We start from the raw sequence: 136,200 nt of genomic DNA on the forward strand, positions 1-136,200 counted from the left end.
TGCACATTCTGCACATGTACCCCAGAACTTGAAGTATAATAATAAAAAGTCATGTGCCCATAAAATGTTAATTCACAACAAATTAATCTCTCAAAGTTTAAGTTTATGTAAGAGAATTAATGAGATTTTGATAGAAGATATAAATTAAGACCATACTGAGATCATCTTAACTGACTGAATGGATTTGAACTTCAATCTTCCTCAGATAGATCTCAAAATATCACTTTGTTATGCAATAAACAAACATTATGTATTTTTTTCATCTTGTATGGAATAGTCTGTGGAACTACAGTATTTAAAATGGATTGAAGTTGGAATGACTTAAAATAACAAAGTCAGTTTTAAGGCATTTAACACTGGTTTTGGCAAAAGAAAATGAAGTGTGAAGTAAGGAGTTTGAGAGGGGAAATGGGAGAAGAAAGAAAAGAAAGCATGTGGGGAAAATCTGTGACATATCAGGTTCATTCACATTTAAACTTCCTTAAAACTGTTATGGAGTTAATATTTTCACTAATGCAAAAGTTGGCTTAGAGAGGTGAGCCAACACCTAGATTTTCACACACAGTAAGAGCTAGACGGGATTTAAACCTAATTTCATTTAATCTTTTTATTTTGAGAAAGTAAGCCATTGTGTTCTAATAATTTGGCATCAGTGTACACCCATGTTTGGGAGTTCAGAAGAGTAGTAGAATGTTTAGAAAGTATGACACGGAAGAAACAGTGGAAATAGGAAGAAAATAAAAGAGCAAAATGTTATTAAAACCAACGGGAGAATGAAAGCAAATAACTTTAACTAGTGGTGCCAAGAGGATCAAAACAGTTTTCTTTGAATAGAGAGCAAATATGTGCTTATGTATAGACAAAGGAAAATCAAGCAGCGGTCAGGACTGATGATGATAGAGAGAACAGGGATAATCAAGGCAAACCTCTTATGCTACAGTTGGTTTTTTCACTCTTTATCCTGTAAACTCAAAGAGAACTTCATATATTTATCCACAGTTCAAGAGAAGGAGCACAGACGGGATATAGAAAACGCATGTGTATAAGATTGGAACTAGAAGTAGCCAGGTGAGTTAGACAAGTGTCCTCACTGTGGGATTTATTATTTAGGGCTTACCACAGATGTTTCAGTTCTCCTTTGGGGCGCAAGACAGAACTTTACTTTTATGCGTCCTCTGACGTTAGCCATGGCCATGCGACCTGCTTTAGCCAATGAAATATCAGCGAATGCGTCAGAAAATCATTAGGAGCCTGTGCAAGACTCATATTTCCCTCCCCTTCTCACCAAAATCCTAGAAACCATGCATTAAGATAAACCAAATATCGTATGTTCTCACTTATAAGTGGGAGCTAAGTTACGAGGATGCAAAGGTTTACACAATGGACTTTAATACAATGATACAATGGACTTTGGTGACTCAGGGGAAAGCGTGGGAGGAAGTGAGGGAGAAAGGACTACAAAGTGGGGTCAGTGTATCCTGCTTAGGTGAGGGGGATACCAAAATCTCACAAATCACCACTAACAAACTTACTCATGTGACCAAATACCTCCTGTTCCCCCAAAAAGCTATAAAAATTTTAAAAATTAAATATAAAACTTAACTTTGTTTCTTGAAGAGCAGTTTAAAAAAAAGATCCTCCCTGCTAATTTAGATTGAGCAACAAGCATGAGCAGAAAACAAATCTTCACTATGTTAAGCTACTGAGGTCTAGATTTACTTATTATTACAACATAACCAAACCTATTGCAATTAATGTAACAAACATTCTGATGCTCAGTTTATTTCATCTATAAGATGTGATGGTTGAGTAAGCTTCGGGGTTGTTTTTTTACATGTTTAAAGCTAAAGTGATTCTTGAAATGTTACTCAATCTGTATAGCGTATAATAGTAGAGATACACTGATTAAAGCAGAGAAAGGTACACAAATATCAGAATCTCAAGGTTTCCAACTGGCATAATTTCAAAGCCCTTTGAGTTAAAAAGTCTCTAAACTGCCTTTGAAATATGACTAGGTAATTTTTAATAAAAAAAATGTTAAAACACCATTGGAGAGTTAAAGATAGATAAAATACAGTATCAACCACCAAAAAACTTTAAAATCTAATAAGTAGCATAAAACAAAGTGCACAAATATTTATGATGCAAGGCAGAATAAATTTTATTAAGCAAAATTTTCCAAACATATTTGACCACAAAACAATTTTAAGAATATATTGACTTGATAGGAACACAGAGAAACTAATTCATGCTTCAATTTTAGTGACAGCCAAAATAGTCTCAAAAATTTACTTCAAAAAAAAAAAATCACAATGTAATTTGTTTTTATCGATTTACTCCACAACAAATATTACATAAATTTTAATTTTAAAATTATATTAATAGCAGTATACAAATTATCAAATGGGATGCATAACTCTAACCAATAATTATCAAATAGAAAACATTTATCACAGCACTGGTTGATTGTGAGGTATTGCCTGTGTATGTCTGTGATGAACAGATAGAATGTCAGGTTTTCACACAGCAAGTAATTATCCTAGAAACTTTCAGTAATTACTGCGTGTGGTACAACCAATTGTTAAGGAAAATTTACAAGCCATATCTCATATTATTTTTACTGAAAATGTGAAGAGCCAGTAATATTAGATTATTGAAGAATTTTTATTCTTATTAAAGTATTATTTTCAAGTCATTTACACTAAAAACATCTAATATCATCACATTAAGCTCTATTTTTAAACATGTAAGTAATATTCATTTTTAACAATGACCTAAGTAAGATGTCTATAACCCAATTTTCCTGACAAGTCCTGCGGAAAGCTAAAAAATAAGCTCATAATTCTAATAAACATTCAAATTTTAATAGATCAAACTCATATATTTGATATCTAGAATATGGTTCCCCTCATCATTTTGGAAATTTCTCAAGGTGCTATCATAAAGGTATTTGTAAATAGGCACTTATAGTGCTGCCATGTAACCTCCTCTCTTTGGCTATTGAGAAATCACCATTCCACTGGTCTCAGCAATGCACATGAATGCAAACAGTTGCTACTCTACTCTGGCTTGGAAGAAGAAAGGGAAACTGATCTCCCTTTTAGTACTCCACATGAAGACTGGCTTGGGTCTGTGTCTCAATTCCTCTGTAGTAAGGATAAGCTAATTAAAACTGTGGTAATAACCCTAAGTTTCAATGGCTTACAACAGGGGGCAACAGAGTATGGTCTACAGACCAAATCTGGACAACTGCTGGTTTTTGCAAATAAAGATTCATTGGAACACAGCCACATGCATTCATTTTGGTATTTTTTTCTATGTCTGCTTTTGCACAAAAATGGCAGAGTTGAGTACTTGTGACAGAAATTGCAAAGCCTAAAATGGTTACTATCCAGCACTTTAGAGAAGAAAATTTGCTGACTCCTGGCTTAAAACAACAAAGGTTATTATCTCACTATGCCAAAGTCAATCACATGTCATCAGCTCTACTCCACATCATCCCAAGCTAATGGAGACTCAACATATGGACCACAACTTGTAATATAGCAGCAGAAAATCACCAATAAACTTGTAAATGCTTCCATTAGGAAGAAACATAAGATACTTTTGCTCATATTTCATTAATTAAAGCAAGGCAAATGGCCGTACCTCACTTCAAAGAGGTGTAAAAATATAATTCTCTGTTGTATCTAGAAGAAAGAGAAACAAAAATAAAAGTAAGTAACTCTAATTATTTTACCATCTCTTGCAGCATAGAAAATTTAAATTCTGTAGTTTTTGTTTTTATTTTTTTACTGCTTTATTGAAGTATATGACATATGATAGATAAACTGCACCTATATACAGTTTATAACTCACATACGTATGTCTGGATACCATCAGAAACAAGAAACACATCCATCTCCCTGAAGTTTCCTTATATTCCTTTGTATTCTTTATTTCTCTCAGGAAAGTTTTGTAGTTTCCAGTGCAAAAGTCTTTCACATCTTTGTAAAATATATTCTACTTATTTGAAATTTTTGATATAGTAAGTCACACTTTTTATTTTAAATTACAATAGTTCATTAGTAACATATATAAAAAACATTTTCCTGTATCAATTATTTATAGCATCTCTAAACTCACTTAATTCTAGCAGATGTTTTGCAGATTTCACTGGATCCTCTACATAGACAATCATGTCATCTATTAATAAAGACAATTATTCTTCCTTTCCAATCTAGATGACTCATATTTTTCATCTTGAGTAAACTTCGGTAGTGTGTATATTCCAAGGAATTTGTCAATTTCATCAAAGACATCAAGTTTATTGGCATATAGTTCATAATATTTCCTTATTGTTGTTTGAATATCTGTACAGCTTTGGTAAAATTACCTTTTAGATTTCCGGTATTGTTAACTTGTGCCTTTTCTATATTTTTTCTGATCAATCTGACAAGGTACTTCTCAATTCTATTGAGCTCAAAAGAACAGCTCTTAATTTTAATGATTTTTCCCTATAATGCTATTCTATTTTATCTTATTAATTTCCACTCTGGCCTTTATAATTTTCTGTCTTCTGCTGTCTTTGGATTTTATTTTCCCCTTTTTTTCTGGTTTCATAAGGTGGAAGCTGAGGTCATTAATTTAGGATGATCATTGTTGCCCCTGCTTGCCCAACACCTCCGGTAAGATCAAAAGAGCACTGTTATCAAATAAAATTCTGGCAACTATATTGGAATGTTTTTAAAGAAATGCTAGATCACCAAAAGTCTTGGTTACACACATGACAAATATGTCAATGGACACCGACAACTTTCCATTTTAAAATGATCTATAATAGATTCTTAGTGTGAAACTTTTTAAGCTATCTTAATTCATTTTATTTAAAGACTTTCTTTGTGCACCTATGTGTGATAAATTACAAAATTTATGTCTAGATAGACCTAAAAACCATTTGCAATACATATAAAACAAACATTTAGGTAATTTTAAAAAGCATTGTGTTATACATAATTGACATTGTATTATACAGAATGGTCATTGTATTATACATAATTTTTTTCTTGGTGGTACATGAAACCTAGGAAATTTTTATTATTAAATGCATTTTAGTTACAATGAAATATGGTATTTCACTGCACAAGACATGTCTTTTGAGTTGTTTTTCCAGAATGTTAGTAGAATCAATAGTATTTGTGAACATTATAGCCCCTGAGCACCTTGTGAAAGAGAACAAGTTTTCTCAAGTTAAAAAAAAAAAAGTCAAGATTAGGATTGGATTGTGCTCTGAGGCTATAAAGCATATTAAAGTAAATGACTTAATTAGGATGCCTAAACTTGGTCTCATTTGTATTTTATTAATCAGTGATGAAATTATTGCTTCCCACATAATATGGTACTTTATCAAATTTATTGTTTTCATTTTATTCTTTCTTGATGACCTTTAAAGCAGGCAGAAGAGTGTAGACCAGAGTACTTAAATAATTGATAAATTGACTCTTTTGCCTTACCAGCAAGTCCCTTAAGCATAAAACTTCCCAAAACAAAAAGAAAAAAATGAGTGAGCAAAGGGGGAAAAAACAGCTAAATGTAATTTCCTAAACAAAATTCCTGACACAGAATGAGATTAAGATAGGTCTTCCTTTTTCATCAAAGTAGTCATCTTCTTGTTACTGAATTGACATCTCAACAATATACCTCAGTGTCTCTTAAGACATCAACTCTGGCATATGATCAGTGGCATGTCAAGAGTGGAGAGGAGTGATGTGCCCTGGGTGCTAGCAATAAGAGACTAGACTGTCCATATAAAATCTTAAAACAAAGATAAAATCAACTAAAAATTGGGCTGCTTTTTTTTTTTTTTTATCACCACGTATCAGCAATTCTGAATAATGTCTAATAAAATACTTCTCACCACTAGGATGGGCTACTTCCACACATCACTTCCCCTTGGCTGCTAACTGGCAAAAAAGTGAGGTTAGTGTAAGGAAGTATGAGAGAATAAAGGAGGCTTGAAGGAGAAGCTTGTCAATTATTCCAGGTGCCCTACAGGGGCATTAACTGATTCCCAGTGTATAGAACTTCAAATATTCACAGAGTTAAGACTTCATAAAGGAGTTTTCCTTCAAAGACTCTCCTACTTAAACACAATACAAGAATAAGAAAATTATTATACCAAGCATTTGTATAGTTAATGAGTCAAATTAAAATTGGCAATAACACACTTCCTTCTTGTCCTTCTCTGTCATAAACCACACCCTAAGGCGGAAGTGGTTCTCACAGATCAGCTTTCTCAGCAGCCTAGAGGATTGCTTGACACCTGGATAATGAGGCAAAAACATAAAATGCAAGGTTTTTGAAACTATACAAATTGAAGAATAGCACAATCATTGGTCAGGAACTAAGAAAAGTAGAAAATGGGTGATATTTATACATTTCATTTGTGTTCTTCTGGTCACTGAGGTTATGTATACAGCAGACAATTAGTGTTGACAAACTATATTTTATAGACTTTATGGGCTAGTTGCATAGGGATTTGTATGGGCTTTATTGTTTTTTTTTAATATATTTTTTAATCCACCCCTCTGGAACCATGTGGGCAGACAGGTGTTAGGGTTAAAAATTCATATGGTATGTGATAGGATTTTGGTGAGGAAATGGAGCAGAAGGGATGGACATTTTAACAGCTTGTGAGGTTTTAGAAGTGAAAAGGGAAGGGGGAGAAGTATTTTGCCTATTGAAAAAAATCATTGAAATATATATCTTATGCATACTGAGGTATCAAAAAGGTCTAGCTCTAAAGTTACAAAAAAATAATAAATCAAAAATATTTTGTAGGACTAAGAGACTATGCAAAATGAGAATTGTTCTCCAGAGAATTTTCTAACTAATTAGTGCAAGGATAGATTAATTCTGTTATTAATCAGTAAATCAATGTGGAACAGACAGAGAAAGAGGAAAACAGCCTTCTCCTGTAATTTCATTTCTTAAAAGCCTATTTGCATTTATTTATTTATTCAACAAGCATATAGTATGCTCTTAGTATGTGCAAAAAAGTCCTAGTAACAACTGTGGATAACACGAAAAAATTTTTAATCAGGTCTACCCTCCTTTAATTTATTCGTGAAAATTATATAAAAATAAAAATAGTTACAGTTTTTGCAATTCTACTACATATTGGGCATTTTGGTAAGCGTTTTATCTGCTTATTTGTAATGCTAACAATGACATGACAAGGCAGATTTTTTTTTTTTAATGGAGTTTCGCTCTTGTCAACCTGGCTGGAGTGCAATGGTAGATCTCAGCTCACTGCAGGAGGATCCCAGGACCTCTGCTTCCCAGGTTCAAGCAATTATCCTGCCTCAGTTTCCCTAGTAGCTGGGATTACAGGCATCTGTCACTGTGCTTGGATAATTTTTATATTTTAGTAGATACGTGGTTTCATCATATTGGCCAGGCTGATCTCATACTCCTGACCTCAGGTGATCCACCCTCCTTGGCCACCCAAAGTGCTACGGGCGTGAGTCACCATGCCTGACCAAGGTGAATATTTTTAATTCCCATGGTATAAAAAATTAAAGCTCAGAAAGTCTCAAAGATCATAGAGCTATTACATAATAGAGTGAAGATTTTCATTCAAAAAGATTTAAAAATTTTTTTTTGCGCTTTCCTGTATTAATAACTACAAAAGCCCATGTGGGAAGCAGAAACATAATGATACAAAATAATTAAAAATTTAAAGAGAAAAAGAAGTATATTTTCAACCCTTCTCTTCTCTCTGAACCCTTGCATTTTTTTCAACATCATTGACATCCATTTTTGTTTTGTCATTTGTTCAATAATTAAGTTAAAAAAAGATTACCTTCTATACTATTATATTTATCACACTATTATACATTACATGATATATTAAATACATAATTTACTTATAATACTATGTACTATACTGTATTATATACTATGCTAGTATATTGACTCTATTGGTGCTATCTTAGGATTGAGAGGCAGAGATAAGTAAAGCAAAACCCCTGTCATCATAGAGCTTGCGTTCTAATGTGGGAGTTGGCAACAAACAAATAAACAATGTGATGTCAGGTAATGAAATGTGCTATAAAGAAAGATAAAACAAAGCAGGGTTAGAAAACTAGTGCTATTTAAGGCCATTTAGAACAATACCATTCAGGAGTAATGACATTGCAAATGCTGTACTATACTGAGTGAGCCGTGCCAACACCTGAAGATGGACACTCTGAGTAAAGGGAAACACTAACGTAAAGGCCCTAAGGCTGAGCACACTTGGAGTAAAATTTAAGAAACAGCAAGGGGCCATTGTGCCTATGGCTGCAGCAGCAGAAGGGATAGAAAGAGTGGCAGAGCATGAGATCAGAGATGATGTCAGGTCATATATGAACCAGATGGTTTGTATGGGTCATGGGATTCTTTAGTTTTATTAAGTGCTATGAGAAGCTATTAGAGAGCTTTGTTATTGTTTTTTCTTAGCATCAGAAGAATCACACTGGATAATGGATAGCTTTGAGGAAGAAAATAATATCACACAATTTATATACTTTTAATTGCTCTGGTTGCTACAGGAAGAAGAGACTTAGCAGAGGAAAAATTGAAGTCCAGGAAATCATTTAGAAGACTTTTAATTCAAAAGGGAAAGAATGATCTTTTCAATACAATGTTCTGGGTCATGTGTATCTATATGGGGGGAAAAGAAGTGAATATTTACCAGGCCAGGAGTTTGAGATCAGCCTGGGCAGCATAGCAACTTACTGTCTCTTTTTTTAAAAAATGTTTTTAATTAGCCAGGTGAACATGGTGATATGCACCTGTAGTCCTAGCTACTTGGGAGACTGGGGAGGAAGGATCATTTGCATTCAAGAGTTCAAGCCTGTAGTGGGCTATGATAGCACCCCTGCACTCCAGTTTGGATGGCAGAGAGAGAAACACTCTATCACTTTTTTAAAAATTAAAAAAAAAATGAGTTTGAGAAATCTTATAAGCTATGAAAGCTAAAAATATAAACCTCTAGAAGAAAACATAAGAGAATATATTCAGAATCTTTAGATAGTCAAAGATTTATTTAAAAGGACACAAAAACACTAATCATACAAGGTTCATAAATTGGACTCAGTTCTAATTAAGAGTAGTTGATTATCAAAAGGAAAAAATTAATATAGTAAAAAGGTAAGTGCTAGACTGGGAGAAGAGATGTGAGATAGATAAATTAGAGATCGATAGATAGATAGATACTGTATAACCATATAACTAATTCCAGAAGATATAAAAAAACCTCTTCATGTTATCAAGGCAAAAAAATGCTTAATGCAATTATGAAAATGACATCCTGTCATCTTTTCCTTATTGTATTGGTTAAAAACAAGTCACAGTTGCCACCAACATTCCAAGAGCGTTAGTGGCATGAATACCAGGAGGCAAGAATCACTGGGAACCATCTTAGAGTTCGCCACATTCCCCTTGCTTACGCAAAAGGAAGCAGACTACACATGCCATTCTCACCTTGCCTTATTTTTTTTTAACTGAACTAGTATTCACTTCATAATATTATAGGGAAAACTTCCCATTCCTTTTTAGAACTTCATAGTATTCTTTCATATGAATCCACTATATATTTTTTTCAATCAGACATTTGGGTCGTTTCCCAGTCTTTTGCTATAGTAAACTGTGCTGCAATGAATTACCTCTTGCATATGTAATTTCTTTCTTTCTTTGTTTCACTAGTATATCTGTGAAATAAATTTTTAGAAGTAAATTCTTCATCACATGGTTAATGTACATATAATTTTGTATTCCCCACAGGAATGTGCAAAAGTACTTACTTTATTATTGAATATAATATTTCATTTGTAATTTTAATTTACATTTCTCTTACAGGCAACATTAAGTTTCTTTTCATAAATTTAAGGGGCATTTGCATTTTTCTGAGTTTTCTTTTTGTGTCTTTAGTCCGTTTTCTCTGTTCTTTGATTGGCCTTCTCAATTTTATTTTCTTTATTGAGACAGAGTCTCACTCTGTCTTCCAGGCTGGAGTGTAGTGGTGCCATCTCCAGTCACTGATATCTCTGCCTTTCAGGTTCAAGCTGTTCTGCTCCTTCAGCCTCCCGAGTAGCTGGGATTACAGGCGTTCACCACAATGACAAGCTAATCTTTTATATATGTATATGTTTATTTATTTTTGAGACAGTCTCACTCTGTTGCCCATGCTGGAGTGCAGTGGCGTGATCTCTACTCACTGCAACCTCCGCCTCCGGGTTCAAGTGATTCACCTGACTCAGCCTCCTGAGTAGCTGGAACTACAGGCTTGTGCAATCACACTCGGCTAATTTTTGTATTTTCAGTAGAGCTGGGGTTGCACTGGTCTTGAACTCCTGACCTCAAGTGATCCGGCCACCTCGGCCTCCCAAGTGCTAGAATTACAGGCATGAGCTACCATGCCTGGCCTAATTTTTTTATTTTTAATAGAGAATTATTTCACCATTGTTTCACCATGTTACCCAGGCTAGTCTCAAACTCCTGACCTTGGGTGATCCACCTGCCCTAGCATCCCGAAGTGCTGGGAATATAGGTGTGAGCCACTGCGCCAGCCTGGCTTTCTCAATTTTTGTAAGCTTTTTAAATATTGGAATAATTAACTGTCCTTTGCTCATGTATAAGATAAAAATATGTATACCTTTTTGTGCTTAGGTATTTGCTCAATGTGCATCCTGACCTTAACAAAAAGCAAACAACTCTAGTGTTTACACATTAAGAAAGACACATTAGCTCTCTTGGGCTAAGGCTTGTAAGTGTATATATGATAATAAATTTAGATATATAATCAGGTTAAGGTAGTAACTATCAATTTCTAATTGTATATTATTAATATGAATAATTATTGAGTTATTTCAAATGCTTTGTTGTCAAGTGATTTTTCTTCTATTGAGCTCTGTTTATATTTAAGTGTATCAAGGGCCTTCCAATTATTGAACTACACTTGCATTATCGAAATAAATATCACTTGATCATGATGCATTTTTAAGTACTCTTGTAATCTTTTTGCTAAGATTCAATTTACAAAGTTGGCATCAATACTATGTAGTTTTATCTTTAGTGTAATTTATGTCAGATTTTTATAACAATTTTATATTTGTTTTATTGAAAGAATTAGGAAATTTCATTTTCTATGCCAAGAAAAAATATAATTAGCTTTAGGATAATACTACTTACATATTTTACAGAATTTTATATCTTGCAAATCATACTCATACCTCGACTGGAAATTTGAGAGATGTGGAGAAAAACATCATAAAGTTAGATCGTGCTGGATACTTCAGTAGGGTGTTACAAAAGGAAAATTCTTTCGACTGATATCTATCTTGAAAAGCAAGAATCTTTTTTATAAGAGATCTTTTTTGCTTGGAGAAAGAAATTCCAGGCTGCTAAGGATCAGATTTATCATGCGTTCTGCAGAAATTGCAAAAGCCGAATAGGCAATTTCAAGCCAAATAAAGCCTAAACAAAAACTGGGTGTGGGGGGAAAGGACTTGGGAAAAATTAAGTTGTGATTTGGGAAGAGCCAGACAAATGGGTGAGCATGGTCTGGCAGGCCTCTCCAAAACTCCTTCTGCAAGTGCTCCAGCCTGACAAAAGTAATCATTGTCTACATGATAAACACCTTTCACTGAGAAGAAGCTAGAGGCAGGAGAGAGAGTCCTGTTCTTTCCTGTTGCTCTAAAGAACAGGCAAAGACTGAAGCCAATGGTAAGAAGTTAGAAAATGGACAGAGTTCTACAGCCGGTTACTAACAAACAAACTGCAAAGGGAGGCAAGGGTGAGGCTTCTGATGGTAGCCTATAGTTAAGTACCGTGACCAGATAAGAGCAGCAAAAATCGTGGAGAGCTGGAAGAGTAGAAACGAAAATCAAGTACTAGTTGATTAGAATGGTAACGGCTTTGTATGGTCGTGAAAGAAAACAGAAAGTCTATGTCTGGCAAACCGAGGCTTATCATTGCTGTTCTCTAGGCCCAGGCAATTCATCATCTACCTTTTGCTTCATCCCCAAGAAACTCATACCTACAGAGAGTGGGAGACTGAAGCGTTGCAGCTTCTAGAAGAGAAATCATTCTCCTTCTACTTCAGTTGTAGCCATAAAAGGCAATAAACTAGACAGGGACTTTTCTTGGACTCACTAAGAAGCCATTTCTCCTGACAAGGCAAAGATTTTTTGTTCTTCTTGCTCAAGAGACTCTTAGAGACACATACATTTCTGATTTATATATTGTCCAATCATGTGGAGGCACATCTGGATTCAACCCCATGAGAGACATCTGGAATCGGGGACATATGTGTCTCCCATTGGGGAGGAGTGATTGCATTTTATACAGCAACTAGGATGGTTCTTAAAGTCATTAATCAGAAAAAGCACATAAGTGCATCCATATGTGTGTTCCCACACAAAGATGCTTAGGAAACCACTTGTCTGTCTAGGTAAGAGCTAGCTCTTATCTCCTTCTGAAAAATTCCTCTTTTCCAGTGGAGAATCCATCACGTATTGCTCAGGTAGGGCCAATCTTACCTCATCCTAGTCGCTTTTCTGGATCCTGGGAATACAACAGTGAACAAAATTAACCAAATCCGTGCCCTCTAACAGCTCTCATTCTTGTCATTAAGGAAATTCTATAAACAACAACAACAACAAAAACCCTAATACATATAAAATATGTCCAGGCAGGGCACAATAGCTCGCACCTGTAATCCCAGCGTTTTGGGAGGCTGAGGTGGGAGGATTACCTGAAGCCAGGAGTTGGAGACTAGACTGGACCACATAGTGAGGCCCCATTTCTACAAAAATATTTAAAAAATTAGACAGGTGTGGTGATGCATGCCTGTAATTCTACCTACTCGAGAGGTCTTGAGCCTAGGAGTTTGAGGCTTCAGTGAGCTATGATTGCACCACTGTACTCCAGCTTGAAATACAGAGACCCTGTTGCTTAAAAATTTTTTAGAAAAAGGTAACAAATGATCGATTTTAAAAAATAAAGAAGTACAAAGGGGAAGTGCATTATTTAATGAATCAATGAGTGTTTTCAAAGTAACAGTTGCTGGATTTTAATGCACAATATGCTCAAAAATTTTGAAATGCACAGAAAGTAGCAATCAGTCCTGATTATTTTTTAATTTGTTTTTTCTCTTTTTTAAAAAAAATTAATTTTCTCCTATTTCTAAAACTGTATTTAGAAAATGCTGAAAATTTTTTGAACCTGATTTAATGTAAGCATTAAAATATGCTATTTATTTCATTTATGAGGTGTTGAAGAGATCTGCAAATATTTCAAAACTCACTTTTCTCTGTGTAGAGCTGTCAAAGCAGAATCAGTGATTTTAAATATCTTAAATTTATCTCTGCAGAGTATTGGGACTTTTTCAGAAATATATCATTCATGCGTAATTCTTTGGCTTCAAATACTGTGCAGAGGAAACAATAGAAGGAAAGGTTTGCAGTGTAATCATTTCCAAAGAACATATTTTAAACCATATTCACAGTAATTCGTGAAACTTTAAGAAGAAAAAGAAGAATGTATGTCATCAGCTTAGCCATAGCAAATAAGAAAACTCATGCATTAAACATTGCAAAAGGAAGTAATACAGCTTTAGTTCAATCTGTAATTTGTGAGCTATCACAGAGATTCTGGCTTGGCACCACTCAGAAATGTTCTCTGAATGTCATTGAAAAGGTTTGAGAGGACTCTCCAAGGACCAATTAAAGGAATGGAGAGCTAGGAAAGATTGTTCACCACTAAGAAAAAGCAAGAAGAATTGCACACAATGAATGTAGCTTTGCAATTTTATTATTTTGTCTGTAAATAGGGAAACACAAGCTAAAAATAAATAATATTAAACGTCTCATTCAGTTGTTTGTTTCTCATGATTAAGAAGGAGTTTTCATGCACTTTTGATGGGCCCTGTCCTCCTATGGTCTGGTAGTCCTCCACTCCCAAATACCAAACTGAGTCATTGACTACATGTCATTGCCCCTTTATCCTGCTTCAGTATATGTGTATGTATATATATATATATATATATATATATATATATATATATACACAAACACAGATGTATTTCCAACTTGTATAATTTCATTTAAGTAACAAGTAGTATGTGACTCAAAAAATAGAAATCAAAGATTCCTATTCAACTGCACAAGCAGAAAATTTTAAGAACCATTCTTTATCAACAAACTCATTACCAACCATCCATTTTCATGTTTCATGTATGATATATTATACATGCATCATTAACATACATACTGTTCCTTCTAAAACTGTTAAGGGTGTATAATAGACACTCAAATATCAATTTGCTATTTAGTTAATTAATTGACTAGTGGTACTGGTTGGACTATGTGTTTTTAATAAATCCTTTAGAAAAAAAATCTTTTTCCTCAGGTATTGTTTACCCACAGTTAACTGATATCTTCAGAGATTTAAGAGAAAAGCTACTGGCTACATTTATTACACATAAGGTTTCCATTTACATCATTAGTTTTTGTAAGTCTGGGCTGTGGATGGAGAAGTCACAAAAGGAAGATGAACAGAATGGGAGTAAGTGTGTTTTCTCACTTAGTCTATGGATTTTAATTTTCTCAAAGGTAAGGACCTTCTTTCTGTATTCTTCTCTATGCTACACAACATCCAATTATAAATAATAAATCTTCACTGATTACTTGTTATACTATTAAAAGGCAGAAATCTAGAGAAAATTTAAATTCCCAAAAGTGATTCCATCCTGAAGAACTTGCTACTTCCTTTTCTATCCCTTTTTCACTTTTGCGTTGTTTTAGTCCTTTTCAGGCTTAATTTCTCAAATAAACCACAATAATTTCTGTTCTCAAACAAAGGAAGGGTGATCAACCGTGCAGAAGAGAGAAGTCCAGTACCGGGCCCAGTTAGAATAACTGGGTTGAATGAGGCAGAGGAGTGGTGAAGCCAGAGTCCTGGATTGAGAGTAACCATGAGTGCCCTATAAAACAATTTGCCTTTCCTCTCTGAGGTGGAGATTCTTCATTTGTAAAATTAAGGGACTGACTTTTGTGTTCTGTTCTAGTTCTAATTTTCCAAAAGTTTTATAATTTCCCTAAGTCATATACTTCACAATCGTTTATAAATAACATAGATACATTTAATACTGACATGCCTAAGTCAAAGTGAATAACCATTTTCTAGTGATTTTTTTTACTTTGTTATGACCAATTGATACCTAAAAATTAAGTTTATTCAGTTGACTATATTCCATAAACAAGCCTTGTAGGACTCCTATAGAAGGTATCACTATATATATATATATATATATATATATATATATATATATATATATTTTTATTATGAGCTAACAGGTTCTTTAAACCCGGTAGACTTATGAGCTCCTCCAGGGCAAGTACTTTGTCTTAGTCATTTTTTGTTTATCCTCGGTGCATGATTTTTAGCATGAAAACATTAAACATTTTTAATAATTAGCCTAAGCAGCTTATCTAAGCCAGAGAAAAGCATGCAGAAGATAAGCATGCTGACCAATCTCACTTCTTATGCATGACCACAAATCTCAAGAGAGCCCTCAATGCTCCTGACAAATTCTATTTCCCTGGTTCACTCAGTGCACACTTACAGACATCTACTTCATATTTCACTTTCTATTCTAAATCCTCAACACCTCCTGCTTTCTTCTAAAGGGAGTATCCACCAGCTCCCATATACATTCCTATCAGGATTTTCTATGTCTTCCTCTTTCTATGAAGGATGAGCAGCCTATGCTCCTGGGCAAGTCAACCTATTCATTTGTACAATAAATCCCACCCTCCTACCCCAACACAAGAACAATTATTCATTCAGCAATTCTCCTTCTTCCTCCCTACTGAACTACTATGTTCTCGCTGTATATCTTTTACATCAGTTTATGATCATATGATTATCTCCATCACCTTTAAAAAAAAAAAACACAACTCTCTTTTGACCCCACTTCAGCCTCTAATTACTGCTCTATTTCACTTCTTGAATCCATTCCAATCATACCTCCCATTTTCCACCAAATCTGCCCTTGTCAAAGTCACCAACAACCTCCACTTGCTAAGTAAGTTACGATTGTCAGTTCTCAGTACTCATCCTTTCTGATCTGTCAGCAGTATGTGATTTGGTTATTTCTTCTTCCTTAAAATGCTTTCTTCACTTGTCTTCAAAGGCACCACACTTTGCTGGTTCTCCTCCTACTTCACTTCACTGCTTCTCTCCCTCCTCTGTGGAGTCCTCCTCATCTGCCCAACTTCTCAACAGTGATGGCCTCTAGAACTCAGGCTTTGGATTTTTCTTCTTCTGTCTCTCTATGTTGTCTCACCCAGGTCCATGGAGTTTTAAAACATCCACATGCTACTCTTTTCAAAATTTATACTAAATTTGTATCTTGAGGCCCAACTTACCAACAGGTATCCAAATTTGTATATTCAATTACCTTTTAACATCACTGCATGGAAGTCTAATAAGCTTCTTAAACTAAGCACATCCCCAAATCAAAGTCATAAACTTCTTTCTCAATCTTTTTTTCAGGACAGGTCTCACTCTGTCACCCAGGCTGAAGTACAGTGGCACAATCATAGCTCACTGCAGCCTTGACCTCCTGGGTTCAAGCAATTCTCTCACCTCAATCTCTTGAGCAGTTGGGACCACAGGTACGCACTACCACACCCACCTAATTTTTTAAAACTATTTTTGTAGAGACAAGATCTTGCTTTGTTACTCAGGCTAGTCTAAACTCCTGGGCTCAAGCAATCCTCTCACTTTAGCCTCCCAAAATGCTGGTGAGCCACAGCGCCTGGCTGTTTTTCTGTAATAAATAGGTATAACTCCATAATTTCAGTTGCTCAAGCCAATAAGTTGAGTCATTCGTGATTTCTCTTTTTCTCACATTCCAATATATAATCAAGTCCTATCGGATAGATCTTTAAAAATATATCATGATTGAACTAATTTACACTCCCACCAACAGTGTAAAAGCATTCCTATTCCTCCACATCCTCTCCAGCATCTGTTGTCTCTTGATGTTTTAATGATCACCATTCTAACTGGTGTGAGATGGTATCCAGCAATCCCATTACTGGGTATATATCCAAAGGATTATAAATCATTCCATTATAAAGACACATGCACAGATATGTTTATTGTGACATTGTTTACAAAAGCAAAGACTTGGAACCAACCCAAATGCCCATCAATGATAGACTGAATAAAGAAAATGTGGCACATATACACCATGGAATACTATGCAGCCATAAAAATGGTTGAATTCATGTCCCTTCCAGAGACATGAATGAAGTTGGAAACCATCATTTTCAGAAAACTGACAGGAGAACAGAAAACCAAACACCACATGTTCTCACTCATAAGTGGGTGTTGAGCAATGAGAACACATGGACCCAGGAAGGGGAAAATCACACACTGGGGTGTGTTGGGAGGTGAGGGGACTAGAGGAGGGATAACAGAGGGTGGGGAGATTGGGGAAGAATAACAGGAGAAATACCAAATGTAGATGACAAAGGGATGGATGCAGCAAATCACCATGGCATGTATATACCTATGTAAGAAACCTGCACATTCTGTGCATGTACCTTAGAACTTAAAGTATAATTTTAAAAAAAAGAAGAAAAACATATATATATATAATTAATACAACAACTTTTGGCCACTTTTACCCTCACCATTCCGACCCAAGATGTCATCATTTCTCACATGAATTATTACAATAGCGTCCTAACTTAATTTGCCCTTACTTGCCTCCAGAAAATTCTCAGCATAGCATCCAAAATGACCCTGTAATGTCAAATTTGGTCAAAATCTTGCAATTTTGGCCAAGCGTGGTGACTCATGCCTTGTAATACCAGCACTTTGGGAGCCCAAAGTGGGCACATCACCTGAGATCTGGAGTTCAAGACCAACCTGACCAACATGGAGAAACTCCATCTCTACTAAAAATACGAAATTAGCCAGGCATGCATGTGCATGCATGTAATCCCAGCTACTTGGGAGGCTGAGACAGGAGAATGTCTTGAACTCAGGAGGCAGAAGTTGCAGTGAGCTGAGATTGCACCATTGCACTCTAGCCTGGGTAACAAAAGAAAAACTCCATCTCAAATGTAAATATATATATATATACATATATATACATATATATATATATATGTATATATATATATATATATATATATATATATATATATATATATCTTTTCTCAACTCAAACTGAAGGGACACACAGCAAAAAAAGCCTCATCAAAATGATCAGGCCTCTCGTGTCTCTGATCTACTGCATTTGTCCTAGGTATCTTCTCCCCAGTCACAGTGTCCCCATTGGTGTCACTTAAACACTCCAGGTACATTCTTACTCAGGTCTTTGCACTTGCTCTTTTCTCTGCCTACAGTATTTCTCTCCCAGGTGGCTTGCTCTCTCACTTCCTTTAGGTCTTTACTCAAATGTCAACTCAATGAGATCTTCTCTGTCCTCGTTATATAAAATTTCAACTCCTCCCTGTCAATCCCCTGAAGTCTCTATCTCTTTTCTGCTATATTCTGCAACATAGTAAGATCTTGATAAGCATTTTTTAAATAAATAAAAACTAAAGTAAAGGGAATAATAGCAACACAATGTCTATACTAGACATAATATTTTAGAAATAAAATATATTTTAAATGTCTCCAAACGATTCATGAAGCACTCTCTAATAATATTTCTTCAAAATCTTTAATTAATAAACAGGAGTTATTTATTGTTGGCATATAAAACTTTTGGAAACAATCAGATGCTATTAAAATATTTCAAATAGTTTGAAAGAATTCTTCTTGAGAATGAGAAATATTGAGATGGATTTTACAGAATCATTGATTATTTACTTTTGCTACAGACTTAAACTGAAATTTGTTCTTTTCTCTGAGAAGACCCAGATGAAGCAGTTTACATTTAATTTGAATTTGGTCTCAACCAATTAAAGAAAATAAAATTAGGTAACACACTAAAACTTACATAATTCACCTAGTACATGCATAGGAGGGACATAGTGAAAGGAAGTTTCTTTCTTCTGGTTTACTCTTGTTATTATTATTTTATAAAACATCTTCATAACTTACTGTCTAAACTATTTGTCTCACAATCACAGTGTTTTTCTAAGCAATTCAAAACGTTTTTTCCAATTATATAACTTTTGCAAGAAAGGGAGCTAGTTACTAAGTAAAGTCTTTTCTTACTGCTTCTTAGGGAAGATTTGCTACTTCAACGTTACCTTAATGAATTATCTTATGTAATTGCTATTATATACTTTTAATATTCTAAATATAAGGAGTCCAAAAAGTAAAATCATGAACCAAATAATAATTGAATTTAAATTTTAAATTTTAAACTGATTGCTAGATATTAAGAAGGGAGACATTAGTAACTTGGTTAGTGGCTTTACATCATATAATGTAAGTAACATTAAATGAAAAAAAATACAACCATTATTTTTCTGAGGGGAGATGTTTGGCCACCTTCTGATGATTTCTTAGCCTGGAGGGAAGCTTCTGAATATGAGCTGCTGGAATGACAGTGAAGAACTGAAGTTCAGAAAAGTCTGGAGAGATTTAGGAACAAAGAAAGAGTTGTGTTTTTTTTTTTTTTTTAAGAACTATGAAATTAGTTCCTAATCCAGAGGGTCAAACTCTCCTGGTTTCAAATGAGTTCTCAAACTGCATTTAAGCTCCTCGAAATGAGGGTTGCTGATTGAAATTTGGGAGAAGCAGAAAGTGACTTGCTACTTCTGTTTGTTTTAGTGATTTACCCTTCCTCCTGACATTATATTACTTTCTTTCAAAGATGCTGTTGAATCCATTGTTTGGTAGACAGTTTTTCATTTACCCATCAAAGCACCCCGCCTCCTTCTTTTCAGAGTATTATCCAGAGTGCATACAGATAGATAAAAAGAAGGATAGAAAGTCAATGGTCATGGGCAGAAATTAGCTACAGTTAGAAAAATAAGTAGTAGATATCCAGTGGTTTTGACTTTTTACTCTTTGAAAGTCTCCCTGGAGAAAAGAGAAAGGAAGAAAAATGTCCCTCTAGTTCCTGCAGAGTTTTCCTCTCTAGTTAGTCATAAACCTGAGTGACAGAGAAAAGATGAAGGCCTTTGCTGCTCCTAGGAAAATAAATCAGTATAAGAATATTTTACATAACCTTTCACAAAAACCATCATTATATGTGCATAACCTTTAGCTCCACCCAAAACCAATCCTCAATTAAAGTGACAACAATAATAAAAATCATGCTAAGAATCATTTATCCAGTCTCTGCAGAAACCCCCTTCTTCATAGGAAAAATATAATTTCTTCTTTTTCTTTTAGTTATATACCTGTGCATTTGTGTTGGTGGATGTGGTAAAATCATTGAATGCGTGCGTCAGCCTCCATCTCATGACAAAGTGCCATACAATGGCTACCACATCCCCTGTATTTTTATTTAAGGCTGTAAGTCTTTCTTCAAAATATGAACTATGAATTGTAAAGGTTGTATTTGCCGTTTGGATAGCTGTGAATTGATTTTTCTTTCTTAATAAGTGGGTTCAATTTGCAGTTATGATAAACCAGCAAAGGGGGTGAAAAGAAAATCTATTGATATTGATGATATTATCACATAACCGATTTTAAGCCTTGAATCCCCATATTACAGACTGCTGAAAACTTGACCCAAATTAATCTGTAGTAATAATCCAGTTGGCACATAACAAAGGCCAAGTATGAATATGGTTGTGTGTGTGTGTGTCTCTGTGTGTGTGTGTGTCTGTGTGTATGCGTCTATCTTGCTACTTTCTATTTGTAGACATTGGAAGGCCTACTTCTTCACTACACAAACTATCCAAGAAATTTCCACTGAAGAAACGGGAAGTTAATTGATTCTATATTGAACCAAATCCCAGCCCCAACCCCAATCTATTTGTTAGACTCTTCTTTAGATTGCATATAATTCCTTGTAATTGATCTAAATAAATATGAATCTCATCTCATTCTGGTCACAAAATTTATCTGTTCTCTTTTGTTTATGTCATGTCTGAAAGATCATAGCAAAAAAGAAATAAGACACACTTTTTATTTTTATGCTGAAAATCACCACCACCACCAACACCATTGCCACTACAACCTTCACCATGACCAACAAAACCACAACCACATCACCACCACTATTACCATCATTACCACCACTACCATATCACCACCACCATTACCTCCAGCACAGCTACCACCACCATTATCACCATCACCATTATCACCATTATCCCTTTAACACCACACCACCACCATCACCACCGACACTAGCATTCCCACCTCCACTACCATCACCCGACCTCCAGCACCACACTACCACCACCAAACATATACCCTGGCAAAGATATGGTTGCAATCCTCATGTTATGTAGTACTTACCAGTGGTGTTTTCAAAGTAGTTATAATATGCGCAGCTGCTCCCTCAGTATTTGTGTTGTGAAGTCAGCAAAACCTTATTGCAATCTCAGTATCCTTATCAGAGAGAGAACCTCAAATGTAACTTAGTATCATTTAAAAGTTATGAAATAACAGATGCTGGAAAGGATATGGAGAAATAGAAATGCTTTTACACTTTGGTGGGAGTGTATATTTGGTGAGAGTTCAACCATTGTGGAAGACAGTGTGGTGATTCCTCAGGAAATACAATTTGACCCAGCAATCCCATTTCTGAGTATATACCTAAAGGATTATACATCATTGTACTATAAACACACATGAACAAGTATGTTTATTGTGACACTGATCATAATAAAAAAGACTTGAAACCAACACAAATGCCTATCAATGATAGACTGGATAAAGAAAATGTGGCACATATATAGCACAGAATACTATGCAATAATAAAAAGGATGAGTTCACCTCCTTTGCAGGATGAAGTTGGAAACTATCACTCTCAGCTAACTAATACAAGAGCAGAAAACCAGACACTACATGTTCTCATTCATAAGTGGGAACTGAACAATGAGAGCACATGGACACAGGGAGGGGGACATCACATACCAGGGCCTGTCGGGAGGTGGGAGGCTGGGGTGAGGGATAGCATTAAGAGAAATACCTATTGTCGATGATGGGTTGATGGGTGCAGCAAACCACCATGGCACATGTATACCTATGTAACAAAGCTGCATGCTCTACACATGTACCCCAGAACTTAAAGTATAATAAATAAATAAATAAGCTATGAGTAAGATTAGATTTTTTTTCACCAAATCCCAAAATTTACATGCAGGACCAAAACCATGAAATTCAAAGAAGATATTTTTAGGATAAATAAATCACCTTTGGGGGTAGTACATTTATGATACAGAGTACACCGAGTAGTAACATAAACTAGAGATACGTGTATGTAGATGTAAAATAGATCGAAATGATAAACCTAGAGAATGGGAATCTGGTTATGATGATTTTTAAGTACAATAAAATAAGACAATGATGTTTTCATATAAAATACTATTTGCCTTACTTTCAGTGTTTTAACACTGGGATCAATGGACAATTTTTCTCACCCAGAGAAAAATGGCAATTTATTCATTGCCGTTATTTCAAGAGCCTGGCCTCTTGGGCCAACTTGCCTCTGTTTGAATCCTGGATCCTTGACTAACCAGCTAAGTGATTGTTCAGGCCATTTAACTTCTGTCAGAGTTTTCTTACCTCTAGAATAGTAAGTAATAACTCAGCCTACCTCTCCGGGTTTTTGTTAAGATTAAATAAGATACTCCATAAAAAGCATTTAGCCCAGTGCAGGATATATAGTAATAGCTCAATTGATTTTAAGTTTCATCTATGATAAAATAAAATAAGCAATTTACAATTTACCATCAAGTTAAATAAAGAGATAGACCCAGCATCCTCTTAAAGATTCAACTAGACCCTGAAAATTCTTTCTTCTTGTCTTCATATATCTATCATAAAATGTTAGGTCAATAACTTTACTATTGTGTATAATCAGCTATTGCCACAAAAATAATGCATTACAAATAACCTCATAGTCTTGGTGGCTTATACTGATAAATACTTATTTTCCTCACTTTTTGGAGGGAGGGGGTTAAAGTTTTGGTAATCTCAGCCAGACTCAGGTGGGCTTGGCCCAGGTCAAGATCTGGGTTAGACCTGCCCCATGAGTTTTAACCCCCACCAGGGACATAAAACAAGGCAAATATGAAAGCATATTTTAGGGATCTATAACATTCCATGGGCCAAACCAAGTCACATTGCCAAGGCCAACATTAAATGGGGCAGAAAAATACACTCCACCTTCAGTGCAGGGAGAGGGGAGCGAATATATGTTGAACAGCAATCCTAACTATCACTCCAATTAATACCAAAGGTGAGCATAATGTTAAAAGAAAGAAGGATGTGGAGAAAGACTCTCACTGTAAACAAGAGAGCTAAAAATTATATTCATGATCCATTTTTTATTTCAAAATGAAGGGTCAAATTTGACAAATACAGGGGGAAAAAATATAATGGAAGCATCAGACTATGTCGAAAAAGAACTTCCAAAAGGATAATGGCATGATTTCAAAAGTGCACATTGGATTGACAACACAAAAATAGTCACATTGCTACTCACTTGAGAAATATGCTCCATTCAACAGTGTGCTTATGTCTTTAAATTAATATTTATTAAAGCAAGGATATATGCTGTTCAGGTAAATTTAATACAACCTGTAGAAGCATTGCATGACCTAATTTATGCTGACTGTAAAATACCATTCTAGAATTTGTATGTCAACAGCAACACATTTTTTAGTCCCATCTCACTGAAAAATATTGAATAAAAGCAAAGGCCCGAGATTCTGCCAAAATAGGAACAGCTCTGGAGCACAGCTCCCAACGAGAGAGATGCAGAAGGCAAGTGATCTCCACATTTCCAACCAAGGTTCCAGGTTCATTTCAATGGGGCTGGTTGGACAGTGGGTGTAGGTCAAGGAGGGCAAACCATGGCAGGGTGGGGTGCTGACTCACCCAGGAAGTGCAATTGACTGGAGGATCAGGGACTTCCCCCACCAGCCCCCTGCACTCTGGTTCAGACACTGCACGTCTTCCATCCCGTCTGTAACCCACAGACCAGGAGATCCCCACCAGGCTAAAAAGTGCCATGAGTTACCAACACAGATCTGAGTGGCAGCTCCGGCAGATGCCACAGGTTGTCAGCACAGATCTGGGTGAACATTTTGACTAGTACCAAGAGTGCCTGAGGAACAGAGCTACCCGCTCCTCAAAAAGAAGGGGAGCTGAAAGTAGGGAGACAGGTGGTATGGCTAAGGGTGTCCCAGCCCCAAAAAGAGCAGCAAACTGAAGCCCAGTCATTTGAGAGTTTTGCAGACAACACATCACTTAGAGTTCAACACCAGATGCTTAAGCTCAGTGAGAAGAAGAGTGTCTGCCATTGCTGAGGTGGGTCTAAACCTACGTGTGCAAACAAAATCCAGAGGAAACTTACATAGCAGCTGTACTGACTCTGTGACAGACCAGCTGTGCCTCTGCAGGCAGTCAAGGGACAGACTGCCTCCTCAAGTGGCTTCCTGACCCCTGCACAACCAAAAAGACACCTCATACAGGAAAGCTCTGGCTGTCACCTGGCAGGTACCCTTCTGGGAGGAAACTACCAGAGGAAAGATCAGGAGGCAATACTTGTTGATCTACAACTCCCATGGGTGATTCCCAGGCAAGCAAGGTCTAGAGTGGACATCCAGCAGTCCTACAGCAGAGGAACCTGTTAGAAGGAAAACTAAAATACAAAAGAAATAGCTTTTGGGGTTCACTCAGAGACCCCATCTGAAATCACTAACTTCAAAGATTAAAGGTAGATAAATCCACAAAGATGGGAAGAAACCAGTGCAAAAAGGATGAAGTTATCCAAGACCACAATGCCTCTCCTCCTCCAAGAGATCATAACTCCTCACCAGCAAGGGAACAAAACAAGATGGAGAATGAGTTTGACAAATTCACAGAAGCAGGCTTCAGAAGGTGGGTAATAACAAACTTCTCTGAACTAAAGGAATATGTTCTAACCCAATGCAAAGAAACGAAAAACCTTGAAAAAAAAAAAAAAAAAAAGGTTAGATGAAATGTTAACTAGAATAACCAGCTTAGAGAAGAACATAAACGACTAGATGGAGCTGAAAAACACAGCACAAGAACTTCGAGAAACATAAGCAAGTTTCAATAGCCAAATTGATCAAACAGAAAAAAGGATGTCAGAGATTGAAGATCAATTCAATGAAATAAAATGAGAACACAAGATTAGAGAAAAAAAGTGAAAAGAAATGAACAAAGCCTCCAAGAAATAGCAGATTATGTGAAAAGGGACCTAATCTACTTGATTGGTATATCTGAATGTGACAAGGAGAATGAATTCAAGCTGAAAAACACTCTTCAGGTTATTATCCAGGAGACCTTCCCCAACCTAGCAAGGCAGGCCAACATTCAAATCCAGGAAATACAGAGAACACCACAAAGGTATTCCTCAAGAAGAGCAACTCCAAGGCACATAATCGTCAGATTCACCAGAGTTGAAATGAAGAAAAAAATGCTAAGGGAAGCCAGAGAGAAAGGTCGGGTTACCCACAAAGGGAATCTCATCAGACTCACAGTGGATCTCTTGGCAGAAACCCTACAAGCCAGAAGACTGGGGGCCAGTATTCAACAACCTAAAAGAAAAGAACTTTCAACCCAGAATTTCATATCCAGCCAAACTAAGCTTCATAAGTGAAGGAGAAATAAAATTTTGAATGGAAAAGCAATTGCTGAGAGATTTCATCACCACCAGGCCTGCCCTACAAGAGCTACAGAAGGAAACACTAAACATGGAAAAGAACAACCAGTACCAGCCACTGCAAAAATGTACCAAATGGTAAAGATCAATGACACAATGAAGAAACTGTGTCAACTAACTGGCAAAACAACCAGCCAGTTACAAAATGGCAGGATCAAATTCACATATAACACTATTAATGTTAAATGTAAATGGCCTAAATGCCCCAATCAAAAAACACAGACTGACAAACTGGATAAAAAGTCAAGACCCATTGGTGTGCTGTATTCCGGAAACCTATCTCACATGAAAAGACACACATAGACTCAAAGTAAAGGGATGGAGGAAGATTTGCAAAGCAAATGGAAACCAACAAAAGCAGGGGTTGCAATCCTAGTCTCTGATAAAACGAACTTTAAACCAATAAAGATCAAAAGAGACAAAGAAGAGCATTACATAATGGTAAAAGGATAAATGCAACAAGAAGAGCTAACTATCCTAAACATATATATACCTGATACAGGAGCACCCAGATACATAAAGCAAGTTCTTAATGACCTACCGTGAGACTTAGACTACCACACAATAATAGTGAGAGATATTAACACTCCACTGTCAATATTTGATTAGATCAACAAGACAGAAAATCAACAAGAATATCCAGCATTCGAATGCAGGTCTGGACCAAGTGGACCTAATAGCCATCTACAGAATTATCCACCCCAAATCCACAGAATATACTTTCTTCTCAGCACCACATCACACTTACTCTAAAACTGACCACATAATTGGAAGTAAATCACTCCTCAACAAATGCAAAAAACTGAAATCACAACAAACAGTCTCTTAGATCACAGTGCAATCAAATTGGAAGTCAGGACTAAGAAACTCACCGAAAACTACTCAACTACATGGAAACAACTACTTGTTCCTGAATGATGACTGGATAAACAATGAAATGCAGGCAGAAATAAAGATGTTATTTGAAACCAAGGAGTACAAAGACACAATGTACCAGAATCTCTGGGACACATTTAAAGTAGTGTCTAGAAGGAAATTTATATCAATAAATGCCCAAATGAGAAGTGAAAAAAGATCTAAAATCAACCACCTATTGTCAAAATTGAAAGAGCTAGAGGGGCAACATCAAACAAATTCAAAACCTAGGAAAAGACAAGAAATAACTAAGATCAGAGCAGAATTGAATGAGATAGAAACACAAAAATCCTTGAAAAAAATCAACAAATCCAGGAGTTGTTTTTTTGAAAAGATCAACCAAATAGAGCTAGACTAATAAAAAAGAAAAGACAGAAGAATCAAATAGATGCAATAAAAAGTGATAAAGAAGATATCACCACTGATTCCACAGAAATAAAAACTACCATCAGAGATTACTACAAACAACTCTATGTACATAAACCAGTAAACTGGGAAGAAATGAATAAATTCCTGGACAATGACACACACTCCCAATACTAAACCAGGAAGAAGTTGAATCCCTGAATAGACCCATAACGAGCGCTGAAGTTGAGGTAGCAATTAATAGCCTACCAACCAAAAAGGGTACTGGTCCAGATGGGTTTACAGCCAAATTCTAACAGACGTACAAAGAGGAGCTGGTATCATTCCTTCTCAAACTATTCCAAACAATACAAAAAGAAGGAATCCTCCCTAACCCATTTTATAAGATCAACATCATCCTGATACCAAAACCTGGAAGAGATACAACTGAAAAAGAAAGTACAGGCCAATATCCATGATGGACATTGATGCAAAAATCTTCAACAAAATACTGGCAAACTGAAATCAATAGCACATCAAAAAGCTTATCCATCATGATCAAGTAGGCTTCATCCTGGGGATGCAAGGCTGGTTCAACATACACGAATCTATAAACGTAATCCATCACATAAATAGAACCAAAGACAAAAACTATGTGATCATGTCAAAAGATGCAGAGACGGCCTTTGACAAAATTCAACAGCGCTTTATGCTAAAAACTCTCAATAAACTAGGTATCGATGGAATGTATCTCCAAATAATAAAAGCTATTTATGACAAACCCACAGACAATATCATACTCAATGGGTAAAAACTGGAAGCATTCCCTTTGAAAACTGTCACTAGACAAGGATGCTCTCTCTTACCACTCCTATTCAATATAGTATTGGAAGTTCTAGCCAGAGCAATCAGGCAAAAAAAAAAAGAAAAAAAAAAAAAAAGAAAAAAAAGAAATATAGGGTATTCAATTAGGAAAGGAGGAAGTCAAATTGTCTCTATTTGCAGACGACACAATTGTATATTTAGAAGACCCTATCATCTCAGCCCAAAATCTCCTTAAACTGACAAACAACTTCAGCAAAGTCTTCGGATACAATATCAATGTGCTGAAATCACTAGCATTCCTATACACCAATAACAGACAGAGCCAAATCATGAGGAAACTCCCATTCACAATTGCTACAAAGGTAATAAAATACCTCGGAATACAACTAACAAAGGACGTGAATGACCTCTTCAAGGAGAACTGCAAACCACTGTTCAAGGAAATAAGGGAGGACACAAACAGATGGAAAAGCATTCCATGCTCATGGTTAGGAAGAATCAATATCATAAAAATGACCATACTGCCTAAAAATTTACACTGCCTATTAAATTTATAGATTCAGTGCTATCTCCATGAAGGTACCATTGGCCTTCTTCATAGAACTGGAAAAAAACACCTTAAATTTCATATGGAACCAAAAAAATAGCGCACATAGCCAAGACAATCCTAAGCAAAAAGAACAAAGCTGGAGGCTTCATGCTACCCTGACTTCAAATTATACTACAAGGCTACAGTAATCAAAACAGCATGGTACTGGTACCAAAACAGAGATATAGACCAATGGAAAAAACCAAAGGCCTTGGAAGTAACACCACACATCTACAACCATCTGATCTTTGACAAACCTGATGAAAACAAGCAATGGGGAAAGGATTGCCTGTTTAATACATGGTGTTGGGAAAACTGACTAGCCATGTGTAGAAAACTGAAACTGGACCCCTTCCTTACACCTTACACTAAAATTAACTCCAGATAGATGAAAAACTTAAATACAAGGCCTAACACCATAAAAACCCTAGAAGAAAACCTAGGCAAAACCATTCAGGACATAGGCATAGGCAAGGACTTCATGACTAAAACATCAAAAGCAAGGGCAACAAAAGCCAAAATAGACAAATGGGATGTAATCAAACTTAAGAGTTTCTGCACAGCAAAAGAAACAATCATCAGAGTGAACCAGAAACCAACAGAATGGGAAATAAATTTTTGGAATCTACCCATCTGACAAAGGGCTAATGTCCAGAATCTACAAAGAACTAAAGTAGATTTACAAGAAAAAAACAAACAAACTCATTCAAAAGTGGTCAAAAGGTATGAACAGACATGTTCCAAAAGAGGAAATTTATGAGACCAACAAACATATGAAAAAATGCTCATCATCACTGGTAATTGGAAAAATGCAAATCAAAACCACATTGAAATACCATCTCACACCAGTTAGAATGGCGATCATTAAAAAATCTGATGACAACAGATGCTGGAGAGGATGTGGAAAAATAGGAACACTTTTACACTGTTGATGGGAATGTAAATTAGTTCAACCACTGTGGAAGACAGTGTGGATCTAGAAATAGAAACTCCATTTGACCCAGCAATCCCATTACTGGGTATATACCAAAAGAATTATAAATTGTTCTATTATAAAGATACATGCACACTTATGTTCATTGCAGCACTGTTTACAATAGCAAAGACCTTGAACCAACCCAAATACTCATCAATGATAGGCTAAATAAAGAAAATGTGGCACATATACACTATGGAATACTATGCAGCCATAAAAAAGGATGAGTTTGTGTCTTTTGTAGGGACATGGATGAATCTGGAAACCATCATTTTCAGCAAACTGACACAAGAACAGAAAACCAAACACCACATGTTCTCACTCACAGGCAGGTGTTGAACAACGAAAACACATGGACACAGGGAGGGGAACGTCACACACTGGGGTCTGTTGGGGGCTGGGGGACTAGGTGAGGGACAGCAGTGGGTGGACAAATTGGGGAGGGATAACATTGGGAGAAGTGCCTGATGTATGTGATGGGAGAATGGAGATAGCAAACCACCATGGCATGTGTGTACCTATGCAACAGTCCTGCAAGATGTGCACATGTACCACATAACTTAAAGTACAATTTTAATTAAAAAAAAAAAAAGCAAAGGCTTAAAGGAGGTAGAAAGATACATGCATCTTATGTCCAGAATCAAATGTATTGTGGGGTTCTTGGCCAATAATATTTGTTACTTTGTAAATGATTTGGAAGTCCTAATTCTGCGTTAGCTTAGAAATGGGATTATCCTACAGCTTGTAAGAAATCAACTTTAATCCTCTTTTAAATGTCATTCAACAGGTTCTCTGCCATATAGGGGATGCAAATGAATTTTTCTTATCAAATCTTTTCTAATTCACTTTCCTTGCACAGGACATTCTCAGAAATAATTTAAGACTGGACTCAGGAACTTGTTCCAACCTTGAATAACGTATATTTGAAGCATATTGTCTCTCCAACTAGCAAATTATTTCTGAATTACTATTCAAAGCAGAGATCCTTGCTACTCCACACAAAAATTAAACATGAAATTTTCTGGCATATTATGTCCGCATGTAAGCTGTGCTCTATATATTTTAGTGTCAGCTCAAAATAAAAATTTTAAACTACAGCATTGTCTACCCTATGCAAAAGAAACCCAAATTTCTTATTATATAATCATAGCCAAGTTTTCAACAGGTTGGGAGATACAACTGAAGACATACCTTCTCCGGATAGAGAAAAATAGTACTAGTACATATTTTTCAAGCATACAAAGAGAAAAATAAATATTGAAATGGAGTCCAAGTCCTGGTTTAATCCCAAATTTATAGGACAATATGAAAAAACTGTATCTTCACACGATTTTGAGTTGGAAAATAAATAAAATTTTGCTTATGTGTTGATAATTAGACCTTTTTAACAGCGTTGCTATTAAGATGTCCTTGTGAGTAGCATGTAATATATAATCTGTATGAGCTAAAACTGAACATCTACATTTGGTTGAACCCTTGATACAGAAATTTAAAATGAAATATATAAAGCTTCATTCACCATGCGTGACCCTTCTATGAAAGTCTTGGGATGCATGAGTTCTATTTCTTTCTCTGCTTCAGCATGGACACTTACATAAGTGGGTTTTGTTTGTTTGGTTGGTTGGTTGGTTGGTTTAGTTTGGTTTGATTTGGTTTGGTTTGGTTTGGTTTGATACAGACTCACTCTGTCACCCAGGATGGAGTGCAGTGGCACAATCTTGGACCTCCGTCTCCCAAGTTCAAAAGATTCTCGTGCCTCAGCTTCCCGAGTAGCTGGGATTAGAGGCCTCTGCCACCATGCCTGGATAATTTTTGTATTTTCAGGAGAGACAGGTTTTCACCATGTTGGCCAGGCTGGTCTTGAACTCCTGACTTCAAGTGATCTGCCCACCTCAGCCTCCCAAAGTGTTAGGATTATGGGCATGAGCCACCATGCCCAGCTTATCTAAGTGTTAAATGATTCCATTTACTCTACACTAGCATTACATCTTTGAGTTTTTTTTTTTTTTAATTATTATACCAGTGACAGATCAGCATAGCATTTAGAGCTAAAAGAACATCAGTCAGTAACAGTTACTGTTTTTTTCTCCTAAGATCCAGGGGATTTTCTTGTATCATCTGGACATATTATATACACATATTCTTAGGCTGTAGTTGCAAAATGGTGGTTCCAATCTAAGAGTAACATGTGTGACTCCCAGTATTTTAATCCCACCCCTATTTTTAGGAATTTCTTACCTTGTAGGGCCTGATAAGAGGAAGAACCTGTCCCAGACTGGACAACATGGTGAAACCCTGTCTCTACTAAAAATACAAAAATTACCCTTGTGTGGTGATGCATTCCTGTAATTCCAGCTACTAGGGAGGCTGAGGCACAGTAGCTGAATTGTTTGAACCCAGGAGTCAGAAGTTGCAGTGAGCTGAGATCAGGCCACTGCACTCCAGCCTGGGCAACAGAGAGGGACTTCATCTTGAAAAAAAAAAAAAAAAAAAAAAAAAGAGGAAAAAGAAGGTGGAAGAACCTATCTTCCATGGGGGAGGGGGGGAAGCTAAAAACCTAGATACTAATTTTTTTTTTTTTTTTTTTTTTTTTTTTTACAACTAAACATAACACAGAAACTAGGCTTGGTGGATCAGACATAGTTTCCCCAGGTTTGATTCCAGGAGCTAGTAGAATGGAAAGCAAGGGCGTTGGAGGATCTGTGCTGGAGGCATGGGCAGCAGTTCAGGATAGTATCCAGTGTTCAACAAGCAAAGACAATCTTGTCCTCACAAAATTAATTCCAAGACATGATTTATGCTTGAAATTCACAGTTCTTGGGACCTTTACCTGGCCTGTTTTACAAATCAACTTCGGACGATTAAACCATCTGAAATCTTTTAAATAACCTTCCTTCCTTCATAATAACTTAACATCAGTTTGAGTTGCTTGTGGCAAGGAATCTTGACTAAGTACACCTAAGAATTTGTAGAAAAGATACCAAGGTATGAAATATGCTAACCGTGGTATGTGGCAATCTTTAAGGCAACCATAACATATAACCAACCTCCGAGTCAGAATTACCTGAATAAAATAGTAATAGTTGTTTATCTTAAAATTAAATTATTAGGTTGGTGCAAAAGTAATTGTGAGATTTGTCATTACTTTTAAAATTTAGCAATGAGTATAGATTTTAGGTAAACAGACTTAAAATACATTTCTAAAATTACATTCTGTCTACCCACATATGTGGTTTCTACACCACTCCTACCTCTTAAATAGACTACAAACAACTTGTGCTAATTATTCTCATTAACTTCCTTTAAAAAAAAATCATTCTACACCTCCCTGAGCCCTTTTTGGAACCCTAGTAGGGTTGACTGCAGCTTGCATCATTTGGGGTCTCTGACTATTTATTTATGTAATTGGATTTTTTAGTTGCTGGCAATAATGGCACAGTGTCTTTGGCAGCAGTTGTGCCTTGCCTTGACCACAGCTCCTGCGGAATATGTGTAGCTCCTGCAGTGTATGAAAGAGCAACAAGACAGCAAGAACATGAGGGTGTTGTCTTCATCTGTTTGGTTGAAGCTTGGTGATGGCCACCAAAGGAATGAGGAAGGCAATACATAGAAAGTGCGTAATTTCCTTTTAAGTGAAGAATATAGAAGTTACATGCATCAATTCTACTCACATTCAATTGGAAAGAATTTAATCATACGGCCACGCCTAGCTGCCAGAGAGGCTAAGAAATGAGGTCTCCAGCTGGATAGCCATATGTAACATCAACATAACTACGGGATAAAGGAGCATGCATATGAAGGAACAACTACTCATCTTATCATCTTACACAAAAGCTGTCATGAGGATTAAAAAAGCATGCGAAGAGTGTCTTGTCCTTAATAAACAGCACATAAAAGTTGGTTTCCTCTCTCTTCGTACTTTCCTACCCAATAAGCTCAGAGAGTATTTCCTGCCATGAAAAAAATTATTACACAGTTTCTCTCTATATGGCACAAAAGTCCCATTATTGTTTCCTAATTGAGTTTAATGTGTGCCACTAAATCACTGAGAGCCATCTGCTCCATCACCCCCTTTTACATCTACCCAAAGTCTATGTGCAAGTACCAAGACAGCGTGGTTAGAGTTTATTTCTTACTTTCATTATGTTTAAAACTAATTTTCAGTAACTTAGTAAAAAAATTAAAAATCGAGTGCTTATATTTAAGTTGTAAGACACATTCTACTAGCTTGGCCATAGCTTGAGATTTACAGTGAAAACCAACTTTAAAAAATTGATTTTACGTTTTAGAGCAGTTTGAGGCTTACAGAAAAATAGCAGTGTGGTGTATTTGTTACAACTGATGAACCAATGCTGATTCAACGTTATTGTTATTAATAGAAATCCATAGTTTACATGAAGCTCATACTTTGTGTTGTACAGTTCCATGGGTTTTGACAAATGCATAGCATCATATAGCCAGTATTATAGTGTAATACAGAATAGTTCCACTATCCTAAAAAGGCCCTGTCTTCCACCTATTCATAGTTCCCCTTTTCTGTGAATCACTGACAACCACCAATCTTTTTAGATCCCACACAAGTTGCCCCTATCCCATTAGACATATCAGTTCCTATGGTTTTGACTTTTCCAGAATGTCATATATTTGGAATCATACAGTATGTAGCCTTTTCAGACTGGCTTTTTTCATTTAGCAATATGCATTTTTAAATATCGAACTTTTTCATTTTTTTAGTTTCTTTTATTATTTGCTCTTAAATTGACAAATTAAAATTGTGTTTATTTAGGGTGTCCAATATTATGTTTTAAAATATGTATACATTGTGGAATGGCTAAATTGAGCTAATTATCATATACATTGCCTCACATATTTATTTGTGATGAGAATTCCTTAAATCTATTTTCTTAGCAATTTTCTAGTATGCAATATGTTGTTGTTATCTGTATTCACCATGCTGTGCAATATGGTGACTATAGCACTCCTCCTTGAAAGCATTCCTCCTATTTAACTGAAATGTTGTATCCTTTGGCAAATATCACCTCATTCTCCTCCATTCCCTAATCCTTTATCACCACCATTCTACTCTCTACCTTTACAAATTCAACTTTTTTAGATTCCACATATAAAGATGATAAGGTATTTATCTTTCAGTGCCAGGCTTATTACACTTAATATCATATCCTACAGATTCATTCATGTGGTTGTAGATGACTGAATTTTCTTCCTTTTTAAGGCTGAATAGTTTTGCATTATGTGTATATCACATTTTTTACCATTCATCCACTGATGGACACTTAGATTGCTATAATGAACATGAGAACATTCATTTTAGCATTATTCACCAAACTATGATTTCCTGTATATTAATGGTCAGGATGAGGCTACCTTGAAGAACTTCTTAAAAGTTAATTTTTAAAAAGCATAAGTAAACAATGGAAAAGTCGTATATAGGTATCAAGGTTCCAAGTGTTAAGGTTCACTCATACAAGACAAACTTCAAGCAGTAATCAACCCTTCATTTACTTACTGTGATGATGTAAGCAAGAGACAAAAAGAGGCACCAGTTCCTTAATATTCCATATGTCCCCATGCATCAGCACCAAAAGAGGATCAGATAATATGCAGCACAGGTGGGAGGAATTGTCTCATTTTCCAGGAAGACCAAATAAATCAAAGAGGCTCTGAGTTTTTCTGGAGTTCTTTCTGGAGAAAGTGGCAGTGGAAGTTCTCCTCCGAAACTGTCTCTGAAAGAATACAGTGCACTGGCTGTGCAACAAACCTAGTGGGGAGCATAACTGTCCCTTATAAAGGCCGTCATGCAAATCCTTTGTCGTTGCCTATAGTAAAGCCTGAAAGATCACACACAGTATTTTGACCTGGAGTTGGACTCTTCAGTAGGTATAACAAAATTTTAAAGTTGGTAATCCAATAACTTAAAATTGGAAAAAACAGCTCTGCTCTACTAATATTGAATTATTTAGTATAACAAGTGTAATGTGTCTATCCTCTGCTGAAAATCTTTAGTTGATCTCAGTGTCTCCAAGACTAAGTGTGAACTTCTTTACTTGACACATTTCAATCTAGCTCCAGCATAGGCACTTGGACTTCACTTGTGCAAAAACATTCTCCATGACAGTCCTGTTAAACTACTAGGTTTCACCAAATGTACTATACAACTTTCTGTCTATTCTAAGTGTTTTCTGATGTGCTTGTCTTAGCATAGAGTGTAATTCATCTCTTTTCTAGTTTGTACTTCCCTTGTAACCCTTAAATATCTAATTCAAATGTTACTTCTTCTGGGAAGATTTCTCTGGAACCTAAGAGATCGATAGATCCACATCTTAATTTCAGAGGTAATCTACAAACCTCTATTTTACTAAAAATTTTACTACAATTTTCACTGCAGTTTTCAGTCTGACATTTTGGAAGCCTTGAAGCTAAGTCAGTAAGTCAGCCTATGGACAAATATTCTGTGCTATGTATTCCTCCAATATCCATTCTCCTCTCTTTTATAGTAGTAGAAGTTTAGTTGGTCCCACCGTTTCCCCAAATAAGACTACATTTCCCAACTTTCACTGAAGGTAAATGTACCAACTGATCATGTTTTGAATAAAAATACTGTCTGTAGTTTTCTGATAGTGCCTGTAAAAGGTAGAATAGGGCCATTTCTTGCTCTTTCACTTTTTCACGGGCTAAATGATAGATACGATAGAGTTGAAGCATTCATCTAATGTCAGATGAATTGTGAAGATAACAGAGTGGAAAAAGAACCTCTTTTTATGCTAACGTAATTAGCATAGTGTAGGGAATATAGTGTGTGTCAAATCAATAATTACTAAGAACTACATTTCTGTGGACAAAGGGCAAATAATAAGGCAATAAGGCAAATATAGGTCTGTTGATTTCTCAAGGCAAGTGAGAGTGGAATGCCATGTCAGTTACTAACATAATTAGCTATTTGGTTGGGTGAAGCCAAAAAGTAGTGTTCAGCTTCGTGAGGATAAACATATATTTTTTCAATCTTTACTTTGACCAAAGATGAAATAAGATCTACTGTAACTGGTAGACGACATTTAAGGAAAGGTAGAAACATATAAACATACAAAAATAATACATATTACAAAACTCTAACAATTGCTTCCTCCAACTTTAAAAGTTTTGGAATACTATAAGATTTCTTGTGGGAGAAAAAAAGCCCCAAAGGTAAGTGTCCCAGCCCAAACAATGGACATTTTTTCCAGTTTTAAAAGTCATTCAGTATCATTTTCACTGCACTTTGCTAGTAAAAAAGAAACATTAAGGTCAGTCTAGATCCAAGGCTAATGAACACACACACACACACACACACACACACACACACACACTCTTCTTGGTGAAAAGAGCATAAAAGATTTTGTGAACAAGTGATACAACCTTCACTTGATAAGTTACTGTATTTTTAGATTTAGATCCTAAAGTTTTTATATGTGTATTCTGGGCCTGGGTTACTGAACACACCACATATTTCTAAGATGATAGCTCAAACATTATTTTAACAAAGCTATTGTACAGAACATAGTATATATTTTTAAAATTATAATTGCATTCTTTACCTTAAGTTCTCTTTTCAAAGTTTGTAAATATGTTTCAAATGTAACAGACAGAATATATTAGCAAAAACATGTTTATCATAGCAGAAACTTCCTCAAAATAATTTTCCAAAATACAAATTAGATGTAAATATTATGTATTTTTATAGACAACAGATGATATTAGAAAGTCTTATATATATATGTTCTCCAAAACTTTCCTATCCTACAATTACCACTAGAAATGATACTTTTTTTTTTTAACAAAGTAGCATCTTTAGCCTAAAAGCTCATATGGGCAGTACTAGGGTTCACTTACTTTAATTGTCATTATTTCAATTAGGAGTCATTTATCCTAGTTTATTCTGGATCAAGTCTAGTTTCTGAGTCTGCAGTACTTGGTTAGATTATTGCTTTGAAAGAAACTCAATTTTTTGTTCAGTGGCAGGAATATTATTTTTATCTCTATATTGTAGAGCTGGCCAGAAAATGATCACATACAAACAAAATATACCAAACTTGACACTAGGCTCATGCTTTTGGTTTAATATGCTATGACCTGCACTTTCTCTCTTATATAGTTATCATCCAAGTAGTCTTGTGGGAAGTTCAGGTTTATGCTTTGAATGTATCATTTCTTTTCTTAGAATTAAAAAAAATGAGAGTTTCTCAGAAAGGAAAGGTTTTATATAAAGGACAAAATGGTAAGTATATTCTAATAGTAAACTGGGAAGAAATAAAATGTATAGAAGAAAAGCTAAATGTTGAAAATGTGAATAAGTTATTATAATTCTGTTACTTTGATTTTTAATACCACATATCAATGCCTAGATTATGACTATGTTGCTTTACAATGTCCATCTTCACCATATCCCAGAAAACTACCCTGCACTACTGTCTGCTCCACTTAACGAAGTCACATTTTGATACCATGGTTTGCCATTCATAACATTTTGTTATGTATTTTTAACCTTTTATCTATGTATATATTGTTGTGCCAACTAGATTTTAAGTCCCCCAAACAGCAAAAATAATGTCCCATGCATTTTTCAATGTCTTCTGTACTATCTGATATTACAGGTATATAAATATAATTGGTGCTTAATAACTGTGATGATTAAAATTTATTTAACTTATTGCTAATCAACATTTTAAAACTGCATCTAAAGAAAGGTAAAATAACTAACATTGATTATCAGAATCAGTTTAATTTTGCATCACTAGTTTCTTCAAATTCAAACAAATGTTTATGGTGATAAATCAAGTCAGATCCTGGCATTAACAAAGCAATAATAATGATTTTGTTTTAACAAAGAATTAATTATTCCACAATAATTCAAGATAAAGGAGGTCTGTGGGAGTAAACATAACAAATGATATGTAAATTTTTAGAGAAAATTAATAAAAGTTGAAAGAATTCTGATGATTTAATCTTTGTTGACTAAAATTTCCACATTATGTTAACATAGAAACAAACTAAAAACAGTGACTCAAAGAAGATAACTTTTAACTTATATAAGAATTGCATCACTTGAACCCAGTAGAGTTTGAGGCTACGATGGGCTATGATCACACCTGCCTGGGCCACAGAGTGAGCAAGACTCTGTCTCAAAGAAAAACAAAAATAAAAACAAAAATAAGAATGGCAAATGGCATGACAGGACTAGAAATAAAAACTTCAGGAGTTGAAAATTTTCAGTTAGAATCAAAGAAGCTCAGGCAAGCCACAGTGGCTCACTCCTGTAATCTCAACACTTTGGGAGGCCAAGGTGGGCGGATCACTTGAGGACAGGAGTTCTAAACCAGCCTGCAGCCTGGCCAACATGGTGAAACCCCTTCTCTACTAAAATTACAAAAATTAGACAGGCGTAGTGGCATGTACCTGTAATCCCAGCTACTTGGGAGGCTGAGGGGTGAGAATCACTTGAACCCGGGAGGTAGATGCACTCCAGCCTGGGCAAGAAGAGCAAAACTCCATCACACACACACACACACACACACACACACACACACACACACACACACACAAATCAAAGAAGGTCAGAGCAGGAAGAAATCTGAAAGATGCCTGGTATACCTACTTAACATTAGAGGCGAGGCATCTAAGACCAAGAGAGTTTCTGAGATTTGCAATGGATGTGAAAACAGTGACTGAACTAGAAACAAAAACCATCTTTCTTCTAGTGCCCTTTTTATAACAATAGACAGATATCCACCCACCTATTATGAAGAATAATGCACATTGGCTCATTTGTAAACTCTGTTATTTTGAATTCCTTTACAACCTTCTTCTCTTCCAAGGAATGCTTAAAATTTTTCACCTATTGTCTCTTCACCACCTGCATGATATATCAATAAAGTATTAATTGCCAGACTTCCTGGTAGGCAGAGGAAATCAGATTGTCCATATCGTACAACACAAAAAATGATCACATACAAACAAAATATACCAAACTTGACACTAGGCTCATGCTTTTGGTTTGATATGCTATGACCTGCATTTCTTCCCTAATGTATCTCTCTTATATAGTTATCATCCAAGTAGTCTTGTGGGAAGTTCAGGTTTATGCTTTGAATGTATCATTTCTTTTCTTAGAATTAAAAGAAATGAGAGTTTCAAAAAAATGATAGACAAAGGAAAACCCTGGATTGGCATGAATTCTTCACCAGTCCAAGGGTTCTCATACTTCAATGAGAGATAAAATTTGGGCAATCAAGTGTTGGTTTTTGTATTCAAATATCTCACTGGAACCTAAAAACCAGTTCCACCAAAATTAATGCAAACTTTGAATTTTTAAATATCTATGTTTAAATGAATTCATTGGCTTGTATTCCCTGGTGTTCTGGCCAAAGAAGGCAGGAACTCAGATTTTTTCATTAATTTAGGATGCTTCCAAAATATGTAATTAACAAAAAAATTCAGAAAATATACTGTAAGTAAAAATCAGCAGGCAGCTTGCAAGGAATTATTTAATAAATAAACACATTCTTCTAGATAAAGGCTTTGATCTCTTTTTGCCTGAAAACTTACTGCCTGGTAAATCATATAAACCATGTACAAAAATAAGTAGGTGGACCAAAAAGTAAATAATCAGGGCCAGATGTAGATGCATAATACAGACAATACATGCTCCAGTAGTTCAGGGGAAGGAGAAATGCTTAGAGAGGGGGCTGGAGGGGTAGAGAGGTGGGGAGTGGGGTGTGGGGTGTGGCTAATATAACTGGACTGGATGCTGCTGCTACAAAGAACTTCCTCAGAGGAAAATAAGAATGATTCTGCAATTAAATCCTTTGAAGAGTTGTTTCACTGTCACCATATAGACAGCTTTTGAATGCAATATGTAGGACAGCATATCCAACTGAAATGCAAAAATCCTTTCAAAAAAAGCATTTTCCTTATTACCTTAGGATCAAATAATAAATAATAATAATAAATGCAGCTTGAGGAGGAAAAGCCACACTCCCATTTATTCTTTTCTGTGCGTGTTTCACCTTAAAAGAAGCTTTGATAGTTTTATACATCAGTCAGCATCCAGCTCATTTCTGTGTTGGTGTGTTAACCTTCTCCCTCTGGACACGTGGGATATTAATATTATCCTCTGTAACAATCAGCAGAAGAAATAAAGCATTTACGCAAATACTGCAAATTAGATTAAACTGCAGTTCTGATGTAACCCTGTGACATACAGTTTCTTGCGAATTAAGCCAAATGTACAAGCATTTAATGACTAATCCTTTTAGGTATTTTAATGCCCACATGAAGATTTATTGAGGAGAAAGGGAAAGCATATGCGGTTTTCTGTTAGAGCCTGCCTGCGGGCGGAGGATTGAGCAGATTGGCTTTTTTTAATTAATATTTCAGTTCTTTGTGTTTTGGCGGGCAGGTTGCACGTGGCCCTGGTACTGAACGGACAGCTCCCTTTTCTCAGGCTGTATGCTGGGGGCTAGCAGTCTAGGAGGACAGTGGCAGACCCTGGAGACAGGAAAGGAGAAAAAGGAGGGGGCGGGAGAATTAGATCAAGTGCTGAAGCCCCCCTTTCTCCTACCCCACACAGCCATAGGCTTACCTTCTCCAGAAATTAACCTACTGATCTATATTGGTAGAATTAGTCATACTAGAAGTCTTCTCCGTTCAGCCACAAAAGGGGAGGAGAAAGCTTGTCAGACCCTCCTTCTTCCCCTGGGCTTACTACAAACAACTTTTCTGATGCTAGGAGAAGACCTTTGAAGATAAGAAGGGCAAATTCGCCTGCATTTTAGGAATCTTTCTGCAGATGGGAGGGTTCTAACTAACGAAATCTCCAGGATGACACTTTGTTTTTAATGATATGAAACCTTGTTGAATAAATAAATATGAGAGAGTGTGTGTGTGTGTGTGCATGCACACGCATGAGGGGAAGAGAAACAGATGTAGATTTAAATAGAGCTTTATCAACTTAACTTTAAAAAATCAATGATCCTGAAAAAGCTTCTTTTTTACTATTTAATCTTATTACATACTACTTTCAAAACAGACTTAACTTTGTTTTGAAAGTTTATCTGAGTTTGAGAACAAGATGTAAATAACTGTGAGCTCTTGGTAACTACACATTTCATCTAAGTAGCTGAAAACTTCAAACTGTTGCCATACAAATATGAGCTAGAGGGTTTAAGCATGTTTTTTAAAAATTGCATCTTCAGTATCAGTATGGATACCCTCTGAATCCAGGCCTCCTAAGCAAAATATCTTAGGCCTGTGTCAAATATGTCACACATTTGTGTTAAACTGGAGATCTAGAACATGTATTTCTATTTGCATTTCTCTCTTTATGGCAGATATTACAATTGCTATTTATTTTCACTTCTCTCCTTCTTCTGGGAATAGGGGAGGATTATACTCTCCAGATGCTCTATGATTAAGCAGAGCGACATGACTAGATCTGGCCAATGTGTTTCTAGAACAAATAACTTTATTTACTTTAGAAGACCCTCCAGCACCCTCCATCTTATGACAATGCGAAAATAAATATCCCATTAGATCCCTGTGCTGCCAAATGGAAAGCAGTTCCCTGGTGAGGTATTCAGACCCACAGTGAATTGTGTGTTTGAGAGAAGCAAGCTTTTGTTGTGTTAAAACAGAAATTTATGAGTTGTTTGTTACTCACAGTACAGTGTCTCCTAATAAGATTAATTAACTTTTTTTTTTAAAAAAGTTATATGCTGTGTATGCATGGTCAGCTTGGTCAACTATTGGCTTTTCTGGAACATTATAAAACAATACAAATTCAGCAGAAATGAAATGCAAGCTATATATGTAATTTTAAATTTTCTAGTGACCACATTAAAAAAACACATAATTGACTTTTAATAATATATTTATTGATATATCTGAAATATTATCATTATAATCAATATGAAATTGTGAAATCTTTTACATTCTCTTTTTTTTTCTTGAGATGGAGTCTCACTCTGTTGCCCAGGCTGAAGTGCAGTGGCACAAACTACAGCCTCTGCCTCACAGGTTCAAGCAATTCTCCTGCCTTAGCTTCCTGAATAGCTGGGACTATAGGTGTGCGCCACCAGGCCTGACCAATTTTTGTATTTCTTTTTAGTAGGCACAGGGTTTCACCATATTGGCCAGGCTAATCTTGAACTCCTGACTTCATGATCCACCCACCTCGGCATCCCAAAGTGCTGGGATTACAGGTGTAAGCCACCACACCCAGCTCTACATTCTGTTTTTCATACTGAGTATTTGAAAATCGAGTGTGTATTTTACACTTACAGTATATCTCAACTTGGACTAGCTTCATTTCAAATTGCCAATGCTTTCTACCTAAAGATCACCAATCACATACCTGTAGTTGAAATTTTATTTATAATTTATTTCAGCAAGAAGGGGCACATCTCATGGGAAACCACTGAACATTTGAATAAAGCAGTGTTATAAAGGATTTGGACTTTGGTTGGATTATTTCAGGAATGGTCCAAGAAAGCAGTGGTTCACACTGCATTGAATTATCTCAGAAAGCAGGAAGAACTCTGGTTAGGTACCTCAACAAACTTTTTATACAGTGTAAGTACTTGAATGGGCCTGGAGCTGTAAATGATTAAGAAGTAGCAGTTACTCCTATTGGCCAGAGGAGGTGTATGTTTGGTATTTTGTAGCTTAGACAATGTTCATAAATTGTCTGTCTTCAGACATTACTAGAGTGATCTTATTTTCATCTTTATCCATCATGGTCACAGAGTGACCCTGCCTGATGTTGATGTTCTTTAAGACTGTGCTCAAAAAGAGAACACCAAGACCTAACTGTGAGTGGCAGACCAGCTTGCAGGAGCACTAAAGCCTCGCCAACAGTACTAGGCCAACTCCTGATATCAGAGGCTGCTCTCACTGTTTCCTCCAAGTGTTGATATTAGTCCACTAGAACTGCCATAACACAATACCACAGATGAGGGGATTAAACAACAGAAGTTTATTTTCTTACAGGTGTGAAAGCTGAAAGTCCAAGATCAAGGTGTCAGTAGATTTGTTTTTTTCAGAGGAAAGATCTTTGGCTTATAGATAGCCTTTTTTTTTTTTTTTTTTTTTTTCTGTTTATTCACATGACCTTCTTCTGATGTCTTCTCTTCTTATAAGGACCCTAGTCCTCTTGAATTAGGACCCAACCTTATGACCTCAGTTAACTTCCTTCAAGGACTTATTTTCAAATACAGTCGCATTGGGGTTAGGGTTTTAAGATAGGAATTCAGTCCATGACAGCGCTCAATGGCCATCACTGTATAAGACAGCAGTTACAGACAATTTGATACTGCTTGTGTCCATCTGTTAGATGCTCACACTGAGTGAGGAAATTTCTCATTAGAATAAAAAGACAGTTTGCAAGTTTTACTGCTGGTAAAGGGAGCTCTGGATTTTCTTTGGTTTCTCTTTTCATTATCTTCTTTCCCTATAATGTAAGGTACTGACCTCATGGTAAAGTGTTCTATAATTAGGTATTGAGATGGTCCTACATTCTGCACTAGGTTGATGTTACATGAACAGTTGAATCAAGTAGGTGAAATATGTCCCTACTCTTTAGTATTTTCAAATGTTTGGGTAGTCAATCACTTCTTTAAAAAATAGACTCGATGGTATCATAAATCCCTGTCATTCCAAGCCACCCAATTGGCATTCTTCCCACCCTAGTAAGAGTCATAACATAGCCTCATCTTCATGTAAATATGCCATCTTGGGGAAAGACAAGGTGAGCTTCCTATATTCATTTTCTAATAAGGCAGTGATCATATTTATCTGTGGAAGTATGAAAATGTTCCATGTTCTCCAGGAAAACACAGACTGTAAAGTGACCTTTGGTTTGCTGATTTTGAAAAAAAAGGGTCAAAATTGTTAGAATTAACAACTTGAAATCCCCACTCTTCCTTAAAGATTGGGCGATTTTAGCCACCATAATCTATATAATAATGATACGCAAGCATATTGTCAAGATATAAAATTTCTACATTTCAGGGATTTTGAATTTTGCTATCAACTGCATCTGAAACACACTTGACCTTGTCAATGAAAAGCACATTAATATGTTGGATTTCTAACATTCTCTACTACTTCCTGTCCTCCATCACCAGAGTCCAGATAATTAATGGGAGAGCTTCCTTCTCTAAGTAAAAATTTAATATGCCAGGGCAGAGCACCTACATGTGCTTAGTTTTGCTACCATCTAAATCTTAGCATTCAGGTTGGAACACACTCCTAAATGACTAATGCTGTTTCAACGTATTTAACTAGGGAAAGAAACCTGTTCTCTTTAACCGCTGCTACATAAATATACGAGAAGTAGATAGTGTTCAATCACACAAAGAGCCTTACATTGTATTATTTATCAGAATGTCTGCATTCATTACAGATATTTCTAATATATGGTACATATTTAATACATCACAGTCTACACCTGTTTCCAGTGTCTTGTAATAGAGAGAAGTTCCAATGCTAGATTTAGTCTATAATTTCACTGAAAAGAAGGGTCCAAGAAGTGACATTTTCTCATCTAAAGATAGCAAAGCAAAAACCTATGCTGCCCCATTTCACTGAACTGAAAATGAACTTTCTATGACATGATCTACTCCAAGCCAGGTTGCCAGGATGCCCCTAAGGGGAAGACATTCCAAGAATCACTAGAATGAATTGTCTTTTCTTTCTTGCAGTTGTTTTTCAGTAAAGGCCCTCTATCTGAAAACAAAGACTGGGAAAGGTATGGGTGGTGGGGATTAGGAGTGGAAATTGATCAAGAGAAGATTATCAAAGAGTAACAGTGGCGATAATCTGTTCCTGGGATTACAACATCCACCCTTCACAGAGAACATTGAGAGACAGAGAGGGGATTCAGCAGGGTGGTTATTGTTTTCCTCAAGGCTTTTCAGGACACCAAAATGGAGAAAAGTCCTGAAGAAAAGGTGTCACATTCTGAATCTAGACTTTTGAAACACAGTGAGTGCTCTAACAAGGAAGTCAGCAGAAATATCTGTGATCAAGACAGACAGACTACAATTGAGTGTTTAAAAGGATAGGTCATAGAAGAAGAAAAGCAATACTCTTCATCACTGTTAGAATTGATATTTTGCCAGTGAAGAGACTTGACCTACCAGTAAGAATGTGAGTTGCAGAAATAAAATATACCAAATAATTTTGAAGTACATTATAAATTCCAAAGTTGTTTCATACATATTTGTCCTCATTTAATGCAGTCTGACTGTGAAAGAAAGCAGAGTGGTTAAGTGTCTGAAGTCCCAAAACCTATCAGTGGCAAAGTCAATGAATACTTCATCATCCTCCACTTGCTCAAAAGCAAATCTAAGGAGTGAAAGCCGTCCTAGCAGTTATCTAATGTCCCTATGATACCTACAACCAGAACTGGCTTAGGAGGAAGGGGCATTATCGCAGACCACCAAAAATGGCAGGGCCAAAGTAGGAAAAAATACATCTTTTTAATGGAATGTCCTGTTGGGTAAAATCTGTAATAAAGCAGATATTGTGCAAATTTCTGGGCACTATCCATAGGCGTTACAGGCAGCAAAGAGATAGGAGGAAACAAAGGAATAAAGCAAATATGAATGGGCCAGGAGTTTCAAAACAAAACTATTCAAGGGTAAGTAAAAGACAGACGTGAGGTCTAAACAGCGTGCACAGAGTGTGGAGATTCGGCAAGATTACATAATGAAGTCGAGAAAGTGTAAAGACAAACACTAGCAGTGCCAAGTTGAAGAATAAAAGGGCGATTGCACCAGAGATTAAGATAAATAAAATAATAAGGCATTGTTCCAGTACATAAGGAAGTAAAGGTCAATGGAAAAATAAACGGGACCTCTGAGAGGCTACTGGGGTAATTGACAGAAGAAACAGACGAAGCTCTTTTAGAAAAAAAAAAAAAAAAAAAAAAAAAGAAGTAACTGGAGGTCTGGGTTGCCTCAAAGCTCCCCAAGGCTAGTAGAAAGGAGAAGAGGCAGGAGCTTGGGGTCAGCAACAAGACAGATCCACAGGGGTTGGTTAGAAGGTAGGAGAGGAGCTATGTACCAGGGTGACCAGAACATGAAGTACTGTGGCTGAAGAAACACCTCCATACCCCCACTTCGCTGAGACCATGCACAGGATGTTGAGGCAAAATGAAACAGAAACCTTTGGAAATTAGCAAGGAGAGAGTTAAGTCGGAGCAGAATTCCAGGAAAGCAGAGGCAGAACCCTGGAATACATTGACAGGATGGAATGGAAGGAGAGGCTAAGGGTAATGGTTGGGAGAGGGAAAGAGGGAGAGAAGGATGGAGAATGAGACAGAGATAAAAGAATTAGAGAGGAAGAAACATGAATGGAGGGGAAGAAAGAGAAGAAAAAATGAAATTAAAAAAAATTAAAGACCAAAATGTTAATTAAGCCAGGAGAAAATACAAAATAGACATGTTAGAAAAAGGGCTGGGCTACTGAGCTGTCCATTCCCTGAATCCTGAACCAGTGGCTTGGGGCTGAGCGTACACAAGCATCTGAGTTCTAGCTCCAGTCCTGGCTGTGGCTCCAGGGGCTGTGCGACCTTACAGGGCAGTAGAAGGTAGGATCTGATGGCCTCTGGAGTCTCCTCCAGCCGAATTTTCTTTACTGTTATCTGTCCAAGGTTCACAAATGGGCCCTAGGGAAGCAAGAGTCTCCACTAATAAGGTCTCTTCTTAGCTTTCTTAACAACCCTCCCTCTTTCCAAATAATAGCCATTATAAAGGCATTCCCTGTCCACGTTGATGTCAGCGATATGGGTATTCACTTACTTCTCACAACAGCTGGGCAAGCTAAGTGTTAGTATAATTTTTCTCATTTTACAGGTGAGAAAATTAAGCACCTTGTTCAAGTAGAATTGATACCCAAGTAGATGCCCAAGTAGGATTGGTGCCTAGGCCCTGTGGTTGCAGAACCAGCGCTCCTGTTGGGGCTCAGTTCATGCAGCCTCAGTTACCAGGGGGTCCCGGAGGCCGGCGCGGAATTCACCATGCCGAAGCTGCCTGACGCTAAATGCAAAGCGGGCGCAGAAGACTGGCAGGTACAGCCGGTGGTCCCTGCGGCCTGGTTTCCCTGGTGCATGCCACAGCCTCTGAGATCCACGACTGGCCAGCTGGAGCCACCCACTCCGAAGAGAACCAGAGGTGGACCAGCCAGGGGAGGGGCAACAGTGGGAGCACCGCACCCTTGTCGGTCCCCTTGAAAGCTCGCGGTAAGATCCGCGAGGCTGATTTTGAGGCAGCAGTAGTCCAGGCGACTTCTGCTGGAAGGTGTGAGGATGACGTGCGCTGAAAAAGAAACCTGGACCAGCCATCCGTGTAGTTGTTTTCTTTTAGGCATTTGAAGAGGGATGGAGTAGGGGTAGGCGGTGAGGAAGGGGGTAAAAAGAGGAAATTTAAAACCTAGAAAAGTTTAGACTCAACAGTAAAGACCCGAAGATGGAGGGGGACAAAGCAAAACTTCTGGATTTGGAGCCAGAGCCCCAGGAGTCACTGACACCTCTTTGAGTCACTTTCCCCAGCTCACAGACCTGCTTAAGCGGGAGTGGGGCTTGGGATGAGCTGCAGCCAAACGTTTCCGTTTCCTCATCTTTTGCAAAGGGAATACATTTGCACTAATACCTACGTCCAAGGGATGAAAGAATGAAATGTTTGTAAAGGTCTCGGAATGGGGCCTGATAAGGATGATAAGAGCTCAATAAATGCTAGTGCTGCTACTTCGCTGTTATTTATTTTGTCTATACAAAGGGGGTAATAATTACACATGTCCTCCCTATTAGAATGGCAGACGAGGGGAGTGTTCTCAGGATCAAACGAATCAATACTTTTTAAAGCCTTAGTAAACTATTCTACCTGCGATAGGAAGGCCAGCAGACGGACTTTCAAAGCCCCTTATAGCGCTTCAAGGTTAAACAACTGAAAGAGGGAAAAGAAGACAAAGTGCAGCCTCTTTAGGAACTCTAACCTTTCTTGACCGAAAGGGACAAGTTTCCCACGGGAGAAAGGCCTTAGCCGGAAGAGCAAGCTTCCTGCCTGAAGGCGTGAAATCAACCAGGAGGCCTCCAGGGTATCTTGCCCTCCCGGCCTCCAGCCCTGCTGCCTGGGAGCGAATATTCCCTGACGCGGTGGGGCTGGCGAGGCAGGCTCTGTCTGCACACGCCGCGCTTCGCGCAGAGGGCGGGTGAGTCTGCGCCCTGCCTGAGCTGGGGCAGAAGGGCAAGGAGCCTGCCGTCTCAGATGAGGGCCTCGGCTCCAAGTTCCATTGTTATCAAAGAGAAGACTTTAGAAGAGGGAGTTCTCCCACTTAATTTTCCACTAATACGTTGGCAAGACTTTTTAATTGCTTGCAAACGCATTTTCTCTGTACGATTATGGAATCCGTGTTGCCCATCCGCTGCAAGGCTAAGGCGGAATACAGATCCGTGTTAGGCTTTTGACAAACAGCCCAGGGAGTGGGGTAAGGTCGTGAAGGAGGAGATTTTGAAAAAAAGAAAAAAAAGAAAGAAAAAGAAAAGAAAGAAAGAAAGAAAAGAAAAGAAAGAAAAAGGAGTTAAAAAAAATCAGTAACAACCCTTAAACTAAAATGACTGCAGAGTCTGTCAGAAATGTTAATTTCCCCTAAACATCCTAAAGCTCTTTAAAAATGGCCTGCCTGGACGGTTGCTGTGGCTCACCCCAGTAATCCCAGCACTTTGGGAGGCTGAGGCGGGCTGACCACGAGGTCCAGAGATCGAGACCATCCTGGCTAACACGGTTAAAATCCGTCTCTACTAAAAATACAATAATAATAATAATAATAATAATAATAATAATAATTAGCCGGGGATGGTGGCTCGCGCCGGTAGTCATAGTTACTTGGGAAGCTGAGGCAGGAGAATCGCTTGAACCCGGGAGGCAGAGGTTGCAGTGCCAAGATTGCGCTATTGCACTCCAGCCTAGGCGACACAGCGAGACTCGGAAAGAAAAAAAATAAAAATAAGCCCGCTTTTTCTCCTTTGCAATTAGGTAACGTTTTACGAAACATGGCCCTTCTGTAATAGAAAGTGGAATGGGGATAGAATACCGAGAAGTAGAGTTACCAAATTTGATTACTTGGTAATTCATTAAGAATTGCCAGATTTGGTAAGTAGAAAGGGGAGGGACCTTTCGAAAGAGAACCAGAGTCAGCATCCGCACAGGTCAGAAAGAAAAGAAGCAATCATTGGTAGGGGAAACCTGGCTCCTCTGCGCAAGAATGCCCACCTTACCAAGCCTTTTCTCTCCGAATATTCCGATCCTTACAACTGGGTCAAACTTTAGATTGCTGCCTTCTGCCTAGAATTGCCTGGTGTTTGGAGCACGTTTCTGTCTTCACTTTGATTAACGAAGAATAAGTGAATGAACTAGGGATTGGGTTACTGCATGGCGAACCCAACATACTCTTCTTACCACCCCCTGAAGTATCGCGACCCCGCCCCCCACTCACCACAGCAGTGACTGGAAGAGCTTAGGAGTTTAGAAGAATCACACCACTGAATGCCTTTGGACTGGAAGGTGTTTCTGAACCGTTAGAATCCCGAGTGACTGTGAAATTCAGATTCTTCTGTAAGAGAGTCCTGAGGGTTACCTCTGTGGTTGGCTCTAGAAGACCTTACGCTGAGCGCCTTTTGGAAGACTACTAGGTGGAGGGACTCAGAGGGTTGGGGATTTTCAAAATGGTAGAAGGGTGCCCGAGGGCAGATGGAACAAAACACCCTAGATAAGTCACAGGAGTCCTTTGGTGGCTCTGGATTCTTTGAAGACTTCTGTTCTTAATGTTCATCTAAAAAAGGAGTAAAAGGAAAGATGCTGGAAGTAGTATGGAGAGGTGCTGATTTTCAGACCTACATACCTTGTTTTGTTTTGTGGAATGAACATCATTCACTTATATTGGATCCTCAGTGCTCCACTGTTCTTTCAATGACAGGGTCTTCATGACCATGGAAATTGTTTCCTATTGTGTAAATCCAGGTCTGTTTATAGAGCTGCATCTGCCACTGGAGCAGAACACACTAAATTTCATTCTTAGACAACATACACACATACGTGCTTAAGATATAAGTATAAGGCATAAGTATAAGGGATTTAATCCCATCTCTATCTACCTTTCATTAAAAAGGAAGGGAAGGAGGGAAGCAGGGAGGGCAGGGAGGGAAGGAATAAAAGAAAAAAAAAACAGAGAAAGAAAAAGGGAAGAAATGAAGGAAGAAGAGAGAAAGAAAGAAAAGGGGAGGTAGGACAGAATGGAGAGTGAAGAAGATACTCTGGTTGATTCATTTGCCTAAATACATCTGAGAAAATATTTCTGTTTCAAAATGCCCAAAATAATTGTAATTATTACTACACTTTGCTTAGTATTAAACAGGAAATTTTGTGGGAGAAGCGTATTCAAGCAACAAAAACAAAATCAATTTGCAATAGCAAAAGAAATCTTAAGTACCAAAAGTAAGAAAGAAACTTGAAGAAATACATGTTTATTAAAGCTAGGGATAGGCATGAGTTTGTTTGTAATTGTTTACCAACCTCAAACATGCAGTGAAGTGGCAAACTCTTTCAATGAAGATGTTTGAGACTGGATGAAAACTGTAGTGATTTGTATGATGCTGGCTTAGAGGCCCAGGAAGGAATTTGTGACTCCCAAAAACTATTCCAGCTCTGGATTCTAACCAAGACAATAATAATATATACAAAGATTTATTTGCAGATTCCTAAAGTGACTGCGATAAGATATTCCTTCCTGGCATGTGGAACAGGGAACTAGAAGGAAGAACAGGAGCACTAGGTGCTGAGGAACAATCTTTCCAGCTTCTAGGGTGCCAGGCCAGCAGGGTATCTACCGTGCTCTTGCCAGCTATTTTGAGTGGCTGACTCTGGACTGGCCTCTGACTGAGGCTAGAATGTGCACCACAGGTTTCCTGTTGGAGGTGGCCCCAGGCAATAGTCACGGAGTCTCCAGAGTGCTGTGGCCAGTTAATTCAATTACGCCACCCACTGGAAAATGTGTGGCCAATCACTCTCTGGGAAAGAAGCAAAACAGAGAAAGAACAGAGAAAGAGGAATTAACTTTTCTAAAAAGCCCAGTCTTTGGGTCAAGCGGGAGGACACTTATTAATTGCTCAAGACTATTAATTGGATGAGGAGGTGTCTGACAAAAACGAACACTACACATGCACACATCTCACACACACACACACACACACACACCCACACACACCAAATACACCACACACCTGCCTCAAAGAGTTTCTTTAGAAAAGGGGCGCGCTGAGCAACCCCAGAGCAGATGGAAGGGAGCGCTGACCAGTATGTGCATATGGCATGGATGATTTCCCCAACTTTTCTTTCATGGAGAAACAGCTTTTTTATTTTTTTAAGTTGGGATGAGGTGGGAGGGAAGCAGTTGGCCAAATGAAGTTTCCCTGCGGTTCAGATGCTGGTGTGGGAAGCCAAAACATAGGGTTAAGAGCGAGGCTTTCTAAGGGAGTCAAGGGCCCTGGCAAAGGAAATCTCAAAACTAAAAGGGAGGCACTTTATCCTCCCTGCTTCATTTTCCTTAAGTACAAATGAAAGTTGTTGTTGTTTTTCCTCATTCATCATGATCTTTAGTTTCCCCTCAAGTCCACAGGAGTTCAAGAAATATGGAACTGAAACCCTGAACACTCTTTGTTTGGATACCTAAAAGTCACTCAGGAAGGTGAACCTTGAAAGTCGGTTTAGGGGATGGAATGGAATGACTGCCAGTTAGTTGGTGGTGTCCTGATGTTCACAGGGGCAAGGCTACTGGAGGTCATTCCATGGAGTGTACTCACTTCAATGCCAGAGCTCATTACCGAGAGTATTATAAAGCTACATCTTCTGTGTATAGTGGTGGGAGTTGGGGGGTACTATGTGTGGCTCTTCCTCCAGACAGGGACAAATATATGTAGACCAAACATGTTTGGCAAGCCAGCAGAGCAGGCGACCACATCTTCCAGAGCCTCCTCGCTGTTCCCCGGGTAAAGGGTTCTGTGTCTGCCGCCTGGACCTAAACCGGGAAGAGAAGGTTCCTTCACTTTCAATGAAGACGTATCTGACAGTAGGGGGATGTGGAAGGAGATTGTAACTTGTTTGAAAAGGGCTATCCTTTTCCATTTGACTGACTAACTGGGAAGCCAGGATCATCCACCAGGAAAAGTGCACCTGGGCATTCCCCAAGGCAACCTGCAAGCCCTACATATTCTTCCGGTGGGGGGTGCTCTGTGCTTTCCCAGAGGCTGGGGTGTCTGGGTGTAGGTCGTGGGGGCAGTCCCCCCTTACCAGAGATTATTAGATTGTTTATTTCCTCTGTGGGTAAGCTATAGAGGTCCCACTCAGACCTGGTAAACAAAGACTCCATTGCAAATATTTTTGGGATTCAACCCCTAGAGCCAACAGCACTAATTTTACCCCTTTTACTTAAATATCAAGTTGGATATTCTTCATTTTCATCTTCACTGGGTTCTCAGTCTCCTGACCTCATTAGACCAAGATATGGAATTTCAAGGAGAGGTGGGGGGCACTGGCACACCTTGAAATAGGGAGCCAGTGTCCCCTGCTGACCCCATGTGGGGCTGAAGCATCGTGTATCTCCATTTCAGACAATGCATTTCAATTCTTGTCGTGTGCCTTTGTCCATTTGTATAAAGCAAAGAGCGCTGAGTGACAGCCCCAGTTAGCCTGCATGAGCAGATCCTAATAAACCCTCCCAAACCCCAACCAAAAAAAAAAAAAAAAAAAAAAAAAAAAAAGCCACATGCCTGTTTGCCCGCGGCTTATTATTAAGACACCTTCTCAGCTTAAACACTTAAAAGCAAACCAAATGAAATGGCAATTAAGACTGAATTACCCCTTCTATCTCTGAGATGAGTCCGTGGGGCCAGCCATTCTCCCTTATAATACAGACACTGAGGAGCAAAGCCTCAGTATTTTGGGTTCGTAGCCACCACCATCCCCTCCAGGCACTAGACAACTTGGTGGGGGAAGCTAAATTTTGAACGAAGGAAAGCTCAAACACTGTTTGAAAGTCAAGAAATCCACTGAAGAGATAGAGATAGGTGTGCACTGCTTCCTTCCTGCCCTCTATTTATAAAATATAACTTCCAAGTATTTAAGGGTTATTTTGGGGTAACGGTGTTCAAGAACCTAATGCTACTGCTAAACCATCTACACCCTACCACCAGCAGCACTGTTTCCAAAACGGAAGAAGAAAAACACAAAAAATGGGAAATGTGGGTTGGGTTGGGGAGTGAAAGACAACATTTTACCTAAATGTAGAATCTTGTCTTACATCTTTATTCCCTTGCATTTTTCCTAAATACAATTTCTTGATGATGGAAACTTGGGACTGTCCATCACCATTATTTATTTTTAAAGCTGCTGAAAACTGTAAGTCACTGCTTGATTTTGCCTTTCAAAAAGGCAGAAAGAACCCAAATTCAATGTAAATATGGAAAGAGCAGCATTGTTTCCACTTGGGCAAAGGCAGACACCCCAATCTGGGCAAAACTGATTCGGGTGGTTGTTGGAAAAAGCAGCTTTCAGCATCCAGGGAGTGGAACCAATAGGAATGAACATTACTCATATAGAAGGAAGCTTTAATTAATATATATTTCTATCCCTAATATACACATGTTGGAACTAGATCTCTAGCCTCACAATAAATGTGTGCAAATACTCTCCACAGAGATGAGTCCCCACCTCAGTCGGTATAGAAAAGCATGATAAAGGTTGGAAAAAAATGGATAAAAATGTTGAAAGAACCTCCAGTTCCTTATTAGGCGAAGATACAATATTTATTCCTTGTCTCCTGGGATAAATCTCTTCTGCCTATTGTCCTCCCAGTTCTCAGTGCTGATGCTTAATTTTCAAAACTTCTATATTACCAAGGGACCTACGACATCAGCCAAAGAAATACTCAGCAAGTACAAAATCTGTTCCAGGGAGCTGCTTTTGTGCAGAGGGAAAATTTTGTTCCTACAGGTTTTTAAGTGGGTACGAGGCAAGGAGCTATCTGATCCAGGCAAAACCATTACAATTTAGATACCTATCTATAGAACATTTTTTTCCTTTAAAAATTGGAAAATACAAGAACTTTGGATTTTTTTCCCAATTCTTTTTTTGGAGGGGGAAATTGCATCGTAAGCTTTCGGAGAAACCCAACATGTCAACTACCTTTCCGGGACTAGTCCACGATGCCGAGGTATTATTACTTTTTTTTTTCCTTTTTTTTTTTTTTTTTTTTTTTTTTTTTTTTTTTTTTTTTTGTGCGCGTGTGTGTGGTGGCGGCGGCGGTGGCGGCGGCGGTGGCAGCTTCCCCTTTCTCTAATCTATATTGGACCGTTACGTTTAATTATAATCTGTCTTTCGGGGGAAGTTAAGGAAGGAAAGGGGAGAAAGTTCGTTATGACATCTGTCGCCAGGGAGGGCAACTCTGCCACGTTAAGAAACATTTGCCATAATGAGCGGGAAAACATAATCCTAATAATAAAGGGGGGGAGGGTGAGGAGAAACAGAGACCAAAAAAAGATTCTCAGAAAAGCAAAGAAAAGGGACTGATGGGGGAGCAGTAGGTGTACAAGGGGGATGGGGGGAAACGCGCCCTTTTCGGAATGGGCTTATTCAAGGAAAGGGAAGCAGAAAAGGTGGAGTCGGATTCCCTCCCTCAAATGACTTAAGGAAGTGAGCAAGTTGAACGATTTGCACAGACTGGATTTTTTAAAATGTGTGGACAATGATTGTGAGCAGCCTGGGCCGAACATCTCGCCATAGACAGGCACAGAATTTCGATGCTGGGATCTAGTTGGAGTGGCCAGGCGGCGCGGGCCAGAGCTCTTTTCCTGTGGACTCGTTCCTCTGCTCCCCGCGGCCCCGGAGTCAGTGGCAAACCTGGATCCCAACGCCAAGCTTCCTGCACAAGTTGGGCAGGGGCTGTGTGTGTGTGTGTGTGTGTGTGTGTGCGTGTGTGTGCGTGTGTGGTGTCACCCGCACCTATATAGGGTGGGGGATTTTTTTCCGCTCTCTCGACTGTGAGGACGAGGCCGCCCACCCCCAGTTCGCCTGTTTGCAAAGGCTGTCTCTGGCGAAGACGCTGAGACCCGGCTTCGGCTCGGCCCGAGTCTTGCGCGCTCGCTTTCCTTAGAGTGCCAGAGAAAGCTCCTGGTTCTGGGAGAGCGGCGCCTTGGTTGCAAAATGACAAACCTCAAGTTTTTCTGCTCTCCCTTTTCCCCCTCTTCCTTCCAGATACGTCACGACGGATCAAACAGCTACCGTTTGATGCAGCTTGGCTGTCTGGAGTCCGTAGCCAATTCCACTGTCGCCTATTCCTCCTCCTCTCCTTTAACTTACTCCACCACCGGCACCGAATTTGCGTCCCCCTACTTCTCCACTAACCACCAGTACACCCCGCTCCACCACCAGTCCTTCCATTACGAGTTTCAGCACAGCCACCCGGCCGTCACCCCCGACGCCTACTCTCTGAACTCGCTCCACCACTCGCAACAGTACTACCAGCAGATCCACCACGGGGAGCCCACCGACTTTATTAACCTGCACAATGCGCGGGCGCTCAAGTCGTCCTGCCTGGACGAGCAGAGGCGGGAGCTGGGCTGCCTCGATGCCTACCGCCGCCACGACCTGTCCCTCATGAGCCATGGCTCTCAGTATGGAATGCACCCAGATCAAAGACTCCTGCCAGGGCCCAGCCTGGGGCTGGCCGCCGCGGGAGCAGACGACTTGCAGGTAAATAAGCATGCAGCGAATTTGTCTGCTCCCTCCCCTCTTCGCCCTCCCCCCTCCCGCCCCGTTAATACTCCGACTGTAAAGCGTCTCTCTCTCTCTCTCTCTCTCTCTCTCTCTCTCTCTCTCTTTCTCTCTCTCTCTCTCTCTCTCTCTCTCTCTCTCTCTCTCACACACACACACACACACACACATACACACGCACACACACACACACACACACACCACTTATGGAAAGTTATCAAAACAATTAGAGGAGGAGTGTGCCCCTTCTGTTTCTCTCATTGGATCCAGGCATTTCACCTGGACGCACGGGAGTCCGGCCGGCTGCGGCACTCTACCTTCGGTGGGTCCTCACAGAAGTCTTTTGTGAATCAACATTTCCGACCCTGAGGGGATGAGGTGGGGGAGACGGAGGAGTCTGGGGTTGGGCCACCTGGACTCTGAGTAAGACCCGTAAGTGATAACCAATCGTACCCTCAATCCCCGCACTTCACAGGCTCTACCGAGGCTCACCAGGTGTTTGTCTCAGAGTGAGATTGTGGAGATCTTACTACAAATAGGGGTCTGGCTTGTTGTAAGGAAATTGCTGGGGCCCTAAGCTTCAGAAAGTTTCAACAAATACACTAGATTGCTGTGGAAAGTAACGAACCGCAAATGAAAGTCTCAAAAATCTACCCCAAGATCTACAGAGTGCACTTTGCCAAGGGGTACTGTTGAGTTTAATTCTCTCTGCCTGATGTGCACCCAAAACCGCAGCCCAGTTAGATGATTTACAACTTTAGTTTTGCTCTTCAGGCCATTGCATTTAAAACGCAACTCCTAAAAAAACAAAAATGAGGAAATAAAGGTAGCGAGAGAGGGAGAAAAAGGAAGGGAGGAAGGAGAAAAGGAAGGAAGGAAGAAAATGAGGAAAAGAAGAAAAAAGGAAAGAAGGCAGGTATTCAGACACTGTGGCGGTCATCACTCAATCAGATAATCTCTCTTCTACTTTATTTCTTAACACGTTTGCACATTTTTGCCAACGATAGAATATATAATTATGCAATTACTTTGTCATAGGCGTATTTTAAACAAATGAGCCCACAAATACTCAGAAAAGAATTCAAAGACCTATATTTTTAGCTCCTTTTAGCTGAAAGTGAAGTTCTACCTGTGAGTTCCTACTTTTTCAGTCTGCACAAAGCTGGCCACCTTCTTCACACTCTCCAGGACAAATAGGGAAATATTCTAAGAACACAAGTTGGAGACATAAGAGATCCCTTGTTGCGCACAGAAAATCTTTTCTCCTCATTTACCTTTGAGTAGGGGATTATTTTTAAATTAAAGTGAAAGCCCTTACGGTTCCAACAAAGAGCCATAGCGGTAAGATCAGTGCACAAGAAAAAAGATTTGGCTCCATAAACCTTGACTTTCTACATTTATATTCACAAAATAATTTTATATGCTTAGGGCATTTTTACATTTTTCACAAGGATCTCCTTATGTCTCAAGAGGGAAAAAAATCTGCCATTCAATGCTTAGCTCAACTAAAACCTATTTACTCCTTTTAATAGCCACGTCTGCTGCTGATTTTTTTGTATCTGTACAAATTTTTTTTCTGTGCTAGGCACAAAGCCGGGCATTTTTCAAAAGAGGGGATTAGAACATTTGCAAGCACCAGACAAAGAGCGAATCCCGTGCAAAAGGACACCGTAGTGTATCCAATTTTCGACTTAGTGCCATTCAACTGGTCATTTATGCAATGTCATCTGACCAAACAACATGTTTTACTTATGAGGGGAAAAAGTTTGTTAAGTGAAGAAACCAAGATTCGTTTCTTCTAAGAAAATAAGCATTGTAACCGTGCGCCAGAGAGTGGGAGGGAAACTGGTTCACTCTCTTGGAGAGATTTGAGACCACTTATCATATACATTTCAGATATTTTGAAACCTTTTCTTCAGCCTGTCTCTTTTTCCACATATAAATGTCCCTTTTCTCTTTTATTACTCATACTGAAGCAACATTGCTCATACTAAGGGACACACGCCAAGATTCTAGAAGAAATAGTGTACTGTGTATGATATATGTTAATACCTTTACATAGATATATCCATGTATGTATATATCATATTGTATATTCATATTTATCTATGTATCTAATCTACAAATGCTATGTAACAAGTTTTTAAATCTGACAAGTTATTTTCTTCCACTGTTCTTGCACCAAGTTGGCAGAATGAAAAAGAAAGTCATAGCTACTGTTAAAACAAGAAATGGGGAGGGAGTGTGTGGAAGAAACCAGTTTCTCTCCTTTTATTTCTTCCTTTTTAAAACATTCATCAGCATATGCCTCATTTCAAATGCAACAAATGTAAATATACTTTTCCCTGCACAGAATTTTAAGTGAAAGTCCAATGGTTTGGAGGGCGGTCTAAGTCTGCCTAACAGATGCAAACAGTCTTGTGGCTTCAGTTCCATCTTTGAGTCCCCTAAAAAGATTTGCTATGGCCAACAAAGGAAACTGTCACACCTTTTCCCATCACCGCTTTAATTTATGCTCAGTCTCCAAGTTTTTTTTTTTTTTCATATTGATTTGATAATCACTTTAAGGCAGAACATTTAAAATAAGAAAGAGCTCGTGAGTTGGTTGAAAAGGGGGGTCTTACAGGCCTGCCTCAATATGGTGAAAATGGGGAGGCGAAAGGGAGCCAGGGTTGTAAAGGTTGTTTTGTAAAGTGGGTTTTTATTATGCACCGACTCTCTCCGCATTTACTTAACTCTTCACGGGCTGTTGGGTAGGTTAACACCCTTCAAGGCCTCTTTCATGTCCAATACCTCGTTTGTTTGTAAAGGAAAATGAGCCTTTAACACATTTCGATTTGGGGGGGAAAAAAGACAGACAGGGAGAAATTTTTATTTTTCTTAACCCAAAATTAGCCAACCCTTTCCATCTTTCCAGCTCCAGGGATTCCTCAATCCATTAGGACCTTGAAGATCTACAGTGAGTGAATCTGAAGGTTTTTCCTTCATAAGGCCCATTTTGGGTAGCACTATAGGATGTTCCTACATTTGGAGTAAAACAGAACCTCCATAAGACATCCTGAATCCTGCATATGAAATAGCTCCTCTGCGTCCCCAGGAAACCCACAGCCCCAGACTTGACACTGAAGGTGTAATTTGCCCTACTCAGAAAGTGCTGAGTGTACACTGTTTGTATATATGTTGTGTGCCTTGATGGGGACTCAAAGGGCTTCTCATTCTCTTGTGCCAAGATGAAAGGCTCCCGGGCACTTTGAAGTGTAATATTGTATGGTGATGTAAAATGCATACCTTAAGATTTATACAACTTTCAGATTGTGGATGTTTTTGAAATTTTTAAAAAATGTATTTCAGCTCAATGGTTGCTTTTAAATGTCTACTGAGAGAGTTTAGGAATGGGCTAGTCAAAAAGACTTTACCTACATGGTCATACATATCAGTGTCCATTTGAGTAATTTTATTTCTGTTTCTTTTATTAAGGGCTCTGTGGACACCCAGTGTGGGCTTGTTCTCAATGGCCAAGGTGGAGTGATAAGAAGAGGTAAGTAACAACATGTTAACCCTAGACATTCTTCTCTTATTTGTTACTTTGTTTAGAAGATCTGGTGGTGCTCAGATTCCTTTTCTGATGATTAAGAAAACAATTACTCTTAGTCAATTATTCTAATCCAACACTGGGATATCCACGTTTAAAAGCCTTCTTTCTTCCATTAAGATTTGAACCCAGGCTGTGCCCAGAAGCCTTGTGATAGGAGATATTTGTTGCTCCTCACAGAGCAGTGACAGAACCAAAGTTAGAGGCAGAAGGAAAGAAAAAAGAGAAAGAAAGAAAAGCTTCTCACACTCCCTTCCCCCAACACTAATACCACATCCTCAAGCAGAATTTCTGGTCTTTTTAGCCCTAAATGTGCCAGCCACAGCCTGAGTGTTTGAGGTGATGGTGTTAGCTTGAGGCTTCGAGGGATTCTGTGAAAGGCTAGATCATTGAGGCTTTAGGGGAGGCTAATGAAACACCAATATTGTAGCTGGCCTTATTTTTCTAAGTGTCCAGAACATTTCTTTCTTTAAGGGAGAGTGTGAGGAGGAGGTGGTGTTAACTGTACTGGATAAAGCTTTCTTGTTCCCATCTGTTGAGGAAAACATCTGAATCCAGAGTTACCCATGGAATTGGAAGGTGGGGGAAGGCAAGAGGAGAGAAGAAAGCTGTTGCTTTCAGCTTGGGCTGCATTTCAGATGTTCCATTTTGATAAAAGGTTTTGAACTATGACATTCTCAGGGCCTTAAGGCAGTGCAGATTTTGCTAGCTTCCCCTGCTTAACTGTACCCAAAGCCTCTGAAGTTTATTTTCCTAGCAAGCTGAGTAACCCGAGCAGCACACAAGGCAAGAGGGACCAGCTGTTATCCCAACTTCATACGAATTAATAAGATGTGCCCTATTCACCAAGATTAATTCCTGCTCCAGGGCCACAGTTGTCTGCAGTAACAGAACACTAAAAACTAAGTCACTTCTGATGGGACCAAATAAGTGTCCTTCAATCCCTCTCCATCCCTTCCAAAGCTTCTTGAAAGATTTGCTTTTCTGGGTAAAGAAATGTGCTGGTAAAAATAAGTTGATTCTTTCAGGTTTAAACTCAAGATTTTATATTCCAATGTCCAATGTAAATTCTATTTAACCTAGTGGGTAAAGAAAACAAAGGTTGCTTTCCTTTTGGAACTTGGCTTTTGTTCTAGTGGATGCTGGGAGTTTACATAAAATTTAAAAGGGCTGCTCAACTCTTGTTTCACCCAATGGAGATTAAAATACACACACACACACACACACACACACACACACACACACACACATTAGTGGTACAGCTCCACAAACATTTTTTAAATTAGAAATACTAAGTTTACCAGCCACCCTGGTTGGTACTCAGACATATTGAAATGGCACAAAATAGGCCCAAGACTAATGAATACTGAATACACTCTGTTGGTGGAGGGAAAAAAAAAACCCTGCACGGTGAAAAGGAGGCCAGGTGAGATGTGCTGATCGGGGTCTGTTGGGACGGGTAAAAAAACTAAAGGTCGAGCAAAGAGCACTCAGGACGCATAGAGACGTCGGTGGTGCTGAAGGACAGCGCCACTAATTAGGGACGGGAGCCCGCTTCTCCCACAGTCGGCCTCTTGCTACTGCAGCTTCGCATTCAGTTCCAGACTCCTACCAAGATCAACTTCTCAAATGCCTCGAAACTGCATCTGAGCATAAAATACCGGACAGAGGGTGGAATTACTTGAGGGTGAGGACGGGAGCTGAAGAGGAAGCCGCTTTGGAATCAATTAAATTTCCGGAGAGAGATTTAGGGAACACTCTAACCCCCTCACCCAATTCCCAAGAATGGCCAAAGCTCTTAGGTATCTCCAAGATGTTAGGTACTTTATCAGAGCCACAGAAATGGTCTTCCTTACGTTATGCTTTATTATTCTTGTAAATATCAGTCCCTATTAGTTTCACCTTAAAATCGTTGTTGAATCTCTACTTGAAACCAAATATTTATGTCATTTGAGAACAGTGAAGCTCCAAAGAGACAGGGAATGTAACTTGGGGTTTATGTCTGTCTTATTTGATTAAACCCTGCTTCGCAGGAATTCAGATTTTAGCTGCTGAGTTTATTCCATTTCCACGTGTCTTAGAGAAAGGTCAGTTAACCTAGTTGAGCCTTGGAAAGGAGAGTGTGTGTCTGTAAGTGTCTGCTTTACACGAAACAATCAATGTTCATGACAATTTAAAAGTGGATAGCAAGGAAGTGTACTCCCAAAATAGTGTATATTTTGCTGCAGCCTGCCCAGACCCTCATCTCAGAACTCCCTTTTACAAAACCCTAAAGAAGTTTATTTTCTCAATTGTCATGGTAGTATACAGGATCCCTAATATCTACAGCTCAGACTAGTGTTCATCAAAAGTCAGGAAGACATTAACTCAAGTACTCTGCTATACTGCCATACCTCATATGACCCGACATTGTCTAACAGCTTAGATAAGAATTTTTTTTTTCCAGTTTATGCTTTACAGATGACTCGGCACATGAAACATGATTTCTTGAAAAGCGCAACTTTTCACCATTTTCTCTCTTCTGCTAAGTTCCCGGATTAATTTACATTTCTAATGATTTCTAGAATGTACTACGGGAGGTTCCACTTTCAAAGATCCCAAATGGTGTTCTTGAAGAAATATAGGTGTCTATGTACTTTACATGAGCTAATCAGGGATATTGTCCTGGTTTGCAGTGGCGTGGAGGGCTTGGGCGTGCTCACTCGTTCTTTACATTTGGCGACTTCAACTTGTAAAGAACAAAATAGCGTTGCCCTGACTCACTTTGTTAAGTGGCAATTACATTATTTTAGTCTGTAATGAAGGCCTGATAGCCAAAGAAGGCGTAGAAGAGGGGACAGCAGCGAGGTAATTACCACCTAGATAAAATATTTGCCACCGCCTCGGAGGCGCAGCTCCCTGCGCGCTCACTCTCGGTTAATGGTGTGCGCGATTTTGCCCGCAGCTCCGCCACTCCAACCATCAGAACCAATAATCTTTACTTTACCCTGTGCTCGAGTATCGATAGCTTCTTTCGCCTCGGGCATAGGCTTTGATATGTTAATATTACTGAGTAGCAAATTCTGCAGAGATCATATTAATGTTGTACGTACAGAGTGGAGCTTTGCCTTCGTTGAATATTCAGATACCGGGTTTCAAAAGGCATCTCTTGAAGAAATGAGGCTTCTATTTACAGGAGTCGTCTGTGTTTTTAATCATTAAAAAAAAAAAGAAAGAAAAATCCACTCTTTTTTTCCTCCTGAATCTTCTGAGGCTTCCTTATGGCCCCCTCCCTTTTGTCAGGCACCGGTCCCTTTCATTTCGTGCTCTGGGTGTTTAATAATAAGTGAACAGTGTTGATGACGATGGTGATGATGAAGCTCATAATGAATGAATCCATATTGGAATCGCAGGGTGGGGGTTCAGCTGGGTAGTGGGCTGTGGACCTCAGAAGTGGGCTAGATGAGAAGACCTAGCTTTTCTTTACGTGGGTGGAAAGTGACATTTTGGCCCTGGTCTCTTTTGTGAAATCGGGATGGCAACTAAAAAAAGGGGGCGGGGGGTGGGAGAGAAAAAAAATGAAAAAAGTGAAGAGGGGAAGCGCCCTTGTTTCGCTTTGTGATCATTCTGCCTTGCAGCCCCAGGCTAATTTCAGAAGCTTAAATACTGCCGTAGCCTCTGGGCCACGCGAAGAGGGAGCGGACCCGGCCACGAGCAGGCAGGAGCGCTTTCCCGATTGCCCGTGGCTACACAAAATACAAACTACTTTGAATCAAAACATTTTTGGGGAATTAATATGATCTGAACTCTGCACGTTTTAAGAGAGTTGAAGTTTGTCAGATCGCTTAGAGGTGACTGGTACGCCAAGGCGAAGGCATTTACGCTGCGGTACAAATATTGTCAAATCTGATTTAATTTCTTTAAAAAAAAAAAATGCTTCCTTGAAATGGAGCCTTAGCTTCAATTGCCCAGTCTGCCAATAACAGTGTAGAAAGACCTGACCGCTTTTCCCTTTATCCGGCCTCAAGGCCAGCAGCAGGCTGCTTGGCGGGAGGACGCTCTTTCCTCTGCTTCTCTGGGTTTCAAGAAGGCCCAGAGACTTGGAATCGGGGTTGGAGCAAGTCGTTGGCTCTTTCAGCAGCTCCCGAAGGCGTACAATTGTAGGACGGTGGGAAGCCTTGCTCTTCCTTTGTCAGTAGTCTTGGGATTCCAGATGGACTACCTGGAATCTCTGCTCTAGCAAGCCAGAACGCATCTCTAGGGTTCATCCGTTGTGGGTAAGATAGAGCCAGAGATACACCTCAAGCCTCGCCTGCCTCCTTAGTCCCCAGTGCAGATTCTGCAGGTTTGAAATTCAATCTCCTTTATATAAAATCTAAAACGTGTACCAAAGCATCCAGAGGCATGCTTTGTTGGAAATCTTTTTTGAGGGTTGAGGGTTGTAGAGGGGAAGAGGTGGCTCTCCCACAGCCTACAGCCTTTTCTCTAATTTCTTCAACTGCTTTGAAAAATCAACAAAAGCCAACACACTTTCTGCATTGGGAAATCGGGATTAATTTCTCCCCCATATACATACACCCCAATACACACCGTTACACACCCACCACCACATTAAACCAGCCAGTCTCTTCACGCAGACCTCTCTTTCTTTTGTTCTGTCTAGAATCTACAAAAGGAGAAGCTCATTCGGCCCTAGTAATCCAACTATATACCTGTAATGCTATATCCTTCCCCCAAACAGCACAATTCGCTGCTGACACGTTATCAAAGGCCTACTTGATTGCAATTAAGTCCGCATCCTTTGCTGTTTGATTACAATTAATATCTACTGCCATGTGGGTGGGGTAACATGAGAGAGAAGGTTTAGGAAGGGTGAGAGGCTAGAGGGGAAGCAGCCGAGAATAATTCTACCCCCCTCCCCCAACTCACACGCGCACCTCGCAGAAATGCAACCGCAGAACAAACAGGGACAGGAAATTCTTGTAATAGCTTACACATTTTTAATGTGTCAGAAAAAACGAGCGATCACTGGAGATGAAGAAGGGGAGAAGAAAAATCCCTGCCGTTTGTATTTCTTTCATTTGAATTGTAAACATCTGTTTGGCTGTAAGGCGAACAGAACATTTATTTTGCTCTCAAGATTTGGTCTAATTATGTCAACACCGACGCTGCGACGAGTGGGGCGGCGCTGTGGCTTTGGAGAGGATGCGCGCACCGGCCCAGCGCCCGGAAGCCCGCTAGGAAGTATTGATCGCACCTGGAGATCGCGCGGGGTCTCTCGCCACAGCCGGGTGCGTTCTGAGAAGGGGGAGGCGCGGAGGCCGCGCGTGTGGCTCAGAGGCAGATTTAGAGGCTCCAGGGAGCCGCGGCTCCTTGGAGACAGCCGCCGCTGTTTCCTCTACCCTAATAGCCTGGAATGAGAAGAGAAAAAGCTCACCCAGGCGCCGGGGCTTGGCTTTCCTATCCAATTGCAGCACTGACGGTGGCGGGGCGGGAAGGGGGCTGGGCCGGTGGTGTCTTGTCCTACTTCCCAGCTCACACCCTACAAGGTGGTAGTTGTTTAAAAAAAAAAAAAAAAAAAAAAAAATGGCGGGGTTGGGTGGCCTATAATTAGGTTGCTAAGCGCTCGTGAATCCATATCCAGTTGCACCTGTTTACAAGCTGGGGAGATAAGTAGAGCAGGTGTGAGCGTCTTCATTGTTCAGATGGACAGAACAGACTGAGACCCAGAGTCATTCTCTCAAAGTTGCATGGGTCGCTAGTTGGCCAAGTTCTTACTTGTAGCCCAGTACTCTTTCCACGCCCCACACTCTGTCTGCCGACACTGGCCCAGATGTCCCCAGCTCTGCAGAGGTAGAGCCACCCCATGCTTCTTCAAGCCGAGTAAGATTGAGCAAGATATGCCAGCTGGAGGATCTGCATTCATGTATTTTGTGCCGTTTTATCACACCTGAGCCAGAAGTCTCTGGCTGACTTCTTCCTGTAGCTATGGCAAAATTATTCCTTTTATGAAAGCCATGTCCTAGGCAAGGGACCTTGAATAGATAGTTTCTGATTTCTTACCAGTGTTACCATAGCTACCCATTAGAATTTGCAGCATCGCTGAAAATAGAAAGCCCTATCTCCAAATTCCAAATTTAAAAACAGTGAACTTTATGAAAGTATTGTTTCTGTGCACTGTATATGGAAAAGAGATAAACTCTGGAAAAGAGAAGTTCTGCATGAATACACTGGCAGTAGTACCAAGACATTCCTAACTGGGATGCTGAATCTAGAATGTTTATCACATAATTTCAATAAAAACTAACATGCCACATAAGCACCGTGAGGAAGTTCAACTAGTAACACTGGAGATGACTACTGTAAATGGCTTGGTGTGGGCCAATGTTTCATAACATTCTTCTTTGAGATCTCATCATTATCATCCATAGTCTGGATTCCCTTAAAGAAGTCTCACTCCCTCAGTACCTTCAATCTAAAGGCAAAACCCTGGTGATATTGACCTATTACTTTTTTCCACTTGCCTCAAGAATAAATCACTGAGAAGAAAGATATTAGGTTCCCCATGTTGCTGTAAACTCTACAAGTTGCCACATCTTTAGCCAGGACTAGAGAGTTCCCCAAGGCTGCAGCAATGCCAACTATCAAAGCAGCAGAAATTCCCTTTAAAGATGCTGTGACATAAAAAATAAAAGACTCTAGAGTTGATGGCTAATCCTGAATACAAAATAAATCCTTCAGGCAATTTATGTGTGCATACAGAATACTCTTAATATGCAGCTTGTGTAACTTACCTAATAAATGCCTACTTGAGCATAAGCCAGAAGCCCAACCTAGATGTAGGAGAGGGATACTCTGGGTCCAGGGAATTAGCATGTGGGTAGATAGCAGACTCAGTGGCTTCCCTTGGAGCAGCTGGCTTTTAGCACATGGGGTTTGCTTTGCCAATGTCTTCCAGTTGGGGAGAGTCTGATCTAACAACTTCTTTTAAAAAGTGATAATCATCTACATCTCCCTAAATTAGGTTTTTAATCCACTGAAGATTTGTAAAGATAGGAAAGTTCTAAAATTGTGTTATTCCCTCCCCTTAGTATCCAGGAAAATAATTCATACATATTCTCAAATGCTCTGTTCTCTCACTCACCATAAACTTGAGGCTAACTGGCAACTGGGTGAGATTCCCTGTCCTCATTTGTATACTGACAAGTGTGCAAGAAGAGAGGAGAGTTTATGTGAGAATATAAATTTGCTTATGGTTCATAGTGACTGTGAGTAGAGGCCCATTTTTAAAAGAGTGCTATGCGAATCTTGCATACAGACATTGATTTCTGTTTGTTCACTATATTTGCTTTAGACCTACCTAATTCCTAAAATAATCAGAATCATGATTATCACAGTATGACTCTAAAACACAGATTCATTAATACCTACCTTGCTTTCCTGTTCATCTCAAATTTTAAGAAATCATTTAAGAATTTATTTTTGGAATGTATTTTGCATCTGTAAGTACAGAGTGAAACCATTAAAAAAAAAAGTGAAATGGTAATCTCAGGTCCCCCAGGAATCTAGGGGAATGTTTTTATTATTGTCATTGGATTTGGGCTTTAAACTTACTAAGAATATGAAGAGGGGAAGTACAGGAGAATTTGTTTGTAGCTCCTAAAGCAGGTGTCTACATGGTTTACCACTGTACTGGCTACAAGTTTGATGGCAAAAAATGGATTTTAGTTTGACAATTGAGATTATGAACTCTCCGATTTCTAAGTGGAGACAAGTTTTCAGGCGCTGGCATGGAGATTTTAGCAGAGTGCACAGGACCCAAATTCTAGCCTGAAGATGGTTGGCTATCCTGATGTTCCCACTGTTTACTCTCCTGGTTTTTGTTTGTTGTTGTTTGGAGAAGGAGTTTCAAGCATTCAGCTTTGGAATGCTGAGGGAGAAATATCCTGGTCTCTAGCACTTTCAGGCGAAACATGGGTGTTCAAAAGACAGTCAGGAAGAATTCCAAAAGGTACAGGGGTAGAAACATTTTAAGAGTGGGGCAAGGTTAGCCTTTTCTGTCTCCTCAGGTTTGGGATCTTTTTGCCTTTTTAAATGTCCTACCAGGGTCCTTTGCAACCCACCCCAGAAAACATAACAGAATCTGATTGCCAGAATTTCTACCACCAATGTAACATTCTATATGTGCTGGTTAGTAAAGGAAGGTGGGAGATGCCTGGGAGGAAAGTGGTAAGTCCTAGTTCAGTGCTTCTCAAACTTTAATGAGCAAGTGAATCATCTAGGGATCTCATTAAAATGCAGATTCTGACTCAGAAAGTTTGGAGTTGGGCCTGAGATTTCGCACTTCTAACAAGTTAAAAAGTCAAAATATTTTGGACAACACTCTTCTGCCCATATTTCTTCTCCTGTCTACTTTTTTAAACCTCTTTTTTTCCTCATAGAACTTCACCCTTTTCTGGAGATGGGTCATAAGATTTCCCCTAACTGAAGAAATAAAATGCATGATCAAAAAAGCCAACTTTGAATTTGCCTCTGACCCTTAAAAATTCTGCCTTCAGATCGCCCAGTGCATGAGGCAGTTTTGAATCCCGGAACCAGATAATCAGCATGCTAGCAGGGTGGACATTGGCCCCAAAGTCTTACAGTGGGGGAGGAGTTGGAAAGTGGGAAACTCTTCTCAGACATGATCACCACTGGATCCTCAAGTCTGCTTCAATAATTGTTGACTGCCTTAGGATAGAGAATATAAACTATTCCTGGAGGAGACTGAAGCTCGAGGGTCTTTCTGGAGCTTGGAGACAGAAAACTTCTGTTCCAGGAACTCCAGCATGGCAATACAGTGTATTGCCTTAGTGATTTTGCTACTGACAATTTGTCTTGTTCCCTAATAGTAATAATGACGATGACAATTACAAGAATATTATCAGGAAACATTTAGTAAGTATTACTATTACTATGTTCTAGGTCTTGTGCTGTTTGCCTTTGTGTGCTGATATTGAAGGCTGGCATTTAATAGAGGTATTATCAACTGTATGGGTTGGAAATTTCTGGCAATGAGTAACTGGTTTTCAGCAGTGCTTGGGATTGAGTGACTGTGGTGCCTTTACTTGACAGATGGATGAGAAAAAGATGGCAGTTTTCAAACACGTTGGAAAGGACAATAATGGTGGATAAAACATTTTCATCCATTGTGTACATCGTGCATCTGTGTGTTCACAAACACACAACCCTGTATAAGTAATACCTAGACTTTGTGGAGTTAACTATTGAAATTCAGGTTTTTAATTAATTGAAGTGTTTCTTAGTGTGGATGCTGCCGAAATTAACACTGGTGAATCAATCTACACTCCAGAGGATGCCAATGTTTCCTAAAATTACAATTGTACACTCACTGACATTTTTTCAAACATTGGAGAGACAACTTCCCGAGTAGTATTTGAAAGAACATTTAGAACAACTCTCCGAAATGATCTGGGTTATATATAAGTACAACTGTTAGCATATATTCCCAAATCCAGAATAGTCTCTTGATGTTTACTGCCTCTCATGCAGTTAGCTTCTTTCACTGTCACTAATATGTTATATACTTTTTTCCCTCCAAGGTGGGACCTGTGTGGTCAACCCTACAGATTTATTTTGCTCTGTCCCTGGCCGTTTGTCCCTTCTCAGTTCTACTTCCAAATACAAGGTGACCATTGCTGAGGTAAAGAGGCGCCTCTCACCACCTGAGTGCCTCAATGCTTCACTCTTGGGAGGCATTTTGAGAAGGTAAGACAACGCTGTTTTCTGGCACAGAATGTCTGTTTACTAACACCATACCCTCTACCCTTAGTCCTCATTTCTTCCATCTGATATTGTATTCCCCGTGTGGGTCAAGTCATCTCATAATTTTCATCAGAATGTGAAATTTCAAAACCTAGTTTTTGTTTGTTTTTATACAGAGCAAAATCGAAGAATGGGGGCCGCTGTCTGAGAGAGAAGTTGGATAGGCTTGGCTTAAACTTGCCAGCAGGAAGACGGAAAGCAGCTAATGTCACTCTCCTCACTTCTTTGGTCGAAGGTATGACTTTTCAGTTTGGCAAAATAATGCTGGAAAAGTTGGCAATTCTTTGAAACTCAGGTTTCTTAGATTATGCTGTTTTATTTTTGTCTGTACCATTAAGCAAGTCAGTTAACAGTTAAGGTAAATTTCCTAAATTATCTTGACAATGATGATTAAATTAGACTTAAAATAAGATTTAGATAATTCATAAAATAATACTTAATTTACTAATCTTGGTGGTATTAGAAAAGAAGACAATGGAAGGTTTGGATACTTCTCCAAATATCCTCTAAATAACAGCAACATGAAATTGGCAAGGCTCTTATTATTTGTATTATTGTTTATTTTAGAGTTTAAGTAAATCTAACTTAACTCATTATAATTCAGTACAACATGACCTATAGGAGAAACATCCTTTATGAAGAGTTCACAGGAGTCTAGACATGATACTGAGACTGAAGGCATATTGTATGAATCCTAGTAGACCTCTCTTAAGACATGCTGAAGTTTCATGGCTGTATGGGTGGAAAAGCTCAACTCATTCAGAGAGAGGTGTAGATTAACCAGTAGTACAGAGAGAGACGTGGAAATAAATATATTCCCAGAAGTTGTTTTCTTTTCTCCCCAACTTACTTTTTCTCTTTTTTTAAATCTTATTAAGATCTAAACTTTACATATACTTATTCAATCTTCTTTTAAGGAGAAGTATTATTGAAAGCTTTTTTTTTTTTAACATCATAGGGAAACTTCTGAATATCAAAGGAAAGTTCTTCCATCACACAGAATACTATTGTTTTAAATATAAAAGGCAAGGGCCTTTTGCCAAGCCTAACCTTGAACGCACCTGTGATGCTTCTTGCAATCCTTATTTGTCTGTACGTTACTGTAGGAAGTAGTGAGTGAAAGACAAAACCAAACATCTATAATTTTTTTCAGATTGTCAATATGTAGCATTTACTGTACAACATTGAGAAGTAGTGTGCCCTTGACATTTGTCTTGGCAGAATTGCTTTGGTGATTTTGCTCTCGATAGCCATCTTTGCTGTGTTCCCTGATAGTAGTCATGATAATAACAACCACAACAGTAATATTATTGACAACTGACATTTACTGTGTTACTATTATGATCTTGGGCTGTGTTTGCCTGTGTGTGCTGGTACTAAAGGCTGGCATATGGTAGATGGCTTTAACCTATCAATCACACACATTGGGAAAGAATAAAGTAGAAAAAAAAATGATTAATGGGTTATTTCCAAAGGGAGACAGATTGCTGCTCATTTTAAGTAAAAATGTGGGTAAAATTATAGTTATAGTTGTTTAAAATTATAACAAAACACTTGCTCAGGAAAACAGAAGGGATTCAAGAATCATATGGATGGTAGGACTTGAGTAGTTCCCAAACCCAACTTCACAGTAGAGTCAACTGAAAAGGTTTCTTTAAAAGCTTCCGAATCTCATCCCCAAATCAGCTAAAACTCAATCCTGGGGTATGGCTTAGGCATCAAAAGTTTTTAAGGCCGGGCGCGGTGGCTCAAGCCTGTAATCCCAGCACTTTGGTAGGCTGAGGCGGGTGGATCACGAGGTCGAGAGATGGAGACCATCCTGGTCAACATGGTGAAACCCCGTCTCTACTAAAAATACAGAAAATTAGCTGGGCGTGGTGGCGCGTGCCTGTAATCCCAGCTACTCAGGAGGCTGAGGCAGGAGAATTGCCTGAACCCAGGAGGCGGAGGTTGCGGTGAGCCGAGATCGCACCATTGCACTCCAGCCTGGGTACCAAGAGCAAAACTCCGTCTCAAAAAAAAAAAAAAAAAGTTTTTAAAACTCCTCCAGTGATTCTGGTATATAATGATGTTTAAATATCATTGATTTAAATGTTTCTTGGACTCCTTTTCACTATCCAGGATGATTCTTTATAAATTCTCATAAAATTTCTAACTGGCATGAAGATTAAAGATTCCAGTAAAAACTTTTCTCTATGCTCTCTGTCAGTCCTAAAAAAGACACAGCATATACTGGTCAGTACAAATGAAGAGCCACAAAAAGTATGATCACAATTCTTGTTGATTTTGATGGTAGCCAAGAGTACTGGAATATTCTGTGTGGAAATCATAAATCTGTACTAGCAGCAAGGGTGCAAGTAAAATATGTGGAATCCTAGGATGATCTCTGGAGTCTTGTCGTCCTACTCTTTCAGCATACCCCTTCCATCACAAAAGTGCCTAATGTACTCTATTACTGTGGCCTTTGCTCACAGATAGCTGTCAGCCTTGGCTAATAAAACAAGATTTTATTCTTTTGAGGACCATCTTATCTTAATTATGTGCTTTTGAAATCCCCAATATCATCATGATGTAGAGAAATAAATATTTTACTAATGAATTTCAGGTACATTGATGAAACTATAAAAAAAGAGATTTAGTGTCAAAGGGACGTTTTGCATCCCTTCACTCCTAAGGTAGTATGATCCTCAAACCCTCCATCCCGCTTTCGTACACACACACACACACACACACACACACACACACACACACACACAATTTTTAATGTTTTATTACTATGTGCAATATTCTTTGACATTTTTATTTTATGCCATATTTTGTATTCTGTTTTAATGTTCATTGTAAACCTACTAAATTTATTTCACAACTCACTGTCAAGGCATGAATCATGACCTACAGTTTCAAAAATTTCAAGTTACGTTGGGATATGAGGAGAACCTAATCTTTGACGAGCAAGGACATTATATCTAAACTGAAATAGGCTTCACTGTAACCCTGAGCTGACAAGAAGAGTGACTTCATTGTTGATGACTCTTTCATATTTTTATCCCCACATTTCAGTTGGGTTGATGGTAATAGCTGATGACTCCTTTTCAGCCAGCAAGATGCGGTGTTCTGAACTAGGTCATGGCCCCTGAAACCCTGCAGACAATATTAGATGTATAAGGAATAATAGTGACTCAACTCTGATTCATTAAACCTCCTAGGACTTTGAAATCATTGATGTTTATCAGCAATTCTGGCAACTTGATCCGACACGGGTCTAATGTTAATTCCATCTGTACAGTTTTACTTCTGTGTGAATTTCATCACGCTTACCATTTCATGTTTATAAGTTCTGGAATTGACCATGTCTTTGAGTAATGTTTTTCCCCCTCAATCAAATATTTTTGCAAGAGCCAGAAACTTTTTAGACACTTTTCAAAAATTCTAAAACTAGATTTTTAGTATCTAAAATAGTCCATTGGCTTTCTTATATGACCTTTCTATGGTCTTGTGGGAAAGAATACTACTATTTTTTCCAACATTTTGAAACTGAAATCTCTCCTTTATCTTCTAGATTTTCTACATTAACTTATACATGCATTTTACTTGCCAATAATTAGTAACTTAGCTTTTCTTAACTATCTCTTAAAACTGTTGCTTGAAATTGTTATGGAGTAGTTTAGTCATGACCAAATGAATAGTTTCTCAAACATCCTGATGACCCAATACATTAATGGGGTTTAATCATATCCACCCATTTTGGTACAACACTGAGCACAGGAGAAAAAAACATCTAATTGATTTTATTTCTCATGGAACAGACTTATAAATAAATCTCATGAAGGTTAAACTTCTACAACTTTGCAGAGCTTGACTGTGACTCTTTCTGGGGAAGATTTAAATACAGCTTTGCCATTGTTGATATTTTTATAGAACACCAATGAAAGAATAGTGTGTGGGAACCCTGGCAGGCTTTCCACACAGAGATGATGTAATCTTTGTAAAGATCCAGTCAATGAACAATAAGGTGCCTTATGATGGGGATTCAGATTAACAAACGAATATTTGTTTTTCAAAAACAACACTTGTTACTGACATAACAGGTCCATGCATACCTTTTGTTTTCACTTTAAAAAATCATTTTAATATCATTTTTTCTATATTCCTTTTAAATGGAGTCACTATATGAATAGCTCCTAGCATTGTTTTTAAATTCACATATTAGAGTCATTATTTTTAGAGATCATCTTAAGGATGTATAAAACAAGATTATTTGATGCAAATTTATAGTATATTCCAATAATTCACAACTCTTCTGTTACAGCTATTATTGTATCTACTAACTAATGGGATGAAGAACTGGAGACTGACTGAATGTTTTTTCACCTGATAAAGTTGTTTGAAAAGTGAACATTTTAATAAGGCAGATATTTAGAGTGGAGATTTTGGGAGGTCTACATAACATAGATATATTTAATTTTGAATGAGACAGAAATATTTGAATTGAGTCCCACAAAAGCAATACCACATTTAACTTCTTTTTTAACCATATGTCTTCATCCTAGTGGTTTAAATCTGTAGGTAATAGTTAGGTATAACTCCTTGTACCCTGCTTTATTACAAACCTCTTCTTTTCATTTTCTTTTGTCAATTACGTTGCTCTTATCCATTTTAGTATCTATAATATCGGAAAGATGTCAGTCTCTGAAAAATACAGTGGCTTAGATTTGCTTAAGTGATCTTCTTGACGAGACATTGGAATAATTTTACACTCAAAGAGTAGAAATAATTTTCTTCTAGAGTGGAAATTATTCTCTCTAGAAAACATTCAAGGAATTTGACCAATATTGCAATTCTAGTTTTAACACCCTTGTTATATGTTTATTACTTTTGAATTGGCAACTTCTGTGGATGCCTCCTCCATATTTTACTTCAGAAGAATGTTTTCAGAGCTGGTCATTATTCAAATAAATACAAGAAGTCAATAATCTCTTTATTCCTGCCTATCACTCCCTTCCTACCTACGATTTTCCAAGATGGCTGACATTGCAGAATATTGCCAGAAGAAAATTCTGCCTGCCTGAGTGGGTTGCTTTCTTGGGACAGTTTTGCTATATTTGTAAAAGCTCTTGTAACACTCTCAGGCAACATTCAGAATTCTGAAAGTACAGCTTATTTAAGTTCTTAAATATAAATACCTTGAGCTGAAATTTGTTATGATAGGAGATTAAATTCTCTCTCTCTCTCTCTCTCTCTCTCTCTCTCTCTCTCTCTCTCTGTGTGTGTGTGTGTGTGTGTGTGTGCGTGCGTGTGTGTGTATTTAAACAGTATAGGACAATTGACAATATAAATATGTATCAGCAGAAGAAACTGAACCACTTCCAAATATTGTGTATGATCTCCATCACTCTTTCTCAGCTTAAATCCTTAGTAACTGCTGCTCTCATCTTTCATTTCAAAATATGTACTCTCAAACCCCATCCTGGACATCCTAACTCATGTAAATTAGTTGTTTTGCACCACTTGCAAAATCTATTAACCCTTTACCTGGTATTTCTCCCAACACCTCTTACCCTCAGAATAATATCATTTTTCGAGTATGGTCTAACTCTGGACTGGTTACTGAGCTTTATTTCCCTAATTAATAAATAAAGACCATAATATCTATAATGACGAGGATAATGCCAGCTGTTATAACAGTTCCTCAAATTCCTGTGGCTTAACATAATAGAAGCTAATTTCTCACTCATCACGGTCTGATGTGAATGTTCATTATCAGGGGACTTTCTTATTGTCAGTGTCTCTTTCAAAGACCCAGGGACCCAGAGTTCTTCTGTCCATAGTTTACTCTGCCTGAGTCTTAGACTCCTATTTATTTAGCTCACAGATGAGGAAAGGCATAATGGCGAAAGTGTACTGCTTCTTATCCACTCTAGCAAGGAAATGACCCAGTTACTACTATTCACATTCCATAAGAATTAGTCACATGGCCATTCCTTATTGTGAGGATGTCAGTGGGATATGCTAGAGAATGTAACCTCTAGCTGAGCAGAGTCTTCTCAGAAACAACTCTATAGTCTGTAAAGAAAAGATAAAATCTTTATGGTCTAGCATCCATATCTACCACATCTGCCCTGTGTTTCCTGTAGAATTAACTATGTTCACATGCATTAAGTATTTGCACAATAGACCCCTCATAAAGACACTTTATAAAAATTAGTCTCTGTCTCCTAGTTTCCTTCATCCTAAAAAATAGTGCTGCTTAATAGTAAAATTTACTCAAAATCATAAAACTTTAGCCCTGCAGGAAAATGAAGAGTGAGTAGTCTAGGCACTAGAGCATAGTAGGTAACAGTGTGGTTTCTGGAGTCAAATAAACGTGTCTGAACTCACTTCTATGCTTGCTATAAGGGAAGACACATAACCTGTCTGAGCATAAGCGTCCTTATTTATAAGATAGTATTAAAAAACAATGCCTTTCTCATAAGATTGTTGTAAGGATTAAATCAGAATGTTTGCAAAGCACTTACCACAGTGCCCAGCATAAAGCCATTGCCCAGTAAATTTCAGTTATTATTATTCTCAAATGAGAGAACTAAAATCAAAGTGAGAACAGCTGTTCTGTGCAGGATTATACAATTGGGTACAGGAAGGATGAGAACCCAGATCTTCCGGTTTGCAGTACCATGGCACATTTCCCATTTGGATTTATTTTTGCGGCGTATATTATGAACAGTTGCATTGCTGAGTTGCTTCTGAATTTAACTAAAGTAAAACTCAGGGAAAGAAAGATCTTTGAGCCTATTTTTCTCATTAGATTGGTCCTCCCTTCTGGCTAGGAATCCTGGACAAGTTTCTTGAACTTTCTTGTGCCCAAGCTCCAAAACCTTTGTCCACTTGTACAGGATTTTTAAAACCTGATGAGCCTTCTGCTGCTATTTAATCTCTCAAAATTAGGGGGACATTAAATCTTGGTTTAATCTCCTCTGAAATAATTATCAGTAGTATCCATTATACTTTTTTCTTTGAGACAGAGTGTCTCTCTTGTTGCCCAGGTTGGAGGGCAATGGTGAGATCTTGGCTCACCACAACCTCCACCTCCCAGGTTCAAGCGATTCTACTGCCTCAGCTCCCTGAGTAGCTGGGATTACAGGCATGAAACATCATGCCTGGCTAGTTTTGCATTTTAGTAGAGACAGCGTTTTTCCACGTTGGTCAGGCTGGTCTTAAGTTCCCGACCTCAGGTGATCTGCCTACCTCAACCTCCCAAAGTTCTGGGGTTACAGGTGTGAGTCACCACACCCGGCCTCCCATGTACTTTTAAAAGGATGCCAATTCAGTACGTTATTAGTTACAAGATTCCCCTACAAAACCTTTTTATTCCACTCTAGCCAAACTACCAAAAGGCAGTAGAAAGAAATCCTACCACTTGGTATTTCCCTCCTGTCTTTAATCCTCAGCCTAAATGACTGCATTCCCAGGAAACAAGGAAAAACAACCAACTTGTCAATGAACTCTTTTCTATAGGTTAGATCTACCAAGGAAGTTTTCTTGATGTGATTAGTCTTTGGAAAGAAGTATCTTGACTGCATGAGACTTGTAGGTTTGAAACACTGGAATCATTTTGCCAAGAGTTAAAGATAACATTTGCTTAGGGAATACTTATTGTAAGTCATTCTTCTCATAGAGTTTAGAACAAAGCCGATTTTCTCATTGCTCTCACACAACAAGAGCAATGAACAGTTTTTTTTTTTTTTTTTTTTTTTTTGACACACGAAACTAAAAGGCATATGAAACTCGAGGAACTCATGAACCGTCATTTCCCAAATTGCTCCTTCTCTGACCTTCTCCAGACATGACATTCCCACATTAGTCCCACCTTTGGGAGAAAGGTTTTCAGCTTTCCTCTAAAAGCATATTTGATATGAAAAGAGTATTTGTTGAACCCTTATATTAATAGCTCTAATTGATGTTCACTTTAGTCAGACAGTTTCACCTGGAAAAGCTCTGGTGTTCCCTTTTACGTACACACACTTCGGCACTGATAATGTCTTCTTGGGGATAGTTTTGCATTTTTTTAGACTATGAGGTTTTGCATCATCCATAAATATCTTATTCTAAGCACAGAATAATTTCCATCTAGGAGACTCTGTTTCAGCAATTGGTAATCAGATACAACTTTTTGTTACCTATTATCTAAAAACTTAACATTTATCAGTATTCAATAATTGGTCTCAATGAACCTAAAATAGTATCACACAATATTATGCATAAATAGATACCTTCTTAGACTATATATTTTAAAATCATTTGCAAAGTTTCTAATATCACTCCCCTGGGCTACATTTTAAGACTTCATCCATTTCTAGAAGGGAAAGGTATTTGCATGTAGAGGCAGAAGGAATAGGATACCACACATATGTTGTTATGTCTGACTATGTGCTTGGGTGTCCCTAAACTCCTGTTACTACTCATGGTGACTGTGCCACATAAAGGCAAATTATTCAAACTAATTTGCCTCAGTTTTTCCTTTGCCACCTTTGGCCTAGCTCATTGTTCACTTTTGCATATAGTGATGCTCTCTTAAAAGCACGTTTGCATTCTTTTCTTAGTGTCTTTCTTTTCTTTTTTCTTTGATTCTCTCTTTCAAAACCCAATCAATCAATGAATGCTTTTTTCATTTTGGGTTGTTTTGTTCCTAGAGACAGAGTCTTAAGAGCTCTGTTGTCCAGACTGGAGTGCAGAGCCATGAACATGGCTCACTGCAGCCTCTACCTCCTGGACTTAAGGGGTCTTCTTGCCTCAGCCTCCTGAATAACTGTGATCACAGACATGTGCCACCATGCCTGGCTAAGTCTGGATTTTTTTGTAGAAACGGGGATCTCACTTTTTTGCCCAGGCTGGACTGGAAATCTGGATTCATGTGACTCTTCTGTCTGGGCTTCCCAAAGACTGGATTATAGAAATAAGCTGTGGCTCCCATTGTTTACATTTATTGAAATTTGTAGGTACTCTAATCAAATTGGAGGCTGTAATTATTCTTAGTGATGACTAACTTTTATTGAATACCAGTGGAATTACCCACATTCCATTTGCAATAAATATTTGAGTTCAGAATTAAACCTTTCCAAGAACAAAGCAAAGAGTAATTTATTTTTTGATTAATACAAGTCTAAACAAATAATACAAACAAATAGTTTAGGATTCAAAATTACAGAAAAGTATTCAGTAAAATACTTTCTTTCACTCTGTTCCTCAGTTACTCAGTTTCCCTCCCAGAAGAAAACAAATGTTATTAGTTTATCTGTTTCCTTCCAAAGATATATGTGTGTATCTCTTTTATCCATTTTTAAAACAAATTATAACATTCTGTAGACAATATTTTGCAATTAATTTTTCTCACAGTTATCTTAGTATGCATGCTTTTTTACAGTGCTTACAAGCTGTTTATTCTTTTAAATGCTCATGGTATTTCATTGAATGATGCATTACAATTTATTTAACCAGTCCTCTTCTAAATATCATTTAGTTGTTTTCAGTCTTTGGTTATTACAAATAGTGCTTCAGTGAAGAACCTCAAACTTATATAAATAGTTCCACAAATATGCAAGTGCGTATCTTCAATAAATGTCTAGGAGTAGTGTTGCAAGGTCAAAAGATATTTGCATTTATAGTTTTGATCAATTATTGGCAGATACTCTTTAATAGTGGCTGCCAATTTATAATCCTATCAGCAATGATGGTAGGAACCATTGACATAGTACTTTCCTGTACTCTAAACAGGAGACTATCCATTTTTTAAATCTTTGCTAATTTGATTGACTGAAAAAAAAAACCTTCCATTATAAAGGAGATTGAGAATATTCTCAGACTTTTATGAGCTTTTCTGTCTACTTACTTATTTTGTACGTATGGAGTAATTTTTTGTACTTTCCTTATTGATTTGTAAGTTTTCAGTCTATATTAGGAAAATTGACATCATACGTTAGTGTGTCTTTTGTATTACATACTTTTATTTGTCAGTTGGCTGTTATGGGTTTTTGTTTATTTGCTTCGTTTATTGAGGTCTTTGCTTGCAGAACTTTTTTATATTAATATAATTATATTTCTCATATTTTATTTCATGGCTTTTAGTTTTAATTGGAACACTGTAAAAGGCCTTTTTAATTCCAAGATTATAAAATAATACCATGTTATTGTCTAATTATTGTGTGGGTTTTTTTGTGTGTGTGTTTAAATTTATGATCCATCTGGACTTTGTTTCATAGCTAAGCATATGCTACAGATCCAGTTCTATTTGTTTGCTTGTTTGTTTCTCCAGGTGGCCACCTTGTTGGCTCAACAGTTTCTATAGATAATCCATCTTTTCCCTACTAACTTTAAGTGCAAGCTTCATCTTATATTAAATCCACCTCCACAAATATACTTTTCCAATAGGCCAAAGTCTTTGTTTTCCTAACAATGCTATCTCTACTTCCTACCACATTTTCTCTTTTGTTTATAGAGTTCATACCATATTAGCCAAATAAGACAGGTCTCATCATGCAAGAACCCAGCCAGACAGAGGCTCTTACAGTTTCATATTAACTCACCAGTGGCTGCTTTCCCTTAAATCTGCATTTAAGTGTGTTTCTTACAAAACCCAGAATCTTGGTACAATGTGCAATCAATCTTTTCTCAGAAAACATTTTGCCATTAACCTTCTATTTCAGGGCAACCTCAATAATATCACTTAAATTTTTCCCAATATTTCTTCCTAATTTTTTACTTTTTGCTTTGGAGAGTGGAAAAATGAATTCCCTAAAACCAGGGAACAAATTTATCTTTTATGTTCTTTCTAGGTTCTGGAATTTATTTGTGCCTGCTTTTTAAGAGAGATATTTAATTTAAGTTATTATCTGCTTCTGTTACATTGAAAAGTTGAAAATCCTTCATGGTTTCCACTTTTTTAGAAGGTGTGGTTGGTTATCAAGTGGCACATAGAGCCTAAAGCCTTGCACTTGAAATACTTCCCTCCAAATACCTATCTTATCTGCCTATACACCCATGTACCCTACTTCTTTTTTTTTTTTTTAATTAAGTTCAGGGGTACAAATGCAGGTTTGTTACATAGGTAAACTTGTGTTGTGGAGGTGTGTTATGCCAATTATTTCATCACCCAAGTATTAAGGCTAGTACCCATTGATTATTTTTTTTGATCTTCTCTTACCTCCTACCTTCTACCCTCCAAAAGACCCCATTGTGTGTTGTTCCCTCTATGTGTCCGTGTGTTCTCATCATTTAGCTTCCACTTACAAGTGAGAACATGTGGTATTTGGTTTTCTGTTCCTGTGTTAGTTTGCTAAGGATGCTGGCCTAAGACCTAAAGACAGAAATATCATTCGATCCCATTCTAAAATATATAATTCTTGAAATGATATGGAATAAAATGGAAGTATGTCATATTTAGTGTGTTGCTTCAACTGTATGAAATTAAAATTTTTTTTAAAAAAGATGGATGGCCAAGTGCTGCAGTACATTGAAATAAAGGGATAGCTTAAAGTAGCTCTGAAAAACAAAAGGGAACAAGAGAATTCTACTTCTCTCCCAGAAATGAGGTGACTGCAGCCATATTTGCTGTTCTGGAAATAGAAGAAAAAATGTCCTCAGGCTTTTCTGGATTGTTCTTTCCACCACAGGTTATTGCACTTCAGTTCATTGTTCACATAGGCATTTTGTGCTACCGCAGAGACAGAGGAGCTCATAGGTCTTTATTTTCCCAAATCGGTCAAACTTCTGTTTTATTAATATGCTTTTCTACTCATAAAATTTCTAGTTTTCCATAACCTGTTGACTAACATCTGTTGTAAATAACTTGACTATAGATTTGTCATTGTTTCTGAATACCATGTGTATTTTAATTAATGGGTCCATTTATTCATTCATTCTTGGGTCCTCACACACAAAGCTTTTGTGGCATGATATACACATGTTAACTACATATCAGAGTATCTTCCCTTGCCGCTTCTTTTGATGTAGCATTGCTATCATCCTGTAACAATGTTACATCGCAAGCAGGAGAAAGTAGTAAACAGAACTGAGAGAAGGAAGGATCTGGCTGTCAGTGTAAATGTAAATAGCAGCTGTCCCACTCAAACTGTTTTTAAAACTTACCACACGGTGAGAGCTTTGCAAAAAATGGGACAGATCTGCAAGAATCAGGTTTTAGCACAAAATTCAAGAGGCATGCTGCCATCCTCCTGCTGGTCATGTTTTACATCTCCCGCTATTGTGCAAACAGTAAAGGAAAAAGAGTCAGCTAGATGGATGGATGGATGGATGGATGGATGATGTACAGATAGACACAGACAGATAGATAGATTGGCTCTGTAAAAATATTTTTAAAATATCTGTTTCAGTGTGAACAACAGCAATGTCCAGCTATATTAATATATGGAACTTGACCTGTTGTAAAAAGATGACACCACTGATGGTATTATACTATTAGTTACAAAATACTTTTGAATTCTGAGATCCACATGAGTTAATCCTCCGGTCAGGTGCTGTAGCATTATTTGATAGGTCAAGCTTTGAAACATTTTTACTTCCAAACTTGTAAACTTCTCAAATAATCTATTTTCTATTGTTTATCAAGCAACAGTGAGTTTCCTGTATGGCATGGCAATGACCTTAAAACACACACACACACACACACACACACACACACACACACACACACACACCTTTGTGCCATTTCTTCTGCCAATTATTCAATATTTTCTTACCTTAAGCTGTGAGCCTCCATTAAACTAGCACTATTCAGATTAATTACTATAGAGATCCTTTCCATTTAGTTATATCATCTCTGTCTTTAAAATAGAAGAAAAAAACAATAATGTTTTCCACCACACAAATATTAAAATACAACTAAAGATCTGCCATTGCTCATATGAAATATATATGGGGAGGGGCATGATCAGCATTTATAAGACATTAACTGCACTAATATGTTTACTTATTGCAATACCTTTTATATTAAACTAGACTTTTTTGCTAAGCCCTAGGACAGGAGGTCTCACCTTATGGAAATGAAAAACAATGGATTTTTTTTTTTTTTTTTTTTTTTGGAGACAGGATCTTACTTTGTCACCCAAGCTGGAATGCAGGTGGCTCACTACAGTCTCAACTTTATGGTGTCAAGCAATCCTCCAGCCTCAGCCTCCTGAGTAGCTAGGTACTGCAGGCATAAACCACCACATCTGACTAATTTTTAGAGATGCAGTCTTGCTATGTTGTCCAGGTTTGTCTCTAACTCCTGGACTCAAGGTATCCTCCTGCTTCTGCCTCCCAAATTGCTATCACCTTTACTAAAGATATTTTCATCGGTATTAACTATTCTATTTTGTATATTTATTTTGTATATCTGTAAACGTTTTCTTTTTCTTCATATTATTAGCTATTTCTTTTTTTCTAGTACTTGTAATATAACATCTTGTATTATATACTGTCACCATAATAACAACAAACATGAAAAGATTATAGGTAATATTCATATAGGTACGATAAAAATAAGGTGCTACTAAGATACTTGTTGCTACTGTTATTGTTATGACTGTCATTTTTGTAGAGACAGGCAATCTTTAGTACTCTTTTATATTCTCCATTACTCCTAGCTAGCACTGTGCCTTGAATAAAGTAGGTGAGTAGATGCTTAGTATTAACATATATACAGTAAAGACTTTTTTAACTTTTAGGTTTAGGGGTCCATGTGAAGGTTTGTAATATAGGTAAACTATGCATCATGGGGGTTTCGTGTACAGATTATTTCATCACCCAGGTAATAAACACACTACCCAACAGGTGTATTTTCTGATTCTCTCCCACCTCCCACTTTCCACCCTGAAGTAGATCCCCGTGTCTGTTCTTCCTCTCTTTGTGTCCATGTGTTCTCATTGTTAAGCTCCCACTTATAAGTAAGAACATGCAGTATTTGGTTTTCTGTTCCTGTGGTAGCTTACTTAGGATAATGTCCTCCAGCTACTCTTGCAAAGAACATGATCTCATTCTTGTTTGTGGCTGCATCATATTCCATGGTATATATGTACTACATTTTGTTTAGAAAACTTGACTTAAAAAAAAAAAATCGCTTAGTGGCCGGGTAAGATTTGCCTTGATTAAGCTTTAAAAATACCATTGTTTTCCAGATTGATTTTCATCAGTTACTTTGCTGGGAAGCCATGTTTACTCCATTTCTTAAAAATTTACTTGGATTTAGAAATTTTGTGAGAGAACAAAAGTTATTCTTGATTTTCCAAAGAAGTGCTCCAACTTCCTTAAAAAGTTATCTGAACCCTTTGCTGGTATTTTAATAGGTCTCATGGAAAAGTCATCTGAATAATTTAGATTTACTGAGAATGGGTGGTAGGTTCAGCAGCCACAAAATGACTTGTCCATGGGGCTATTTCACTTGTGAATCATGTGTAAAACCTTGGAAGTCAGTCTGATCTAATGGCCAGAGCCATAAGGGGAGTCAACACTTCTGCATTTCTGTTTTTTTTTTCCCCTCAGTTTTCCACATACCTCTTCCTGCTAAGTCACTTCTCTGTTCCTCAATTTCCCCTCATTCTTCCTTATTACCTCCCTTCCTCTCCCCCCAAAAAGGCCATTTTTCTTGAATAGTTTAAGTAGAAAATGATTTGTCTGACCACTGCCAGGAGTGAAGCTTGAGCAAAATGTAAGACACTACTGTGATTAAGGTTGTATGCTGGTGAGAAACTCACTTGTGTTATTTGCTAACAGGGGAGGCTTTGCATTTGGCTCGGGATTTTGGCTACACTTGTGAAACAGAGTTTCCAGCCAAAGCAGTAGGAGAACATCTTGCCAGACAACATATGGAACAGAAAGAACAGACAGCAAGAAAAAAGATGATCCTGGCGACCAAGTAAGCAGAATGGGGAAACCTCTGTGTGCTTTCATCTTTAGCTTTTAAAATTTTCTTTGAATGAGGAAAACAGTCTAGAAGGCACCTGTTCTCTAAAACAAGGCGGGTCTTACACAGCAGCAGCTAAATATATTAAACAAGGACCTTCTACCCTTTGGTGCCTATAACAAAGTTTGCAAACTATCCTTGATTCATGATGAAGCTGTCATTGAAACTGATGAAAGTTCTTGGAAAACCTCTCCAGAATATGCAGAAATCCCTTGGAGAAAAACGTTTAGGGAATGTGGATCCCAGGCAAATATGCCTTTGGTTGCCATGTAATTTGGTCTAAGGCACTCATTTTGTCTTAGTAAATGAGTGTAAAAATCTCAAAACACTATAAATGTTTGGGGAATGTGGCAGAAGATGAGGTCACAGATTGGTGAGAGGTACCAGGGAGACCTCTAGGACTGAGGATCAACATGAGCGCCCCCATCCTCTCCTGTGTATGAGTAAGCATATCATCCTTGTACTGCCTCGTAGTGGTGTTGTCTTTTTTTTTTTTTTTTTTTTTTTTTTTTTTTTTTTTTTTTTTTTTTAAGTATAATGTATTTCAGACCTTCTGGAAATTGTAAAAAGCCTAAGTAAAATAATGAGGAAAATGATATAGACAAATCTGACATCACAATAGGAAAGGTGGAAGCTTGCATAAGATGACTTTTAAATTCCCTGACATTTAAAAGTTCTTCGATAACAAATAGGAATACTACCATTTATTGTGTAAAAACCCAGCAGAACTGCAGGTAGCAGTGCAGGTTATAGTCAAAAGTTTTAGAGGAAAGTCCTTCAGGTAGTAACTAATTCTTGTTATCCTCTCTTTATTGAAATAAGTTATTGCTACATTTAGGCCATTAAGAATCTTAAATAATTTTTAATTCTATAATCAGATTTTAGAACTGACAGTTCCAGCTGGTTAAACTGTCAATTATAAATTAATTTTTTCTTCAGGGAAAAGTATTTTTTGTTTGTTTATTTGGTCATTTGTTTGTTTGAGACAGGGTCTCACTCTGTCACCCAGGCTGGAATACAGTGGCATGATCATGGCTCACTGCAGCCTCACCTTCCCCAGGTTCATGTAATCATCCTACCTCAGCCTCCTGAGTAGCTGAGACTATAGGCATGAGCCACCACACCCAACTGGTTTTTGTATTTTTTGTAAAGATGCATTTTTGCCATGTTTCCCAGGCTGGTCTCAAACTCCTAGGTTCAAGCAATCTGCCCTCTTTGGCCTCCCAAAAGGCTAGATCACAGGCAAGAGCCACAATGTCTAGCCTTAGGGAAAACTTTTTTTTTTTTTACTGTTTTTTTTTTTTTTTTTTTTTTTTTTTTTTTTTTTTAAATTTTATTTTATTGCATTTTAGGTTTTGGGGTACATGTGATGAACATGCAAGATTGTTGCATAGGTACACACCTGGCAGTGTGCTTTGCTGCCTTCCATTCCCTCACCTGTATCTGTCATTTCTCCCCATGCTATCTCTTCCCACCTCCCCACCCCCCGCCCCTCCCCCATTTCCCCCCAACGGACCCGTGTGTAGTGCTCCCCTCCCTGTGTCCATGTGTTCTCATTGTTCAACACCCGCCTATGAGCGAGAATATACGGTGTTTGATTTTCTGCTCTTGTGTCAGTTTGCTGAAAACCTAGGGCAGATAGTATTAAAAACATTGCTTCTTAGAAACCGATAAAATGTAATTATTTAATGCCTTTACAACATACTGGCTAAAATTTTAATTGGCTCAAAATCCATAAAAACAAAACTGAATATTCGCTTTTCTACCAGCTTCTAATGTAGCATAGGTTTTTTTACACATTTAAGAACTATCTGGGATACTTACCATCTCACAGGTTTGTCCAAGACACTTGCGTCCCTTAATTGGGGTTTATGCACTGCTGTGGCTATCACTGTTTAGATTTAGAATTGTATTTATCTATGTTGTTCTGAAAGTACTAGATTATCTCATCTTGTCCCAAAGAGAAGAAAAACAAAAGTTGGTGGCAGAAGGAATAGAGAAAAAGCAAAACAAGATTAAGGGAAAAGGAATAGCAGAAAGAGAGAATGAAGACCAATAGACAGAGAAAGAAAATTATGAAGCAGGTATAAAACTTGAACTTAAAATCTGGGAATAAATTTTGTGATGTGGAAGCCCCTGAAAACTTGCTAATCAAAAGACCTAAATCTGAACCTTTTGCATAGTTTGTATTCTGGAAGTCATTACCTCTGTCTTGTACTCTTTTCCTTTTCCAAATAATTTCTTGACTAAATTTATTTTCTGAATAATTACAGTCATGTTTCAATTTCTCCAGGAGCTGAAAGCACATATAGTTAGTTAGTTTGAATCCTTTATATTACCTTAGGATAAAGATAAAGACTCATTACAGATCAAGAGAATTATCCAGTGCTAGCACTAAATATCTCTCAGGTGTTTCCACAGCATATCATCCTAGCTGGCAAGATCATTCAAATTTACCAATGCACATATCCATGTGAATTTTACTGTTATCCCAAAATACAAATTTCCAGGACAAAACATCTTTATTTTTTTCTACCTCAAAATGACTTGGTTGTGGTTTTATCATGCATATTCAAAGACTTTTACTCCTTAATTCAGAAAAACAGTTCTCCTCTACTCTCTCCTCCAGGAACTGTTTTGTAACTATTCATCACTACCATCATCAACACAATAAATATAATTCCTATTTTCTTAGAGATTCCCATCATCCTGTTGAAGTGTGCAATAGTCTCTGAGTACATTCAAATTGGCACTGAGATTTTGTTTTAACAAAAGTAAATGCTAGAAAAATTTGAGGGAAATCAGAAGAATGCATTCATATTTGTCAAAGTTATACTAAGACATCTATTTTTGAATAGAGTATTTGACCAGGTAGTAGTATTTTTCTTTTACCTGGGATCTATGTAACGTATATTTTTTTGGGTGATATTCTGAACTTTTGAGTTCACAAAACATTGTGAGAACATGTAATTTTCTTTTATGTGTCTGCTCATAGCTGCATATTTGCAGATCGTTAAATGTCAAGCAAGAATTGTGTGTACTTGTTTCAATTAACTTATTTTACAAAAGACTAAATAGGCATAAATATCTGAAAATTAAAATGCCTCTTTATAATTTTTTTATTTTTGTTAGGTATATGCATCCTATCTTCCTATTGGACTACATGAAATAAAAATCAAAGAATCAGAGACTGTGCAGTTACAGCAAACACAGGCAATATAACCACTAATCACTATAACTAGATAAATTAGGGATGTGTAGAAATAATATCCTTTTTGTGCAACATATGAATGGACCCAACATGTATTCTGAGAAGTTTCTAATTTTCCACTAATAGTAAAGCATTGGATATTTTCATCAATTAAAATGCTAAAAGTTAATATTAAGTAGCCTACAGGGATATTCATTATATCCTAGTCAGTTCACTTTTCTTCATAAGACTTGGACAACTTTATAAAAAACATATCTAAAATCTAAAATTTATTGAATGAGAGATCTAATTGCTGATCTGTGTTGTCAGATTAGCGTACATATTTTTTTAAACCTTCCTGAATAACAGATTCAGTTGTCTTTTAGTATATTGCCAAGTACACAGTTGTATAAAGAGCTTATTGATTAAGTGTCATTAGTCTTCTAATTCCTCTTTATTTCTAGTGTTTTGTTGATTAAATATTTTGATGTTATTTAGACATTTATTTAGGTGAAAGAATGGAAACTGAAACATTTTTGAATTATAAAAATGAATTAGATAAAACATTTGTTTATTTGGTTAATAGAAAACATATTTAAATCTTTTCATTGAATTTAGGTCTAAATGTGTCTAACATTTCATCTGCATTAAGGTAAAGCAGAATAGTTAACAACTTTTGGTGTTACCATAATATTAATCATCTAAAAGTTAAACATAGAACTTGGATTTCAGACATCAGCTAAAAACTTACATCCTTAAGGACAAAGATGTAAGTGATAAAGTTAAAGTGTATGATTCATTAAAGGTCATCTTATGTTACCTAATTCATAATATAACGTTTTGTTTTGAGACCTAAGATTGTTTCCCTTTGTAGTTTTATAAATAAAAATTTAAATAAGAATGAAACTAGTAATAAAATCACAATTCTTTAAGTGCCATAATGAGATGATGATGATAATTGCCTAGGGGAAATCTACAGAATTGTCATCTGTTTTCAAGTCTAGAAGCTTGAAAGTGAGTGAGATAAGCTGTAGAGTTAAATATAAAAGGGGGAGAATTCTAATATTACTCCTGGAAGAGCTTCATGTGTGAATTATTTAGCGTGAGTTAACTTTTTCCACCTCTTTAGCGTTTTCTCAATTCTTCATCAATTTTATTATGACTTGCTGTATTATTTATATAGGAACAAAGTTAATTTGTCAACTTGTAAGTTTATTCCATTATCCAATTAATTCTGATATTATACCACAATAACTAATGTTTAAATTTGTATTTCAGTGTTTTAAAATTTATTTTAGTCTGATAGAAAACTAGAAGACTGATCTAAAATCAACACCAATCTTTCTTTGTAATAATGGATTATAATGATGGCCTGCCATACAGTAATTTATAAATGATAGCATGAGGCTACATTTAAGATTTTAGTTAGAAATTTCCATAAACAAAGATAACAAATCTAATTCTATTAAATAACACAAAGCATAACAGATTATGATACCTTCCTCAATATGGCACCAAACACTTAGATGAAGTTGCATTCATCATTTAAAATATGGTCAATACACCTAAAAATGTGTATATTTCATAAAGCATTTGAGTCTAACAACAGAAAACATGAGGCGTTCAGAAGAAACCTCAATAAAAGTAGAAACACACAGTTGTTAAAACATGCATTCAGATGCTGCATCTCAGAGATCCAACTGGCCTTAGAAAGGGGATATGGAAAAAAAGAAAAAAAAGAAAAAGAAAATACCAAACAAACCTAAGTTGAGGAACATTCTAAAAAATAATTGTCCAGTACTCCTCAAAAGCATTAATGAAAGATGACAAATGACTGAGGAACTGTCAAAGACTGGATCAGGCTAAGGATGCATGACAAACCAAATGCAATGTAGAATCCTAAACTAGATCCTGTCCCATTGACAGAGAGAACATTTGTGGAGAAACTAAATTTAAGTCCAGATAAGATCTGTAGTTTAATAGCATTGTGCGTATAGTAGTTTCTTAGAGATAAGTGCATTGGTTATATAAGATGTTAACACAGGGGAAACTCAGTGAAGGGTACATGGAAACTCTCTGTTCTGGTTTGTTTTTTTGTTGTTGTTGTGTTTTTGTTTTTGTTTTTGTTTTTTTTTTTTAGACGGAGTTTCGCTCTTGTTACCCAGGCTGGAGTGCAATGGCGCGACCTCAGCTCACTGCAACCTCCGCCTCCTCGGTTCAGGCAATTCTCCTGCCTCAGCCTCCTGAGTAGCTGGGATTACAGGCACGGGCCACCATGCCCAGCTAACTTTTTGTATTTTTAGTAGAGACGGGGTTTCACCTTGTTGACCAGGATGGTCTCGATCTCTCGACCTCGTGATCCACCCGCCTCGGCCTCCCAAAGTGCTGGGATTACAGGTTTGAGCCACCGTGCCCGGACTTTTTTTTTTTTTTTTTTTTTTTTTTTTAATCTTCCTAACATGATCTTAAAAGAAAAGGGAAAAAAAAGAAAAACAGAAGGGGATACGGAGTATCCTATTTCACTGCAGCAGATAAGGACTTTGTTTTTCTTATCTCTGGCTCTTTTTTACTTTCATCTGTGTTCTGCAAACATGAATAAGGCAATTTTGAACACTGGCATTAAACCAGACCCTCACTGTTCATTTTAAAAAATCATAAGCGATCTGTGGTGGAATTCAATAATTTTTAGATACCTGAGTAAAAAGTCTCCACTGATTTTAACTCAGTGATCAATTATTTGTACTTCAAGAAATGTTGTCACTTTTTAGTAGTCATTTGTTAATGACATAAATGCCTTGCTGCAGAATAATGGCCGGGTCCATATTCACTTGGAATAATTTGATCCTTCTGTACCAGTCTTCGGTTACATTAATAATCAAAGTCAGGGCTACATTGTTACATTTTGTGATAGCCCATTGTAAAATCAGACAAAAAAAACTAATTATTATATTATCCCTTGATTACGGAGTCAGAGTTGCCTCACTTTAGATGATGGATTCTTTTAAGCAATTCCTCAGCAATCCTTTACTTTTCAGAGACTGGACTGATTTAGTGTTTTGTTGTTAAAAAACAAAAAGAAAAAACTTCTCTCTGTATAGTGTATTCTGCTTCTTTAAAATTATATCATTTGGATTGTACATCACAAGGGCTTTATTGTTTTTGTTCACACAAAAGTTTTTCACTTATTAAGCTTCTCGTGAAAAATCCACAACAGCCAGAGATAACATCACTGCAGCACCTTTACCCCTTTGGCTGTGATCCAATCTCTAGCTCACTTTTTGCCAGCACCAACACTGGCCTTTGCGGTCCCCCTGACTTTCTTCATTCTGTTCCTGTGTTCCTTTTGTTGCTTTCTTGAGGTCTTTTTCTTCTTATATAGGCCATGTCTTGCAAGTCTATGTTTGGTTTCATTTTTCTTTGCATAATCCAGGGAATCGTAAATCATGCCAAAGCCAGTTGTCTTGCCACCACCAACATGAGTTCTGAATTCAAATACGAAGATGACATCTGGGGTGGTCTTGTACATTTTGGCTAGTTTTTCCTGAGTTTCCGTCTTAGGCACTGCTGCCTTCCCAGGGCGAAGGACATCAATGACCATTTGTTTCCTCTGAGGTAGTCATTTGGTCATGAACTTTCTAGTGCAGATAGTTACTGTGTTGTTCATGATGGCAGCCTATCCTCAGACAGTCAGGGAGTAAAAGAGAGCCCAAGGGCTGTATTGTTCCATAGTAATACTGTAATTAAATGGAAACCAATGACCAGAAATCATAACTATTTAAAGCAAAAAATGAAGTAGAAAAGTGACCTTGAGGATACTTTTTGCAAGAAATTAACTTACATGGAACATAATATAACCATTTTTTGTGGGGCTAATGAACTAAATTATGGGTGATTATCTGCTTCAACTATTAAGAGATATAAAATTAGTCCATAAGAATCTGAATTCTAATGCAATATTGGGAAAAAAGGATTTTCTAAAGTCTGCTTGAATCATGGCTCTGAAGTAAGACTGTGACTTTAATTAAATTTGTTTACTCATAATGTCTAAAACAATCACATTTCAATTAAAATGATTATTGTGATCTTTCATATGGGGTTTTCCTTATACTGAGGTTAATCTATGAATAGTCTTTTTTTTTTTTGAATAGTCATCTTGAAAATGAACATGGTCTTATCAGTGTTCATGGATTGTTATTTGTTTGAAATGTTGTATGATTATCCTCTAACCACTGAGAGCAAAGTCACCATTTGTGAACCTCAACTCTATGCTGTGAATGGAACTTTTGAGGTTGCTTTATGAAATGTTATGCAGACTTCTTTTAAGAGAGAGAACAAACCTTTGGTTAAATATCATGGCATGAAATTAAAGCCCAATTTCAAAAGTCTGATTTTAAATTTGATTCTTTTATTTTAGACAAATCTGTAAAGAATTCCAAGACCTCTTGAGCCAAGATAGATCACCACTGGGATCCTCCAGACCTACTCCAATTCTAGACCTTGACATCCAGAGACATTTAACACATTTCAGGTAAGACTAGTTTTTCAGTTTGTTCAAATTGTTTTACTAAACCAGACTCTTGTATTCCTATCACAGTTCTATTTAGAGATATCACCTATGTATTTATATGGTGACTGTTCTAGTCCTTTCAGATGGGCTATAACAAAATACCTTAGACTAGATAATTTATAAACAACAGAAATATATTGTTTACAGTTCTGGGGACTGGGAAGTCTGAGATTAAGGTGCCAGCAGATTTAGTGTCTGATGAATCCTTGCTCTCTGCTTCAGAGATGGCACAGTCTCACTTTTCTCCCATATGATGAAAGGGGCAAACAAGATCCCTTGGGCTTTATAAGGGCACTAATCCTATTCATGAGGGTTCTGCCCTCATAAGCTAATCACCTCCTAAAGACTCTATTTAATACTATTGCACTGGGATTAGGTCTCAGTATATGAATTTGGAGTGGAGCAAGGGGGACACACATATTCAGACCGTAGCAGTGATTGACTGAATTTTTTGAAATTCCAAGCTTATAAAATCAAACTGAGAATAACAATGCATGAAGCATTTTAGATTGGAAAAGTTTATATATTTATGCATTGTTAGGAAATAATTATTTTATAAAAATGAACACTATTATTTTAAATAATACTTAGCACTTTGGGTTGAGGGTTCTGAAATCTTTTAAATAGTTCTTTATCTTGGTGACATAAATTGTTTAATGGAAAGACCCCATGATAGAAGTTAACAGGATATCACTGACTGATTTTCCAGAAGTATGTTAATAGTTTCTATGTGATTAGAAACTGCAAATGGTTTTTAAGTTAGATCACACATAAGCATGAAATGTATTATTGGAAGTATATTTTATATTTCATTTTCTGATGTGTTTTGAGAATGAAGAAAATATTTTGTTTTCTGGTTAATTTATGCCCCAGATGGAATGTGAGAAAGAGCATAGTAATTACTCAGGTGTCTTACAGTTTTAGAATTCTAGAATTGTAATGCCTACATGATAGGCATCTCATCAGTATAAAATATTGTATCATCTCTTAGTTATTATCATTTAAACAATGATAAGGAAAGACTAATACATTTTAAATATTAAAATGCTTTCAATATCTGTCAAAAATGTAAGGCTGTTGAGGAGGGTACTTTATAAAGTGACAAGTGTTTAAATAAGTTAGAATTTAGTCTACAACATCCAAGACAGTTAAATAGAATATTTTACAATATGTCACCAGTTTCCACAAGATACAATAGACATACATCTCTGATGACTCAACTTAGGATTTATCTTCCCAAAATGCACAAAATGTAGGATATATTTCACAGGACTTCTCTCCTATCACTCAGTTGAGCTAATGATAATGATAGGAAGTATAATAAAATTGGGAGAAAATAAAATGCCCAGGTGTTATGAGCAAAAGGTTTTGGAGTCAAAACCTTTTCAAATCCTTATCTATCTGAGCCCTTCTACATATAAGCTGGGTTGCTTGGGGTAACATACACACTCATTCCAAACCTTTATTTCCTCAGCTTTAAATGGGATAAGAACACCTCCATTATATGGTCATATGTGAGCTAAAATGAGAGAAAGAATATAAAGTAAGCATTCAGTAAATGACATATTATTTGCCTTCACCACCGATCCAAGTTTAAATTTGTCTCCAGCATTACATCTACACAAATATTTTTCATATTTTTGTGTGCACAATAAAGGGATTTACAGTTTTTGCAAAAGATCAACTGAGAACTTAATTTTTACTGAGATTTGATTCTGGATTTAAAGAAGTTTATTAAATTACAAATTTACTCTGAGAAGGAGCATACTATTAAAGTACAGAGAACTGAGACTCTGTCACGTGTACTGGATTATTTCCAATTACAAATGCTGAGGCCTTCCTCAGATAGTAAGCTGTCCTTTTTACACTCAAAACAAAATAGAGCATCAGTCAAACATCAGCTACTGTGTGAAATAAATAGGCAAAACATTTGTTTTCTTAGCATAGGCACAACTTGCTGATTTGTTAATACATTAGTCAGTCACCAACTTGGTGCCAGAGAACTCTTCAGAGAAAATTCGCTTCAAAACATGAGCTGAGCATTTCCTTTGTGGGCTTTATATGCTCTTTCTTATTTACCTCCCCATACAGAATATGGGAACAAGGTGGTGTTACTCGAAGTTCAGCTAAATATATGGTAAATAGCTACCCTTACCCCTAGTGAAAAAAAAGTAAGATTATATTGGGGGTAATTATATACAGTTTCGGATTCTCAATCACGATTTCAAGTATAACCGTATCTTAAAACTTTCTAACACTACGTATTTACTTATAATTGTATCATCTATAAAATGTTGGTATTATTTGTATATTGAATATTTTGAATACTAGAAAGTTATGATTTCCTATTATTATGCTTTTTAAATGTTTGCCAGAATTTTTATTTATTTTTCTTTAATTATGTCCAAAGATATTTACTTAGATAAAATCTTCTGATTTCATAACAAAAAGCAGTAGGGTGATACAAATCACATAATCAAAGATTTCTTTATAGTAGATTTCCTACTATACCTTTTTCTTAAATTGTGATTCAAAGTTCATAACACAAAATTTACCATCTTAACCGTTTCTAACCAATTCAGTAGTGTTAAGCACATTCTCATTGTTGTATAACCACTCTCCACAACTTTTTTATTTTATAAAACTGGCTCTGTACCCATTAAACAACTCCTCATCTTCTCCTCTCTCCAGCCTCTGTCAACCACCATTTTATTTTGTGTTTCTCTGAACTGAACTATGCTACACATGATATAAGAGGAATCATACAGTATTTGCCTTTTTGCAACTGGCTTATTTAGCATAATGTCTTCCAGCTTCATCCATGTCATAGCATTTGTCAATATTTTCTTCCTTTTAAGGCTGCACAATACTCCTGTGTATGTGTGTGTGTGTAAGTGTGTATGTGTCTATATATGGCACATTTTGTTTATCTGTTCATTCATTGATGGCAAATGGGTTGCTTCCACTTCTTCACTCTCATGATTAGAGCTGCTACAAACGTGGATGTGCAAATATCTCTTCAAAATCTTGCTTTCAGTTCTTTTGGATATATACCCAGAAGTGAAACTGCTGGATAATATGGTAATTTTATTTTTCATTTTTTGAGGACCTTTTCTACTGTTTTTCATAGCAGCTACACCACTTTACATTTTCACAAATAATGTACAAGGTTTGCATTTCTCCATATCATCACCAAATCTTGCCATCCTAATGGGTGTGAGGTGGTATTTCATTGTGGATTTGCATTTCTCTAATGATTGGCAATGTTGAGCATTGTTTCATATATTTTTTAGCCACTTCTAAATCATCTTTGAAGAAATGTTTAAGTCCTTTGCCCACTTTTTGATCAGATTATTTTGTTTATTAAGCTGGAGTTTTTTATATGTTCTAGATAGTAACCTCTGCTTAGATGTATAATTTGCAAATTCTTTTTCCCATTTTTTACATTTATTAGTCTGTTTATTGCGTCTTTGGTACATAGTTTAAATTCTGATGTAGTTCAATTTGTTTATTTTTACCTTTGTTGCCTGTGCTTTTGGTGTCAAATTCAGAAAATCTTTGTCAAATACAATGCCTTAAAGTTTTCTTGTATTTTTTCTTCTAACAGTTTACAGTTGTATGTCTTGTTTCTGTCTTTGATTCATTTTGAGTTAATTTTTGTTTATGTTGTAAGGTAAGGGTCCAACTTCATTCTTTTACATATCTTCCTTTTTATCATTTCAAACAGAAGATATATGATTGGCATTTTCAATTGAAACACAAAGTGAAGGTCCCTGATGTAGACTAAATTTAAATGTGTGTAATTTCTTTACTGCACATTTATTAAAAGAGGCATCAACAGAATATATTAACAGTAGGATAGCAAAAGTCAGCTTGTTGCTTAGACTTGAAGTAGACTCTGCACTTTATAAGTGTATTTCTTAATCTTGGGTCTATAGCAGAATCACTCTTGAAACTGTAAAAGAAATCTCAAGGATTGGAGGACATATTTAATATTTAGAGATTTGATTTAGTAGTTCTAGGGCTGGACTCAGGTATTTATGTTATTTTTAAACAGGGAGGGGAACATCATACACTGAGATCTTTGGAGGGGGACTAGGGAAGGGACAGTGGGGAGCAGGGAGTTGGAGAGGGATAACATGGGGAGAAATGCCAGATATAGGTGTTGGGGATGGAGGCAGCAAATCACATTGCCATGTATGTGCTTATGCAACAATCCTGCATGGTTTTTACATGTACCCCAAAATCTAAAATGCAATAATGTTTTATATATATATATATATATATATATATATAACTCTGAAGTTGATTCTGATTGTTAGGTAAGTTTATGAACCACAGTGAGAAGAAAAATTCCATTTCATTTTTAAACTGGCACTGAGAATTCTATCAAGTTCTGTCTTATATACCAACATATTAAAAACATTCTGTTGGGAGTCCTAGGTGGAAGGATCACTTGAGGCCCAGACTTCAAGATCAGCCTGTGTAACATAATGAGACTTCATCTCTACTAAAAAATGTAAAAATTAAAAATAAAAAGATTCTACATTGATGATTCTACTAATAATCTGGGTAAATATGTGTTAGCATAGTGTGTCTTTTTAATTTTAATTTTTTATTTTGTGTGAGTCACCCAGGTTGAGGTGCAGTGGCTTGATCATGTCTCATGGCATCCTAGACTTTCTGGGCTTAGGTAATTTTCACACCTCAGCTTCCTGAGTATTTGAGACTACAGGCACATGCCACCATGCTTGGCTATTTTTTGTATTTTTTGTAGAGATAGGGTTTTACCACGTTGCCCAGGTTGGTCTCAACTTCCTAGGCTCAAACAATCTGCCCACCTCGGCCTCCTAAAGTGCTGGGATTACAGATGTTAGCAACTACACCTGGCAGAGTATATCTCCTTTAAAATTTTCTACTGACAGTGACAGCTGTAATTTCAATAGAACCATAAGCTCAAGAGAAAGATGAATTACAATGGAGACATAGCCCATCTGACTTTAAAAGCAGGCAATTGGTAGAGTGTGATTTTCCACTGTTTTTACTGAATGCTGGCTGAGAAAGAAGTGAGGAGGGAGTATAATTGCATAGACATCAACTTGTGTTACTATTTTATTTAGTTAAACCTCCTTCCCAATGCAGATGCACTTGAAAATATATCTTATAGGTTGGCCAATTTGATGCCTTGAGAACTGTGGCTTACTTTCAGCAGATTTAATATGTTCAGACAAAGCACAGATAACTACTCCTAGTTTTCCATTCCATAGCAGTTGACATATCAGTGTGTTCTGGGAAGCCGTATGCATAGCAGTGACCCTTCTCCCAATTCGCAGCCTGGAAACCTTCTTGTTTCCATCAAAATGACAGAAGGCAGGCTTATTCATTATTTATAATTTACTGAGTACCATCAACAGTGTGTATTGTTTTAGAGAACACAGCAGATACCACAACACAAACCAGAAGGAGGGAAAGATTTGATTGACATCTGCAGAAGACCCCATAGGCTTACAGCTCCTGGAAATAGTGGTGGCAATTAGACCAAGGTGGCATGGAGTTTCATGGTCAGAGTAGCCTCAGCTCATATGGAAACCCAGAGCTCTGCTTTTTTGAAATGTTAGGAATTCCCCTCTTTGAGATTTCAGGAAATCTGAATAATTTTCCCTTCTTTGTCTCTTATGTTTTCATAATCTCCTTGAATCTGAAGTCAAGCAAAAGCACGTTTGACAATGTAATAAGAAGTTAGACTATCCTGAAGGCTCAGTTAAGGGAAGACACCCTGTCCAAATATTGAGGAAACTTTTTTTCTCAGCGTGTTCCTTGGAAGGCTGAAATTTTGTTGTTTCTGGTATTTCTAGTAGAATTATTATTTATTGTTTCTCCTATATTAATGGCAGGTAGTGAAAAGATGACTAGAGGATCGTCCCATTCTTTAGAACTTCTAAAGTGGAAAATAATTGTATATTACTATATATATAAATTATATACAAATAATTTTTATATATACAAACACATATATAAATATATATAAATAGCTATATATTTATATAATAGTATATAAATAATTTTATATATATACATAAAGGCTTAGAATATACAAGAGTGATGCAATAATAGAAGATTAAGCATACTGGTAATTTACCTGGGGCAATAAATTTCATCTTTTTATCCATGAAAATTTCATCTAATTATCCATGGAACCTAGCAAATAGAATGCATGTAATAAATATATGTAAATAAATGTAGATTAAAATAATATCTGAATTGGGGCCTGTGTGTTTTCTACACTGGTTCATTCTCAGGGCCATGATATTTTAATTGGGTGACAGACTAGGGAAGTAAATGATCAACGTGCTTAATTCTCTTATTTCACTCAAAAAGCATACTGACATCTTACCTTCTTAGAAATATACCCTCTTACTACTGCCTTGGGAAATAAGAAATGTGTAGGCAGTCCCAGACATCTGGGTGCTTGCTGGTGATTAAACTTTCCTCATTGATTCGCAGTGTTGGAAGGTCCCTAACATTTCCTACTCTCCCCCAATATTTAGATATTTTCTCCAGTGTCTCTGACAAGTTATCATCCATCCCAAGCTTGGAAACTCACAGTGATAGGCTGCTGTATCATTGATAACTGCTCTGACAACTCTGTTAGAAATGCCCTCCTTCCTTTTCCCAATGTCCCCCTTCCCACTTTCCTAATGTCCCAACTCTGTAAAAGCAACTTTATAGAGTTACTTTTATCCTGGTTTCTCTCACTTTCTAAAGACAGTTAAAATTTTCCTGAGATGGAAAAGTGGCTGGGAAGGTGACCAACAGTGGGTGATTTTCTTCACTAAGGATTCTTTAGTGTGAGAAAAGAAACAATAAAATTTCAATTAAATCTGTAATCTCAAAAGCAAGGATCTGCAGATATGAGTTTTTGGGGTATAGGGAAATCTTCCTTGCTAAAGCTGGGTTTTCACATGGAAATGCAAAGATGGGCCCAGGAGAAGCTTTAGAAGCCTGCCTAAAGTTTAGTTGAGCAAAGAATCTTTGTCAGGAGACACATTCATGAAAGCATCCATAGCAGGGCTTTTGATAACATTTTTCTGGATTTTTAGATTCAGCACATAGAAGGCTGGTGATTAAAACAATAGAAACCAGGTAATTGTTTCTAATTAAAAGTTGCAAACATGACCTTGGAATAATTGATTCACATGTGTGAATAATTGACTTTGGAGAATGCATACATTGAGGAAGAGTTTTGGTCAATTTGTAAATAATGACTATTGTTGTTGAGTTATGGATTGGAGAAGAATCCACAAGGAGACAATACGGCATGATGGGAAGTACTCAGGATGAATTGTCAGGGGACCTCGCTCAGTCTCCACTTGGTTACCAGCTAGATGTATGGATTTTGAATAGGCATTTTACCTGTGTGACCTCTGCACGTTCATGAGTCAATGCAGTTAAGCTGAATGATCTCTAAGCCTCCTTCTAGACCAATAATATTTTACTCCATACTTAATTTACTGCTCCATTTTAAATTGTTACTTATTCTGAGTTTCTATATCATCTCATTTCTTCTTTTTATGTTTTCTGAACTTATTTATCCTAAAAAATCAACAGTTCGATAAAATTCATTTTAAAAAGCTTAGCATTTTCATTCCTCTATTCCAAATAGAAAATATGTCTGATAGGGATAAATGTAACAAGATGGTTAATGTATCCCTATAATCTCCATTCTCATATGTAAAAATTATAGTGCAGGTGGCAAATGTTATCACTTTCAAGAAATTGACTTGGATGTAATTGATTGTAGTCTCTTCTAATGTATGTGCAATAATTTTATTTTTAGCCTGCTTTGCTAATGAGCTGAACTGAGGTAAAATGGGGTCACAGGGACCCATTAATTACCCTTTGGGACCTCAAAGTAAGTGGTTGAGAAGAACAGAAGGAATGTGATTTTAGGGCTGTGGATGAGCACACATCTCCCAATCTGACAGAGATTCAGGGTCGTTATAAACATATTTCCCCAAATTGAGTTTCATAGAGCATTAGTCAGTCCTATGAGATGCTCTCTGAAAGTGTTTCACAGTCAAGTGTTTTTTGGTTCAAGAAACCCTAACTATTATACCTATCTTGAATTACAACAACCCATAGTGGCATACCAAAGACTCCTAGAACCCTTCTTGAAAGGAAGGGATACTTAGCCACAGTTTCTAAAACTTAATCATGAAAACTGTTTTAAATTTCAGAATACATATTAACATTACATAAAATTCAGATTCTACAGAAGGTTTTGTGGGAAATGCTGCAAAAGTTTATCCATCTCTTTTTCCCAAGAAAAAAAGCAGACATCATAGTTAGGCATTATTTCTTGGTCCTGAGGACACATGTTGAATTCTTTCTCTGCATTTAAATAGAATGAGGGCTGTTTAAAAAATACTGATGCTTTGGATTCATCCCAAACCAATTAAATCAGGATCTTTGGGGGTGGGACCCATACATTACTATTTTTGAAACAAGCATCTTGAGTGATTTCTTATATGTATCTAGGGTTGAGAACCAGCAACTGAAGAAACCACAGAACATTTGGGAGCATTGTCAAGGCCGTCCTTAATGAGATGTCAATGATTCTTCACCACCAGAGAACTAGATGCTTTAATTGTGTACCTGAATTAAATTCCATTTTAGAAGTACTTAGGGCCATGAGACAAGATAATCTATGTAGAAGATAAGCACCATCAATTGGTTTCATCTGTTGTCCATTTTCTGAGTCATTTAGGCTACAAAGAATAGATGCCATTGAGTTCTGGAGGCTAAGCCCCAGCTACATGCCCCTTGGTAGGGGTCTCTCTCCATGGCCTACGCTTAGAAGTTGTGCTGCTTTAGAGATGCCATATACTCAGAGCTGTGAGAGGAAGTAAAGTTGGGCGGAGAAGACCTACAATTCTTTGCTGTTGTTGCATCTGTTTCCTAGACTTCTTCACTACTGGCTGTTCTCATGAGTAGAAGGTACTTGTCTGGTGGCCATCTAACATGGTAGTGAGATTCTACACTGCACTTGGACCGAAGCCTGTAGTAACTGAATAATCTCAGAGGGATGGAAAGCGAGATCTGTCCTCCCTTTACATCTCACTGTTTGCATGCTTCCCAGAGGCCAATAAGCAGAACTGAGTGACATCAATATGCAGTTCTAGAAATCAAAAGATTAATGATAGCAAACACCCACTGGAATGATGCAACATAACAAAATAATTGGAATAATAACCCAAACTCCATTTCAAGCTTCATACATCCTCTACCACCACCACCTCTGGCCCCTGCAAAAAAAAAAAAAAAAAAAAAAAAAGTACTTGCCAAACTTTTTCAGGTAAAAAGTTGAAACTTCACAAAATGAAATTAACTTTTAGTCAAATTACTTAAATGATGATGGCAGGCTATTTTGTCTTGATTTTCAGTTTTCTAGTTTGTAGCATGATAGTATCTATTACCTCCAGCTTTTTGTACCCCAAAAGAAAGCTAGAAAAAATTATCTATCATTGGCAGACACAACTGAGTGACCTAATCTTCACTGACAAATACTAAAGAGACTCATTTTATTTACAACACATGTTAAAGCAGTGTTTGCTTAGCAGATAGAAAGGTGCTGGATACCAGGCCCAACCCTTGCCAAGATAGGAAGAATTCAGGAGGGGATTCCATAGAAGGTTGCTTTAGGCTATGTTTTAGAAAATTGCTTTAGTGTTCTAATTTAAATTAGTTTAGGCAAATCAATTTAAGATAAAGCATTCCTGAAGGACAATTAGAGTAATATGGAAGCAGCTTGGTAGCATTTCTCTAGCATACAACTAAGCTAGGGAAATGTAAGCTATACTTATTTAGATTAGGGAAAGTAAAATAGCTCTTATTCCTCTGACATTCAGAATCCTATACTAGCTTATATTCTAAATAAGAACTGAAGCTTTAGAGATTTTAAAGATGAATGTAGGTAAGGCATTGACCACGAGCAAGAAATGCACTTAACCAGGACTATAAGGTGTGAAGATAAGTTTGTGAAATTCCTATTATATGGGGTTATCTGATAGGTCCTTGCTGTTAATGTCAAGCAATTTCTAAGTATAAACATTGTCCAAGTTAAAAATGGGTTGTTGCTACCATCTTATTAGGAAAACAACACAGGGAAAAAGAAGAAAGGATTAAAATGTTTTCTCTTTCCAACAGCAGTCTATTTTCTTCCATTCTCTTTTCTACCTCTTCTCTTTAATTTCTAAGCCTCAATTTCTATATTTTTGACACCCACTGTTAGAGAACCGGTTTGAATGGTTGCTATACATTTCCAAGTAAAAAGTTAGAGGCTGTGTCAGTAAAACATTCAGGTCAGGGCCACTGGTCAAGAAGAAGATGCCATTTTATAAAAAGGCAAAACGAATACAAGTCCACAGGTGCACACACACCATTTCTCTCTTTTTAACAAATATATGCGTACACACACACACACACACACACACACACAAACACTACATACACGTGTGCAAAATATCCCAAGAAATGGCTGCTCTACCCAGTGGTGTTCTTCCAATCACTGAAATGTAAACACATAGGGAAGAACCTGACACTTAAAAGGAAAATTGAAAGGTAAAGCTTTACCTCTGAATCCGGTAAACAGTTACCTCTTCCTGAACCGAGCCAATTTGAGGAGATGCTTTATGTTGCAAGAAAGGTGCTTTAGAGGATGTTAATTGGGAGATCTAGCAAAATAGGAAGATGACTGTTAAATATAAGCTACATTTTCCCTAACATCAGGTGCCATAAACTACACTAGTCTGAATTTTCTCAGCAGGTGGTTGCATTGTTCAGAGCCTTTCTGCTCCTCAGTGTGAAATTAGTAGTAGGAAAATGAAATCAATAAACTGTAATTGAAAGAGAGAGAGAGAAAGAGAGAGGAGAGAGAGAGAGAGAGAGAGAGAGAGAGAGAATGAATAAGAATATAGTCCAAGGTAGATGTAGCCGTAAGTCCACCTCGCCGTGCCCCAAATCTCAAATTTTGACCCTTGCCTTTTAAGTTTAGGACTAATTTTGTAAAGCTTTTTCCTGTGAATAGCTCTTGAGTCAGATCTCCTTCTTAGTATATTGCAACACTAATTTGCTTTTTACCGAAGTGGACATTTCCTTAATCTCCCCTAAATTTCCTGACTTTGATATTTGGCCCACCAGTTAAGCTGTCTATTACATTAAGGTTTTTCAGAACTTTGGTTCTGTTATGCAATGCAGGAATTTTTCTCTCTATTTTAATACCAGCCATTAAGAAAAAAATCTATGATGTCTTCAATCACATTGTTAATTAATGTGTCCTGCAGAATGGGATTAAAGACAGCCTTGCAGTACTCCGTAAGAGATATCTTTCAAGGTTGACAATTGCACTTACCCCACATACTGGGTGTCACTGTACAACTAGCTGTGAATTTGCCTTACTCTGCTGTCGTCTAGCTTACTTTCCTCCTCCCCTCCAACTTTTCATACAATATGTGGGAAGACTTTGTTAGATGCATTGCTGAAATCCTACACTCAATTACATTGCTACTGCTCTAATAACTCATTTATAAAAGGAAATACAGTTACTTTATTGCATATCTTACTGAATCCATACAGCCCTTCAGTGATACTTATACCTTTTAAATACTAACATTTCAGCTTTTTAATAACCCTTTGTGAACAAATTGTGATAAATCCATCCAATGGAATACTTACAAGCAATAAAAAGAAGCAATACATTGATAAATATAACGTAAATGAATCTGAAAATATTATACTAAATAAAAAAATCAATCATGAAAGTCTATAGACTTCATGATTCAGTTTATATGACACTCTGGAGAAATGTGAAAATTATAGGAACAAAAGCTAGAGCAGTGATTGCCAGGAACTGGGGCTTGGGAGAGTGAATTGACTGGCAAAGACATGAGAAGCTTTTTGGGTAATGGTGGTAGTTACACCACTGTATGGGCTTCATAAATTTTAACCAACTGTACACCTAAAAAGAGTAAATATCACCATTTGCAAATTCAATCTTGATAAATTCAAACTTTGAAAGTATCCCATTACAGAAATGTGTTAGACTAATTAGATATAATTTAATAACCTAGAGTTTCTGAAATCTTTTTTCCCCTGCTTTAACTATTAAGGCATGTCTCTCTGTTTAATTTTACTACTTTATGTTCCATCTTCCAGGATTTCTCAAAGATTAAAAATTACCTAATAACTTTATTGTCTCTGAAACATGTGCTTGTATTTTCTTTATCCATAAATAGGTGATTTCTAGACATAACAGAAAGGTCTCAACTTCATTCATAATACTATTGCCAGTTTTAAAGATTGAACGCTGAAAAGAAAGCAAAGTATTGTGGTTACTATTTAATCTTTCATATGCTAACAGAATACTCTTCTCTGAAAGTGTTGGGCCTATCTGCATTATTCTCTTTTCTCATTCTTGGAACAAAACTTTGAAACTAAACCCTATTAATCTGGGCATCAGAGATTTCCAAATGAAACCAAGCAACATTTAGCCATTCGTTAATTCAATTATTGCATACGCTGGTGTGCAATATATCCAATGTAGTGAAACTACACTTATATCCCTTAAATCTATAAAAATAAAAATAAAGGAATTAGTATTGTGATTAAAATAAACATAAATAAAATTGTTAAGGAAAAAAAATGTTACTCCATAAACTGGAGTCCCTAAACCCCTTCTTCCCCAGGCTAGATGCCTCCTGGAGGTGACTAATACTCAAATGCTGGCAGATAATGTCAGGTGAAGTATGCATTGATAATAATAATTTTCCATCTCAGACACATTTATTTTATTCCCAGCTTTATTAAGGTATAACTGACAAATACAAATTACATATATTTAAGATGCAGGATATGATGATTTGATATATATTGTGAAATGATTGCAACAATCAAGTTAATTAACACATCTATCACCTCACATAGTTACTTTTTAGGTGTTTGTGGTGACAGTGCTTAAGATAAACTCTCTTAATTATATCTTGAATATAAGAAAATTTCAAATATGTAGTGCATTATTCTTAACTATAGCCACGATGCTGTACAGTAGATTCCCAGAACTTATTCATCTTTTTACTGAAAATTTGTACCTTTTGACAAACATCTTCCCATTTCCCTCATTTCTTAGCCTCTACTCTGTTTTTATGATTTGACTTTTTTAGATTTCACATATAAATGACACCATATAGTATGTGTGTTTCTGTGTCTGGCTTATTTCACTTAGCATGTCTTCCAGATTCATTTATGTCGCCAAAATGGCAAAATTGCCCTCCTTTTTATGGCTTAATAATATTCTATTTTTTATATATAGTGTCTTCTACAAGACACTCGGGTCGTTTCCACATCTTGCCTATTAAGAATAATGCTGCAATAAACATGGAGTTTAGACACCTCTTTGGGATACAGATTTCATTTCCTTTGGATATATACCTAGAAACGGGATTGCAGGATCATATTGTCATTCTATTGTTTAAGTTTTTGAGGAACTTTTATAGTATATCGCATAATGACTTTGCCAGTTTGCTTTTCCATCATCAGAGTACAGGGTTCTCTTTTATCTAAGTCCTCACCACCACTTATCTCTTCGTTTTTTGAAAATACCCATCCTAACATAATGTGAAGTGACATCTCATCATGGTTTTGTGTATCACTGATGATTAGTGATGTTGAACATCTTTTCATATACTGATTATCCATTTGTATGTCATCTTCGGAAAAATGTATGTTTGTGTCCTTAGCCCATTTTTAATATCAGGTTATTATTATTATGTTTTAGCTACTGAGTTTCATGAGCACCTTTTATATTTTAGGTATTATTTCTTATATCAAATATATGGCTTGCTAATGTTTTCTCCCTTTCCGCAGGTTTCCTTCTCATTTTGTGATTGTTGCCTTTACTATGCAGAAGTGTTTTTCATTTGACCTAATCCAATTTGCCTATTTTTGGTTTTGTTGCCTGTGCTTTTGGTATCATATCCAAAAAATAATGCCAAGACCAATGTCAAAAACATGTTTTCCTAGTTTTTCTTCTAGGATTTTTATAGTTTAGGTTTTTTATTACATTTCAGTATTTAATGCATTTCAAGTTCTTTTCTGTGTATGGTGTAAGATAGGATTCAATTTTACTTTTTTGCATGTGGATATTCAGTTTTTCTACAACACTTTATTTAAGAGACCATCCTTTCCCCATTGTGTATTCTTCAAGCTCTTATCAAATATTAGCCTACTGCATATATATATATATATATATATATATATATATATATACATATATGGGTTTATTTCTAGACTGGTTCTGTTCCATTGGTCTATGTGTCTGTTTTTTATTATAGTACTATACTATTTGATTACTATACACTTGTAATATAATTTGAAATCAGAAGCATGATACTTTCATCTTTGTTCTTTTTTTCTCAAGATTGTTTTGGTTATTTAGGGTCTTTCTTGGTTTCCAATGAATTTTAGTGTTGTTTTTCTATTTATGTGATAATGCTGTTTAAATTTTGATAGGGGTTGCTCTGAATCCATAGATTGCTTTTACTATGAACGTTTAAGAAATATTAGTGCTTCCAATCCATGAACACAGGTTACCTTTCCATTCATTTGTGCCTTCTTTAATTTTGTTCATTAGTGTCATAATTTTCAGTATACAGATCTTTCAACTTTGTGGTTAAATTTATTCCTAAGTATTTTATTTTTTTATATTACTTATTCTTCTTGATACTATGAAATTGCTTTCTTAATTTCTTTTTTTCACATGGTTCATTGGTACTGCTTAGAAATGCAACTGATTTTTGTATCATGCAACTTTACTGAATTCATTTATTGTAACAATTTTTCGTGGAGTCTTTAGGATTTTCTAAAATCGTATCATCTGCAAACAGAAACAATTGAACATTTTTCTTTCTAATTTGGGTGCTTTTTTTTTCTTTCTCTTGACTAATGGTTCTGGCTAGGACTGCCAGTGTTATGTTAAATATTAATAAAAGTGGTAAGAGTGGGCACCTTCTTGTTCCTGATCTTAGGGAAAAAGCTTTCAGCTTTTCACCATTAAGTATGTTAGCTGGAGGCTTGTCATATATGGTCTTTATTATGTTGAGATACATGCCTTCTACACACAAACTGTTGAAAGCTTTTGTCATGAAAGGGTTTTGGATTTTGTCAAATGCTTCTTTTTTCTAACTCTGTATATTTTCATTGTAGCTGCTTTTTTTGACTTTTTGTTTCTTTTGATTTTAACACTTTTTTCTAAGAATGGAGTATAACTTTTGATTGCCAATTTATAGTAGGAGACCCAAACTATGAACTTTTGGAGATAGAGAAATCTTATTTACCACTTGTAGTAAAAATCTGATATACTTTGTTTGTCGGTTATGCTCTGATGCTACCAATGTTATTCCCATTTCTCTTCCTCACTTTGTGACTGGAAGTTTAGCCTCACCTGTCTTCTTCTCATTGTCTCCTATGGGCTATAGTTTTACATTTGTTTGGAGATTGTTACTTCTTTCTCCCCAGAATTTTATTTAAGTCATCTCATCACTTTAACAAGTTTCTGTTCTTTGGAAGGAACACATCTGTTTTTCAGTGTCTTAAGCCAGACACAAGGAAACTAAGCCTTTTTCATCAGTACCATCAAAGAAATTCTGAATTTCTTTGAGTGGAATTTCAATTGGCTAAAAGAGGAAGGACACACAAATACACACAAATAGGAATAACTGTCATGTTTGAGTATTAAAAAGAGATAAGCTTGACATACACTTTACAAAAATAATGTAATAGAGCACAAAAATAAGGTAATAGAGCACATGATTACATTGGGTGAAGGAAGGAGGCTTGGGAAACATTAACAAATCTGATATGACCTGCAAATCCTCTATAGTCACTGTTCAGCAAAAATTTTGCAAATGTTGCATAGACGTGACTTATTAACACAATGCAAGTTGTCTCCATTGCCTCATTGAAGATAAAGTTTTAGAATTTAGAATTTAAAATAACTTCTGTATTTTGACTGCCTACTTCAAAACCTCATGACTACTATTTAACCTGGTGATATTTGCATCTGACATACTGTCTCATCAGTAATCTGATGAAAATAGGTGCAAATGCCAAGGGTAACTTAGATATCAAATCTATAACTGAAAAATATTTTCCAAAGGTGGAAATCATCTCTATTATCAAAGAGTTTGAAGATTTGATGATAGTGTGTTACCTGGCAGGTGACCTTAGTCTCTTTTTCTCCTGTCTAGAATTAAAAGCCAGAAGTCAGATCTTCCATTTCTATTTTTCTGCTTCTTTTTTTTATTTTCTTATTTTTTTGTAGTTTCTACATTATTCCTCTCTTCTTTTCTTTCTTCCTTTGAGACAGGGACTTGCATTGTTGCCCAGGCTGGAGTGCAATGGTGCAATCATATCTCTCTGTACTCTCAGTTTCCTGGGCTTAAGTGATCCTCCCTCATTGGCATCCCAAGGCTCTGAGATTACAGGCATGAGCCATTGAACCCAGCCCCCTCCTTTTCTGTATGTCACTAAATGAGATACTCACCTATTTTTCTGGAATGACTGGATCTAAATGAATAGCATAATGTTCCCAGAACTTTTTAAATCATGCTGTACTTGCATACTTTTTTCTACATTATTGTAGTACATTAGATTACTTTAATTATTTGGGTTCATAAAGTTCACTGAAAAGTGCTAGAAAAGAAGTTCTGCCTTACATTTATTAGCATTCTGTGAAATGTGCTATGCATGTTTATTAAATGTACAGGTAACATTAAACTAAAGTAATTAACAAAACGTACATAATGTTTCTTATATTGAAAGATGACATTTCAGGTCATGAAAGTCAAAAGATGACTTTTTTTTTTTTTTACATTTGATACCTCACAATTGATTTTAGAGTTTTTTGTTGAATGAAGTGGTTTTTCAACTTCCATAACCTCTCTCCATGGCCTTGATTTTAAGAACATCATAAATATTTTATACTATTAAATTGAAGCTTAGAGTTAGAAAGAACCTAGCAGATGCTCTTGTTAGACTACTGTCATTTTACAAGGCTAAATAATTTGCCCCAAATCACGAAGCGCCTGAAGTCAGAGCCAGTGAGAACTTGGTACACTTGGTTCTCAATCCAAGGCAAAGATAACAATGCAAACTGCTAATGATCAGAACCATATTTTGGAACAAGAAAGCCCATCAGTCAAGAAGTGACACGCTTCTTAAGGGGAATCTTTAAATATGGAAACAGCTCTTTTCTCAAAGCGGATAATAAAAGCATTCATATATAACTACAACTACCTACCTTATGCTTGATTTAAAAAACACTGCTCTTAGACATGAAAGTGAGTAAAAAGCATCTGATTTTACAAGCCATCAAGGCTGCCCAAGTACAAAGTTAAGTCAGAGAAACTGAGCTAAAAGTGCCCACAGAAAATGTGATTTCTCAGAGAAGAGGAGTAAAACGTACCCTCAGCCTGGGAGGAACATAAGTACAGAATATCGAATTTCTCAGGCAAATTACTTAACTTCTCTGGGGCTCAGTTTTTTATCTGTAAAATGGAAATGAGATTACCTAATTCTCAGTGTTGCAACTAGAATTACACAAAGTGATACAGATAAAGAACTTAGAATAGGACCTGAGGTATTTTCGGAACTCAAAGATTAGATATTAACTTTAATAATACCCCAGTGCAGCTAAATAATTTTGTACATTTTGCCATAGATGAAGAGGTGAGTCACAACAAAGAGGACATGCCAATATGGAAGAAAATTTTTAAAATGGAGTTCTAAACAGGAATAAAACATGAGAAATGAGACTGTGCCTAGGGCCAAACATCTGGACATTAATGGTAGGCTTTACCCAGTTCTTTTTGTGGGAATCTCCATGATTAATTCTTCCACCATTCCAGCAATGCCATTTGTTGGCCAAGATCCCAGAAATATTTCAAATTATTTGATTTCTCCTCTAGTTGTCTCATTCTAGAAACAGAGCTTAAATTAATTTTCCTGCTTGGCAATGCAAGAGCTTGCAACAGAGATGGGGATATAGTTCTTGAGCAGTGATGATGTCTTACAATACAAACTTTGCTTCACATTAATTGCCCAAGCATTGGCCATTCTTGTTTTCCACATAATAAGAGATTGAAATTTTCTTTTTAATGTATGTTAACTATGATGGAGGCACAGGGCAAACTTTTTAGTATATTCAGAAGAAAGATGGTAACAACCTGTGGAATAATGAGGGACATGCAAAAAATTTATGCTTTCCAAGAAAATATACCCAGCCAACAATCTCTATCATTCATCGAAGACTTAGTGTAGATCTGGCATCCTCCTGAGACCTTTGCATAGACTACTGTAAACAGCAACTCCACGTGGTAGATCCTACTATTACCTCCATTGAAGCATATTAACAGACTGCCTTAAACCCCAAATCTTTCATTTGCATTGTTATAAAATATTGTTATTTTTGCTGTTAAAGATTATGTAACTTAAGAAATATAACTATAGGTAGTTAAAGTATTACGAAGGGTGGTACTATCTGATTTTAAAACTACTATTGCCATAATAACAATCACAAATTGGAACTGAAGCAATTACTGGCTTCTTTTATTAAATGGACTATGCACACACATGCATAATGCTGCATATATAACATGGGCATACTGTGTGACAAGCATGTTTTTCTATATTATTATAAGACATAGGAAGCAAACTGGCAGTGTCGCTTCAGGTCAGTTAACATAAATGAACAATCTGGATAGGTTCTGTTCACAAGAAGAGGAAATATACAGTTATGTGTTTTTTCAATCAGAGATATTTGTTGTGGGTGGAAGAACTACCTATGCTGAAATTACCATAACATTCTTTACATTTGCTCAATAGTTTTTGTTGTTAATTAATTAGTTTCTGGGACCTAGATGTTGAGTGGTTTACAAAAGACAGGGTTTTATTTCTCTCTCATTCAGGAGTCTGGAGATGAACAGTTTCCTTCTATCTTGTTTTGTCTCTGCCACCTAAGCAATTATCTATATAGGACATAGCCACCCTTTTAAGAAAGTGGGAATTGTATGTATCACTACTATTTATGTTCTGTTGCAGGTAGGTTACTCCCATGTCCAAATCTCACTGCAAAAGAAGCTTAGAAATGTAGTCTCCAGCTGGATGGCCATATGCCGATAAAAGTACATTACTATGGAAAAGGAGAATGAAGTCAGAGGGACAGCTAGCCATGAGGCACACTCAGCCAATTATGCTTTTTTCATGTGTGGTCTATACCATATATGACATTCTTGAAAGGAAGATGTTCCTACACATAGAATCTAAAGTTGTGTTTTCTAGCTACTTCTTAATGAGGTGGAGAATCAACTCATGTGTTAAATATTTAGACTTGGTAATAATTAGTGCATATCAACTCTATTAATGACAAGCCTCCTTCCAAACTGGTCCTAAATTTCTTATAGAGTCAAGAGCAATACCTTCAACTGTGTTGTACCTTCCACAATGTGTAGCATCATTTAGGAACACAATAAATACCTGTTTAATTGAATGTTCTAAATTAAGTAGAAGGGTTCACTATTTCACATGATACTACAAATCATTCACCTCTTTGTTCCTATCACTTCTCATTTCCAGTTTGATCACTCATGGCTTTGGGACACCAGCAATATGTGCAGCTCTAAGCACTTTCCAAACAGTCCTCAGTGAAATGCTGAACTACTTGGAAAAACACACTACTCACAAAAACGGTGGAGCGGCGGATTCTGGCCAAGGACATGCCAACTCGGAGAAAGCCCCCCTGCGGAAAACTTCAGAGGCTGCTGTGAAAGAGGGCAAAACAGAAAAGACAGAGTAGCTACATCAAACAGAATCTATTTCCAGAGAGTCTTGCTGCTGATATTTTTTCTAATATATATATCATTGAGGGTGATTAATCTTCAGTGGACCAAATCTCTACCCTTCCCCAACTCTCCATAAAAAAAAACAAAAATGGAAATGAAAAATGAAACAAAAAAAGATAAAACCAAAAAAAAAAAAAAAAAAAGGAAAACAGCGGTGTAACTGTGTGATGAAATGGTCACTTTTTAATTTTATGTTATGATAAACTCCTTTTGTGCACGTAACTTATTGTCTGAATTATATACATCACAGTTTTTAAGCACTTCTGGACTTTGGAGAGGCAGCACATGCTTTTTCACATCTAACTGATGCACTTTCTTACCCAACTATGGAGGTAGGGATCAGAAAGCATGACCAAACTGGAATCCACTACCAGTACTCACAGCTCCAGTCTTTCTCAACTTAACTCCCTGTAACTGAAGAGTGCCTCATTCCACTAAATAGTTCAATCTGGAAATTAATCTATTAATAAATGTTTGGAGAACTGAAAGGGAAGTTATGAATCTGTGAATTAACAACAGATCTAAAATTTTGGTCACCCCTAGTCCACTTAACTACCAGTGCCTTGGTGGTATTTAAAAATTTCAGAAAACTTTCTCCTATCTATGACATTCCCACCCAATCCCAGGTCCATTTTACCCCACCTCAAGAGCTAAGAAGATACTGGGAAAACATATTACTGAAGGGATAAGTGATGAACTCTTCTATCCATTCTCATCACATCACCAACCTAATAATTCAAGAAAACAGACCCACCATATGCAGTGGGTCAGGGCAGGATGGACACAGGAAAGTAGCTTTGCTTCTGTTGGGCTCCTAATTGAAAGCAGTGGCATTGTTTTGCCTGGAAAAGCATGGGAATAGGAGCAGTGATCTTTCTGGGAAGTCCTGTTCCTCAGAGATGGGAGAAGAGAACAGGGACCTAGGGAGGCCCCTTAAAGTGCTGGTGGCCAAGGATTGCATGGTTAAGATGAAAGCCTTTCTTTTTCTGCTTTTGTGCTTCTTCTACCTGCCCCATGGCTGTGTTCTAAACCTTTAGAGGCACAAAAACATTCAGGTCTGTGTTCAATAAAGAAAACAGAAACAATGATCAGAGAAAACTTTTGCTTTTAAGATGTTTTCTTTTTTCATAGCTTGTTCTTATAACTTCATTGTCCTTTAGTTAAGACACTGAATACAAGAGGTTCCCGGCTGCAAAGGCAAGGGGCTAACTGAATGAAAGTTTGGTCCATACAAACCTGAATGTGTCAAGAAACCTGACTGGTACCACATTATACTAACCTTTCTATTGTTAACAATTCTCAAGCTTCTAGGCCAATAAAAATGTAGGTCATTGTCTATGTAAAAAGAAAAAAAGAATTTTTTATTAATGTGTGAACTCCCAACACTTAGTTTAAGATGAAAACATTTTCCTCTCATTAACATATTTAAATACTTTCAAAAAGCCTCTGTCATATTATAACCCCATGGGACTTATTAGTATTATTTTTAATGGATGAGAAATAGCTCGAGAGTTTTCATGTAAAGAACACAAAAACTATTTTTACCTAACAATAATTCTTAAAAATTATTTGACCTTAATCTTCAATTTTGTACAGAAAAGTAAAACCATACCAATGAAAATTTAAATTTTCTAACCTAAATTCAATGAACAGAAAACACTACTAAGGAAATCCATAATAAAAAGGTTTTATAGTTATACAGTAGAAGAGTTTAAAATAAAGAAATGTGAAATAATGAGTTGTGACTTCATGTGTTTAGTTCCATTTTTTAAATTTTTTATTATTCATGGCTTAAAGTTTTTTGAAATAAAATAGAATAAAGCCAAAATTCTGCCACATTTCCAATTTTCATCACAAAATATATGATTTCACCTTACATGAAATTTCCCATATTGTAAAATATACACATGAAATAAAAATGATAAATATTTCAGTTTAATAAGTAGTAGGAAACTTATGTACAGATAATGTGGGTGACTACTTCCTCAATGAAATTCCCACATCAACTTTCTTTTATTCTACTATTAATAATACATATGTATTTAATATGGCATTTTGATATGCATATCTGCTAGGTACTTAATGTAGTTACATACCATGTCAAATATTCACTGATAGTCAGACAAAAAATTAGATCTGGCTTATATTAACAGCTTACTTCTTCACCTTTAGCTGTGACTAGCTGGGGTTCTAAACACCTCAATGCACCTCAGTGGGATGTTATTATTTACTAGCCTTGGAAACAAAAATATAACTATAACTGCAGTGCATATTATTTACCAGGATTTCGGGTGTTTTAAGAGCCTTAAATGGACAGCGCCCTTCATTTAACTTAACCAGCCATTAGGATGTAAGAGAATTGATGGACTGGTCATGTTTAGAATCATTATCATATTCTAATAGACATTGTTAACATACCGATTTTTGCCTTGTATATAATAGGTACTCACCACTTTTTAAATAAATGAATAAATGAATGTGTGTGTGTTCTTTGTCCAAAATGGGCCAAAGGACGTTTTAATTTTGATTTTTTTTTTCAATACTCAGTGCTTTAATCTGGTTTATTTCCTCCATTGTATTTTGTGAATAATTATTTTTATTTGAATGAGAAAGTATTTCCAAGATGACACATTAGTTTCAGATAGATATATTTCATATGAAACAGTAAAGAAAACTAGCTAGGTATCAGGATTTCAACAAAAGTGAAGTTATTGCATTTATTATAGTTTGTAGCAAAAGAAGATAGCTTGAAATGAAATCTTTCTGATTTTCAGTATTATGATAAACAATGAAATGTCTTTTTCAGATAAATGATTATTTGCCCAGAAACCATGTTCAAATATCTCATACTTACCCAAAATTTATAATGACAGCATAACAGTTTTATATTTAAAACTTAATGAAATAAGTCAAACTTTTCATACAAAGATATGTTTGTTTTAAGACTTTCAATAATGCATTTAATGTCATTATCATGGATATGTCATTAGAGTTAGCATTTGACTTAAGGGTGGTGACTCTAGAAAAATTAATGAAAATTTAATTACTCTACATTTTTCTTCTCTGAAAAGATCAGTGCACTGCAAAGATGCCTAGTCTATTCTCCTTCTGCTTTCTTTTTAGATGCCTTAAAAATAGAGATAATCCTTCCTGGCTTTTCAGATTTTTTTTCTTTCCCTTTTTTTTTTTTTTTTTTTTTTTTGAGAGTATGTTCTCTTCAATGTCTAGACCAAAATATGACCCTTTAGAACCTATGAGCACCCTGATCCAAGTGTGACAGTGACAAGAGTTCAGCCCTCTGTCACATGGTACTTTTAAGACAAATGTGTCAATAAATTATTCTTGTTAATAATAAGTAAGGTAATACAAAACATTTTCCTATATTTTGTTGCTTCTTTGTCTCTTTGGAAGCATTTTCAAACAGTATAATTTAAATATATATATATATATATATATATATATATATATATATATATACACATATCTGAGTTCTTTACAAAATGAGGGTGCCATCTCTTTACAAAAGCCAAGTCAATATGTGAGAGGTGTCATGGCCTGCTATCTAAGAGTATGGACTAGAAAGCCAAACCACTTGGTTCAAATCAAGGCTCTCTTACTTGCTACTGTGTGTCTCTGGGCAAGTTGCCACACCTCTCTGTGCCTCCATTTTCCCATCTGTAAAATGAGGATGATAATAGATACCTACTCACTGAATTACTGTCAGAATCAAAGACTTAGTGTATCTAAACCATTTAGAGCAGAACAGGGGCATGTTAGTGCTAAGTGGATATTAGCTACTGTCTTTAATACTTAGAATTTGGACAAATCATTTATTATTTTAGAGATCAGTTTGTCTTCAGTTTATTGTACACTTTCTATGTTAGGCTTCATCCTAGAGACTAAAGGTACAGAGTGGAATAGAACATTTTTATTGACGTCATACTTCTCATACTCTCCTAAGAAGATAATAGCCATTAGAATGTGGTATGTGTCATGAAGAAAACATATACAGGGTGCCTAGCACAAGCCAGATCAGGACCTAGGAAACAGGAGATGGAGGGAGATGGGCGGGTGAAAAATTGAGGAAAAGAGTTGTGATCAGGGAAGGGGAAAGCTAGAGATAGGGAAAGGGGGCTTTATGGTTCTGGGAGACTTAAAAACATTTGGGGCAATAAACTATTTTCAAAACTCACAGACATACCTTGTATTTCTAGTTATTCTTACCTTCTTTCCACATTTTGAGACAGTTAACATGTTGCCTGTACTGCCTCAGGGAAAGAATGTGACCCAGAAGAATGCAGGGAACAAAAATTTTAAATAAACTTTTATGAAAATTTTCAGTTTCAAATCTTAAGCTCTAGAGGAGACTTGAGGTTTAAAAGCATCTCAGTCAGGACTTCCACCTGCCCCTAAACCTTCTCCCAACACCACACACACTGGAGACCAGAAAATAAACCATAGGTTGGGGAAAGAATAAAGACAAAGAAGAAATTTTTCCTTTTTTTTTTTTTCTTTCTTTCTTTCTTTTTTTTTTATTTTTTCTGAGACAGAGTCTCGCTTTGCTGCCCAGGCTGGAGTATGGTGATGGGATCTTAACTCACTGCAACCTTCACTTCTTGGGTTCAAGAGATTCTTCTGCATCAGCACCCTAAGTAGCTGTGATTACAGGACCATACCTGGCTAATTTTTGTGTTTTTAGTAGAGACAGGGTTTAACCATGTTGGTCAGGTTGGTCTCAAATTCCTGACCTCAAGTGATCTGCCCCCCGCAGCCTCCCAAAGTGCTGGGATTACAGGCATGAGGCACCCTACCTGGTCAAAGCGGAATTTTTTAAAGCGTGGTGTATTATTGCATCTTTGAGATGGGGCCATGTCCTGGAGGTGAGGTTGGGGTGTGAATCTTATGATAGAGGTGGAATTATGTCATCATCCCAGAGACAAGCCCAGGGAAGGAGGAAAGCCCAGCACAGTACAGAAGCAAAAGAGCTGTCTATCTGATGTGCATCTAGGCAGGTGGCTCTCAGACAGCCACACATTTCTCCTAAGGAGTTTATTTCAAGAGGAAAGGGACAGACTAGCATGATGTGGGTACAAGAGGAACAAAGGAAGCAGCACTTGAATATTTCAGGCCCACCCAAGAGCAATCCAGATAGCTGGCAAGCATTCAGAGTCCTCACAGGTTGGACACAAGAACACACAAGAAAAACCTAAGATGTGCCAATCAAAGACCAGATAGGAATTCAGACCTGCCCCTACCCAGGGACTTCAAAGGGAACAAGTTAAATGGGTGTCAAAAGGCCAAAAGAACAAAAATGAGACACTGAGTCACTCAAATATTCATTATTGAAAAAGCAGCTACCATCCCCAGAAATGGGGGAATAAAAGTAAGGAAATAAAGTTACCTGAATGTAGGAATGTAGAAGCAAGCCCACTTCTACCAGAGCTACCTCAAGATTAATGCGGGTGGATCTCCTGAGAGGGTAAGTGTCTTAATGTTAGAAATGCAAAAGAAGCTGGAGGCTGGAATCTTAACCTACCTCTTCCACTGGAGGGATGCTAGCAGAAACTGGAAATATGCTGGAGCATCCATCCACTCCCCTCCTTCTTCCTTCCACTTCCCACCAGTGTTCCACATTGCAGAACCTAATTAGAATCCAGCTTGCAAAGGGTTATGAGAAATGCAGTTTGCAAACTTCCAGGCCTAGTATCACAAAATATAGAAGGATGGGTTACCTCTGCAGAAGCCAGCCTCAATTGATGAAAACCTAGGCCAGATATTCCTTGATGTCTGGTGCTACATAAGCCGTCTCCATGCAACCCTGGGACACAGATGTAACCCAAGGAGAGCCTGAGTGGACTCAGAGCTCATTTCTGCCACATTTCCAAATGAAGGCTCAAAACTAGAAATAAGGTCACATTATAAAAAATAAAGTGACATTTCTCATAGATCCAAATTGGCAGACATTCATGCCTACTACACAAGTAAAATACCTATTCCACCTACTTCCCATCTGCAACATGGATAATTTATTAACACTAAGACACTTAAGAAACTTGAAATAACTAACTAACTCCCCATAAAAGTCAGAAGAAAAAATTTCATGTGGCCACGTTGGTTATTGTCAGTTAGAAGCCAATGCAAGTTTTCAAAGCTATTCTTTAACATTGCATTTCCTTAATTACTTTTTATGTCAATGGCTATTTGGAAAACAGGCACTAAAGTATGATATAAGTTTACATTTAGTCTTCCTTCCAAGTCCAGTAATGATGTCTTACTGTCAATAAAACCTAACTGTGAGCTTAAGTGTTATCTTTTGTTTTCTCCCCATAAACATTCTCCCTGGGCAATATAGTGTTCTACCAGAATTTCAGTTACATGTCTCTTCTCATGGTAGAGACCACTTGTCATCTAACAAAGTCCCCTTTTCTTTTGTCCTGTGTGCATTCCCATACAAGGGGTTGGCAATTTTTTTTTAATAAAGGGCCCAATAGTAAATATTTTAGGCTATGCATTTCATGTCATCTCTGTTGCAACTACTCAACTCTGCTGATGTAGCATGAAACTAGCTATAGACGATATGTAAACAAATGGCCATGACTGTTCCAATACATCATCATTTACAAAAATAGGCAGCAGACTGGATTAGTCCTGAAGGCCATAGTTTGCCAGTCTCTGACTTAGACTAAACTTCTTGCTGTGTGTAGCCATGTGATTAAGTTAGCTCCAGAGAAAGAAGAGGAGTGATACTTGCTACTTCCAGGCTTTAGGAGTAAAAATCCATCATGTACTTTTCTCTGTGTCCTGTTCTCTTGTCTGTGAGTCATATGATGAAGTTCTAGAGCAAGGATTCTCAACCTCAGAATTATTGATAAAAAAATTATCTGACGCATTTTGGGCCAGATGATTATTTGTCAGGGAGCTATCTTGTGTGTTGCAGGATATTTGGTAGATCCTTGGTTTCTATGTAGTAGACTTCAGTAGCATTCCTCACGATTGTAACAGGCCAAATTATCTCCAAACATTGCTGAATCACTCCTAGTTGAGGGCCACTGTCTTACAGATGGCAGAGACACAAGATAGAAAGTACCTGGATCCCAGAATGGCCACATGGAAAAGAAGCACACATTACTTTGACCCAAACATCTATTATTTTAAGTCTCTGAAATTGGGATGAGGAAGGCTGGAAGGGTCTATTTACTACTGTAGCCTGCCTGTCTTAGCACAATGCTAATGATTTATAAATCCATACTATTATCCTGCACTCCAGATACATGTTATCCATTTTCAATGGTTATCATCTTATGAAAAACAGCATCTTCAAACTCAACACATATTAAAATATGGATTCCTAATCAACCTCCTTCAACCAATTGCACATCCCAAATTTTCTATCTCTGCTAAAGATGACTCCATACAGTTGCCCAAGACAGAAAGTTAGGAATCATCTTAACTATCCTTATCTCTGTCCTCTCCTACAGTTAATCACTAGATTCTGACATATTATTATAACAATATTATAATAAATTAATTTAGCCAGATAAGGTGGCTCACACCTGTACTCACAACACTTTGGGAGGCTGAGGCGGGTGGATTGCCTGAGCTCAGGAGTTTGAAACCAGCCAGGAAAACGTAGCAAAACGTCATCTCTACTAAAAGTACAAAAATTTAGCCAGTCATGGTGATGGCGCCTGTAATACCAGCTACTCGGGAGGCTGAGGCACAAGAATCACTTGAACCTGGGAGACGGAGGTTGCAGTGAGCCAAGATCATGCTACTGCCCTCCAGCCTGGGCAACAGAGGAAGACTCTGTTTCAAATAATAATAATAATAATAAAGTAATTAATTAATTTGTCAGGACCTAGTGATTGACTATCAGATAGCCAATCACGTAGCTCCAAGCACTAACAACTCGTGATTACATTACAGCAATAGCCTCCCAGCTGGATTTCTGCCTAGAGTCCTGCTCTTTATTCCATTCTCCTCACTGGAGAGAATTATTGTAAGAAGTGAATATGATTTACACATCGCAAATAAACCTCTTCATGGTTTGCTACTGCCCTTATGATAAAGTCAAACTTCTATGCAAGTGACAATGTATCATTCTGACCTGGCCTTGCTCTCTTCTCCGGCCTCTTCCAGCTTTATCTTGCTTCCCTGCTTCTCCCATATCACCCCCTTCCCCAAAACACAGTCCATAGTCTGGCCATATTAAGCTTCTTGGAATTCCTGAAACTCATCATGATCTAAGACTTTGACAAAATGGTTCTCTTAGCTTGGAACATTATATTCTGCTGTCACCATCCAGCTCCTACTTATGATTCAATCAGCTACAAAGCCACCAATTCAGTGCAATTGTATTTATTTTCTATTGTTGCATAACCTATTATCACAAGCTTAGTGGCCCAAATCAACATCCATTTATTAGTGCATATTTCTATAGGTCACAAGCTCAGCTATGCTCAACTGGGTTCTCTGCTTAGATGCTCATAAGGCTAATTCAAGGTAGCAGCCAGGATGGGTGGGAAAAATCTACTTTCAGTCTCTCAGATAGTTGGCAAAATCTATTTCTTTGGTTGTAGGACTAAGTTCTTATTTCTTTGCTGGCTGGCAGGGTTCACTAGCAGCTCCAAGGGGCCACTCTCAGGCCTTCGCCCCATGGTCCCTTTTGTGTTCAAAACCAGCAGCAGTGCATTTAATCAACAAATATCTCTCTGACTTTCTATTCTGCTACCAGCCGGGGGGGGGGGGGGGGGGGGAATATCGCTGCTTTTAAAGGACTCATAAGATTGTGCCCACTCGGCTCATCTCCCTTTCTATTAACTTGAAGGCAACTGAGTAATAGCCATAATTTTATTTGCAAAATTGTTATCATCTAAGGTAACATAATCACAAGTGTGATATCACATTATATTTCCAGTCCCAGAGATTAGGATGAGAAATCTTGGGAGTTTGTGTTTACAATTTTGCCTTCTGCAGACAACTCTGATTTTCTAAACCATGTTTCTTTTCTCTCCTTTATACTCCCACACCACCATTCATCCCTGAGATGTCTTTTTTATTAGATGGAGTTTCGCTCTGTCACCCAGGCTGGAGTGCAGTGGCACCATATTGATTCACTGCAACCTCCACCTCCTGGAATCAAGTGATTCTCCTGGTTCAGCAACCTCCACCTCCTGGATTCAAGTGATTCTCATGGTTCAGTCTCCTAAGTAGCTGGGATTACAAGCACCCACTACCACACCCAGCGAATTTTTTTTTATTTTTAATAGAGACAGGGTTTCACCATATTGGCCAAGCTGGTCTCAAACTCCTGATCTCAGGTGATCCATGTGCCTCAGCCTCCCAAAGTGCTGGGATTACAGGTGTGAGCTTCTGCACCCGGCCCTCTGTCATGTCATTTATTAAAGATATTTAAAATAGTCATTTGCCTTATTATCTCTCCTATTAAGCAAAAAATTCTCAGTCTTTACAACTATGAAATTAGGATAATTATAGCATTTACATCATTGGGTTGTTATAAATATTAAACAAAATATTTCCTCTAAAACAATTATAATGCCTGAAACAGTGAGGGCCCAATCAATGTTAGCTGTTAATACTATGTTAAATCATTGAATTGTTACTGTTGAATGTCATTAGGATTTGAAGAGAAAATCATGTATTAATATCTTGCTTATGGTTGCATTCTCAGCAACTAGCCCAGTATCTACCTTGCACATGGTCGTCACATGTTCATTCATTTGTCATAAATGATGGGAAAATGAAGGAATACGTAATTCAAGAACTAGCCCAAGGTATCTAGAGAAAACATGTATGAGTATATGGGAGAAATAAAAGCAACCATAAATTGTTGGACACCCTAGAAGTGCTTTCAGATTCACGGCGTCACAGTGATAGCTACAAAATATCTCATGCATTAACACAAAAAGTCAGTATCAAGTTCAGTCTCCAATGCATAAGTACCACAAGCAAATTGTTAAAATTCAAAATTCAGGCAAAATTGTAATGGAAAATAAAACTGGCTGGCTATTGTCCCATCTATAGCAAAGCACTCGTTGTTCGAATTATTATATCTTCAAATACCATCCTTTTATCCTGAAATGGATATAAATTTGTTAATTGTTTCTATTATGTATTTGAAGACTATTTACTAGTACAGTCAAGAAGTTTTGTTTGTTTGTTTGTTTGCTTGCTTTTCCTAGCAGTAGTGGAGGGGATAAGAAAAAACTGCATTTTCTTTATGGCTTTATAAATGTTTATCCTAATTAGTTAGCTTCCATTTTATACTGATTCACTTCCACTTTATAGGTTTTTGTTTTCTTAGTGAATGACAGAATTCCACTGGAAATTATGGTCTTTTATCCTAGAGGTTAGAAAGCTATAATGACTCTGTAACAAGATACTATTGTAATGGTTCTATTGAAGAGGTTTTGAAAAGATTGCTTGTGACTTCCCTAGAGCATGAGGAAAAGCAGTACTTTGCTAAGAGCACCCTGCTTGTAAGTTTCTCCCCTATTGTTTGGCTAAATTTATCCAGTATGAATTAATTCAATTGTTACAGAGGCATATATCTTCTAGAAACATAATAGTAACTTCAGGAACTCCACATTTCTTCACAAATTAGTCAAAGCTAAAATTCTAACCATTAGCAACCCATTATATTTAGTCAACAAAGGCCTTCTTGAATCTGGAAACTTTTGAAAACATTCTCTTGTCATTCTCAAAATGGAAACACATTAAAATTATTACTGAATTTACTCAAAAAATGTATATTGAGAACTTACTATATGCCAGTCACTACCTTAGACACATAATAGAACATGCTGAGTAAGTTCAGCACTCAAACTTTAAATGCTATTCAACCTTTTGCTGTTATTGGCCCTATTTGTTTAAGACTCAAATTAATTGGGGTCTTAGATCAGAGAGCACATGCTCATTTCCAGTAACTACACATAGGAATTCTCATTCTGTACTTATTTTTGAATAAGCCCTTGATCACAGAGTATAAATACTTTATGTTAACAAGTATTCATTTATGCCCCTAGATTATTTTAAAAATTAAGATTTAAGACAGCTTCCAGGAACTTATAAAAATAACAAAATAACATAAATTAGAAATAGTGAAAAAAGACAAAGAAAAATTAATGGTAGGGCAATAAAATGAAGCAAAAAAAAAATGAGCCTAATAAAAAATAAAAGCCAGATGCAGTGGTGTGAGCATATGGTCCCAGTTACCTGGGAGGCTGAGGCAGGAGGAGTGTTTGTGCCCAGGAGTTTGAAGCTGTAGGTGCTATGATCACACCTGTAAATTGCCACCACACTCCAGCCTGGGCAACATGGCAAGACTTCATCTTTAAAAGAAATGAAAAATAGAGACAGGACTATTTTCTACTGGTAGGTAACAAATTTGACCATGAGCATCCTAACAGCCATTGCAAAATGGAAAAATTGACCATTTATTCAATTCACAGTGTTTGTGCCTGAAGACTTAACCAAAACAATTGTTTAGCACAACTATTTCTGATACATAATTAGGAAAAAATGTTTTTCAACAAAGTCTCTGGAAAACTTATCAACCATGTCCTTTCAGCGATTAGTTTCTCAACCTCAGCACCATTGACATTTTGACTGGAGAACTCTTTGCTGTGGGAGACTGTCCTATGCATTGCAGGACGTTTAGCAGCATCCCTAGCCTCTACCCACTGGATGATAATAGCACTCCTCCTCCAGCTGTGACAACCAAAAACATCTTCAGACGTTGCCAAATGTCCCCTGAGGGGAAAAGTCTGCATCTCCCCACTTCCATGCCTTGCCTGTTAAGAGCCAGTGCAGTAGATCCAACAAGCAGAAAGACTGCTTCTTAGACAAATGACATTAATGTCAAAACACAATTTAGTGAAAACAAGAGCCTTTTTGGTCAGAACAATAGTCCAGTTATTCAGCTCTCTATAGGTTTAGGTTAATTCAGGTTTGTATTTACAGTAACTAATAACCACCCATCAGGATTTCTAAGAAGGCCGTTCCTCTCAGTTGAATCTCTGAAAGATACTGGGTTGCTGTGATTTCAAGATTGTCCTTTTTAGTAACTACTATTCCAAGCTACACTTTTTTTCTTGTACTGATGCCTTAATTTTTTCACCTTCATTTGCCCACACCCTCTGGTGGTACTCTTCTACACCAGCTATGGACTTAGCCATGTGATATCCTTTAGCCAATGAGACTGTAACAAACAATACAAGCAGGGACTAGAAAAATCATTTGCTCATTCCCCCATCCTCACTACCTAGAGGACAAATCAAGGCTAGCTTGCCAGAGGAGAAGGGACTTTGTGGAAAAGAGAAGAGTTCCCAGTCAACTCTCAGACGATGACAGATGCTTGAGCAAGTCTGACCAAGCACAGCAGAATTCAACCCAGATAAGCCAAACAGTCCAGCCAACCCAGAGGCTCAGAAATTATAAACGTTCCTGTTTACATTCTTTATGGGGTAGTTTGTTATCTAGAAATATGTAATTGACAAGTGCCAATTAAAACATTTAAAACTGCTGTACTGGAAATGGGTTGACATCCTCTTAGAAAAATTCGGTGGCCAGTGAAGGACTTCTCACCTCTGCTATGAGTGAGCTGATGATATATCTGCTGGAAATACCCCATATAGTAGCCAAAAGCACTAGAGCAGTGACAAAAGTAGGTGGTGAAGGCTGTTTTATAATTTAATATAACAGGTATATCTGTAAGGTTTTGGAAAATAACTTTCGATGATAAAATATATGTTGGGCTGGACACTCTGACTCACCTGTAACCCTAATGCTTTGGGAAGCCAAGATGGAAGGATTGCTTGAGTCCAGGAGTTCAAGACCAACCTAGGCAACACATAGCAAGACCCTATCTCTACAAAAAAAAATTCAAAAATTAGCTTGGAGTGGTGAGACATATACCTGTAATTCCAGCTGTGCGGATAGACAGCTGGCTACCTGGTGGGTTTATAAATACATACATACACACACACACACACACACACACACACACACACACACACACACACACTATATATATATATATATATATATATATATATATATATATATATAAAGTCTTGAGCAAACAAAATTTTCAGCCATGATTGAGAAGACAACACTCTCTTTTCACTGATTCAACAAAAACATATTGACTTGCTCATCTGAGCACAGTGCTGGGCATGTGGTGCTGAAAAAAAAATGGCCCCTGTATCCATTGAACCGGAAGGAGGGAGCAGCACTAGGGCCCATGTACAAAATTGATTAAAAGAAGAGTGTATGGTCAAGTTTCCTAGATTGTGACCTTGGCTCACCACTGTCCTTTGAGGTCTCTTGTGTGCACAGAAATATGCCTTTAACTTGGGCATAATGTTAGGCAAATTACTCTTCATACCTTGATTTTCTTATCTGTAAAATGAGGGTGAAAATACTAACAGTGCTGCTTCCTAGGACTGTTGTGAGGATTAACTCAATGAATGGATGCAAATTGCTTGTCAGAGAGCCCAGCATGGAGAAAGCCATTTTGGGGGCAGTTTTGCAAAGAATTAGGAGTGAGGAGCATGTTGGAGCCAGACTGTTTCAGATAGAATTTAGGCTCAACCACTTTCCTAGCTCTGAACCCTGGAAAAGTTCCATAACCCCTCTAAAACTTACGTGAGGTGGGACAAATGACTCAATGAGAATTAAAGATTATAAACTATGTAAATTACGTAGCATATGCCTGATTCACAGTAAATGTTATTCAGTTATAATTTCTTCAAAATTAACAACTATACAATTAAGTCAAGTGCTTTTATGAAGAAAAATACGGCAGATATTTAACTTAGATATGGAGGGAGGGGTAGGGCAAACCTCTCTAATGGAAGGAACAATGACCTGAGGGGGGAGTTAACCAGTCCTGGGGGAAGGAAAGAGCATCCCCCAATGAAGGAACAGCACGCACTAAGCCCCTGAAGAAGGAGAGAGCTTGGTGTTCGTAGAAACTGTCAGAGGTCAATGAGATTGCCATGCAGGAGCAGGTGAGCCAGGAGAACAGGTAGAGTGGAGGCTGCAGAAGTGTCCAGGGTCATGTGACCTCACTCTACAGCCTGTATTTCATCATAAATACAATAACAGCCAGTGAGGAGTTTTAATAAAGTAGTGAAACCCAATTTACCTGTCATTTTTTGAAGGCTCTTAATGTCTGCCCTTTGTTACTCTTATCCACACCTTTTTTCTTCCAGCTTCCTTCTATTTGCCAAACAGGTAGATGATTTGCGGAGCTTGGAAATAAATGTTTTAAAAGCTTTTTAGGAAAGCACCTATGTGCAGGTGGGACCGAGTGAGCAAGAAACAGTTGTCCAGCCCTCAAAAATATAAACATCATTTACATCACCAAAATGCAGCACTGCTCTCTTTTAGAGGAAAACAAACAAACAAACAAAAACAGAAAAACGACTCCTATCTAAATCCTTGAGGTAAAAGTCATCTAGATTTACTACACAATTGTTTACCCCCCCCCCAAAAAAAATAAAGGACAAGAGATTTAACTTCTGCTCTTAAACTTAAGTCACTGTAATATTTAGAGATTTGGTAAAATTGATACGTTTATAAACTAGAAAATGCTATCCTGTATTAAAACATATTCTGAAAATATTTCTTAAAATTTTAAGCAGTTCCATTTAATGAATATTGTTTCCTCAGGTTCATGGGCCAAAATCTGAAAACTTCAACACGGCTTAGAGACCCTTCTTTTGTTTGTGGCCTGCCAGCCTCTCCAGCCTTATCACCCACCAGACTCACTCAGAGCCCCTGAGAAGATCTGGATCATTTTTAGCAACTTGACAGGACAAGTCATACCATCTAGATCTTGCAAATACTCTTCTCTCTGCCTGGAATGCTCTTCATCCACCACCTTCCCCTTTACCTCTCACATCTATGAATCCTTCAGGTCTTAGTTTACATATCAGATACTTTGGTAAGCATTCTCTGATATCTCCTACCACCTAAGTACCAACTAAAACTAGCACCTAAACCAAGATTAGGTCCAGTCAGAGCACACTCCTCTTCTACTACCTCCGCATTATATTTATTTACTTTTCTTCACAGCACTTATCACTATCTGAAATTATCTCACTTATTTGTTTAGTGATTTATTTCCTGGCTCTATGGAATCAGGGTACCTGACGCAGAGTAGATCATCAATAAATATTAGTCATATAAGTCAAGAACAAACGGAGGGACAACATCATAATTCCTTATTATATTTTCTTATTCGTTTATGAGACCAACTGGACTGTAAAGTGCTTAAAAGCAGGAACCTCGCCTCTCTTATTTCTACAGTGCTTGGACAGCAACAAAAGCTGTTGATGTAATGATAAAGATTGTTATATCAAGCAATTCAAACACTCACATAAGAGGAGCTATTTAGAGAATTTTGAGTTGAAGTGAATCAGAGATGAAATGCAATATAGACGCTTCACAAAAGAAAAAAAGAAAAAAAAGAAAAACAGTATTTGAGATGATATGGACTTGAAATCTTATACAGGACAACTATTGAAAATGACTGTATATATCACTTTACTCAGAAAACTCTAACTCTTCTATCGTGGCCCATTCTTCTTCTCAACCCAGTTTCCTCAAATTCCAGTTTCACTTTCATCATGGCTGGGAAGCAGCAGCTGAGTTACAAATAGCCAGCATTGCCTGACAGTCTCCAATACTGGGATATCTCAAGGAGTTGTCATCTGGGGGAGCATCTAGATTTTCTTTTTTTTTTTTTAATTGTACTTTGGGCTCTGGGGTACATGTGCACATCCTGCATCCTGCAGGGTCGTTGCATAAGTACATACATGTACATATATGCCACATCCACCCACATCACCTACATCAGGAATTTTTCCTGGTGTTATCCCTCCCTATCCTCCCCACTACCCGCTGTCCCCTCCCCGCTGCTCCCCTCCACCTCCCCATCTAGACCAGTGAGTGTTATTCCCTTCCCTGTGAGATTTTCTTACTTCCTTTACTTCCTGTCCTCCAAATTAAAACTCAGCACAGACAGAGATAACCATAATAAAAGGATGAACAAAGACAGTGTGGATGTTGTGGATGATAGAGATGTATACATGTGAGTGTCTGCATATTAAATATGATCAAGCAGGTGGTGAGATCAAAGACTAAATACTGAGACAACTCTCCACATATCCTAACATGTTTACAAGTATGGCATAAGCAAACAAGGTTTGAAAAAAATCATCTATGCAGATGGAACTCTAGAAAAAGATCTCTGCCTCAATAATGTTTCTTTAAAGTTACTTTTAGAATGTTTATTCAATAGTTAATCTAATAATTATAGGACACAGATTTATCCAACTATAACATATTTTAATAACTACTAACAAAATTGTTGCTAGTATTTTATGCCTTAACAACTTGGTACTTACAGACTACGTGATATTTATCCAGTTTGTAACAGCAATGAATTACTCAAAAGGGCAACCACAATGTCTTTCTGCAAAATTCGGCTCTAGAAAAAAACCCAAAAGCATTTACCTTATTAAATACACAAATAATCACAGGGGCATATTTATATTACCTATAACTCATTCTACAAAGAAAATACAGTATATATATTGTTTAAAGACAGAAGGAATTAACAAGGCAATTCAAAGTCTAGGCTTCTCTAGTGATGAGCAGTTTTGAATCACGCACCAACTACGATTCCCTGAAGAAGAAAAATATTACAATGAAAAATATTTTTTCTTCATTTATAACAAGAATTAATATAACATCTCTTTTCCTTTCTTTTTGGTTAAAGATAAAACATCTTTCACCAAAAACTGTCCCCTTATTCTTTATCTTCAAACATGTCTGGATATCGTACTTTCAAAACAGCACCAGTATTTTCCAGAGCCTTGGTGCTACAGAGTGTATTCTACTGCCCTCTGCTGGGAGACGAGGCGAGTTATCATTCATCAGCAGGATTGCTGGGGCAAGTGAAGGAAAGTTCCTCCCATATTCGTTCAACAATTAGTTGTCACCTACCAGCCAATGTACCAGATGATTGATTGACACATCAGTAGGTAGATTAATAAGTCAATCTATAGATTAAGAATATTATTCAGAGGCAAGATTGGTTCTCCGTATTCTACAACTATATTAGATATATTTATAGAACTAAGTTGAACTTCTACGAACCTGCAAAATAAAAATAAGACACTGCTTTTAAAATGACAAGCATTTAATGACTAGAGAATATGGAAGGATTGATCTTAACTAATGTGCAGATAATTAATAAAATGAAGCTTCTCAGTAAAGGGAAGGATCTAAGTTAGCACACAGGAAAACTGATAAATGTCAGATACAGTAGGACTAGATGGATGGGTAACTGAAGACCTTATCATAACATTATAATTATTTATTACATTTCTCTGTCCACTTATGAGCCCTTCTGTACTGTAAAGTCTATGAGAGCACTTAATGCAATGTTCAGCAAATGATTGCTCTGCTGTGTGCTTTAGTTCACTTATCTTTAAAGTAGTAATTTTTGCTCCAACTCTACTAGCATATTGAGGGTGACAAACAGTGTGTGTTATTTTGTACGTGTGTGCATGTGTGTGTATGTGAATTTTCTTACAATATGGATGTTATGTTTAATCTCATAACTTTATTTGAATCATGGATTTAATTCAAAGTTTCCAGAAGGTTTATGTGAAATATAATGGCTTAAAATTTTAATTGGTCCCAGTTTGGGAACATGTTGTATTCTTCCTTGCCAGTTACTTTTGACATTCATTTTTTGAGTCTGAATGATGCATCTTGACTCACTGAATCTTTATTTGGACTCAAACACTGGCTCAGCAATGTTGTTTCGATCACTGGGCTAAGAACTAGCATGGGTTTCACATCCAAACAGACTTGGATTCAAATCTCAGCTCTAACAAAATATTTAATAACTGTCAGAACAAACACTTGCATAACATGTACCATATATGGCAACCCCATGAGAGAAAAACTGTTATAATTCTCATTTTACAAATGAGAAAACTAAGTCAAAATGTTCAGTAACTTTTACGTACGTAGTCATATAATTACTGAGAGGTGTAGTCGGAATTCAGGCCCAGATCTAACTGCTCCAGAACTCTTATTCTTAAACCTTACACTGTGCTGCCTGTCTTCCCCGAATCACATATTCCTAATACATAAAATGATAGTAGAGAAACTAAGCTGGATTCAGGGAAGGGTTGGAGAATATGCGTATAAAACATACAGCAGAGATCCTGGTACCTAGAAGGTACCAAACAAAATTGTTGATAGTATTTTATGCCTTAACATCTTGGTACTCATGGACTACCTGAGCTCTATCCAGTTTGTGACAGCAATGACTTACTCCAAAAGGCAAACACGAAGTCTTTCTTCAAAATTCCGCTCTAGAAGTGAACCAAAAGGCCATCTTCCCCACACCCTTCATTTTAGAGGCAAGAATCATGATGTCCAAAGAACTTCAGATGTTTACCCAAGGAAGCACCAAAACCGGACCCCGGAGCTCATCATGGTCAAATGGGTTTGTCATTGCCATCATGATGTGTTTTCTCCTAATCTATCTTGCTATCTGATTAGCCTCACTTCTGGAAAGTTTTGTGAGAAACTCTAGACTGCCTTTTATGTGAGCTCAGATGATGACAAACCTCATCAAATCTCATACATCGGTTGAAAAAGCACAACAGAAAAATAACTAATAATAATAAAAATAATATTTTTAGGACCTAAAAATAGAAATCCCATTTGACCCAGCAATCCCATTACTGGGTATATATCCAAAGGATTATAAATCATTCTACTACAAGGACACGTGCACACGAATGTTCATTGCAGCACTGTTTACAATAGCAAAGACCTGCAACCAACCCAAATGCCCAACGATGATAGACTGGATAGGGAAAAGGTGGTACATATACACCATGGAATATTACGCAGCCATCAAAAACGATGAGTTCACGTCCTTTGTAGGGACACGGATGAACCTGGAAGCCATCATTCTCAGCAAACTGACACAAGAGCAGAAAATCAAACACCGTATATTCTCACTCATAGGCGGGTGTTGAACAATGAGAACACATGGACACAGGGAGGGGAGCACTACACACTGGGGTCCGTTGGGGGGAAATGGGGGAGGGGCGGGGGGTGGGGAGGTGGGAAGAGATAGCATGGGGAGAAATGAAAGATACAGGTGAGGGGACGGAAGGCAGCAAACCACACTGCCATGTGTGTACCTATGCAACAATCTTGCATGTTCATCACATGTACCCCAAAACCTAAAATGCAATAAAAATTAAAAAATAAAGAAAAAAAGAAAAATAACTATGGTATCTCTTCCCTATTAGATTATTAGATATCATGGCAGCTCACAGATACAGAAGATTTCCAATTCCCTTCCATGACTCATACATGCTTTATTTTTCCTTCGTCCAAGTAATAAACCCTGAATCTCTAGTGTGGTCACATTTATCCAAAAGGAAATTTCATACACACATACCATCCCCTACAAAGTTTCACAGGACCACCTGAATCTGAATTTTCTGAAGTCTTTATTAAAAAGAAAATTCCTAGACTCTACTCCTGATTTCCTGAATCAACTGAATCAGTATTTCTGAAGGTGGAGACTTAGAAATTGTATTAAATTCATATTCCTTATTAAAGCAAAGTATCCTAAAGCTTGAAAACTACTATCTTAGGGCAGAAAACTACAGCTGAACACAGAGAAAAGCATCTTAAGCCAACATTCTCAGGATTGAGTTTGATTCTTTGATTTTTTTTCTGCTCCCACTCCCACTCCTATCCCCAAAGTATGTTTCTCTCTTCCCCTCTCTCTCTCTCCAGGTCTCTCTCTCCCTCTCTCTAGCGCTCTCTCTCTCTCTCTCTCTCTCTCTCTCTCTCTCTTTGTCTCTCTCTCTCTCTCTCTTTCTCTTTTGCCTTTTGCCTTCTTGGTAAAAATGGAATCTGTGTAGGCTAGATGATGCTTTTGAATTACAAAGCAGTATTTATCGTTATGTACACATGTGTGCCAAGGACTGTTGGTTTTGATCACATTTCTTAATTTATTTATTGCTGCATATTTAGATTCAATATAAAATTTATTTCTGACACTGGCAAAAATCTCCATGGAAATAACTAGGCACTTCACTCCTAAAGAACAACTCATTTGGGATGAGCTAATCACACAGAATAAGGTTGCCTCAGGACTTTGTAGGATTAGTGGGTTTCAAGGACCTCTCTCTGGCCAGTCTGCTGAAAAAATGAATCAGGGGAGAAATAAGCATGGAAAAGCACACCCACCTCCTTCAGATAGCTCAAGTAAGTCCAGGCTAATGAAAGGATGGAGGGATAGGAGACCAGAAGGTGGAGGCCCATAAAAATGTTACCAGCTGGGAGAAAATGGAGTACCTATGGAGCTTTGGAAAGGAGACAAAAGTACTCTTCTTCACTGAATACCCTTTTCTTTCCCGTGGCTTTTCCGGGTCTTCTTTTCTCTCATCTATCCAAGGCCAGATGTGTTTGATGAAGTCCTAAAATGGCTTCTCCCTTCCCTACAGGACTGAAATTGTGTGCACAACCAGAGTGAGGGTTAGGGTGAGATTCTTCTACCTCCCACTCTCTCTCATTATCTAATAGGGCAATCCCATTATCTACCTAATTCTAGACCGAGAATCTACATGTCCAAAATGCACAGAATAGTTGAAAATCAATGTATTCTCATGGATCATTATTTAGAAGCAGTAGAAAAATGCACTGAATTCTTATCCCTGTAAATATTCCCAGAGGCCATAGCATGTTACAGTTGTCATTCCTGATCATAGAGTTATCTTGAGCAACACAAGTTGCCCTCCCTACAGTTACAATGGTACTAGGAAAGATGTCTTTTGTTTCCCTCTCCCGTCCCATCAGAATGTCTTCAGTCCCTATTAGCCCCTTAACCATTCCATAATGTGACCTCAGTTACAGAATGTTTACACCCTTGGTTGCCTCAAATGTTTGATGTGGTTTCTCCAAATGATCAAAGTATTCATCAGATCTTTCTTTGTGTGCCTGCTTCTTCTACCTGTATAAGTAAACAGCAAATGGGAAGATGTCATTATCACACGTTATTTATGAGCCACAAAATTATACAGTTCACTCATAAACTCTCTGGTAAAACAGGCATGTGTGATTTTAAGTTGGAAAATTTGAGTGGATTTCCAGTTAACTTCAGGTCAGTTTCCACAGCACTAATCGGTACATTTCAGCTACATGTGATATCTTAAAAAAAAAAAAAATACATTGAATTCCTACTCCTGTAAATATTTCCATCTAAGAGTTCCACCGTCTATCAATAATGATGAATTGTTAATGTGCATACTGTTGTTAATTTTAGTTTGCAATGGTACACTAGAACTTACTCCTTCTATCTAACTGTAAGACACTTTCTTGAAGATAGGGGAAAATCAGTTTATATATCTGTGATTTTTTACAATAAAGGACAAAATTTATTGTCTAGCCTCAAAAGCCCTCATTTAGCTATTCAATAAATATGTGTTGAGGACCTACAAGTGCCGTATACTGTTCTAGATACTGGGGATATACCAATAAAAACAACAACAACAAACCTAAAGACTGTGCCCTCATTGAGCTTACATTCTAACTTGTGTTGCTTAATAGGAAGATAACTATCTGGGAAACAAGAAGATTTGGGTTCTAATCTTTATCTAACTTATTTCTTGTTACCCATTTTACTTATTTTGACTTCACAGCTTTCCTTCCAGTTAAATGATTGTTTAAAAAGAAAATAAGCTGGCTGCAGCGGCTCATGTCTATAATCCCAGAACTTTGGGATGCCAAGGTGGGAGGATCACTTGAGACTGGGAGTTCAAGAACGACCTGGGCAACATAGCAAGACCTCGTCTCTACAAAAAATAAAAATAAAAAATTAGTCTGATGTGGTGGCCTGCACTTGTAGTCCTAGATACTTAAGAGGCTGAGGCAGAAGGATCACTGAGTTCAGGAGTTTAAGGCTGCAGTAAGCTATGATCACATTGCTGCAGGGCAGGCCAGATTCAAAGTGCGGTTTAGCCCACAAGGGTTCTTGGTAGTGGGGTGAGGGAGAGTGAGGATAAATGGGAATGGTTAATGGGCGCGAAAATATAGTTAGAATGAATAAGGTCTAGTATTTGATCGTCCAACAGGGTAACTAACTACAGTCAACGATAATTTATTGCATATTTTAAAATAACTAAGGTAGTAAGATTGAAATGTTTCTCAAATAAAGAAATAAATGCTAGAGGCGATAGACACCCCAATTACCCGATATCATTATTACACATCGTATGCCTATATCAAAAGCAACATGTACCCCATACATACATACACCTATTATGTGTCCATAATAATTAAAAATCTAAAATTAAAAAAATACATTTTATTTTCCACATTTAGGTGGATTGAAATTTGATAAAATAACATAGATATAGAAAACCACATACACAAAAGCATGTAAGAGCCATCCATGAGATATACTGAGGATGAACCTCAAAGAAGTCTTAGTCTTGCTCAAGGAAATGGCTATGCTGTGAAACATACAGTAATGATTAATTACTAAGCTTTACGCTGTTGACTCAATGAGGACTTGAGCAATGAGAGGCTGATTGAAGAAAAAGGTAAAACTTGAACTGATTCCCAAGTAATAGTAAGATTAGGCAGAGTAAGAAAAGTCTAGAGATGGGAGTTGAAATGATGTAACTGGTATGCAAAGATGAGGGCTGCTTAATAGGAAATGGGAGAAATAATTACCCAAGTAAAAGATATGGGAAAACATGTGAGAGGCTTTAAAGCCCTAAGAGAAGTTTTGATGTAACAGAGAGCTAGTGGAGGTCTGAAGCATGAAAGAGAGATGCTGACAACCCTGTCTTAAGATAGTCTATACTAATGCTGATTTTCTGCTATAAATTTCTCTTATGAATAAGCATGTCCTGACATTGTCAGCCTCTTGCAATGATTAGAAGCCTTCCCTTTCTGGACCTAGCCAAATCCTAAAGTCTTGGAAGAAAGGGAGAAATGTATGTATGCTCTGTATACCAGAAGAAACCTGTCATCACCACACCACTGGATCCTCCATCTCTACCTATTTGGGAAGACCCTAAAAGAAAAGCAAAACTTTTGGTTCAACTTTCTTCTTTCAGGCCAAGGAAGAATAACTTGGTCTTCAGTCATGGTCATTCCACAAGTCACGACAAACTTGGAAGACTGGGAAAATACAATTAATATTCATTTGATACCTAAATGTAGAAGGTGGCTGGAGAAACTATCTTACCGTATTAAGACTCTCAGAGTAATGTGGTCAATGAGTTAAGAATAGGTTTAACAGAAAATCCAAAATCAAAATGGCTTGCCTGTAAAAAGGTTTATTTTTCTCTTATATAAAAGAAGTACAGGGGCTGGCAGGCCAAGGTTGGTGCAGTGACTCCACTTATCAGTAGTCCAGGCCTCTTTCTGTCCTTTGGCTCCACTATCTGAACACAAGCTTCCATCTTTAAGTTTCAATACATGGCATCATCGTACCTACACTGCAGACAAGAGGAATGAGAAAGAGACAAAGAACTAAATGTACCTGTCTCAGATGGGTTGCTTCCTTTGAACAGGCTTTGAACAAGTCTTGCACCACACTGCAGTTATGGTTCACTGGTTATGTGACTATATGACCGTCAGAGGTTGGAA

General features: G+C 37.3%; 1 protein-coding gene and 1 pseudogene across 1 annotated transcript; one reads left to right on the forward strand and one right to left on the reverse strand.

The window, feature by feature from the left end:
* The first annotated feature begins 54,282 nt into the window (after positions 1–54,282).
* Positions 54,283–112,586, forward strand: TFAP2D (transcription factor AP-2 delta). The gene is made up of 8 exons (XM_003923108.2): positions 54,283–54,844; positions 55,885–56,382; positions 59,881–59,941; positions 69,577–69,742; positions 69,916–70,034; positions 84,563–84,704; positions 92,357–92,470; positions 112,196–112,586. Exons 1-8 carry the CDS (start codon positions 54,806–54,808, stop codon positions 112,413–112,415), a joined length of 1,359 nt encoding a protein of 452 aa, XP_003923157.1. The 5' UTR covers positions 54,283–54,805; the 3' UTR covers positions 112,416–112,586.
* On the reverse strand, positions 91,214–91,606 carry LOC101032909 (small ribosomal subunit protein eS24 pseudogene; annotated as a pseudogene).
* Positions 112,587–136,200: the final 23,614 nt, after the last annotated feature.

This window comes from Saimiri boliviensis, chromosome 4, assembly GCF_048565385.1.
Source record: "Saimiri boliviensis isolate mSaiBol1 chromosome 4, mSaiBol1.pri, whole genome shotgun sequence".
Taxonomy (NCBI): domain Eukaryota; kingdom Metazoa; phylum Chordata; class Mammalia; order Primates; family Cebidae; genus Saimiri; species Saimiri boliviensis.

Bases quoted from the DNA above. Each gene is read 5' to 3' on its own strand.
- TFAP2D (XM_003923108.2), top strand. From the start codon at position 54,806: ATGTCAACTACCTTTCCGGGACTAGTCCACGATGCCGAG. The intron at 59,942-69,576 runs GTAAGTAACAAC...TTTCCCTCCAAG, and splicing joins AGGTGGAGTGATAAGAAGAG to GTGGGACCTGTGTGGTCAAC. The intron at 84,705-92,356 runs GTAAGCAGAATG...CTTTTATTTTAG, and splicing joins AAGATGATCCTGGCGACCAA to ACAAATCTGTAAAGAATTCC.